Genomic DNA, 141,271 nt, shown 5'->3' with positions numbered 1-141,271 from the left:
CCACTCCAGAGTCACCCAGAAGAGAGCCAGGGCTCTAAAGACCAGCACTGCCCTGCTATGATATGCCAGCCACCTCCCAGGATTTGACCCAAGTGACCTTTGACCCTGAGTGTAGGCAGGGCTGGCTCTGGCAAGGCTGTGGGATCTAGGGGCTCTGGGCTGGGGTGCAGTCAGAGCTGGCAATCAGATGATCAGTTGGCAAGTTCTTCTTCTCCTGGCGAAGTGGTGCTCCCTGGGTCTGTAGGCAACTGTTCCACAGCTGCTCCAGCCTGATTGTGCCTGGCCTTGGTTCGTTCTTCTTATCCTGGAGCAGCTGGGGGTGTGAGTTCTCATGCAGGGCCCTGCCCTAGTCCCTCTGCTCCAGGCTCTATTTGGGGCAGAGGGAATTAGGGCTCTGGGAAGGGCGAGACTCCTGGCCTGGGAGAGACTGGGAGCTGAAGGTGAAACGCTAATGGATTCACCCGCCTCTTCCTTCTACTAGAACTCCTCCAAGTTCCCCCACACAATTAACCCTTTACTTTTGGTGATCCAGCTGCAAGCTGCTGAGACTGAAATCAAAGACTTGCAGTCAGCGTTTGAGCTGGAGAAGATTGATTATCTCACCACTGTTCGCTGAAGGCATGGGACTGCTTCCTCTTTCAGCAGCTTCTGGATCAGGTGCAGCCCCTCATGCCACGTGACAGTAACTATAGCAACCTAGACAAGATCAGACACGAGTCAGTCTGGAATGAGGACAGCGGCTGCTGAAAACTCCTGGAGCCCGTCATTCAAAAAACCAGCCCCCCTGCAGGTAAGAAACGTATCTTAATTGTACTCCCATCCACACAGCATATCCTTGGCTCACTAGCATGGCCACGTGTGTTGCATTCGGATAGTACTCACGTATAACACAGTTGTTGGTTCACGTGTACAGAATAGGCTGTAATCTTTCTGTGGGAGCCTGGATGATAATCTAGCTAAATGAGGACAAAAACATCTCTTACTGGGACTACCTGACTATTTTGAAGGGATGTCATTGATTTGAGTGATAGCAGGGAATCTTGTGCTAAACCTAACAGAATAACCAGTATGTGATTATATACCACAAGCATCTCTGGGCCAATTCTTTTCCATCAAGGACCTTGAAGCACTTTGAGATTAATGAATTAGGCTTCACAAACCCTCATCAGGTAGATATTATGAGACTGGTTATAAAAAGGGGGAAACTGAGGAACAGAAGGACATGACTTCCCAATGTGCCATAGTGAGTCTGTAGTAGAGTGGGGGCTGGAATCCAGGATCCCTGACCCCCAGTCTTGTGCTTTTTATTTCATTCCCTTCTGTGTATTAGCTGCCTTAGCCCAAGAGGTGAACCATTTTCCCTACAAGGTTGAAATATTCACTTCACAGACCTGCAGGCCCCACATGTAGTTGCATTGGCAGGTGCATAGCATGTGCCATCCACTGGATAAAAAATGTAGTGCAAGGGTCCTTCTAGGCCCCCTGTGGCTTAGTAAACAGCGATCTGGGGTCTCTGTAAGCAGCAATGGGGAACAAGGGGGAGAGTCAGGAAAATCTGAAACCGATTCAGTGCTGCTGGTCCTTTAAGTAATGCCTTTATTCTCTCATAGCAGTTCCATCACTGCCACAGACTAAGCCAGCCAGGAAGAGCTCCTCAGGCGAGAACGGAGAGCTGATGATGGTAAGCTGCACTTCTCCTCCCGGGACCCTGAGGGAGCCTTCTGAGAAGAGTCTATGTTGCTATGCAGCTGTTCCTTCTGGAGGAAATAGGCAGAGGACTGAGTGGCTCCAGAGGAACTCATACCCAGCCATCACTGGCCATTAGAATAAGACTGGCAGGGCTCAGAGGTGTGTGTAAAGCAGAGTATATAGTGAAGCAGTGAGCTGGCCTCAGAGTCCAGTGGCCAATCAGTGGAGTGTAGGACCCTGGCCAGCAGGGGCTGGGAATGCTGGGAATCCAGCCCCTAAAGAGGAGAGACAACCCAGGCCAGAATGATAGACAACACAGCCCTAGAGCAGTTCCAAGACTAGAAGGAACAGGTCTCAAGTCCTGGTTAATTGGTACCATCCTAGTTCTTTGACAACCACAGAAACACTCCTTGCTTTGCTTTGCTTGGCCTCTCTGCCCAGGACACAGTGGCCTAGGACTAGGATAGTGCAGCAACTGTGGACGGAAGCTTATTCCCAAACTTCTGTGGGGATTATTGAAACCTGCCTCATGGCTCAATTGCTGATTTCCCCCTCCCACCCATGCAAAACTTTAGTAAATGGGACCAATCCCATTGCTTCTAGTAGTTGCTGTGGTCCCTGCAGGTCCCCTTGGAAGGAGTTTTGGACAGTGGATTTGCATGGTTTGCAAACCTGCTGGCCACGTACCTATTGCAGCCTTGCAGAGGGTTGCCAGAAAGCCATGCTGTGCAGCACATAGTGTCCGCCCCCCCTTCCAGTGTAGGAGAATTGCACCTGTATCATTACACTTTGGACTTTGCTTCCAGCTATTGGAGGTGGTGGCAGGATGTAGCCCGATGCCTGTCCAGACTATGTCCAAGAACATGTGTTCTGTAGTGTTACTGTTGTTGCCCAGATTGAATCATGTGTTCAATCACTTCATATTATCTCTAAGTCTCTGGCCCTAGCTCATAGGAATGGTGCTTGGCTGCTTAAGAGCTGGAGCTGAGGGGAGTGCTGCCCACAGCTTTTTGTGATCCCAGCAGGAAGAGGACCGCTACAAACTGATGCTGAGCAGGAGTGACAGTGAGAATATTACCAGTAACTATTTCCGGTCCAAGCGAGCCAGCCCGATCCTCGGTGCTGATCCTACAGAGTCTTCATAAATATCTGACGCTCCTCCTTTCCTTTTGTCCATTTGCCTGTATCTCCTCCAGTAGGGTGCCATTCCATCTGTCAAGGTCAGCACCTCTCAGACCCACTTGAGAAGGTTGAATGATATGAAAGACACAAACAGCCGACTGATGCGCTGAAACCTGTTTCTCCAGCCCTATGCATTCCAAGTTCCGGATAGGGAAGGCAAAGCTCCCCAGAACACTGACTTTGCTCCCCCGCATTCCCTGGAGAAAATGTGATGGCCCCAGCTCTACTAGCTCCATCTTGGGGGGAGGGTGTGTGATTGCGTGCACAAACCCCACACTGAGCAACAAGGAGCTAAGGAAATACTCTGGCCTAGCCAGCCCCACCACATCCTTGGCAAATGCACCAAGTGGAGGAGGGGGTAAAAGGCAGGGGAGCAGCTCATTTTGTAGCAGACCAGGAAGGAGAGCAGACATGCTACTGGCAGCTCCAGGAGAGACGAGCTGAGAGAAGTCAGAAACTCCCCCTAAACAACTGCCAAAAGGTCCCTCCCTGAGGAAAGGGAAGGCCTGCTGCAGGGACAGCCTGAGAGAGAAGCACTCCCCTCGCCCTGTCATATGAACTCTGGACTTGATTGATCCCCTTTATTTGCTGTTTGGACTACCCCAATAGAGGAAAGTCCTTGGACTGAGCTGGCCCCAGGAGACTGGGCCATACCCCAGGAGGAGGCAGTTGCCACCCGAGAGGAAAAGAGAATGACCTCACTACATGCAGCCGCCAGACGGTGCCGTGGGGTGAACAGACAACCCTCACGCTGCTTTACCCCAGACAGTGACCTTGGGACAGTTGCAGGGAGGTGGTAGGAAGTGGCCTTAAGCATCCTGAGCTGTCAGAGTCCTGATAGCCATGGGTGCTCCGGGGCTCACGCACTCATGGATAAAAATACGGGGTGCTCAGCATGCACAGCCACACTGGTTCAGGCCTGGGCTGGCTGCCAGCAGACCGGCTAGCCGGAGGCGCTCGGGGGAGGGGTGGAGCAGGGGTAAGAAGAGGCGGAGCAAGGGCAGGGCCTTGGGTGAATGGGGCGGGGCCTAGGCGCAGAGTGGGAGTGGAGCACCCACCGGGGAAAAAAATGTCAGCACCTGTGCTGATAGCCCACAAAGAGCCATGGGTCAGAGCCCAGTGGAGTAGGAGGGCCTGGGATCCCCTCGCAACAACCCCTCTGAATGTCACAGGCCTGAGCCCTGACCAGTAGATGGCGCTCCCCTCCCAACCCGGAGCGAGGGCCGTCACGTTCTCCCAGTAGGTCACTGCCATCCCCAGCAGGTGGTGGGAAGTCAAACCTCTGTATTTGGACTGAAATCTTTAGGTGATGTGAGGAAATTCCTCAAAAAAAGTCTTAAAATCACTTTCTGTATTTCCCAATACAGGTTTCCGAGACAGCACTTACTTATTTCCTTGTGGATGTCACAGCCACAACTTGAGCTCATGTCCCATACAGACTTCTCCAGTCTTATTCCTCATTGCAATAAGACAGTGAGAAGTTCTGGCAGTATCGCTACCATATCACAGCCATTTCTGCTTTCTCTTCTCTTGAGAAAGAGTCTGAAACTGACATCATTTATGAGACACAAACTCAGTTCTCCAGGGAAATACAGTTTGCACATTTATTCCCTGACTCCTCTAGATCAGATCAGAAACTGCAGTTCAGTGAGACAGTGGAAATGATTGCTCCTGTCCTTGTGTTCAAGATGTTGGAGTTTTGTAAACTGTATGTTGACTGTTTATATTTTAGTCATTTATCTTATGTGCAGGACATCTGGTTAATGATCACAATACATTGCCTTTTAATGACAAACTCAGTCTGACTGCTGTTATATTTAGAGTTCATGTTCCTTTGCATTTTTGCCAGATGTTGCATACATTGGCCACTATCCCTCTAGCTGTAAAACACTGGGTGGGGAGTGCCTTGCCCATCAGCTTTTGCTTCATAATCAGAAAGCCAGCATATTCTGCTGTTGATCAGCAAAAGACACTGCCTACCCTAGCTCTCCTAGACCGTGAGAGGCGACCCAAATGGCAGGGCATAGCTTGGAGAAGAGGAAAGGGACACATGCTGCAGCGTGGGTACGAGCAGTGGCAGTGGGAAATAAGCCCCCTGTGGTGGGCAATAGAGCACAATTTGCAGCACTGCTCGGACAGTAACAGTGTTGCCTACTCTCATGATTTTATTGAAAATCTTGCAGTTTTTGGTGCTTTCCATTAAGCCTCAGCTCTTGGAATCATGTGATTACATGGGACTCTCAGCTTTATTTTAACAAGTAAGTTTCTAGCCCTCGCAGTGACAGTGAAAAACATGCCAATGTGATTCCCGAAGGGCACAGCTCCAGAAGACAAAGACCCCAAAGTTATTTTTGTTAAATATGACTTTTGAGCCAATGTTATGACGGGTGTGTGGCTCCTGATATGAATGCTTGGGGGTGGATACTGCAGTAAGCCTGGTGCCATCTTGCCAGGCACAGCCTCTGGGGCAGGGAGGGAGGCCTGTTCTTCAGCCCAAGTTGATGGCGGAGTTGAAGACTGCAAAGGAAATCAGGCAGTTAGTAGAGACTAAGAACCTTTTCAAGGATAAAACCTATCGCTGCGCATGAGGAAGAATTTTTCTGCAGAAAAGGACCTAGGGGTTACAGTGGACGAGAAGCTGGATATGAGTCAACAGTGTGCCCTTGTTGCCAAGAAGGCCAATGGCATTTTGGGATGTATAAGTAGGGGCATAGCCAGCAGATCGAGGGACATGATCGTTCCCCTCTATTCGACATTGGCGAGGCCTCATCTGGAGTACTGTGTCCAGTTTTGGGCCCCACACTACAAGAAGGATGTGGAAAAATTGGAAAGAGTCCAGTGGAAGGCAACAAAAATGATTAAGGGACTGGAACACGTGCGTTATGAGGAGAGGCTGAGGGAACTGGGGATGTTTAGTCTACGGAAGAGAAGAATGAGGGGGGATTTGATAGGTGCTTTCAACTACCTGAAAGGGGGTTCCAAAGGGGATGGCTCTAGACTGTTCTCAGTGGTAGCAGATGACAGAACAAGGAGTAATGGTCTCAAGTTGCAGTGGGGGAGATTTAGGTTGGATATTAGGAAAAACTTTTTCACTAGGAGGGTGGTGAAACACTGGAATGCGTTACCTAGGGAGGTGGTAGAATCTCCTTCCTTAGAAGTTTTTAAGGTCAGGCTTGACAAAGCCCTGGCTGGGATGATTTAGTTGGGGATTGGTCCTGCTTTGAGCAGGGGGTTGGACTAGATGACCTCCTGAGGTCCCTTCCAACCCTGATATTCTATGATTCTATGAGGCCTGGTTGGATCATGCTGTTCAGGTGGAACAGGAATGGGCATGCTGCAAAAGGGAAAAAAGAAAGAGACTAGTGGAAAGTCTGCAAAGACCTGCTCCTGAATCTATCAGGGTACTCAGGGCCAGTAATCCAGAGGCAACTGCTGCTGAATACCTCTCATCTTTGGAGGGCTTTGAAAGCACTGAAAATGGAGAGCATGCTATATTAAAATTCCAGACTGCCCATCAGGAACTTGGAGCGAAGCTACCTCAATATCTGGCACAGATGGAATGACTCCTGCAGAGAGCCCACTGTAAGATAGGAATCGCAGGGAGTGATTTGGATTGTCTCAGACTGGAGCAAGGGTTAACGGGTGCTACCCATACTGGATTGATGTTGTTCCCGTTGTGATTAAAGGACAGAAAGAGGAATCCCCCATCTTTTGCCACACAGATGAGAGAGATCAGGGAGTGGGAAACAGGATTGTGAAGATAACCCTTCCTGAAGGACTGAAATGAGAGTGTGTACTATGGAAGCCATTCAGTATAACTCCACTCCAGAAAGTGACCTTGTGATGAAACAGATCACTGAGTTGCAAGAGAAAGTAGCTGTCCTGACAGTGAAACAGCACTTTGTAGTGTCTCTCCAACAAATGACCAGAGGTAAAGTATCTCGACTCCCAGAGGCAAATGCAAGATGGACAGCTATACCAGAGAGGCAAGGGTCAAGAAAATGACAGGGCCTGGTGGACCGCCCACCTCTTGGAGCCCATGCGTTTCTGTTATTGGAGTGGAGAAGATGGTCATTACGTATGAGGATGTCCAAATCCTGTAAACCCTGGGAGAGCTGAAGAATGATTTAAGGCCCTCTACATCAGTAAGACAGCGAGACACTTTGGAGGGACCAGGTAAGGGAGCACCATGGGTCTGTAACCACCTTTGCTTCTCCCCAACTCAAAGACACGAAGACTGAGTCTTTGCCTCCAACTATGCCAGGCTTGCCTGTAGAACTGTGTGGACCAAAGTCTGAGGTTGGGGTTACTATTGAGGGAATAGAGTGTACAGCTGTTCTAGATAGTGGCTCTCAGGTCACTGTCATCTTCAAATCCTTTTACTGGCAACATCTGACCCATCTGCCCCTGAAACCCCTAACCAGGTTGGCTGTCTGGGGGTTAGCTGACCAGTAGCAATATCTAGGATATGTGCTAGTGAAATTAAAATTCCCAAAGGATGTGGTTGGAATTGAGAAAGAGAGAGACACTCTTGCTTTGATCTGTCCGTCCACTGGATATCCAAACCAGATGCCTTGTATAGTAGGAACACATGCAGCCATGGCTCAGCTATTCAAAGAATTTTCTGGACCTAAGTACGCGCAAAGCCTGGAGATCTATGCACTGTGTTTAGAAGCATATTAAGCTAAAGGAGGAGAGCGAGATCAGTGTAGATTTCAAGGACTGGTGGGAATGGTCAAACTAAAGATCTGGGCCTCTAGTTACTATTCCTGCTAGGACAACCCATCTAGCGGATGGAATTGCTCAAGTGGATCAGATGGACACCAATCAGTTAATCCTGAGTGAAGCTTCAGATACAGATGTGCTGCTGGGCAGATTGATGGTGAAGAGAGGCATAGCTAAAACCTCATCTTGTACAAAAGTGTCAGAAAAGCTACCAGTGGCTAACGAAACTGAGCACCCAATCACTATCCCCCGGGGAACTGCAGTAGCTCACATATACTTGGCTGCAACAGTGGCCCATGCTGCTCAAAGATTATACCCATATTTGACCCAGAGAAGTGGAACTTTGGAAACTCCCCAATTCCTCCAGCGTGGAAAGAGAGACTGAAATGGAAACTAACACAAAGGCCCCAAGTGTTCGCCGCATGTGGAATGTGGGTTGTGTCAAGGGAGTTGAACATCACATTCGGTTGAATGATGATAGGTCTTTCCCTGAACGATTGAGAACACTAGCACCTGCAGATGTGGCAGATGTTTGGAAGTCTGCAGAAATCATCAGGAACTCTAGAAGTTGTTATGCCTCCCCAATTGTTGTGGCCAGAAAAAATAATGGGGATGTACACATGTGCATAGATAATTGTACTTTGAATATCTCTAGAATCCTCAACCACCCCAAGAGTGGATGATGTCTTAGACTGCCTAACAGGAAGCTGTTGGTTTTCCATTTCGGATCTGAGAAGTGGACACTATCAGGTACCCATGGGACCAGCTAATAGGGAAAAGACAGGCATCATCTGTCCATTCAGATTCTACAAATTTCTGAGACTGCCCCAGGGAATATCTGGGGCCCTGGCCACATTCCAGAGATGAATGGAGCAGACCGACGGTGACGTGAACCTTCTGGAAGTCCTGGTATATCTGGATGACTTGATAATGTTCAATCACACTTTGGAAGAGCATGAAGAATGCTTGTTGAAAGTGCTGGACTGCCTGCAGAAACAAGGATTGAAACTATCTTTAGACAAATGCCAGTTCTGTCAGGAAAAAATAAAGTACATAGGCATATAATCTCTCGAGATCGAGCTGCTGCAGATCCAGATAAGCTGGAAGTCTTGAAGGCATGGCCAAGACCCAAAACCTTGAAAGAATTGCAGAGTTTCTTGGGATTCTGCAATTATTATAGGCAATTTGTAGAAGGAATTTCTGAACTTTGTTGACCCTTAAATGAACTCACCACTGGGGTATTCCCCCATAGGAAAAGGCCAGGCTCTACATCCGGATGCCATTACTACCAAGTCAATGAACCCTTTGGTGCCTAGTGGACTCTGAATTGTGAGAATGCTTTTCAGATGTTAATAGATACAGTAGCGTGCGTCAGTGCGTTAGTTTTGGCAATACTAAAAAAAGATATCTACTACACATTGATGCTAGTATGGAAAGACTTGGAGGAGTCCTCTACCAAGAACATCCAGATAGATGAAGACCAGTTGCCTATGCTAGTAGGAGTCTAGCATCATTGAAAGAACTAGCCAGTTCACAAACTAGAGTTCTTAGCATTAAAGTGGACTCTGACCAAGAAATCCCATGATTATCTCTATGGAGCCAAATTCACAGGCTGTACTGATAAGAAGCACCTGGCTCGGTTCCCCCTGCCTGAGGGGCACGATGGTGAACCCCCTGGCTCTGTTCCCCCTGCCTGAAAGGTGCGTGGGTGACCCCGCTGGCTCCGTTACCCTTGCCTGAGGGGCATGAGGGTGATAGCCATGCCCCTGGCTCCATTCCCCTTGCCTGAGGGATGCATGGGTGACTCCTGATGGCTCAGTTCACCTTAACTGAGGGGCACATGTGTGTCCCCGATAGATCCGTTTCCACTGCCTGAAGGGTGCGCGGGCCACCTCCCTGGCTCAGTTCCTCTGGCCTGAAGGGAGTGCTGGCGACCTCTCGGCTCAGTTGCCCCTGCCTGAGGGGAGCACAGGTGACCTCCCTGGCTCTGTTCCCCTGGCCCGAGGGGAGTGCGGGTGACCCTCTGAGTGACTTGCCAGCTCGGTTTCCCCTGCCTGAAGGGAATGTTGGCGAACCCCCTGGCTCCATTACCCCTGCCTGAGGGGTGCACGGGCAACCCTCTGGCTCAGTTGCCCCTACCTGAGGAGCAGGTGGGCAACCCCCCTGACTCAGTTCCCGAGCCTGGGGGGCACACGGGTGACCCTGATAGCTTCATTCCCACTGCCTGAGGGGCGCACGGGTGACTCCCCCCCGGCTCAGTTGCCCCTGCCTGAGGGGCGCGTGGGTGACCTCCCTGGTTTGGTTCCCCCGGCCCGAGGGGAGTGCGGGTGACCCTCTGAGTGACTCGCCAGTTCGGTTTCCCCTGCCTGAAGGGAATGTTGGCGAACCCCCTGGCTCCATTACCCCTGCCTGAGGGGTGCACGGGCAACCATCTGGCTCGGTTGCCCCTACCTGAGGAGCAGGTGGGCAACCCCCCTGACTCAGTTCCCCTGCCTGGGGGGCACATGGATGACCCTGATAGCTTCGTTCCCACTGCCTGAGGGGCGCACGGGTGACTCCCCCCCCGGCTCAGTTGCCCCTGCCTGAGGGGCGCGTGGGTGACCTCCCTGGTTTGGTTCCCCCTGCCTGAGGGGAGTGCGGGTGACCCTTTGGGTGACCTGCTGGCTCGGTTGCCCCTGCCTGAGGGGAGCACGGGCGACCCCCCCCCGGCTCGGTTGCCCCTGTCTGAGGGGAGCGCGGGCGACCCCCCCCCCGGCTCGGTTGCCCCTGTCTGAGGGGAGCGCGGGCGACCCCCCCCCGGCTCGGTTGCCCCTGTCTGAGGGGAGCGCGGGCGACCCCCCCCCGGCTCGGTTGCCCCTGTCTGAGGGGAGCGCGGGCGACCCCCCCCCGGCTCGGTTGCCCCTGTCTGAGGGGAGCGCGGGTGACCCCCCCCCGGCTTGGTTGCCCCTGTCTGAGGGGAGCACGGGCGACCCCCCCCCGGTTCAGTTGCCCCGTCTGAGGGGAGCGCGGGTGATCCCCCCCCCCGGCTTGGTTGCCCCTGTCTGAGGGGAGTGCGGGTGACCCCCCTGGGTCCGTTCCCCCTGCCTGAGGGGAGTGCGGGTGACCCCCCTGGGTCCGTTCCCCCTGCCTGAGAGGAGCGTGGGCGACCCCCCCTGGGTCCGTTCCCCCTGCCTGAGGGGAGTGCGGGTGACCCCCCTGGGTCCGTTCCCCCTGCCTGAGGGGAGCGTGGGCGACCCCCCCGGGTCCGTTCCCCCTGCCTGAGGGGAGTGCGGGTGACCCCCCTGGGTCCATTCCCCCTACCTGAGGGGAGCGTGGGCGACCCCCCCTGGGTCCGTTCCCCCTGCCTGAGGGGAGCGTGGGCGACCCCCCCATGGCTTGGTTGCCCCTGCCTGAGGGGAGTGCGGGTGACCCCCCTGGGTCCATTCCCCCTGCCTGAGGGGAGCGCAGGTGACCTCTCTGTCTCGGTTGCCCCGGCCTGAGGGGCACGCAGGCGACCCCCGTCTCGGTTTCCCCAGCGTGAGGGGAGTGCGGGTGACCCCCCTGGGTCTGTTTGCCCTGCCTGGGGGGCAGGAGGGCGACCCCCTGTCTTGGTTCCCCCAGCCTGAGGGGAGTACTGGCGATAGCCCTGCCCCCATCTTTGTTCCCCCGCCTGAGATGCAGGTGAGTGACCCTTGCCCAGTTCCCAGCTCTGTTCCCCCTGCCTGACAAGCGGCGACCCCCCTCCTGTCTCTGTTCCCCCTGCCTGAGGGGGGCGAGGGCGACCCTCTCCCCTGCTCTGGCCCTTTTCCCCCTGCCTGAGGGAGTGCAAGTGACCCCGCCCCCGGCTCTGCCCCTCCTGCCTGAGGGGAGCATGTGCCCCCCCGCCCCGAGCCCGTTCCTTGTGCCTGAGGGACATGTGGGTGACCCCCCGACCCCGGCTCTGTTCCTCCTGCCTCAGGGGCGCACAGGCGACCCATGCCCCCACTCCTGGCTCTGTTCCCCTTCCATTTGGGGTGTGTGCAGGTGAACTCCTTTGTCCCTGGCACTGTTCCTCCTGCCTGAGCGGCACACAGGTGACCCTCCCCTGCCCCCTGGCTCTGTTCCCCCTGCCTGAATTTGGGGTTTTACTTAGAATTATTTAATGGACAAGCTGCTTCTTTGTAAATCCAAAGAGGTGAGCGAGAGAGGCCCTAGAATTCTAAGCAATTTCTAAGGATTCCTGTGACAAATCCTCTCATAAGCAAGCGCTAGAGAATCGCGGGGGGCTAATTTCTCCTCTCTTTGAGCTAATCACTGAATAGGAGAGCTTTCTGAGCCATGTGCAGAATTGATTTGGGCTTCTATCTCAGCGAGTCTCCTAGCTGCACACAGCCGCATGGACGAAGCGTAGCCTTTTCTCTTTCTTTGTTGTGTTTCAGAGAACAGTGTTGCCATCCCAAACCTTCATCACTTCACATCGCCTCACCCCACCAAAATCATGAAATTAGCTTAAAAATCAGTCCAGGGCTGCATCCCAGCCCGTGGCTCTCCAGGCTTCAGCGCACATATTGCCAGACCCCAGAGAGGCCACGCCCTCATTGCTCTGAGCCCCAAGTATTCCTTGGCCCCGAGCACAGGGCTCCAGCCCTCCTGTGGGCAAGGCAGGCTGCTCCCAGCCATGCAGAGCACAAGCACAGACCCTGACTGGCCCCATGTGCTCTAGGTGCTGCTGCTCTACCCGGCTCTGGGCATGCACATAGCGCAGCCTGCAGCCGTGGCAAGGGACAATGGTTGTAGCTACAGATGCATCAAGCTAGCAGACCTCCCCCACAAGGCGCTTTCCATGCATTCATGCAGAGGCACCCGGCGCCTCTTCAGCTTTAATGTCCCAAACTGCGGCAGGTCTCTGGGGGGGGCTCTGCTGCATGGGAGAGTAGCTTGCTCCTTCCCAGGGCCAGTGGGACCCCCTTTCCCTCATCCTAGGCTCAGACAGACACCTCCTGTGCGGCACCTGGGGCGGGTGGAGTGGATCTGGGAATCAGGATGCCTGGTCTTATCAGAATACAGACCCTTTGGCCCCTACAGTCCCAAACCTTGTTCCCCCTTAAGTCACTGTAGTAGAAAGATTTCAGAGTAACAGCCGTGTTAGTCTGTATTCGCAAAAAGAAAAGGAGTACTTGTGGCACCTTAGAGACTAACCAATTTATTTGAGCATAAGCTTTCCGATGAAGTGAGCTGTAGCTCACGAAAGCTTATGCTCAAATAAATTGGTTAGTCTCTAAGGTGCCACAAGTCCTCCTTTTCTTTTTGTAGTAGAGAGAGAGCGCCTCGGGTACTGGGCCTGGTGCAAGATCTGAGGCCTGAACGAGAGGCTGTGAACCAAAGTCAGGCCCTGTATTAAAGCAGATACTCACAAGTTCACTGTCCAGTACATGAACTTGGTGACGTTGTTGCTCGTGTACTAGGCAACAGATATTTACATAAATATGTTCCAGCAAGGACAGATACATCCCAATCTAGTACAAGATAAGCTAGTTTGACAAAATAATGAATAGAGATTTTCTTCTTTCCTGGGCAAACAGATCGACTGGGCCCTCTTGTCTTCTGTTCCCCCACTGGCCAGAACCGGCTGCCTTCCACCTCACCGGGACCCTGTTTCCTCAGCCCTTTGTTCTCAAACTGGCCAAAACCAGCTGGCTTTCAAGATGGGGTAGGCCTCTGGGTCATGAGTTGCTAAGTTACACAGTGTCCAGGCCGTGGTCCATGTCCATGCAATGTCTGGTCCCCTGCAACAAAAAACACCCTCTCCCACCACCTTGTTAAACATGCAGCTCATAGGGAAACAGACACAAAGAGTATTCATACAAACCATTAAGAAAATCCCCCACTTTGTCACAGGGATGTTTTGTTCAAGATATCAGGAACAAGAGGAGGTAACAAACGGATGTCATGAAATACGCTAGGTGGTGTGTAAGTTGTGTATTCCCGTTGTTTACCTCAGCTTGTAACTGTCAGGGTACTTCGCCTTAGCCCTTTATCTAGCCGAGGGGGCTGCAGAAAGTGCTGCTGCTGACTGACCTGAGCCCATTGTAATGGGCACACGTGTTCGTGTACCTGTAACCGCAGAGCCAGGACACTAGGACCATGCTCCGTTGACACTAAACCTGGCCGAATGCCTGTGGTCTTTCTTTGAGTAACATTGAGGTCTGCTGAATGAGTGGGCTGCCTCATCTGCACCAAGGACAGAAGCACTGGGCAGCCTGAATAGCGTTAGTAAGGCAACGACATTCCAGCCTTCAGCACTTAACGCTGGGTAGTACTAGTGAGGTCTGCTAAACCAGCTATCTGTGCAGAGCTCAACAGCACACTGAAAGGACACGCACACGTGAGCCAACTGACAACAGTCATGAGTCCCACAGCCTGTGTTGGTAACTCAGGCTGGCTGCAGCCCTAGATCAGCTTCTCTGAACTGGTCCCTTTTCTATCTGTCCTTTCCCCGCCAGCAGGTCTCTCTCAGTCTCTGCTCACTCTCCTCCTCGGACTCTCTGGAGGCTTCTCTGTTATCCCTAGGCAGGTGTCTGATTAGCCACACAGCCCACCTGTTGGGTGGCCGTGAGGCCTTTCCCCACCTGGGAAGGAGAGCAGAGTGCACACAGGGCAGATTGGACCCCTGATCTCTTCAAGGGGCAAATCATCCTGTGATAGAAGGTCAACAAATGAATAAGTGTTAAGTATCAGAGGGGTAGTGTTAGTCTATATCCACAAAAACAATGAGGAGTCCGGTGGCATTTTAAAGACTAACAGATTTGGGCATAAGCTTTTGTGGGTAAAAAACCCACTTCTTCAGATGCATGGAGTGAAATTACAGATACAGGCATAAATATACTGGCACATGAAGAGAAGGGAGTTACCTTACCAGTGTTGACAAGGCCAATTTAGTCAGGGTGGATGTGGTCCACTCCTAATAATTGATGAGGAGGTGTCAATACCAAGAGAGGGAAAATTGCTTTTCTAGTGAGCCAGCCACTCCCAGTCCCTATTCAAGCCCAAATTAATGGTGTTAAGTTTGCAAATGAATTGTAGCTCTGCAGTTTCTCTTTGAAGTCTGTTTTGGAAGGTTTTTTTTTTTTTTTGAAGAATGGCTACTTTTAAATCAGTTATTGAATGTCCAGGGAGATTGAAGTGTTCTCCTACAGAGCTTTGTATGTTACCATTCCTGATGTCTGATTTGCTTCCATTTATTCTTTTGCGTAGAGACTGTCTGGTTTGGCCAATGTACATGGCAGAGGGGCATTGCTGGCACATGATGGCATATATCACATCAGTAGATGTGCGGGTGAATGAGCTCCTGATGGTGTGGCTGATGTGATTGGGTCCTCTGATGGTGTCACTGGAGTAGGGTGAAGCTCTGTTTAAATCTCTTCCAGCTTTCCATATTTCCAGAGAGTTGCAGCTCTGGTGGAGCTATCAGCTGCTCCATTTTTCCTCTGGTGAAAAAGTTTAATAAAACTTTGGGGGCCATGATACATAAATTTGTAAATAAGCATTCCAATAATTGGAACCTAATGTTGCAGCAGTTGCTCTTTGCCTACAGGGCTGTACCACATCCCAGTTTAGGGTTTTCACCATTTAAACTTGTGTATGGCCACAAGATTAAGGGGCCATTACAGTGGGTGAGGGGTTTACACCTTCTCCAGGACCTAACATTCTGGACTTTGTAAACAACTTACAAAACACCCTCCGAACCTCTTTAGCCCTTGCTAAAGAAAATCTAAAAGATGCTCAGGAAGAACAAAAGGCCTGGTATGATAAACATGCCAGAGAGCGTTCCTTCAAAGTAGGGGACCAGGTCATGGTCTTGAAGGCGCTCCAGGACCATAAAATGAAAGCGTCGTGAAAAGGGCCATTCACGGTCCAGGAGTGCCTGGAAGCTGTTAACAATCTCATAGCATCCCCCACCTCAAATCTAAAGCCTAAAGCGTACCATATTAAATCTCTAAAGGCCTTTTATTCCAAAAAATTAAAGGTTTATCAGTTTACAGCCCAGAAAGAAAATAACACTAAGTGGCCTGAAGGTGTCTACTACTACTACAAAAAAAAGTGCTGGGGGCGTGGAAGAGGTGAACCTCTCCATGCCCCTCGGACGTATGCAGCGACAGCAGATCAAGGAGCTGTGCGCTAGCTATGCGCCAACGTTCTCAGCCACCCCAGGATGGACCGAACGGGCATACCACTCCATTGACACAAGTAGTGCTCGCCCAATTAAAGCCCAACCTTACTGGGTGGCTCCTCAAGCCAAAACTGCTATAGAACGGGAGATCCAGGACATGCTACAGATGGGTGTAATGCACCCCTCTAACAGTGCATGGGCATGTCCGGTGGTTCTAGTTTCTAAACCAAATGGAAAAATATTCTTTTGCATAAACAACCTTAAGCTAAATGCTATAACTCACCCAAACAACTATCCAATGCCACGGACAAATAAGCTATTAAAAAAAAAAACTGGAAAGTGCCCAGTTCATCTCTACCTTAAACTTAACCAAGCTGTACTGGCAAGTACCGCTAAATAAATCCACCAAGAAAAGGTCAGTCTTCATCACCCACATAGGGCTGTATAAATTTAATGTGCTCCCTTTGGGGCTGCAAAATGCACCCACCACCTTCCAAAAACTTGTAAATAGTCTCCTAGCGGAATTTTAAAAAAATCGGCAGTCACCTATCTCAACAATGTGGCCATATTTTTGAATTCATGGGCAAAACACCTGAAGCATCTCTGAAAAGTCTTCAAGCGCATAAGAAAGGCAGAACTAATGTTAAGGCTAAAAAGTGTCAAATAGGCCTAAACAAACTAATTTACCTTAAACACCAGGTGGGTCAAGGAACTATCAACCCCCTACAGGCCAAACTGGATACTATCCAGAAGTGGCCTGTCCCAAAGTCAAAAAGACAGGTCCAATCCTTCTTAGGCTTTGTAAAGGTTTGGACTCACCCCTGCGACACCTCCTGCTGGTAGTTGTCAGGAATTAGCTCATCCAGCCACTGGAGCGCCCGCTGCAGGCCGGTGATCTGCCTTACTGCCGGCCCGTGTCCCTCCCAAGACCCGGTGCCCCTTTCTCTGGGGTGCTGCCTCCTGGCAGTACCCCCACATTCTCAGGTTCTGGGTCTCCCCACCCAGGGGAACCCCCACCCTCTAACCCCACCTCACCTCAGTCTGGGCTACTGCCAGTCATAGCACTTAGCCCCTTATATCGGGGGCAGACGGCAGTGTATACGCCACTCATCACTAGAAAGGGGGTTTTGGATCTGCTGCCTCCGCCTACCCATGGGCTGCCCCTCTGCAACCCTGCACCTATTTGGCCTGTAGTCAGGCCTGCAGCCTGACAATTTCCAGGCTGGAGCTCCCAGCTCCTCTAGCCCTTCCCCAGCCCTGCTCCAATCTAGGTGCCCTGCTCAGCACCTTGCAGCCAGGCCCTTCTCCCTCTGCAGGCAGAGGGAGACTGAGTGGGCTCCTGGCTCATAGCCTCTTATAGGGGCCAGCTGGGCCTGATTGAGCTGGCCACAGCTGCGGTTGCTCCCTTAATCCGGCTGGGCGTTTCTCCACAGCCCCAGCCCTCTCCCCGGGCTGGCCGCAGCCCTGTCAGGGCCGGAGCAGGTAACCACCCCGCTACAGGCTTGGCCAAATATTACAGGCAATTTGTACCGCACTACAGCCAAATTGCTGCCCCACTGGCAAACCTAACCAAAAAAAACAGCCAAATGCAGTTCAGTGAATTAAAAAGTGTCAAAAGGCCTTTAACCAGCTTAAAGCAACACTCATGTCTAACTCTGTGTTAAGGGCGCCAAACTTTGACAAACCGTTCCTAGTGACCACAGATGCGTCCAAGCGTGGTGTGGAAGCAATATTAATGCAAAAAAAGAACCAAATCAAAAATTCCATCCTGTCGTGTTTCTCAGCAAAAAACTGCCTAAAAAAAAAAAAGCCACTGGTCAATCACCAAAAAAAAAAGGTTACGCCCATACGTTTGGGGACGGCGTTTCCACCTGCAAATCGACCAGGCTGCGCTACAATGGCTTCATGCCACCAAAAAAAAATAACAAAAAACTTCTTCGGTGAAGTTTAGCTCTCCAAAATTTTAATTTTAAAATACAACACATTTCGAAAGCTTCTAACAAAGTGGCTAATGCCCTCTCCTGTAAAAGTTTCCCAAAATCAACTGGTTAAAATCGTCCTTAAAATATAAAAAATATTGTTAGTTTTTATATAATCAGTAGTATATCTAAAGGCACATGTGTCTTATTAACTCTATTTTCTCAAGCTATTTTCTAAAGCTCAAAAAAAAAAAAATCACAGCCAGTGTGGAACAGGCTGTCCAGCACCTCCTGTGATTTTGGGGGGGTGTCATAAATATAAAGGAAAGGGTAACAACCTTTATGTATGCAGTAACATCAAATCCCTCCTGGCCGAAGGTACAAAATCACTTACCTGTAAGGGGCTAATCAGTTCCATTAACCTAGTTGGCACCTAACCAAAAGAACTAATTTAAACAAAAAAACCAACTTTCAAATCTGGGGAGGGGGAAAGGTTTTGTTTGTGTTCTTTTGTTTGGTTCTCTTTTAAAACAAAAAGACAAAACAAAAAAACCAAGCAGGTAATCCAGCTCCTACTAAATAATACATCTAAAATTACAAAAATTGTAAGTAATAGCAAAAAAATGCGTTAAATTGTCTTTTGTTTTAGCTTGTAAATTTTCCCTATGCTAAAAGAAAGGTTTATTCCTGTTTTGTAACTTTAAAGTTAAACCTAAAGAAAAATCGTCTGTGTTTTAAATCTTTTTATTACCCTGTAAAATTACCTTCCATCCTAATTTTACAAGGGTGCGTCTTTTACTTTTTTCTTTATAATAAAGTTCTTCTTTTAAAAACCTAATTGGTTTTTAGTGTCCTAAGAATCCACGGGTCTGGTCTGTGCTCACGTTGTTGAGCTTTTGGTTGGTATATTATTCTCAAGCCTTCCCAGGAGAGGGGGTAAAGGAGCTTGGGGAAATATTTTTTTGGAGGGGGGGGAAATAGGGCTCCAAGTGGCCCCTCCCTGAATGTTTGTTTAAATCACTTGGTGGTGGCAGCAATACCATCCAAAAACAAAACAAAAAAATTTGGGCCTTGGGAAAGTTTTAACCTAAGCTGGTAAAATATAAGCTTAGGGCGTCTTTCGTGCGGGTCCCCACATCTGTACCCCAAAGTTCAAAGTAAAAAAAAAAAACCCTAACAGCTTCCCTTCTGATCAGGAACAGCCTCCCTGACCCGCAAACTGCAGTACTTATTTCCACACTTCCCGGCCCAATATAGCAGCTTCTTCAGCCTCCTCTCCTCTGATGGGCCACCTCCAGTGTATCTGCATTCCCTTCAACCTTCCCCTAGTGCGGACACACTCCCAGTCTAATACATGCAAAACATTCACAGAGTCCTCCCAACCTGACCAATCTGTGCATGATATGCAAATGAGGCTGAAGATGGTGATCTCATAATGCTAAACATTTTATAAATCAGTTTATATTTTAATAACATTTTTTAAAGATTAATGGACCTGTGACTGATGCAGGAGAATGGGGAGCAGCTCCCCATGGCCCTGAGTACTGCTCAAGCTGGGTATGAACTAGCATGATTCATAGATCTGTAGATTTTACAGCCAGAAGGGACTGTTAGATCATCTAGTCTGACCTCCTGTATAGTACAGGCCACAGAAGTTCACCCAGTTACCCCAGTGTTGAGCCCAACAAATTGTGCTTGAGTAAAGCATATCTTCCTACGCAGTCTGTTCCTGCCTAGGAAGATATGCTTTACTCAAGCACAAATCCCACTGTTGTCCTACTGTTTCTAATTGTAAGAACAGCAGGACAATGGAACAGATGCCTAGGGAGGTTATGGAAGCACCTTCACGGGAGGTTTTCAATAGGAGGCTGGAGAGCCACCTGCCTTGGATGTTTTAGATACAACAAAGCTTACATCTTGGCCGGGGGTTAGCCTAGATGACCCTTGCGGTCCCTTGGTTCTATGATTCTAGCCCTATGGTTCTATGGCTCTAGAAAAGATACCCAATCTTGATCTGAAGACTTCAAGAAAGGGAAAATCCAGCAGTTCCCTTGGTAGCTTGTTCCAACGTCACTGTTAGAGTTTTGTGACATGAGCATATAGTGTGGCATGGAATATGGGGAGGAGGATGGTGTACGTGGTGCAGGCACAGGTTATTGGGTTGTGTAGGATGGGCTGTCAAGAAGATAGACGAGTCAGGTAGCTGTGTCTGAAGGAAGTGGAGGGTGTTGAGTTTGTGTGATGGGGCTATTGCTCTCAGCTGCAATTTCCCCCCCAAGATGGTCCAAGTTTCAACAGGGTGATGTCATGCAGCCTTTTTGTGACCCAAAGTGGGGGACATAATAATAATTCATGCAGGAAACAAAATGCTCTGGGCTTCCTTCCCTTAACGTAAACAATTCTGTCTCTAACACTCGTCTCGCGATTCCTTCTTTCCGATGTAAAGAATTTACCACAATACAGGTGAGAGGACACAGCATTTGTGTGGAACATGGGGAACTTGCAAACTTTGTCAGTGAAATGGGTGATGTTCCTCAAAATTGTGGGCTGTTATGAGATATGAATATAGGGGGATGCAACAAATCAAATGACTCTGAAGAGGGATCTGTTTGAAGTGGAGTGGGGAAACCTGGAATCATGGTAGATACAAGCTTATTTGTTCAATGTCCTACCAGTCTCTTTCCCATGCTCATCAATGAGGGTGTTTTCTGCAGGAGTGATGTTAAAGCCACAAAACCAGGAAATTAAGGGCAGATAGTTCACAAGACTCTGGAGTGAGCACATCCCTCCATTAACATTAACAGACTCCACAGGAAACTGTATCCAACCTGTCTCAGCTAGAGTGAGGGTCCATGCAGTGCATGGGAAGGGGTAGTGACTCAGAGAATAAATATATTCATGCGGGAGAAGGAAAGGGGGCAGGATTTCTGCCACGCCCCAGGAAGTTCAGAGTCCAGCTTCTCCTCCATTCCTAACCTGCCTTTACTGAGCCCAGATACAGCCGTGATCTCTGAGTGGGGAAGGAGGGGGGTGGGCAGTTGGCCATTGCTGCTCCATAACCAACCTACAACATGTGTGGGGACCAGAAAATGGAATTTCTGCCATCCCTCTGACATGATTTTATATACCAGAGCTTTAGTATTTAGTTATGTGTGTGAGTGCACACTCTCTGTTGAGAATCTAGTTCTCTTTTCAGTCAGGGTTTCCTTCTCTACTGTATGCTTCATTCTGCCTGTCATGAGTTCCATTCGAAAAGGGGCGAAACAGGAGCTGCCAAAGCCACTGGAGCTAAGCAAAGGTAGGTTAGCAGATCCTCACGTGTATGTGTAATCTTCGGGGCCGACCTGTGGGAGCCCCCAGAGAAGGTGAATTCCTAGGGCTGTCTCTGCCATCCAGAAAATGGCGGAGATGGAAAAAACTTGGGAGTTTGTTTTATTTATATAGTTTTTGAAGCAAACTTAGTACTGGTTAAAGACGAAAGGGGAGTTAACTCTCCATTACCCTTTTGGTCCTCGCCTTCATTGCAGAGACATAAGCCACCAAACAGTCATCAGGTGATCACATCCTTTGTTCTCCTGCTGCAGCCATCCCACCATCCGTACAGATTTCCGGAGATTTTATAGATAGATAGATAGATAGATGGGGTATATGGAGATAGATAGATAGATGGATACTCTGCTTAGAATGAGCTCTCACTTCTTTCCTTCAAGAAGTTTCCTTGTGGTGTATAACGGTAGCCTTGGCATTGTCTTCTCAACTCATATAGGTCTAAAGCAGCTGTATCAGCACCAGTTGCTCTGTGATGCCATGTTAGTGTGTGAAGGAAGGAGATTCTCCTGTCACAGGTGGGTTTCTGTTTATCTATCTGCTGTCCTTGGCCTATGCTGGAGAGCAGAGCTCTGTATTCTGTGTTATCAAGGGAGCAACAAAGGCTGCTGAGATAAGGGAGGATAAAGCAAACTGACATAGGAAAATCCCTCATAGCAATGAAATACCAAATGATAATTGTATCACCTCTCCTGGCCTTAAGACCCTACACCACTTCATACATCTCTTTCAATGACTGGCTTTTCCCCCTAACAAGTAAACTTTCACCCAGTTTTACAGCCCTCTTTCCCCAAGATAAAGCAGGAGATCTGATATTGCATAATTTTGCATGGAAAATACTTTGCAAAGGAAGATTAATAATAATAAATAATAATAATAGTAATAATAGAGATGACTTTAAGAGATGGGGTTAGCATATCAGCACTGATCACAGCAATGATAAGGGAAGCCACAGGCTGTTCCAGCTTCCCCATCACAACTGCTGGGATCCTGCCATTGCCAACATGGAGATGCTTGGAGGAAGTGTGACTGGCCTCTTGTGAATGAGCCTTACTCACACCATGGTGATAGGCACCTGGACAATACCGGCAGCTTGGATAGACAGAGCTAAGGCTGCCCCTCACGGGGAGGAGGTCAGCACCCTGGGGCAGAACTTCAATAACTCCAGTGGCCTCAGCCAGGAGAATCTCCTATGCAGGATATTCCCCTTCGCTAGATACCTAGCTTTATGGCCCCTTTATGCTTCCAGAGCAGAGTAAAGGGTCATAGCACAGTAGAAAATTGGGCCCCTCATCTTCCTGCTTCTTCTGATCACTGGCCTCCACTTTCCTATTACAAGTCTTGTCACTGGTGTGAGACCCTTCTCCTCTGCAGAGCCTATCTGTCTGGAACAGCTTCCTTCTGTCTCTTTACAGAATTTAATAGGACTGTGTTAAGGAAAAGTTAGCACATGTGACTCCATTTTGGTTTGGGGCCCACCATTGTTTAAATGCCAGCACATCATACACCAGGAGGAGTAATCCTTAGATACTGAATCCCTGTGAAAATCCTCCTCCTTGTCTCCAGCCTGCCTTGATTTGCAGTATCTGGTTTTTGTCAGTCTCTAACTCCCTGTCTCTTGGCCTTGATGTGAGGCCTCCCATTCTGATAATAAAAGTTACTGATGCATGGCTTTAGGACCATGCTGTGTAATTAACATACTGGTATAGCACGAGGAATGCACCAAGCAGGGATAGGTGGTAGATAAGACAAGGGTTTGTTTATTGGCTAAGGTTTCCGATGCACGAGGGCAACATGCTTTGCTAAAAGGTATATAACCTTTGTATAATTTGCATTCAGGGTCCCCTCCTGGCTAGCAGGGGGGCACCACGCTCGAGCGTAATAAACTTAGTGTCTTTTGGGAACTCTGCAGTTGTGGACTTTATTTCTGTGCCTCAGCCTAGATTCGAACTGTGCGTGACCTATCAGGTATAATTCGCAGCATTGGTGTGCGTGTCCTATCAGGTATAATTCGCAGCACTTGTGTGCGTGTCCTATCAGGTGTAATTCGTAGCACTTGTGTGCGTGTCCTACCAGGTGTAATTCGTAGCACTTGTGTGCGTGTCCTACCAGGTATAATTCGCAGCAGTTGTGTGCGTGTCCTACAAGGTGTAATTTGTAACAACTGTAGCCAACAGGATTAAAACTATGGGGCTCATCCTAATCTGTCGTAAATTGGCACCACTGAGAGGAGGAGTTATGATCATTTATACTGACTGAGGATCTGTCATTGAATAGGATTCTATACAAATTACTCTAAAAATCGCTAGGATTTAATAGAAAATTAGGCCTTGCCTGTACATTTTTGGAGCCATCCTACACAATGTAGCAGGCATGCAAGTACCTATTAAATTCTTTAGAATAGTTCAGAACTGCTATAGGAAGCTGACCATCCTCTGTAAAATTCCACAGGAGGTGTCCATAAGAATTGCTTCATCAGCTTTCCATTCTCTTTCCAAATTCTGCTGAAAGCCTCCCTCCTCCTCCCCCCTGGTCAATTGATTTCTCTCTCTCCCTCTGTTGTTATTTCTATATCTACCCAGCTAGGGATTTAGCTGTGAAAGGCACTATGGAACTGTCAAGGTTCCTCTCCCACTCTGAACTCTAGGGAACAGATGTGGGGACCTGCATGAAAACCTCCTAAGCTTACTTTCACCAGCTTAGGTTAAAACTTCCCCAAGGTACAAATTAATTTTATCCCTTGTCCCTGGATCTCCACTGCCACCACCAAACTCTAACTGGGTTTACTGGGAAACGTAGTTTGGACACATCTTTCCCCCCAAAATCCTGCCAACCCTTGCACCCCACTTCCTGGGGAAGGTTTGGTAAAAATCCTCACCAATTTGCATAGGTGACCACAGACCCAAACCCTTGGATCTGAGAACAATGAAAAAGCATTCAGTTTTCTTACAAGAAGACTTTTAATAGAAGTAAAGAAATCCCCTCTGTAAAATCAGGATGGTAGACACCTTACAGGGTAATTAGATTCAAAACATAGAGAATCCCTCTAGGCAAAACCTTAAGTTACAAAAAAGACACACAGGCAGGAATAGTCATTCTATTCAGCACAGTTCCTTTCCCAGCCATTTAAAGAAATCATAACCTAACACATACCTAGCTAGATTACTTACTAAAAGTTTCAGAGTAACAGCCTTGTTAGTCTGTATTCGCAAAAAGAAAAGGAGTACTTGTGGCACCTTAGAGACTAACCAATTTATTTGAGCATGAGCTTTCGTGAGCTACGTGATGCATCCGATGAAGTGAGCTGTAGCTCACGAAAGCTCATGCTCAAATAAATTGGTTAGTCTCTAAGGTGCCACAAGTACTCCTTTTCTTTTTACTAAAAGTTCTAAGACTCCATTCCTGTTCTATCCCCGGCAAAAGCAGCATACAGACAGACACAGACCCTTTGTTTCTCTCCCTCCTCCCAGCTTTTGAAAGTATCTTGTCTCCTCATTGGTCATTGTGGTCAGGTGCCAGCGAGGTTACCTTTAGCTTCTTAACCCTTTACAGGTGAGAGGATTTTTCCTCTGGCCAGGAGGGATTTTAAAGGGGTTTACACTTCCCTTTATATTTATGACAGGAACATTAATGCGTATTATCAGATCCTAAGTGCCCATGTCCACATGATAAATGATATTTCCACATTTGCAGCCTGTGAAACTGAATCTGCTGTTGATTTCTGCTCTGACAAGTTGCAGTTACCTTCCAAACCCTGAGCACCAGGTTCCTGCCCCAGGCAATGTCCAGCAAGTGACATCACAACCTGATTCAGATGCATTAAAGCAAGGAGTCCGTCTATAGCAGGGGTGGCCAACCTGAGCCTGAGAAGGAGCCAGAATTTACCAATGTACATGGCCAAAGAGCCACAGTAATACGTCAGCAGCCCCACATCAGCTCCCCTACCCTGCTCCCAGTGCCTCCCACCCACCAGCAGCCCTGCCAATCCGCACCTCCCCCCCATCCCCACACCTCCCAGTCCGCTCTTCCGTGACGTGCAGGAGGCTCTGGGGGGAGGAGGGAGAAGCAAGGGCACTGCAGGCTCAGAAGAGGGGGTGGAAAGGGGTGGAGTGGGGGTAGGGCCTGTGGCAGAGCCAGGGGTTGAGCAGTGAGCACCCCCAGCACACTGGAAAGTTGGCGCCTGTAGCTCCAGCCCTGGAGTCGGTGCCTAGACAAGGAGCCACATATTGACTTCTGAAGAGCCGCATGTGGGTCTGGAGCCACAGGCTGGCCACCCCTGGTCTATAGGGCTATTGTTTCCAATGCACGGTCGTTCTTCGAAATCCTCAGCATACTGATTTCATATACAAGAGAATAGAAAATTACAATAAATACATAAATAAATAAAATAAAAAGCTATTCCCCTGATGCCCTATATTGTGCTGCAGTGATGAACGGAAGTGTGATCCCGCCCTGCAGAGAAAGAGGGCTGGAGAGTCTCTTTCTGTGCCTACTTGTCCTTAGCAGTCAAACATATGGGGTCTTTTCTTTGTGGCCTAACAGGTGTTGCTGCTCAGGGTTTAGAGAGCATGGCTCCTTTAAAACCTCGCCCTGAGGTCCTGAGAGGAAGTGCTGAGTGTTCCCCAAAGAGGAAGTGCTGGTATGTGTGTCTGTAGCTCCAGACATGAGGAGGCCCACACATAACAAAGCAGCGAGAGCTATCCGTAATCTGGGATGGACAGGGCATCCAGCCAGGGAAGTCCCAGACAGGAGCCCAGAGGAGCACCATGCCAGGAAGGAATCATCTGAGGAGGACAAACTCGGCCTGACCCAGCATCTGTTGCCCAGAGCTGTATGGGGCTGTGAATACTTGGGCGTATGACCTTGTACTGGGAATAAGGAGGGAGTAGGGAGGTTGTCACTCTCAGTGGGTTAGCAGAGAGCAGCAGAAGTTGGCATCAGAGGGTTTTGTTGGGGAAAGTTTACTGGCACTGAAGACGACCAGGAGCATCAAGATTCACTGCTGAACTGGAACTCTGGCCAGCACTCTTGAACTGTGGGTCTAGGCACAGTGCTCAGCATCCATCCTTTTATATAAATAGTGGTGTCCCCCAGGGGTCTGTTCTGGGACAAGTCCTATTCAACATACTCATAAATGATCTGGAAAAAGGGGTAAACAGTGAGGTGGCAAAATTTGCAGATGAGACAAAACTACTCAAGATAGTTAAGTCCCAGGCAGACTGCGAAGAGCTACAAAAGGATCTCACAGAACTGGGTGCCTAGGCAACAAATTGGCATATGAAAGTCAATGTTGATAAATGCAAAGTAATGCACATTGGAAAACATCATCCCAACTATACATATAAAATGAGGGGGTCTAAATTAGCTGTTACCACTCAAGAAAGAGATCTTGGAGTCATTGTGGATAGTTCTCTGAAAATATCCACTCAATGTGCAGCGGCAGTCAAAAAAGCCAACAGAATGTTGGTAATCATTAAGAATAGAGAATAGATAATAAAAGACAGAAAATATCATATTGCCTCTATATAAATCCATGGTACGTCCACATCTTGAATCCTGAGTGCAGATGTATTCGCCCTATCTCAAAAAAGATATATTGGAATTGGAAAAGGATCAGAAACGGGCAACAAAAATGATTAGGAAAAAGAAAAGGAGTACTTGTGGCACCTTTAGAGACTCACAAATTTATTTGAGCATAAGCTTTCGTGAGTTACAGCTCACTTCATCGGATGTATTCAGTGAAAAATCCAGTGGGGAGATTTATATACACAGAGAACATGAAACAATGGGTGTTACCATACACACTGTAATGAGAGTGATCAGGTAAGGTGAGCTATTACCAGCAGGAGAGCGGGGGGGCGGGGGGTGAGGAGAGGGAACCTTTTGTAGTGATAATCAAGGTGGGCCATTGCCAGCAGTTGACAAAAACGTCTGAGGAACAGTGGGGAGTGGGAGGGGGGGATAAACATGGGGAAATAGTTTTACTTTGTGTAATGACCCATCCACTCCCAGTCTCTATTCAAGCCTAAGTTAATTGTATCCAGTTTGCAAATTAATTCCAATTCAGCAGTCTCTCGTTGGAGTCTGTTTCTGAAGTTTTTTTGTTGAACTATTGCCACTTTTAGGTCTGTAATTGAGTGACCAGAGGGATTGAAGTGTTCTCCAACTGGTTTTTGAATGTTATAATTCTTGACGTCTGATTTGTGTCCATTTATTCTTTTACATAGAGACTGTCCAGTTTGACCAATGTACATGGCAGAGAGGCATTGCTGGCACACGATGGCATATATCACATTGGTAGATGTGTAGGTGAACAAGCCTCTGATATTGTGGCTGATATGAGTATTTGCTTCACTCACAAGCAACCACACACCACACAACAGAACCACTAACCCAGGAACCTATCCTTGCAACAAGGCCCGTTGCCAGCTGTGTCCACATATCTATTCAGGGGACACCATCACAGGGCCTAATCACATCAGCCACAATATCAGGGGCTTGTTCACCTGCACATCTACCAATGTCATATATGCCATCATGTGCATCAGAGTCTTAGATATATTAGATATATTAGAATTGGAAAAGACACAGAGAAGGGCAATAACAATGACCAGGGGGATGGAACAGCTTCCATAAAATGTGAGATTAAAAAGACTTGGACTGTTTAGCTTAGAAAAGAGATGACTTGGTAGAAGTCTAAAAAATCATGAATGGTGTGGAGAATGTGAAGAAGGAAGTTTTAATTATCCCTCTAAATAACACAAGAACTTGGGGTCACCAGATAAAATTAATAGCCAGCATGTTTAAGACAAACAAAAGGAAATACTTCTTCACAAAATGCACAGTCTATCAGAAACTTGTTGCCATGGGATGTTATGAAAGCCAAAAGTATAATTCAGTTCAAAATTGAATTAGTAACTTAATGAAGGATAGATTCATCAATGGACATTAGCCAAGACTGTCAGGGACACAACTCCATAGTATCATAGAATATCAGGGTTGGAAGGGACCTCAGGAGGTCACCTAGTCCAACCCCCTGCTCAAAGCAGGATCAATCCCCAACTAAATTATCCCAGCCAGGGCTTTGTCAAGCCTGACCTTAAAAACCTCCAAGGAAGGAGATTCCACCACCTCCCTAGGTAACGCATTCCAGTGCTTCACCACCCTCCTAGTGAAAACGTTTTTCCTAATATCCAACCTAAACCTCCCTCACTGCAACTTGAGACCATTACTCCTTGTTCTGTCATCTGCTACCACTGAGAACAGTCTAGAGCCATCCTCTTTGGAACCCCCTTTCAGGTAGTTGAAAGCAGCTATCAAATCCCCCCTCATTCTTCTCTTCCGCAGACTAAACAATTCCAGTTCCCTCAGCCTCTCCTCATAGCTCATGTGTTCCAGTCCCTTAATCATTTTTTTGCCCTCCGCTGGACGTTTTCCAATTTTTCCACATCTCCTTGTAGTGTGAGGCCCAAAACTGGACACAGTACTCCAGATGAGGCCTCACCAGTGTCAAATAGAGGGGAACGATCACGTCCCTCGATCTGCTGGCAATGCCCCTACTTATACATCCCAAAATGCCATTGACCTTCTTGGCAACAAGGGCACACTCTTGACTCATATCCAGCTTCTCGTCCACTGTAACCCCTAGGTCCTTTTCTGCAGAACTGCTGCCGAGCCATTCGGTCCCTAGTCTGTAGCGGTGCATGGGATTCTTCCATCCTAAGTGCAGGATTCTGCACTTGTCCTTGTTGAACCTCATCAGATTTCTTTTGGCCCAATCCTCTAATTTGTCTAGATCCCTCTGTAACCTTTCCCTATCCTCCAGCGTATCTACCTCTCCTCCCAGTTTAGTGTCATCTGCAAACTTGCTGAGGGTGCAATCCACACCATCCTCCAGATCATTTATGAAGCTATTGAACAAAACCGGCCCCAGGACTGACCCTTGGGGCACTCCACCTGATACCGGCTGCCAATGAGACATGGAGCCATTGATCACTACCCATTGAGCCCAACAATCTAGCCAGCTTTCTATCCACCTTATAGTCCATTCATCCAGCCCATACTTCTTTAACTTGCTGACAAGAATACTGTGGGAAACTGTGTTAAAAGCTTTGCTAAAGTCAAAGAACAACACGTCCACTGCTTTCCCCTCATCCACAGAGCCAGTTATCTCGTCATAGAAGGCAATTAGATTAGTCAGGCATGACCTGCCCTTGGTGAATCCATGCTGACTGTTCCTGATCACTTTCCTCTCCTCTATGTGCTTCGGAATTGATTCCTTGAGGACCTGCTCCATGATTTTTCCAGGGACTGAGGTGAGGCTGACTGGCCTGTAGTTCCCAGGATCCTCCTCCTTCCCTTTTTTAAAGATGGGCACTACATTAGCCTTTTTCCAGTTGTCCGGGACCTCCCCCGATCGCCATGAGTTTTCAAAGATAATGGCCAATGGCTCTGCAATCACATCCGCCAACTCCTTTAGCCCTCTCGGATGCAGCGCATTCGGCCCCATGGACTTGTGCTCGTCCAGCTTTTCTAAATAGTCCCGAACCACTTCTTCCTTCACAGGGGGCTGGTCACCTCCTCCCCATGCTGTGCTGCCCAGTGCAGTAGTCTGGGAGCTGACCTTGTTCGTGAAGACAGAGGCAAAAAAAAGCATTGAGTACATTAGCTTTTTCCACATCCTCTGTCACTAGGTTGCCTCCCCATTCAGTAAGGGGCCCATTCTCCAGGTGTCCCTATATCCCCAACTGCCAGAAGCATCTGGTACTGGCCACTCTCAGAGTTAGTAAACTGGGCTAAGTGAACTGTTGATCTGGCTCAGTATGGCCATTCTTATGTTCTAAAGGAAAATCAGACCCCAGAGAATCACCAACACAATTTCCTGCAACTCCTAGGTTGTTCCTTTCGGACATTGCCAGTGCACTAGATTTTGCAGGATGTTCTGCATTTCATGTGAATTGACCTCCCTTGTTGTACAGTGCTGCCAAGAAAGCTAATATTTCACAAGTAGGAAAGAGACTGACTCTTTGATGAGGGAGTGTGTATGGAATGGTGTTTTGGGCTGCAAATCATAGGTTTTAATCTTACTTTTTCCACTCACTGTTGTTTACATTTTTGTGGACTTCCTTTTGAACATGGCTTCATACCCATCACTCCTAGTAAAGAGGCAAAGTCATTCTCTCCATGGTTCTGGCAGAATTAAGAATAGATCCCAGGTCTCTACTATAACACCTGCTGACTATGAAGGTGCCAATTCTATGTACCTGTCTGTAACCACTACTTTAATCACTAGACAATACTTTCCTCCTAAAGTCAGGAAAATAATTTAGGGACTCTGATACCCAGCATTCCACTGGTGTGTAGAAAATAGTTTTGTAGTGCCTTGTCAAAGTGTATGTTCTGACCTACCTCCAGAAGCTGGTCTACATCTTAGCTAATAGTTCACATGTTAGCTCAAATGGTAAAGCTCTGTGTTTGGGATTTAAAGATCCTGGGTTCAAACCTTGCTTGTTGATGTTCCCAACTTTATGGTCACATATAATAGATGTTTTTCCAGTTTTTGTTTTAAAAAGGGGTTATTTAATGTACACAGTGAGAAACATCCGTAAACACAGGTTTTATTGTTTGGAACTATTGTTTTCTCTCTTCCTGCAGAGTATTGCTAGCAGCTGTCAGTCCTTACTTTAAGGACGTTTTCACGAGCTTCGGCAAAGAATCCCAGGGTGGAGAAGTTGTGCTGCAGGATATGGCTCCTTCCATTCTCCAAAGCATTTTACAATATATCTACACAGAAGAGCTATCACTTAGTCTGGAGACAGCCCCAGATCTGTTTGCAGCAGCCAGCAAGCTACAGATCCGCCCCCTAGTGGAGATCTGCTGCAGGTAACACGAAAGGACCTGCAGTCTTATGAGTGTGCTTTAGGATGAAATAAATGTGTGTTTTAATGGTATCTTAAGGTAAAACCAAGCATCAATACAATTAATTTAAAACTCAGCTCATCACACTCAGGGTGGTTTAGACATGATCCAAGAAACTTTCACAGAAAATGCCTGTTCAAATTCAGCCCTGGGCATTTGTGGTGAAATGTCACAGCCATGTAAATAGCTGTTCTGAGTAAAACGAGCTGTGGGTATCGGCCTGATTTTCAAGGGAAAGAGGATGAAATCACCATGATAATAATACCTTCCTCTTATATGCAGCCTTTCATCAGGAGATCTCAAAGTTATCAGTCTCAACAGAGGGATGACTTGGATTCCTATAGATCAGTTAGCCTGACTTCTATCCTGAGCAAATCAATGGAACAACTGATACAGGACTCTGTTATTTAAGAAGTAGAGGATAGCAATATAATTAATTCCAATTATTGACTGACAGAACATAGCTCTTGTCCAACAAATTTGTTCTTTTCCAAGTCTGGTTGATAAAGGTAACTGTGTTGACTGATTGATAGATTATATCTGGATTTCTGTAAAGTGTTTGACTTAGTGCCACATTCTGACTGGAAAACTAAGAAAGTTGCCTAACTGACGAATCTCAAAATGTAAATGTAATTTTGGATTCATCATGAAGTGGGGAGTGCTCCTAGTGGGGTTATCAGGGGCTGGTTCTTGGCCCCAGTTCAATATTTTTATCAATGATCTTGAAGAAAATATATAAACATTGCTGATAACATTTGCATATGACAGAGATTGGCGAAGTGGTAACTAATGATGAGGACAGGGCAGTCATACAAAGCAATCTGGGTCACTTGGTGAGCTAGGTCCATTCAAATAAAATGGGTTTAACAGGACTAAATGCAAGGGCATACATCCAGAAACAAAGAATGCAGGGCACACCTACAGGCTGGGGAACTGTATTTTGGAAAGCAGGTAATTCGGACAATTACTTAGGGGTCATTGTACATCACCAAAGGAACATGTGTTTGATGTAATGCTGTTGCTAAAAGGACTAACACAATACTTGGTTATATTAACAGGGGACTATCCAGCAACGGTAGGGATGCGGTATTCCCTCTGTATACAGCATAGATGAGACGACTCTGGAATGTTTTAAGTATTAATAATTAAAGACTGATGGGAACAGGGGCACTAGGTCTCCTCTTGGTTGCCCAAACCACCAAGCTATAGAGTCAGTCTCACTTACTGTCACTCTCTGGCCCAATTAATCTTGAATGATTTAATCCAAAGTGGAACAGCTTCAACAAAAGAGATTGAGGGCATCTCACATTAGCACTTGCCTGAGAGCTTTGGAAGACATGGTTCAAATCCTTTCTTTCCTCAGACAGAGCGGGGACTGAACCCTGGCCTGAGTGCTCTAACCACTGGGTTATAAAGTGGGCACTACCTTCTCCTCCAGCCAGATTTTGAATGGGACCCCAGTCTCTGAGCATGCCTGCCAGATCAGGCCCTGCAAGCACTACAGCTGTTTTTCTGCCTGTCAGTCCCCGGTTTGTGGATCACCCTGTGGCTTAGAAGGGAGATTGGCATCCGGACACAGAGTGAGACAGCAGTGCACATGTCTAGAGGCAGAAACATCGGTGCCATGGGAACTTTTACAGCAAAAATTTAGGGATCAAGAGAGTTTAGGCGCCTACGGGCTTAGCCAGCAGCCAAGCCAGGGTTTTGTGGAAACCAGTGGAGCCTAAAACTGGGCAAGTCTATACTAATATAGGTCTGTAGTGTGAAACAGACCTTAGGTACCTAAACCCCAGAGTACCTAAGTACCTTTGTAGATCTAGACCTCAATCTATTTAATTTATCCAAGAGCAAATTGAGAGGTGACTTGATTGCAGTCTAGAAGTACCCACACAAGAACATAGCTGATAATTGAAGGCTCTTTAATGTAGCGGATCTAGTGCCTGAAAGTTGAAGTCAGGAAAGTTGAAACAGAAAATACTATGCAAATGTTTAACGGCAAGAGTAATTAAGCACTGGCAGATTTTAGCAAGGAATTTGGTGATTTTTCCATCTCCTGGAGACTTCAGATGGAGACTGGACATCTTTCAAAAAGACCCACTCTAGCCCAACCAGCAGTTAGAGGCGTGATGCAGGAATCACTGGGTGAAATTCTGTGGCCTGTACTATGCAGGAGGTCAGACTAAACCAGAGTTTCTCAAACGGTTGGAAAGCTGAGCCCTCCCACTGCTCCCTTTAGGAAAACGAAACCACCATGCCTCCCTGCAACTCTGACCAATGGTGTTACAGGTAGGTCAACCGAATGTTAACGAAATGAAATGAAGTTGAACTTTAAAATGTCTCAAATGTTATTGCCCTGTCCCTGCTCCCTGGCCTCATGTCTGACACAACAATGAGCAGTCCCTCAGAGCAGATTGTGAAGATCTTCATAGTCTGATTCTTCTTCGCCTTTCTTAGATGCTTTGATGAGCAATGAACTAGTTAACAATGTTGACATTAACGTATCATCATTGGCACATGAATTAACTGCCAGTGAAATGGAAGTGGCCGTTCATGCCTGCAGAGGACATGGTAACTCAGGCATCAGTTACACATGCCTGGGTCATGTTTTGAAAGTTGTCTTCATAACCGTAACATTGACTTTTTAAAAAAAAAGTGAAGTTGAGACAGTGGAGAGTGAATGAGAGACTTGTCCACATCCCTAGCTAGTCCTGCAGGGGTACCCCACATTTTGGGACACACTGGAATACTTGATCACACTGGCCCTTTCTGTCTTTAAAAATCTATGCAATCTAAGTAGGCATGGGTTTAATAGGCCATGAAGACATCCCTGTCATCCCCCAAAATATGATCTAGGTGAGGCAGAGGTTGTGGTGAGAGGAGTTTGTGTGGGAGCCAGCATGGGGTCTTTGTGTACTTGTGTTTTTGAGCTGCCATTCTGGAGCCTTTTGCCTGAAATAAATTCACTAACTCACTTACAATTGAATGGCCATAAAAGCAAGGCTGCCACCCTAATGTTGGGGTGTCAAACTCAGGAGAAAGTTTTCTCATGTAGTTTGCTTGTAAATTGTGTCTTGTGGCCCCCTAACGTGGCTAGTCTACATAGAGGGTAATACCTATTACTAGTATTGTCAGCTAATATTGTCATGCTCAGGGTCTAACTGGTCACCATATTTGGGGTTGGAAAGGAATTTCCACCCAGGTCAGATTGGCAGAGACCCTGGAGGTTTTTTGCCTTCCTCTGCAGCATGGGGCACGGGTCACTTGCAGGTTTAAACTAATGTGAATGGTGAATTCTCTCTAACTTGAAGTCTTTAAACCATGATATGAGGACGTCAGCAACTCAGCCAGAGGTTAGGGGGCTATTACAGGAGTGGGTGGGCGAGGTTCTGTGGCCTGCAATGTGCAGGAGGATGACCATGATGGTCCTTCTGACCTTAAAGTCTATGAGTCTATGAGCTAATGAGGTCCTCCTCTTTAAACTCAAGTACTAGAGGTCTGTTCTTTGGTGCTGAGGTCTCTGGGTTCAAACCCTGCTGATGACCTATCCTGGGGTCATAACAATCACGGATGCATTCCCAGTGATGTTTATTTCCTTTGCTCCTCCCAGGTTCCTTCTGAAGAACATTTCCATGCAGAACTGCATTAGGCTTTACAGACTGGCTCAGGCTTACAACCACCAAGCTCTCTATTATGCTGCCATGCAGCTCATCATCCTAAACTTTGGAAGGTTCTGTGAGGATGATGACCTTTTGAGTCTGGACCTCAGTAGTTTAATCACCATCTTGTCTTCAGACAGCCTTGCAGTTGCTTCTGAGTTAGAAGTCTACCAGGCTGTGCGACGCTGGATACAGTTTCAACCCACCACAGGCCACACCCTCCTCAATGAGCTGATGAAGCATGTCCGGCTGCCCCTCCTGACAGATAGTGAGCTTGCAGAGGTGCAGCTGGATTCAGAACGGTATGGGGATGTTCAGCTTCTCTGGAAGCAGCTGGACGGTGACGAGAGGTTGCACGAGAGCGGGGGACTCAGACAAGGCATGTCTGATGAACTGATAATATGTGTAGATTCACAGATGTGGGAGGACCAAGAGTTGGAGAATGAAGATTTTCTGATGGGCTCTTATGATCCTCATGCTGAAAAGTGGGAAAAGCTCACAGGCTTGAAATCTTTGACACATCCAGCCTGTGTGGCACTTGGAGACAAGCTCTATGTATCTGGAGGCATCTGCAGGAATTCTTATTCAGATGCTTTGTATGAGTTCAACTCTTTTAATGGCCAATGGACACAGCTCCCTTCAATGTCCGTGCCCCGTGCTACACATGGATTCCTAATCTGTAACCAGAGGCTGTATGCTATGGGAGGCTGGTGTGGATTTCATGAGTTCCTCAACTCTGCAGAATGCTTTGACATAGCAGAGCAGATATGGACTCCCATCTCTAGGATGCCTTTTGTTCTGAGCCGTTCTGCCTCCACCGTGCTCAAGAAGAAACTATACTTACTAGGGGGAGCAACAGGCCTGACTGGTTATTGGCAATTCCATAGAGGGCTTCTGATCTATGAAGTTAGCTCGGACACGTGGACTCAGGTGTCTCTGGACAATGGGTTCTTTTCAGCGGGTGCTGTTGCCATGAATAATGGGATATATGTTATAGGTGGGTATGCTGAAAAGAGAGCCAGGGAGTGGGCTGAGGGGGGTCTCATACCAGAAAACCGCCACTGCACTAGAAAGTGTTTCTTTGTCTCTGATGATGGCAGCATGAATGAGGAGGTGATCGTTCCAAAACTGCCAAAGGCAATTGCTAATGCTGCAGTGGTCCATTGGGGAAAGAGGATCTACGTCTTGGGTGGGGAAAATTTAACCCAATGTTATAAAACAATTTATTATTGGGAACCTGGTGAGCCCAGGTGGAGCAAATGTCCAGAAGATATCCCTGTATTTTATAAAGGTGTCAGCGGATTTGGCTGTACAACTCTGAAGAGACCCAAAAAGGAGATCCTGTCCCTTTTTCAAAAGACATCGGTAGCCCTGATAGGTGTTGTTGGGAAATAGCTGCCTCTTAATATTTCCTTTTAGTTAGCTTTGAATAAACATAAATAATGGAGCAAGAAACAAACTGTGATTAAATCTTGAGCACAAACATAATTACACAGGGTAATGTGGACTCACAACTGACACTAGCAAAAAGCTTACGACACTGTAAAAACACAGCCTGCTCCAGAAAGGCTGTGCCACATCAGTGGGCATGATATTTCTTGCAAAAGGTTTTCTCCTGATTGAATTTGCCTGTGTTAGAGGTCAGAAAACTTCTGTATAAAGGGAGCAAATTTACAGAATGTTGAAGTATGTAAATGTGACCTGTAGTTTCTAGATGGATGGCCTTGCACTTGGTTGTAGTAAAATGCATCTTGGTCAAAAGATCTGGTTGGAATTATATCCTGGAAAGCAATGATTCTGGAAAGGACTTAGTGGTCAGGAGGATAACCAATTGAATATGAGTGCCCAGTGTGATATGGTGGCTAAGAAAGCTACTGTGATTTTTGAAAGTATAAACAGGAAAATATTGAGTAAGAGTAGCGAGGTGGTATTACTCTGTAAAAATCACAAGTGAAACAATTCCTAGAATATTGTATCTAGTCGTAGCGTTTGAATTTCAAAAAAGAAGCTGAAAAATTAGAAAGTGTTCAGAAAAGAGCTACAGGAATGATTTGAAGTCTGGAAAACCTGTCTTTACAGTGAAAGATTTAGGAAGCTCAATCTATTTAGATTATCAAAGAGAAGACTCAGAGGTGATGTGATCATGGTCTATAAGGTCTTTATGGGGAGAAGATTTCTGATAGATGAGGGCGCTCTTTAATTTAGCAGACAGAGGGATAAGAAGATCCAATAGATGGAAGCTGAAGCTAGATAACTTCAGGATAGACATAAGGCATTCTTTTAAAAAGTGAGGGTAGATAACCATTGGAACAATTTACCACAGGATGTAGTGGATTCTCCATCACTTGGAGTCTTTAAATCAAGACTGGATATTTCTTTCTGAAAGACACATTTTAGCTCAGCCAGAATTTTTAGGCTAGATGTAGGAGTAACTAGGTGAAATTCTATGGCCCATGTTAGACAGGAGGTCAGAGTAGATGATCATAATGATCCATTCTGGCACTAAGTACTATGAATGGTGACAACATCAAGAGAAACACACGTGTCACGCTCTGGAAGAATATGAAAAATCTCAAAGCCATTTTCTCTCGGAAATTCACATTTCTGAACTTTGAAACAGCTGGTGGAGGAGGATGAGGTTGTACTAAATAAAACTTCCTTTTGTGTAGATTAGGCACTAGGCTGGGAGTCAGGAGGACCAGAGTTGTATGTCCACATCTGTCCCTATCTGGTGGAACTCAAACTCAGTGATACTTATACAGAACTTTAGGAACATTGGCCCATTTTCAGATGTGCATAACTGGATGCGCATCCAGCTGTACATCTTCTCTATTGATGCCTCAGTCTGAGACAGTTCATCATATTTGTCACCTCAGGTGTGGGACTCTCCCTCATATTCTCTGCAGTGAAGACCAATGCAAGGAATTCACTTAGCGTCTCTGCAGTGGCCTTGTCTTCCTTGAGTATTCCCTTTAGCACCTCGATTGTCCAGTGGCCCCACTGATTGTTTGGCAGGCTTCCTGCTTCTGATGTACTTACAATAAATTTGCTGCTAGTTTTTGGGTTCTTAGGTAGTTTTTCTTCAAATTCTTTCTTGGCCTGCCTTCTTATACTTTTATACTCGATGTGCCAGAATTTATGCTCCTTTCAATTTTCCTCACTAGGATTTGACTTCCAATTTGTAAGAGATGCATTCTTGCCTCTAACCACTTCTTTTACTTTGGTGGTAGGCACGATGGCATTTTTTTGGTTCTCATACTGTTCTTTTTAATTTGGGGTATACATTTAATTTGAGCCTTTATTGTGGTGTTTTAAAAAAGTTTCTATCTTGCCTGCAGGCACTTTATTTTTGTGACTGTTCCTTTTAATTTTCGTTTAACTAGCTTCCTCATTTTTGTGTAGTTCCCCTTTCTGAAGTTAAATGCTACTGTGGTGGGCTTCTCTGGTATTTCCCTCCCAACCCCCACAATGATGTTAAATTTAATTATATTATGGTCACTATTACCAAGCAGTTCAGCTATATTCACCTCTTGGACCTGATCCTGTGCTCCACTTAGGACTAAATCAAGAATTGCCTCTCCCTTTGTGGGTTCCAGGACTAGCTGCTCCAAGAAGCAGTCATTAATGGTGTCTAGAAACTTTATTTTCCGAATCCCACCCTGAGGTGACATGTACCCAGTCAATATGGGAATAGTTGAAATCCCCCATTATTGTTGAGTTTTTTATTTTTATAGCTTCTCTAATCTCCCTGAGCATTTCACAATCACCATCATGCTCCTGGTCAGGGGGTCAGTAGTATACTCCTACTGCTATATTCTTATTATTCAAGCAAGGAATTTCTATCCATAGAGATTCTATGGTACTGTTTGATTCATTTAAGATTTTGACTATATTCCATTCTTTCATATATAGTGCCGCTCCCTGACCAGCGTGACCTGTTCTGTCATTTGTATATTTTGTACCCTGGTATTACAGTTTCCCATTGATTGTCATCATTCCATCAAGTTTCTGTGATGCCTATTATATCAATATCTTCATTTAATACCAGGCAGCCGAGTTTGCTCATTGTAGTATTTAGATTTCTAGTAGTTGTATACAAGCACTTATAACATTTGTCAAGTTTTAGTTGTCTGCCTTCATATGATGTAATTGAATGGGACTTTTTCATCTGATGGTTTCTCTTCAGTTCTTACCTGTACTTTATCAGCTTCTCCTGTTTACTAGGATATAGAGAATCCCCATTAATAGCTTCTCCCCTACGTGATGTCCCCTGCACACCTATCAGTTTTTCCCCAGCCCTTAGTTTAAAAACTCTTCTACAACCTTTGTAATTTTACATGCCAGCAATCTCATTCTCTTTTGGTTTAGGTGGAGCCCATCTGTCCTGTATAGGCCCTTCCTTTCTGGAAAAGTTCCCCAGTTCCTAATAAACCTAAACCCCTCCTCCCTGCACTAGTGTCTCAGCCATGCATTGAGGCCCTGTTCTAACTGGCCCTGTGCATGAAACTGGAAGCATTTCAGATAATGCTACCATGGAGGTCCTGGATTTTAATCTCTTACCCAGAAGATTAAATTTGGCCTCCAGGACCTCTCTCCTACCTTTTCCTATGTCATGTACCATGACCACCAGCTCCTCCCCAGCACCGCAGATAAGTCTATCTAGACATTTTGAGAGATCCACAACCTTTGCAGCCAGTAGGCAATTCACCATGCAGTTCTCCCGGTCATCACAACCCGAGCTATCTATATTTCTAATGATCGAATCCACCGTTACTATTACCTGTCTCTTCCTAATAACTATGATTCCCTCTCGCAGTGCGAGACGATACCATGGCATCATCTGGAAGGAGGGTCCCAACTAATGGGATTGTTTCCCTCTGCTATAACTTTATGTTCTCCTTTCCTGAGGCTTTCATTGCCCTCAACAGCACAGAAGCTGTCAGACTGGGGGTGAGATTGCTCTAGTATGTCCCCCAAAGTTTCATCTATGCACCTCTCTGTCTCTCTTAGTTGCTTCTGTTCAGCCACTCAGGTCTCAAGAGCCCATGCTCGGTCTCTGAGGGCCCATGACCTCCTTCTGCTGAATGCATACATACGCCACCTGCCCAAGGAAGATAATCATACATGCTGCATTCAATGCAATACCCCCCTCTGCTGCTGCACTTCTGCCTGCATTCTTTTTATTCCTACAGATTTTTTGTTTGTTTTTTTGCTGTTTTTTCAGAGGGGTGGGGTGTTTATTGACCTAAATTTAGAGAATATCAGGTATATCTGGCTCTCTTACTTCCTCTCTAAACTCCTGTGCAAAACTCTCCTGTTCACTAGTCCTCTGGTTGCTTAGGAGCTGGCTTTTAAAACTCCTGTGCTCCTTGAGTAGCTCGGGCCCCTGGTTAACAATTAACAGATCCTAAAGGGATTGGGGATCAAAGCCTTGTTAAGAAGCTCTCAGCCTGGACTTGCAGGCCGCTAGGCTCAGTACATGGCCCCCCCAGACAGGCCACACTATACACTGCAGTCAAGCAACAAGCACACAACAAAAACAAACTCACGATAAACTCACCCCAACGGTCATGTAGTCGCTCCTCCTTCACATGGATCATATCCCCATGATCATTTGGATCCCACCTGGGGTCTGCTCGGGGGACTTGTGCATCCAGGTAAGGGATATTAATACGATCCCGGTCGTACCATCTCTGCACCTCCTCCCTTGCCTTCGACACAACCTGTTGTCTTTCAACCTCAGACAATAGGGTTCGCAGGAGGATGTTACAATCATCCCAGTCTGGCTTGTGACTACTGAGGCACCCCTCAAAGACTGATATAAACCTGCTTGGGTTGGTGGAAAACTCTCCTGCCTGTACTTTGAAAGCAGCCAAATCCACAGGATTAAAGGGCACATGAGTATAAACCTGCATAGTCGTGGCCGGACGTCCGTCTGCCCCTGGGCAAGCAACAACAGTCTCGTTAAGCAAAGGATAGAGTCCCACCGAGGGGGCAATCTCTGTAACCCGAGGCATCCTAACCTTATAAAGTGGGGGTGTGGGGGCCGAAGGGGACACCGGCTCTGCCATTACAGTGCGGGTGTGGATCTGGGGACTAACATTAGCTACTACCGAACCAGTCGGAGTCAAATTACAACTCTGCAGAATTACAGCGCTATTCTATTTTTTTAAAGCCATAAACACTTGTGCATACAAATGTTCATTCCATTTACCCATTCACTGACAAAACAGTGGCCCTCAAGTTTGTTAAGGAGATCATTCCTCGCTTTGGACTCCCCCGTGGATGGAATCTGACAACGGGACACATTTCACGTCAAAAATCATTCCAAGCATCTCACATGCCTTACAGATCCCCTGGAAACTCCATACGCCCTGGAGACCGCAAGCCAGTGGGTAGTGGAGCGTACCAATCAGACCCTTAAACGGCATCTCTCAAAAGTGTGCCAAGAAGCCTCACTGCAATGGCCTGATGCTTTGCCCCTCATCCTACTCTGTATCCGCGTTCTCCCTGAGGGTAAATTAGGGCTTAGTCCCTTTGAAATCATGTTTGGAAGGGCATGGCCTATGAATGGCACCCCGGTTCTGTCAGGGGAATGGGAGTTGGGTAATGGTTTTTTGTCACAGTATATGTGTTCCCTGTCTGCTGTTCTCTTGTCTCTTCACAGGTATACCAAGGATTCCCAGCCTCTCCCCTTGGACTCTCCCGTCCACTCCTTACAGCCCGGTGACTCCGTGCTTGTTCGTACCTGGAAAGATGAGCCTCTCCAGGAAAAGTGGAAAGGACCCTATACCATCCTGCTGATCTCCCATACAGCGGCAAAGATCGAGGGACACAAGAACTGGATCCATCACTCTCGTCTGAAGGCAGTACCCGCCCCCTCGTCAGCAGAACAGTGGACCGTCCAACCTGCTGACTCCTCATCTAGAGACGATCTCGGGCTAAAGCTACTGTTTAAAAGACACAAATAGCGGGCACCTTAACGCTAAAATGGGCCCACCCAGGTACTGGAGACCCTGGGTTAAAAAGACTCTGGTAATAATTAATTGGGTAACATTGTTATTCTCTGTATTGGTATTTCCAAACTGTGCATATCGGGAGCATAACTCCTTTGTTTCGCTTGCGCACCATGTTGCTACTTTAACAAACCAGACTGATTGCCGGGTATGTGCTCCGACTCCACTGTCCCCCAAAACGGGAAAGCCCCTTGACATGCTGCCCTTGACCCTAGCAGAATTAGCTGCCACCAAAGAGCAGAAAAGAACGGACTCGCCGTTCTGGAATAAGACCTCTTTACAGTAAGCCACCTATCAGGACCAGGAGTATTCAGCTGCAGTACTCACTGAGGGAGTGTTGTGTTTTACCTGAAACCAATCTGATCACTATGGGTGTCCTGTGGGAAAAAGCTCCTGTGTTATTACACAGTGGGCTGATGGGTATTGGATAAAGACCAAAAGGGGAGGCCAACAGTGTGGGTGTAATGGTTCCTCCCCTTTTAGGGAAACTCTTACAAATAGTCTTACCACAAAAGAAAGGTTTGGAAATATAACTTGCCGTCCAGTTAATATCTCCAATGTAGCAAGTTCGTAGTGGTCCCTATGGCGAGTGTAATTTGAACGGCACAATTAGAAACGCCCCCCACTTGTACCCAATCAGGAGGGTGGGATGCCCCCTTAGGGGCATATGAACTGTTTGGAAAAGCAGCCTTAAATATCCCAGGAATCCCCTTAAGAAACAGTCCTTACTGGGCCCTACAGGGTCACTATTTTGTATGTGGCCGAAAGGCTTACAAGGTGCTGCCAGCCAACTGGACAGGTAGCTGTTATATAGCTCATGGAGTTCCTCATCTGTCAATAACTGCCACACTGCCCAAAGGAAAGATTAGAAATGCCCGAGACACCTCTGTTGAGTCACGAGAAAAGACACTGCGGCAGCTGACTACAGCATTGGAGGGCAATATGAAGAATTCCCTCACAACCAAGAAGCTTGTAGGGTGCTCTGTACTGGGAATAGCGCCACTGTTTACCGGGCCAGCCATGGCATGCATAGGCCGCTATACTGTAAGGCTGCAAATGGTACTTGAGAAAGTGGCCTTAGAGTTAGAGGACTCGGTTAGTTATTTAGGATCAGCAGTAAAAACATTAAATAAAGAGGTACAGCAGCTCAGGACGTTTTCCCTCCAAAACAGGCTGGCTTTGGACTATCTCTTGGCATCCCAAGGAGGGGTTTGTACCCTCGTCAGGCCCCGATGTTGTGTATATGTCAATGATAGCAGTTATGAGATCTATGAAAAGGTGGTACAGGCTGAGGCCCATGCCCGAGCCGGAGCACAGGTTGCCTATACTGCCCCAGAGAGCGATTGGTTGCAAACCTTGTTTTCAGGCTGGGGTTTGTCGTTTTGGCTTGGTGGTTTATTTAGCCTGTTATTGAAACTTCTCTTTCCTGTATTGCTTGTATTACTGGTATTATGCTGTGCAGTATCATGTGTCAGGGCCCTTTTGCAAAAGTTAATAAGTCATTCTCTTCAGGGCTATCACAAAGTGCTTATGCAAAGTCCTATTGTAAAGAAATAAGTAGCCCAAGTGAGAAAACTCAGAGCCAAGGTTGATGAGTCTTCTCAAAGGAAGGAGTTGTTAGGGACACTGGGGCATGGCCACTAGGTAACTCGAGGGGATGGAAGACCACGAGTGTCGATGAAGCCCCCTCGCACTAGGCCCAAGTGTCCTTGCCCCCCCCCCCCCGCCTGGAGGCACTTGCAGCAGTTATGCTGAGGATCTGCAACAATATGCTGCAGAGTCAGACTGCCTGAAACCAAGCGAGGCGAAACAGGGCAGATATGGAAGAACAATGCTGAATAAAGCAGCTTTATGTATGGTTTAAGAAATGATACAGCGAACAAGGGAACTAGTTGGGAATTGGATTGGCTGGCTATATGGATACTTAGGGCAGCTTGCTATTGGATAAGTATGCTGGGAAAAAGGATGTATAAAAGCCTGTGTAATTTCCTGCTCTGTGTGCAGGATTTGAGATTCTATTCTCCCTGTACCTTTTTGCAGCTGCAAATAAACTTTTCTGCTTCTCCACCCCGTTGTGATTATTGGGTGTAGCACACCGGGTAGCGAACCAACTCCAGCTGTTGTTTAGCCTCTCGGCACTGGGTGCCGGCAACAATCTCCACTGCTGAACTCGTATTTAGGGCGGACTAACAATTTTCCATCAAAACTGTTTTCTAATAGAAAATTGGATTTTTGATTAAATGCAAATTTTTGTGAAAAGTATCTGTTTTCTATGGAAAATTTAGCCTTTTCATCAAAACAAGCACACAAAACCCAAAAAGTTTGCTGAAAATGCTGAAATGCTGAAAATGCTGAAAAATTTAGTCTGAAAACTGAAAAATTTTGATTGAGAAATGTTGCCTCAGTGCCATAGTTCGGGGCCTCATGCCTTCTTTCTCCTCTGTGGCCTGCGTCTCTGATGATTCATTGCAGCAGGGGCTCCTGTGAATCACTGGGGCAGCTTAGCAAAAGGGAAGTCCATGGTGCATCATGGGAGATGTGGTCTGAACAGGTAGCCTAGCCCATAGAGAAGAATGGTGTCACAAGGCACCCAAACTACAACTGCCATGGGGCATTTTTGAACTGATATTTTCAGTTTTTGATTTTTTTTGCTGAAGTTAAAATTTTCCATGGGAAAAGATATATTCCAACCAGCTCTACTCCTGCGATGCCTGGGAGCGCAGCATGGCCCTTCTCAGGGAGCCACAGCTAGTCCAATAGGCAGAGAAGGCACAGATATGCTAGTGCTGGCTTTTCTTTTTAATGTGTGTGATCAGCGCCAATGCTGCACATGGCTGCCCATTGCCTCCCTATGCCCTCCATGTCCTCTGTTGTCTCTCAACTCCACAGCCCCTGCTACCCATGCAAACCTTATACCTTCCCTCCCAGTTCCGGGAAGTGACAGGGTCATCTCCGTGAGGATTCCCGGGGTGGAAGAACCAGAGGGCTCCAACGGGGCACTGCAATGACTTCTACACCCCCTCTCTCCCAGCCTTCAGTGCAGCAACACATCAATTGCCACCCAGGATCAGGCCAGTGCTCCATCCAATCCAGCATGTCACCACTGAAAGCAGCCAGCGCAAGATGCAAGAAACCCGCAGCAGCAATTATGGGCTAACACGCCCCAAGGAAAGGTTCTTCCTGATCCTCAATAGTTAGATGTTGGCTCATGCCCTGAAGCAGGAGGATTTATGTCCCAACTCACACTTTTCATAATTCTTTTACTATTCACTGCTATAATAACTCTGTACGTACTTATTATCCATTCAAGTGTCTAACCCTTTCGTGAACCCTGCTAATCTCTTACCGTCAATGGCAGGGGCCTAATTAGGAGAAAAGGGTTGCAGCCATGGCAGGTACCATTTCCAAAAGCTCCTACATGACATAAGTGCCTAATTCCCAGTGAAAGTCACTTGAAAATGGGACTTGGACTCCTAAGGACGCAGATGCTTTTGCAAATTGTCGCTGGTACCTAGACAGCCCTGTCCTCCCCAGAAAGGCCTTAAGTCTTTGGCAGCTGAGGCAACCTAGAACGGCCCAGAAGCTATTGGGGGCAAGTCCCAGAGTTGGGAGTGGCCTAGCAATGGGTTACTGCCATCTCCTCCCCTCTCTCCCACATGGCTGCGCTTTCTTGGCTGCTACTACGGCCTTTCTTTCCTTTGAGGAACCAAACAGATATTAAAATGATTCTATGGGAGAGCTCTGACTTGGTAGGATTTTACACCCACTTTGGACAAGTGTAAAGGACAGCCCCAACACAAGGCAGTGGTGAATTAGTCCCTCTGTACCAGACCCTTACCTTTACCAACAATCAGCTGGTTTTGTTCAATATCTTCATAAATGATTTGGAGGATGGTGTGGATTGCACCCTCAGCAAGTTTGCAGATGACACTAAACGGGGAGGAGAGGTAGATACGCTGGAGGGTAGGGATAGGATACAGAGGGACCTAGACAAATTGGAGGATTGGGCCAAAAGAAATCTGATGAGGTTCAACAAGGACAAGTGCAGAGTCCTGCACTTAGGACGGAAGAATCCAACGCACCGCTACAGACTAGGGACCGAATGGCTCGGCAGCAGTTCTGCAGAAAAGGACCTAGGGGTTACAGTGGACGAGAAGCTGGATATGAGTCAACAGTGTGCCCTTGTTGCCAAGAAGGCCAATGGCATTTTGGGGTGTATAAGTAGGGGCATTGCCAGCAGATCGAGGGACGTGATCGTTCTCCTCTAGTCGACATTGGTGAGGCCTCATCTGGAGTACTGTGTCCAGTTTTGGGCCCCACACTACAAGAAGGATGTGGAAAAATTGGAAAGAGTCCAGCGGAGGGCAACAGAAATGATTAGGGGACTGGAACACATGCATTATGAGGAGAGGCTGAGGGAACTGGAGATGTTTAGTCTGCAGAAGAGAAGAATGAGGGGGGATTTGATAGGTGCTTTCAACTACCTGAAAGGGGGTTCCAAAGAGGATGGCTCTAGACTGTTCTCAGTGGTAGCAGATGACAGAACAAGGAGTAATGGTCTCAAGTTGCAGTGGGGGAGATTTAGGTCGGATATTAGGAAAATCTTTTTCACTAGGAGGGTGGTGAAACACTGGAATGCGTTACCTAGGGAGGTGGTGGAATCTCCTTCCTTGGAGGTTTTTAAGGTCAGGCTTGACAAAGCCCTGTCTGGGATGATTTAACTGGGGATTGGTCCTGCTTTGAGCAGGGGTTTGGACTAGATGACCTCCTGAGGTCCCTTCCAACCCTGATATTCTATGATTCCAGTGTAATGCCTTGGAGTTCCATATAAACACAGGTAAACACACAGTAAAGGTACAGGCAGGTGCTCTTCACAAATGCAGCTTTAGGCACAGGGTACACTGACCATGAGGCAATCTGGCAAGTGGATAAAAAGCAGCTAACTCTCTGCTAACTCAACAGCTGTCAGGGCTACAGATGTCTTTCGAAAAAGAGACAGAATAGTTTTTTTGGGTAACTTCAGGGTTGCACACCCAAATCCGCTGATTCCCCAGTTGCTAAAAGGGAGCCTTTCTGGACACTGAGTCCATCTGTGGTCTCCAGGTTCCCAATAGTAAATTGTGTTATAATATTCCTCTTCATTTTCACCATCGTGGTTATTATATAAATAAGTATTTTCGCCACCCAGCACGTAGATCCTCCTCTTCCAGCGCACCACACCAGCACCAGCAATTTCAACTGGCAACTTTGGGATCACGACATCCTTGCTGACTTTTCCATCTTCACCCAGGAAGAAACACTTTCGAGTGCAATGCAGGTTTCCTGAATCAGGCCATCTCTCATTACGATGTCTCACTCTGCTCCTAAAATACCCACCAATAACATATATTCCGTTATTCATGGAGACAGCTCCCGACCAGTAGCACTCTGCATCCAGAAGCACCTGGGTCCACACATTGGAGCTAACTTTGTAGATCAAAACCTTCCTGGAAACATACCAAGAGCCCATTTTGTCTGTCACGCCACCTATCAGGTACAATTTATTTTTAAGCACTGTGGCGGCAAAATGGCTCAGAGTATATGGCAGCCGAGAGATGGGAGTCCAGGTCTTCTCTATCAAGTCAAAGCACTCTGCAGAATCGAGATAATCTTCATACCTGCACCAGCCCCCCACAGCATAAAGCTTCTGGTTGCAGCTTAGAAACCCATGTGAAGCACGGGGCATCGACATGGAAGGGAGCTGTGTCCACCGGCCTCTGAAAGAGCTGTACTCATGGAGAGAATCTGAATAAGAGTCATCTGTGTGCACACCTCCGGTTACATACAGCTTATCTGCCACTGCTAGGCAGCGAGCACAGTACAAGCATTTCAAAGGCGGCAGCTTTTCCCACTTTTCTGTCTGGGGGTCAAAACAGCCTACCTGAAAATCCTTCGTCTTCAGCTCTGGGCCCTCCATGTTGAACAGGTCCACGCACACAATACACTTGTTGTACATGCCCTGTCTAAGACCTCCACACTCCCGCAACCTCTCTTGCCTGTTGAGACGCTTCCATCGCAACCGAATGTCCCTGCAATGTGCCGATTCTAACTGGACCTCCCGGAGCTCTTCCTGGGTAAGGAGTGGAAGGCGGACATGCTTCATGACCTTACTCAGGAATGGACGGCGGTTGGAGATTTGAAACTTCATCCAGCGTCGCACGGCCCGGTAGACAACTATTTCAGAAGAGACAACCAGGCTGTCTGAGGAGATGATGCTAATCAGAGTGCTGGGTTTCAGATGTAGGAAGCTTTTGTCCTCCAGAGAGAGGTGCCTAAAATTCAGGTTGATCTGTCTCATGGCTACTTGGAGCAGAGCTTCTTGGCCATGGGCATAACCAAGTTCATAAAGCACAAGGCAATTCTCAAGGGAAACTTGTTCCAGAAGAAAGCTGGGAAAGTAATGGGGATAAATGTTACTGGGGATGTCACAAGTGTCAGACACTTCTCCCTTAGACATTGGGGTAATAGTAACGCTAACACTTAATACAGTCATTCTAAGGGAGGGGATCAAATTACAGGTTTAATGACGATCTGTAACCCAGTCCACAGATTCCCTGCGAAGCCTTGTTCAGGTCACTTAGCCTCTGTGCCTCAGTTTCCCATCTGTACAATGCAGAGAACAGCACTGCCCTACCTCACAGGTGTGTTGTGCAGATAAATACGTTAAAGTGAGGTGCTCAGAAACTTTGGTGATGTGGGCCATATACGTATCTAAGCTAGATACCACCTTCAATTCACACAGCTCTTCCACTGGTAACAATGTGAGGTTTGTGCAAAGCTCAGGCTTAGAATGTGGCCCTTATATAGTAACTATCTTCAAGTTAGGAAACTTACTTTTGCATTCAGCATTATTCAATGGCAAAACATGGTTCAGGGCACCATAGCTAATTTTGCCTATTAGTTTGTTTGGCCATTCGCACATCCATCCATCCATCTAATCTAATCTATCTATCCCCATACAGTCTAATCTAATCTATCTATCTATCTATCTATCGATCGATCTCCACACACCCCATCTGTCTATCTATCCCATACGATCAATTTATCTATCTAACAATCGTGTATTGTAGTATATTGAAAACGGTCAAAATTGTAGGCTGGCTCTTAAAATTTCAGGGGGATTTCCTGGTCCAGCTTGCAGGCAAGGGGGAAGCATGCAATTCGAGCATAGGAGCAGTCAGTCTGCTGACAGCCAGCCTAGATTAAAGTGGAGTGAACTGTGCCTCTCTGTTTTTGGGTGCTTGTGTGTTATCGTTCTGAATTCTAAGAAATAAAGTAGCGTTAAATAAGCAGTCATGGGATAAGAAGGAAGGTCCTCTCATGGATCAGTAATTGGTTAAAACACAGAAAGCAAAGGATGGGAATAACTGGTCAGTTTTCCAAATGGAGAGAGGTAAATAGTGGTGTCCCCCAGGGGTCTGTACTCGGCCAAGTGCTGTTCAATATATTCATAAATGATCTGGGAAAAGGGGTAAACAGTGAAGTGGCAAAATTTGCAGATGATTCATAATTACTCAAGAGAGTTAAGTCCAAAGCAGACTGTGAAGATTTACAAAGGGATCTCACAGAAATGGGTGATTGAGTGACAAAATGGCAGATGAAATTCAGTGTTGATAAATGCAAAGTAATGAAAAACATCATCCCAACTATACATATAAAATGATGGACTCTAAATTAGCTGTTACCACTCAAGAAAGAGATCTTGTGGTCACTGATGGTTAGTTCTCTGAAAATATCCGCTCAGTGTGCAGCAGCAGCCAAAAAAGCTAACAATGTTAGGAACCATTAGGAAGAGGATAGATAATAAGACAGAAAATATCATAATGCTAGTATATAAATCCATGGTACACCCATACCTTGAATACTGAGTGCAGTTCTGGTCGCCCCATCTCAAAAAAGATATTTTAGAATTGGAAAAGGTACAGAGAAGGGCAAGAAAAAGGATTAAGGCTATGGAATAGCTTCTGTGGGAGGCTTGTTGTGTTGTTCCGGCACCGGGTTTGTGTGGTTCTAAATAATGCTGAACGGCCCTTGAACCTGCTTTCAAAGCACTACAGAGATGGGGCAGATTATACAGTGTTTGTTACCTCTAAAAATATGAAATGTTTCCTGTGTGGTGACAATGACCCCCTGGTCATTGAAGGGGTCCCTGCCCGCACACTGCTGGGTCAGGGGATCCTGGTGAGAATGTGGGACCCCAGGATAGTGAGGAATAGGCTGGGACACGAAGGGACCAGCGGGACACAGAACCTGCATCTGCACTGCCTGATTCTATCTCCACACCCCGCACTACAGTGTATGTGGTCTGTCATTGTCCAGGGAGCAGCCCCCCCCACGTCCACCCCAGAGGAACCCTCTGTTGTAACCCCATCACTTGGACCTAGACAGAAGTGAGTCCTCGAGGCTGAGAGGCAGCTCCCTGCAGAGGAACTACAGTGTGCTTCTAGAGATGGGGGTGAAAAACAGCCCAGTGGGACCAGTTTATTTCTAAACAAGCTAAGACTTGGGAGGCCCCTGAGCTGCTGGCAGCTGCTGAGGATGGAGCTGTGTGCCCTGAGGAGGAGGACAGCGTTGTGATAGGTGGCGTGACAGACAAAGACATAGGTGGGCTTTTTTCGTACCATAACATTTTTAGTGTCCTGAAGATTAATAGGGGTCTTCCTGCTGCTTCCCCTTTTGCAGAGGCATGAGTCGGGGTGTCCTCTGTCTGGGCACTGTACTCCCTTAGTTTGGAGCCATTCCAGCTCCTCCTCAGAGGCCATCTGACTGGCCTGTCTGTGCCAGGGTACCATACGCCCTCCTGGTTCATCTGTCAGCCTACACTGATAATAGCTCAGTTTCTATTACATCTGACAGTGAGGTGCAGGCACTTCACACTTGTTTACAAGTGTATGAACAAGCCTCTTGTGCCTGCCTTAACTGGGTTAAGAGCGAATTCAAACGTACTGGGCTCTTTGCAGTCCCTCTGTTGCCCCAACAATTGCAGTGAGGCACCTCTGGCATTAAGGTATTGGGGGTCTTTTTTGGATCTGAACAATACGTGTTAAAGAACTGGGAGGGGGTTGAGGGGAAGGTGCAAGGCCTCTTGCAGAAATGGTGCTGGCTCCTTTTTGAACTCTCTTTTTGGGAAGGGTTTTGATTGCCAACAACTTTGTGGTCTCAATGTTGTGGCACCGGCTAGTGTGTCTGGACCCTTGCTGGGGCCTTCTGGACAGGATTCAGATGAATATTAACTTTTTTTTTTAATAGCTACCACTGGTTGCACCCTGCTTTGCTGTTCCTGCAATTAGATGCAGGGGGCCAGGAGCTCATTGATTTGGTCGGCAGCGTGGCAGCCTTTTGCCCCCAGTCTGTTCAGCAGCTGCTGTTCTCCGATTCCCAGCTGGCCTGAAGTCCCTTGTTTTCTCTCTCTTCCATCTTGCTGTGGGATGGGCTTTGACTATTTTTGTTGGTACCTGGTCGATTACAGAATCTAGATTTGCCTCCATTCTAATGGTCTTTTTAATACCTAGCGACTTCTGCAAAGTGCACCACCGGACCAGGCGTTTTCCATTTTATGGCTGTTGGGAGAGCCACTGTTTATTAACCCACTTTTTCCTGCTGAAATTCTCTCCTCCATGAGCCTGTTTTCTGCCTCTACTTAGACTGCGTTGATGAAGCTCTCACCTGATTGTTCCTTGTTGGTCAAGCCGGAAGTCTTGCTGTTCAGACCTGAATCTGGACTGTGCATTTGTTGGATAAGGTCCTCTCTGAATTCCAGGAGGTGCGCCCTCAGCTGGCTGCTCAGTATCTGCAGGAGGTTTTTGCTGGGCTTGTTCTTCTAGGAGGGAAGCCTGTGTTTGCCTCACTAGCTGTCTCTCCTTCTGTGCATGAGATCCTTGTGCAACCAAGCAGATTGTTGTCCTGGAAGAGTTTGGTGAATGTTCCTTTTGCAGCCATGACCAAGAAGCAGCTCTGTGATACTTGTGTCAAGGTGCAGCATTATGCTGCCCTTTCTAATCTCCCTGATACAGCCTGGAGGATGCCTTTGTCCCTGGGTGTGTCTATGCCCTTGGCTTGGAGGATGTTATACAAATGTCCTCTTCCTAAAGGTTCCTGCATAGCATCGTAGCAACCAATCATTTTGCATGCCATATTATCCATGAGATGTCCGTGCAATGCCCTTTTGTTTGTCTTCAGACACAGACTACTTACGTCAGGATAAGTTATGTCCCTCGGGGTGTGAATAAGCCACCCATGGGCGACATAAGTTACACCAACCAAAGCGTCGGGATGGACAGTGCTGTGTCTTCTCCCACCGACATAGCTATCGGCGCTTTCAGGGGCTGGTGTCATTAAGTCTACAGGAGAGCTCTTCCCATTGGCTTAGAGCGTCTGCACTAGGAGCGGTAGAGAGGGGCAGCTGCATCAGTGTAAGCTCTGTAGTGTAAACATAGCCACAGCTTTTCAGTTTTTCCTACATTGCCCCCATTTGATTCTATTTTTTGTTTTTTTGCAGCAGATTTTCAGCAGTTTGGGCCTGTTTCCATGCCTGAGTAAGATATCGTGCTTGCATTCTGCTGGTTTCTTGCCTGGCTAAGTTTTTGCTGGGTCAGGCAAAACCATTTTGAAATCTCTCCAGAACAGAAAGGCCAGGTTACAGCGGTGTGATGTGCTAGGGCTGGTCCGGGCACAGTTGTGCAGATTGATCACACTTTTTAGAAACTGACTTACAACCCGCATACTGTTCGGTTGACTTGTTATGTTAACTATATTTTGAGTGAACTTAGTGATGACGATACTTTAGTGATCCATGTTTAATGTTCTCTTAAGGCATGTTTTGATTGATGTCTTTTTGTGTATATATTGTAATTTTATATCATTCTTAAATACTTTTAATGTGATTTTATGTGAATAAAGGTGTTTTTCTTGTCTTCTCTCTCTCTTAACCGCCCCCTCACTCTCTCTCTCTCTCTCTCTCACACACACACACACACACACACACACACACACAGAGCTGTTTTGTGTGAACTCACCTGTGGGGCCTCTGAACATGCTGACCAGTTTGGGCCCCTTACATGACTTAGGTAGCTAAACAACTGCCTTCCCCTGGTTTGTGAATTGCTCTGGGCCTTAGGTGGGAGATGGGCCCCCAGATGCCCACAGCGAGGCAGCCTTGTGCATGTCCAGAATCAGAAACCTAGGTGCTTAGGGAACTTTTACTGGAAAAATTTGGGTGCCACATGAATTTAGGCACCTGCAGGGTTCAGTGGGAGTGGGAAGGGTTGTGCATTGCAAGTGGTACCAAAACCAGGACTTAGACTCCTTAAATAGGAACTTCTGTGCCTAATTCCTTTTGTGCATTCAGGTCTAAGTGCCTAAGGGCTTGTCTACATTTTAAACATTACAGCGGTACAGCTGCGCTGCTGTAGTGCGTCAGCATAGACACTACCTACATTGATGGGAAGAATTCTCCCATTGGCGTAGGTAACCCACCTCCCCGAGAGACGGTAACTAGGCTGATGGATGAATTCTTTCATCGACCTAGGGCTGTCTACACATGGACTTAGGCTGGCTTAACAGCGCTGCTCAGGGGTGTGGATTGTCACATTGTTGGCCAATATAGTTAAACAAACTTAATTTTCTTGTGTAGACCAGGCCTAAGTCTCTTTTGAAAATGAGACTTAGAGTCCTAACTCAGTGAGATATTTTTGAATATTTTACCCTATATCTATTTGAAGCCAGTTTTTGGTAGAACTAGTTTGTAAAGCACATTGAGGTCCTCAGATAAAAGGAGTTGTATAAATACGAAGTCAAGGGTGCCAAACACCCAGCTTATGGGTCAGACCGGGTCCCTGTGAGAGATTCAAACTCTACATAGGAGCACCATTGGCCTTACTGGAATTACACTGATTTACGCCAGCTGGGAATCTGGTTCAAGATTTTGAAATAATGTAGGTAGTGTTGTATTAATTTAGATGGAAAGGTAAAGTAGTAAGTCATGCTTTCATTGTAACAACAGCCCTTGTTCCCTTTCCCTTTATCTGGAGAAGGTTTTTAGAAGGAAACCCCCCCTTGTTTGACAGTCTCTTAGATGGTCTCAAAGACGGGGATAACTGTCCTTGGGGAGAAGAGAAGAAGTTAGTTGAGATGAGCTGGGGCAAGTCCGATCCTGTTTCATCCCAGGTGGTAGCTGGATTCAGCTCGAGCCAGTAGAGGTGCTGATGTCATGTGGGTCACTTTCTCTGGCCCAGTCCAGTCAGGACATCTCTCAGGAGTAGGATGATGAATGCCTGGAGTCCCAGAGGACAGTGGGGGTGGCAGCCAGGCTGGTGAAGCTTGCTCTAGTAGTTGCCATCTGTTTTTCTCATTTTCCCCCCAAAGTATCTTTCTTTAAAGACCCAAAAAGGAAGTGGGTGGATGGAATAGCCCAAATTACAAAGGCACGTAGGGACAAAATTAGAAAGGCCAAGGCACAGAATGAGATTAAATTAGCTAGAGACATAAAGGGCAACAAGAAAACATTCTACAAATACATTAAAAGCAAGAGGAAGACTAGGTCAGAGTAGGTCCATTACTCAATGAGGGTGGAAAAACAATAACAGAAAACGTGGAAATGGCCATTGTGCTAAATGACTTTTTTGTTTCAGTTTTCACCAAAAAGTTTAGTAGCGATTGGACGTCTAACATAGTGAATGCCAGTGAAAACAAGGTAGGATCAGAGGCTAAAATAGGGAAAGAACAAGTTAAAAATTACTTAGACTAGTTAGATGTCTTCAAGTCACCAGGGCCTGATGAAATACATCCTAGAATACTGAAGGAGCCAACTGAGGAGATATCTGAGCCATTAGCGATTATTTTCAAAAAGTCATGGAAGATGGGAGAGATTCCAGAAGACTGGAAAAGGGCAAACACAGTGCCAATCTATAAAAAGGGAAATAAGGACAACCCAAGGAATTACAGACCAGTCACCTTAACTTCAGTACCCGGAAAGATAATGGAGCAAATAATTAAGTAAACAACTTGCAAACACCTAGAAGATAATAAGGCGATAAGTAACAGTCAGCATGGATTTGTCAAGAACAAATAGTGTCAACCCAACCTAATAGCTTTCTTTGACAGGGTAACAAGCCTTGTGGATGGGGGGAAGTGGTAGATGTGGTACATCTTTCGATGCTGTCCCACATTACCATCTCATAAACAAACTGGGGAAATATAACCTAGGTGGAATTACTATAAGGTGGGTGCATAACTGCTTGGAAAACCTTTCCCAGACAGGAGTTATTAGTGGTTCACAGTCAAGCTGGAAGGGCATATTGAATGGGGTCCTGCAGGGATCAGTTCTGGGTCAGGTTCTGTTCAATATCTTCATCAATGATTTAAATAATGGCATAGAGAGTACACTTATAAAGTTTGTGGACAATACCAAGCTGGGAGGGGTTGCAAGTCCTTTGGAGGATAGGATTAAAATTCAAAATGATCTGGACAATCTGGAGAAATGGTTTGAAGTAAATAGGATGAAATTCAATAAGGACAAATGCAAAGTACTCCACTTCGGACAGAACAATCAATTGCACACATACGAAATGGGAAATGACTGCATAGGAAGCAGTACTGCGGAAAGGGATCTGGGGATCATACTGGATCACAAGCTAAATATGAGCCAACAGTGTAACACTATTGCAAAAAAAAAAAAGCCCACATCATTCTGGGATATATTAGCAGGAGTACTCTAAGCAAGACACAAGAAGTAGTCCTTCCGCTTTACTCCGCGCTGATTAGGACTCAACTAATCATTAACTAATGGAGTATTGGTCCAGATCTGGGTGCCACATTTCAGGAAAGATGTGGACAAATTGGAGAAAGTCCAGAGAGGAGCAAAGAAGATGATTAAAGGTCTAGAAAACATGACCTCTGAGGGAAGATTGAAAAAACTGGGTTTATTTAGTCTGGAGAAGACAAGATGGAGAGGGGACATGATAACAGTTTTCAAGCACATAAAAGGTTGTTACAAGGAGGAGGGAGAAAAATTGTTCTCATTAACCTCTGAGGCTAGGACAAGAAGCAATGGGCTTAAAGTGCAACAAGGATGATTTAGGTTGGACGTTAGGAAAAACTTCCTAATTGTCAGGGTGGTTAAGCACTGGAATAAATTGTCCAGGGAGGTTGTGGAAACTCCGTCATTGGAGATTTTAAAGAGTAGGTTGGACAGACGCCTCTCAGGGATGGTCTAGATAATGCTTTGTCCTGCCTTGAGTGCAGGGGACGGGACTAGAAGACCTCTCAAGGTCCCTTCTAGTCCTACGATTCTATGATTGGCTAGCTGAGACAGCTACATGCCTAGCATGCTAGCTTTGTGAATCGCAGTCTAAGGCACCTATCTCTGCCCATTTATTGTAGAGGACCTCTCTAAGGCTTTGTGTAGCACAGTGATTTTTCCAGATGCCTAACTCCTTAAGTGCATCCCGGCTGTAGGAGCCAAAATCTCACTGAAAGTCAATGGGACTTAGGCTCCTAAGGCACTTATGTGCTTTTGAAAATTTTACCCATATAGACAAATTCCAGGCAAAATTCTGCTGTTCACATAAGGACATGTGATTTCCCTGTACAACCATAAAAATCCAGATAGCTGTGAATGGTGGCTGTTTCCTGTCCAGGGTTTCCTGGGTTTGCTCTGTTTCCTGTCAGTCCTGCTTTCATCTTTGCCAAAGGCCTTTATTTCTCCTTCATCACAGATTCCCAGGCATACAAACCTCACTGTCCTTTCTAAACCTTTGACTCCCTCCTGAAGTCTCCATTCCACCTCCTCTCAATATATAACTGGCTTCTGCTAAGGAAACATTGGCACCATCCATCAAAAACTCTCCTCCTCCTGTTCTTTATCCCCTTCCCAGAACCATCCCTTCTCAGACTTCTTCCCCTCTTTGGATCAGAAATGTATAGCCTTTTGCCTTCCTCCAATCCCACAATTTGTGCCAGGCCCTCTCAGCTCTTCATCTCCCTTGCACCCTCTCCTACTCCCTCTCTGGCCCTTAACTTTAACCATCCTCTCACAGAGCTGGGAGGGAAACAGTTTGCCTGTCCTGCAACTATTTTTGAGTTTGGGGATTCTTTTTTTCCTTTCGCGTTGGGTCAAATCTGAGAGCTTCCAAAGTTTGTCAGTGGAAAAACCAGAGAAAAAGAAATGCTGACTCTGTAGTCCAGTGGTCAGGATGCTCAGCTGGGACGTAGGAGTGTCACATTCAAGTTCCTGGTCCAATTAATATTTATTTAGACAAAGTAGAACAGCTCCAATAGGAGAGACCGGAAGCAGACTACCCTGGAAGAGTTGCCTTAGGTTAGGGTGCTCCCTGAGTGATTGGAGGCAAGGGTTCAAATTCCTGCTCCAAAGCAGGCATGGAGCCCAGGTCCCTCGCATCTCAGGTGAGTGCTCTAACCACTGGGCTATTCTGAGGTGTTGGTGGGTCTCCCTGTGGCTTTGACCAGAAATTCCACTATGGACTCAAGTAATCCTTCCCAAGGAAACTTTCATCAAACCTGCCATGGTCCTGCAAAAAGTTGCAGTGTCAACAAATTGCCGTTCGCCAAAAAAAAAAAGAACCCGTTTCACTGAAAAATTCCTGACCAGCTCTGATCTCTAACTCTGGCTTCTCCCGCTCTCTCTTTCAAACACCCCTTTGTGCACTCCTAAGCATCCCCCCTCTCTATTCCATTGTTCTCGCTAGTCCATTTCTGTCCACCCCTTGGCCTCAAAAACAACGTGAGCAATGGTTTATTCCAGCACCTTCAAATTCCTGTCTCCCAGTTTCACACCGCCAGAATCATTCTCACAGTCAGTCTCCTGCTAGCTGAGACTAATGGCCTCTTCACTTCACTCACCCTCCCCATGTGCTTTGCACAGACACATTTCACTTGGAGCTCCCATAGCTCATTGCTCTCCCAGTTCTGCACTCACTTGACTGCTCTTTCAACCTTTCTCTCAGAGACTCCAGTTGTTCCTCTTTCCCGCCCCGTGAACCCCTGAACACTCACTCTAGGTCCCCACTGCTTCTCATTCTCCCCTCCCTATGACTGATCTCATTCATTTCTATGGATTCACCTCTGAGTTCTGCACTGACGACTCTCAAACCTACCTCTCTAACCCAGGTGCTCACATCTGTCAATCATATTCTCTGCCTGGCTTGGCTACCTTTCCTTCTGGAAGTGGTGCCACTAATTCAAATTGGACCTGTCCAGAGGAGAGCCTTTTATCTTTCCTCTCCTCTGCCCCCTTTCTCTGCTTTCTTTAGAAATACCACAAGCTTTCTTTGCCATTGGGCTTCTAACTGTACAGCCATCTTCAGTCCTTCTCTTTCCTTCTCTACTCCCATCCAGACTCCCAGTGAATCCTCTGTTTCTTCCTCCACAGTCTCTGTAAGGTTCATCCCAAACTTTAGCTCATTCCCTCATTATCGCCTGCTGTGACCAATGCTGCTCCTTGCTCTGCAGCTTACCACCCTCCCATCAATCCCCACTCAAATCTGCCCAAAGCAATGCAGCCAAAATAATTCTTATCTCCCCACTTTTTGAATCTGCTTCAACCTGGTCTTCTCTGTTTTGCATCCAATGCTGGACTGTATCCCCACCTCCATTTTGTTCTATGGGTTCCTATAATAAGCACCTCCCACTTCCGTACTCATCTGGGGCTTTTATCCCTGCTATTCCCTTTGTTTCTGCCTGCTCCCAACTTCCTCTCTACATCCATAATCACCGTCACACCTGGAAGACCTTCCCAGCCAGCACACACAAAGCTTTCTCCTTAGAAAGAGCCCTTAGACCCCAGTTATCCAAGGTTCATGTGAGTTTTAATGAAAATACTTGGCAGTTTTTGTCCTTCATGCTCTTCTACTACACCAGCCTGTACAGAACAGAATGATCCACAGAACACAAGCCCCTGTGGGTAGGGAACATGTGACCTGTTTGGCAGGATTCTTCAAACAGCCAGCACTGTGCACATTTACAGCGTAATCACAGTTGTTTCCATGTCAGCCTTACCTGGAGCAGATCTCCAGCAGAGGGAGGATCTGAAGCCTGCTGGCTGCTATGAACACAGCCTGGGCTGTTTCTGAGGTAACCGATATCTTCTCCGTGTACAGATACTGTAGGATGGTTTGCACAGTGGAGGGGGCCATGTCCTGCAACAGAACTTCTCCATCCTGGGATTCTTTGAAGGAGCTGACAAACATGGCTCGAAAGTAGGGATTGACTGCAGCCAGCAGCATCCTGTGCAGAGAGAGAGGAAACATGGCCCATGGAGCATACTCACGGCTCTGGAAAAGGAGCTCTGTTGCTTCCGCACTGATCCAGCTGGCCAGCGAGGACTTGTTCCATACCTGCCCCTTTGCTTTCTGATAAACCTTCCAACTAGAGGCCAGTCATAACCAGTATTCCCAACGTGGTTTTGTGCCCTTGTTTGACTATTTTCTTCCTTCTGGGATTCTCTGAGGCTGGACAGAGACCAGGGATGGGCGTGCAGGGCGTCCTTGCTCCTCAGTAAATCCCTGGTTCCCGCCTCTGGCCTTGAGACCTTCTGTCCAACAACAACCCTTTTGGCTGATGAAGAGGCAACTGTTATGAGGGCTACTCAATGTAGCTCCTCCTCCAATGGCAGAAGGAGTTATGGCTCCCCCTTCTCCAGGAGTGGAGATTGGCCAGATCGCCCTCCCCTACCACTACCCCTGGGATGGATGAGTCCCCCCACTCTGAATAGAGATGGGGAGGAATGGATCAGAGGGACTGATGAAATGTGTCTCTTGGAAATGGGAGAGCAAAGGCCCTGCCTTCGGGAAAGGGGAGTATCAGAACACAAGTGATATTAGCCATCCCTCCACCCCTTCCTTGTTCTCTCCTGGAGGGCTGGGACCTCAGATACACAGGTCAAAATCCTGACCCTACTGAAGTCAATGGCCACTGGCTTCAGTGAGGTCAGGATTTCACCCCTAGATCTGAAGGAGGGAAGGGATCACTTTGGCTATCTAGTCTGACTTCCTGCTTCATAAAGGACAGAGAATTTCACTGCAGCCAGATCCCCGTCACCTTCTGTAATGTCCTACGTATTGGATAGTCCTGCCCCTCCATTCCACAAATTACTGTTGGTCTTTGTTATTTTGCGGTGCTAGATGCTGCCCTCTCCAGTCTCCAGGCTTGCTGAAGAGGACCCGTTCTACTACTCCATGCCCCTGGCTGTTCAGCAATCTGTCTCCTCTGGCTGGCAAGAAGAAAAACTAGTCTTTCTCTCTGAGAGCCTCACCTGGGTTCAAGGATTACTCAGTTAGGAGGAGCAGGGCTAAATAGGGCCCTAAATGCCATTCCCAATTTAAAAATATATATGGCTATCTATGGCCCTTGCTTTTCTGAAAAGTTATGGTCAGGGGAAGTGAGGCAAACCCTTGTTAACAGATCACTGAGAATACTCCTACCAGAAATCATCTAAGCATCACTGACTGAGTCAGAAAAAGAGATCAAGAAATGAAATAATTCTAACTAGATTTCGACTGCAATTCACCTGCACCCCCTGCCATCCTGGGTCTTGGGTCCTTTTCTCACACCAGCTTTACTCTGGTATAGCTCCAATGACCTCATTGGAGTTACTCCTGACTTGCACCGGTGTGAGTGAGAGTAGACTCAGATAGGTGCATGGTATGGGTGAAACAGTCTGTTCAGAATAAGGAAATTACTATATTTAAACTGGTACCAGGACAGGTAACACAAAGGGAAGGGTGGGTGGGGACTGCAGAAGAAGTGTGGAGAAGAGTAACTAGAACATTTATTTGATTTCAAGAGGCTGCCTAATTTTGAAACCAACTAGAAGTAAAACAGAAATGTCTAGATGCTGAATGGCTGCAGCATGTATAGTCAGAGATTCCTCTTTGCTCAGAGGCACATAAAAGACACTTTTACAAGGAAATCTCCAAGGAAGTCAGAGACAAATAAAGCCACCCAGAAGGTTGACTGGAGATAAATGAGATTTTTAAATTATGTGATTAAGAAAAATCAGTTTATCGTGTTATGTTTATGTGATGATCTTCCATTTAAACAAAACCAGAAATTAAGATGTGCATAAGTAGAAACGTTCTAACCTGTGACATGGGAACCTCTTTCCTTCAGCCACTATGGTGGCATCACACAGTTGGTGGTCCTGGTACAGCTGCTTCAAACCTGCAGGAAGGGGAAGACAAAGCCAAGGCTGCGTCAGAACAGACACTGCAACAGAAACATCAGCGGACAAGAGAAGAAATAACTTGGTCTAAAGAACTTTTTAAATGGCATCATATCTCAGGTCAGTTGTACTGAGGATGGAGTGACTGTCCCAGGCAAGCAAAAGGTGTTCCCATCTGATGGCTCTTTGGTGGCCTATGTGAAATGAGCAGGGGAGGGGTGTGTGTGTGTCTCAGACTAGCACCTATTTCATATCATGAGAGGGATCCACTTTCACAGCTGGCCCCGCTTGTTGGTAGTCTCAGCCAAGAGGCTAAGGACTGAACATGCCATGTGGACTGTTGTTCCTTGACTTTAGCAAAGCTTTTAACACAGTTTCCCACAGTATTCTTGTCAGCAAGTTAAAGAAGTATGGGCTGGATGAATGGACTATAAGGTGGAAAGAAAGTTGGCTAGATTGTCGGGCTCAACAGGTAGTGATCAATGGCTCTATGTCTAGTTGGCAGCTGGTATCAAGTGGAGTGCCCCAAGGGTCGGTCCTGGGGCTGGTTTTGTTCAATATCTTCATAAATGATCTGGAGGATGGTGTGGATTGCACCCTCAGCAAGTTTGCAGATGACACTAAACTGGGAGGAGAGGTAGATACGCTGGAGGGTAGGGATAGGATACAGAGAGCCCTAGACAAATTGGAGGATTGGGCCAAAAGAAATCTGATGAGGTTCAACAAGGACAAGTGCAGAATCCTGCACTTAGGACGGAAGAATCCCATGCACTGCTACAGACTAGGGACCGAATGGCTCGGCAGCAGTTCTGCAGAAAAGGACCTAGAAGCTGGATATGAGTCAGCAGTGTGCCCTTGTTGCCAAGAAGGCCAATGGCATTTTGGGATGTATACATAGGGGTATTGCCAGCGATCGAGGGACGTGATCGTTCCCCTCTATTCGACATTGGTGAGGCCTCATCTGGAGTATTGTGTCCAGTTTTGGGCCCCACACTACAAGAAGGATGTGGAAAAATTGGAAAACGTCCAGCGGAGGGCAACAAAAATGATTTGGGGACTGGAACACATGAGTTATGAGGAGAGGCTGAGGGAACTGGGATTGTTTAGTCTGCGGAAGAGAAGAATGAGGGGGGACTTGATAGGTGCTTTCAACTACCTGAAAGGGGGTTCCAAAGAGGATGGATCTAGACTGTTCTCAGTGGTAGCTGATGACAGAACAAGGAGTAATGGTCTCAAGTTGCAGTGGGGGAGGTTTAGGTTGGATATTAGGAAAAACTTTTTCACTAGGAGGGTGGTGAAACACTGGAATGTGTTACCTAGGGAGATGGTGGAATCTCCTTCCTTAGATATTTTTAAGGTCAGGCTTGACAAAGCCCTGGCTGGGATGATTTAGATGGGGATTGGTCCTGCTTTGAGCAGGGGGTTGGACTAGATGACCTCCTGAGGTCCCTTCCAACCCTGATATTCTATGATTCTATGACTGAACGGGAGTCCTATACTCCTATTCCAAATCTGGACTGGGGCAACACAGATCAGGCAGCGGGAGGGAACTTTTCACTGCCTCCTGAAGCTGTGTCATTCTGAGGATCAATAGCAAACTTCAATTTCCAGGGCTGCCACATCAGCATCTCTCACCTGCACCAAATTTACTTAGAAAAGATAAAAGGAATGAATAACACTTGCAAGTAGTTTGCAGCTCAGCATTGTTCTTTGGCGATGGCTGTGCACAAGACCATTCATCTTCCATGATAGATCCCATGCAACATCACCAGAACGTTAGACAGAAGGGAGCCATTCTGTGGGATGTGACCCAAATGTGAAGAGCATCACACCTACCCTCTCGAATATAGTGTCCCAGTGGTTTAGGTGCCTCTTCTGTGTCATCCTCCTCCATAACCATTTGGGAATTTATCAGCTCGGTTCTGAGATGTGTCTGGAATCTCTGATAAGTGCGGCTGGACCTCAGGGTCTATCAGAGGCGGGCCCAACTAGAGGAACATGAAATGAAGCTGGTCACACTGATCGTCATCAAAGAGATGCAGCTCCTTTAACGTCCTTTCTCTGCAGTCCTATCTCAGCAGAGATATCTCATGACAACCCCCAATATCTCCCAGTCAATCAAGAGCATCCTTTAGATCACTATTTTCCAGCCACCTGTCTGAGGTAGCTGAGTGGGAAACATACCCTTAAGTCCTGAGGTAGTGACCACCTCATTGTCCTCTGTCATTGTCCCCCACACTGATCAGACATCTCTGCCATACTCAGCTAGACTTAGCAGAGAAGTTCAGAAATGGAGTGAGAACTGGGACTCTGAATTTCTTGGGGGGGAAGAGGGAAAGAACTCGTGAATTCCTGAGATTTCCCCATTTTCATCCCTTATTACTGCTGCCCGCAAAACTCTCCTAGACCCTTCCCTCTTGGTGAGTAGAGAGGATGCGGCGCCTAGGGATGGTTACAGTTAACGACCCCTGGATCTGTAGCCTAGTTTATCAAGAGCCTGTCCTCTATGTCACAAGTATTCTCGGGGGATGTGAGTTTGTGCTGCACTTGTGAGTAAATTTATTTTAACAACTAAACATTTTGTACTCGCATGACTATTCACTACTGAGAGTGAGTCAAATCTCCTCCATTTACAATTGCTCTGAAAGGATTGCTCAAAAGCTTGCTGTCGAAAGGTCCTTCTCAAAGAGATCGATGGACAGTCATTCATGGAGAAATGAGGATCTAAGGGACAGGTTTTCAGAAGTGCTGAACATCCACAACAGGGATCAGATTGCTAGAAGATCGTATCTCCCATTTAGGCACCCAAGCGAAGTAGCAAGATTTTCAGAAGTGCTCAATTCCCAGCAGATTCCATTGTTCTCAATGGGAACTGCTGTCTGCTCACTCTTGAAAATGTGGTCCTAAAGGAAGAATAGGTTGTGCAGGTGACCATGTGAACAGGAATCTGTTTTCCCCATTCTGGTCCGGTTTTGGAAGGTGGGTGGGCTGGTATCTCAGTTACAAAACACTAGACTTTGGGGAGTCTAAGTTCCCCTTTAAGGGAAGAAATAGCTCTTGTTACACACTGACCTGGGATCTTGAGTGCCACCAAAGATTCTTCGTTGCAAAGTGGACTCATCAGTCCAGATCATCCTGGGAAACACTTTCCCCCCATTCCTAACCCAGTCCCTTATGTACAATCAAACCTCGTTCTCTCACCCACATTCTGTGTGGTCTCACCTACCTGCTCCTCCTGCTGCTATTGCCTGTGTGGTTTTGCAGCCTTTACAATCTGCAACAATGGGGACACCCCGGCTACAACAGCCAAGGGGTGACGGTGTTGCTATTTCCACTGGATCTGCATTCTGTTTCCCAATTGGTCAGACTGGGAGATGAGTCACAGTCTATTTTGCATACCGTGTTGTGATACTGCCTAGTATCTGCAGGCAGGTGAGAGGGATGCGAAGGAGCTTTATGACTGGGAAGAGAGGGCAGCTGAAAAGAGAACTCCACCTGTGAAAGGTTTGGTTTCTTTCTCCTCCATACTGAGGAAGTGCAAGGGCTGCCCGTCCATTTCGACTTTCCTGGAGGTCCTTGAAAATCAGTCCTGGCTGGGATTCAGGCTTGCAGTGTCCTGCCTAAATCTCTTCAATCCAGTTCAGTACCCAGTTAGATGGCCCTGCTTGCTGAAAACGGTCTGAATCCTCCCATCTTGCTTCAGAGACGTGTACTGAAGACTTCTCCTGAGAGGTTGAAACCTTTTTTGCAACTCACCCAGGTGTTTAGCTCAGACACTAAGCACAAGAGAGTCCTCAGGAGTGAGCTGTGCACTGGAACAGATGTCCAGGCACCAGCTGGTGCAAAATGTCAGCCTGAGTGTGGTGAACCTTAATGCGTTACAAATCTGTAGCAAAACCCCAAACCATCAACTTTACAACATGTTCCAGTTCTGAGCCCTGTCAATGAAACATTGCAAACCCCCCTCTTATAATCTCCGGTGGCAGAGCAGGGCCTTTTGCGGCGGCTATAACATCCACTGGCATAAGCAGCGGAAAGATAATCATAGAATATGAGGGTTGGAAGGGACCTCAAGGTCATCTAGTCCAACCCCCTGCTCAAAGCAGGACCAATCCCCAATGTCTGTGCTCCAGCACTGGAAAGAAGCCAGTGTCACCAATACAGGCAAAAAGCATTTGACTTGCAAAAGGCCTGTATAAGGAAACTAAGGGCTTTTTTACACAGCATGTTAATGCACCGCATGCCAGGGTGTCAAAACATTTAGGGTATGTCTACACTCCAGCTGAGACTGACCCTCCTAGTCCGGGTAGACAGACTTGCTGGGCTGGAGCTAGCGAGCTAAAAATAGCATTGTGAAAGCTGCGGCTTAAGTGGCATCTCAGGCTCTCAAGCCCACCTGGGTCTGAGCTCGGGTGGCTAGCCCGAGCCTCCGCCAGAGCTGCAACGTCCACACTGCTATTTCTAGTCAGGCTCCCTCTCAGCTGCAGTGTGTACAGTGTGTACACTCGGTGCACTGGCCACCTGGGATGTTACTGCACGTTAAGCCAGTGCACTGTAGATTCACACCCGAGCTTGCTGTACAGTAACATACCGTGTAGACAAGCCACAAGAAAATTCTTTAAGACAGCAAAGATTAGACACAAATAGTCATGACTTCAAAGTATTAGTGGAGCACTGAGCTATAAAAATAACATTTGAAAGTGAAGAACTTCGTAGTTTAAGGTGCTAAAAATCTCCTTAACTCTGTCCCTTCAGCATTATCCATCCAAAGGACATGTTATAGGTACAGTTTTTGAATACACTTGTGAATTCACCGACTTCCAATGAAAATATCACACACTACAGAGAGGTTCTGTGTTAAACTATAGTGTCCCTAACCCTGAGGAGTGAGCTCGGCTTCTATGGTGCTATAATTTCCAGATCAGTAGGGTGAAAGTTACCCTTTATGATTCTCTTAGATTGGGAGCTCCTTAGGAGCACATGAAGAATGAATACAGTGACCACAAACACAGTTACAAATAAAAATATTGGTTGTTTTGTCATAAGTAAAGGGTACGATTCCATCATGGAGGTCACGGATTCCATGAATTTAAGAGACCTCCATCCTTCTTTGGCTTCAGCTTCACCAGGTGCCCTGGGGCTGTCAGCCCCCCAACCTCACCAACAGTGGGGCTTGGGCTGTCATCCACCCCAGACCTGGTGGTGGGGCTCGGGCTTCTGTGAATTAGTGTTTATTGCCCACAACCTGTCCATGACTATTACTAAAAATAACTGTGACAAAATCTTGACCTTAGTCATAAGTTACACTCCCATTCCCATCTACGGAACCTGAGAGAGCCCAAGCAACAACCAGCTCCATATTCATATTCACATACCCAAAGACATTGTAGCATCTGGGGATCTCTCAACAGGTGGTCATTGACAGAGGGATGGTTCCTGCTGGGGTCTTCCCAGTGAGGTTTTCCTACTGTTGCCCAATCAGGGAACCTCTTTTATCTCATTGTTCTGACCACACGTAACACTTTATGGATATGCATGAGGGTTCCAACCCTCCTTTTCCTTATCTGTGCTTCCACACCCCATCAATGTCGAGGTGCTAAAGGAGCACTCAAGGATGATAAGGCCATTGCGGAGAAACTAAATTAATTCTTTGCATTGGTCTTCACGACTGAGAATGTGAGGGAGATTCCCAAACCTGAGCCATTCTTTTTAGGTGACAGATCTGAGGAACTGTCCCAGATTGAGGTGTCATTAGAGGAGGTTTGGGAACAAATTGATAAATTGAACAGCAATAAGTCACCAGGACCAGATAGTATTCACCCAAGAGTTCTGAAGGAACTCAAATGTGAAGTTGCAGAACTACTAACTGTAGTCTGTAAGCTATCATTTAAATCAGCTTCTGTACCAGATGACTGGAGGATAGCTAATATGATGCCAACTTTTAAAAAGGGCTCCAGAGGTGATCCCGGCAATTACAGGCCTGTAAGCCTGACTTCAGTACAGGGCAAACTGGTTGAAACTATAATACAGAAGAATATTGTCAGACATATAGAACACAATTTGTTGAGGAAGAGTCAACATGGTTTTAGTAAACGGAAATCATGCCTCACCAATCTACTAGAATTCTTTGAGGGGGTCAACAAGCATGTGGACCAAGGGGATCCAGTGGCTATAGCATACTTAGATTTTCAGAAAGCCTTTGACAAGGTCCCTCACCAAAGGCTCTTACAGGATAAGAGGGAAGGTGCTTTCATGCATTGATAACTGGTTAAAAGATAGGAAACAAAGGGTCAATTTTCAGAGTGGAGAGGTAAATAGTGGTGTTCCCAAGGGGTCTGTTCTGGGACAAGTCCTGTTCAACATATTCATAAATGATCTGGAAAAAGGGGTAAACAGTGAGGTGGCAAAATTTGCAGATGATACAAAATTACTAAAGATAGTTAAGACCCAGGCAGACTGCAAAGAGCTACAAAAGGATCTCTCAAAACTGGGTGACTGGGCAACAAAATGGCAGATGAAATTTAATGTTGATAAATGCAAAGTAATGCACACTGGAAAGCATAATCCCAACTATACATACAAAATGATGGGGTCTAAATTAGCTGTTACCACTCAAGAAAGAGATCTTGGCGTCATTGTGGATAGTTCTCTGAAAACATCCGCTCAATGTGCAGCGGCAGTCAAAAAAGCTAACAGAATGTTGGGGATCATTAAGAAAGGGATAGATAATAGGACAGAAAATATCATGTTGCCTCTATATAAATCCATGGTACACCCACATCTTGAATACTGTGTGCAGATGGTCACCCCATCTGAAAAAAGATATATTGGAATTGGAAAAGGTTCAGAAAAGGGCAACAAAAATGATTAGCGGTATGGAACGGCTTCCTTATGAGGAGAGATTAATAAAACTGGGACTTTTCAGCTTGGAAAAGAGACGGCTAAGGTTGAGATACGATTGAGGTCTATAAAATCATGACTGGTATAGACAAAGTAGATAAGGAAGTGTTGTTTACTACTTCTCATAACACAAGAACTAGGGGTCACCAAATGAAATTAAGAGGCAGCAGGTTTAAAACAAATAAAAGGAAGTATTGTTTCACACAACGCACAGTCAACCTGTGGAACTCCTTGCTAGAGGATGTTGTGAAGGCGAAGACCATAACAGGCTTAAAAAAAGAACTAGATAAATTCATGGAGGATAGGTCCATCAATGGCTATTAGCCAGGATGGGCAGGAATGGCGTTCCTAGCCTCTGTTTGCCAGAAGCTGGGAATGAGTAACAGGGGACAGATCACTTGACGATTACCTGTTCTGTTCATTCCCTCTGGGGCACCTGGCACTGGCCACTGTTGGCAGACAGGATACTGGGCTAGATGGACCTTTGGTCTGACCCAGTAGGGCCATTCTTATGTTCTTAATTTTGGGGTGCCCCATTTTTCATAGGTTTTTCTGTTAGCTCCCCTTATTCTCGCTTGCATTTCGTTGCATCCGACGAAGTGGGTCTTCACCCACTAAAACTCCTGCTCCAATACGTCTGTTAGTCTATAAGGTGCCACAAGACTTTTTGCTGCTTTTACAGATCCAGACGAACACGGCTACCCCTCTGATACTTAGCATTTTATTAACATTTACATCCATCTGTTCCCAGGGTAATCTGTGGGGAAAGCAGAATTTATGATGTTCCAATCAGGTGTCTTGCAGTCTAGAACAGTACATTGTGGTCTATTTTCCAGAACATCACTTATTGGCACATTCTTTCCAGTACCTTTGTAACTTTACTGGCCTCGGGTTATTCTTAGCTCACCCCCTTACGTCAACGGTCCTTCTTCCTGAGGGCTAGAGTGGCTACGGTGAAATCTTACAGGCCTCAGCCTGTAGGCCTTGCATTACAGCCACACTTTACTTATATACCTATGCACACTAAATACTCGTCAATCTTATACTTCTATACTCCTATTTTACTTCTACCCATCTTACGTCTATTTAGCACCCACTGATTACAGATGACCATAGCAACAGATGACACAATGATAAAATGAACCAATTGGCTAGAATAGACGTGAAAAATCCACTCACTTACATGCATTTTGTGAGTGAAAACTCAAGGATGGTTTACATTCTGGAGGAGTTTTTCAGGCACTGTAGGTACACAGACTCTCTCGGCAAGAAGAGTACATGGGTTATGAGCAGTACTCCTGGGAACCTCATGAAAAACATTATTGGGAAGAAAATCAAATATAAAAGTGATAAAAAAATTACAAAGGGACATATTTAACTGAGTGTCAGAGACTGGGACATTGGCAATCATGCCTAGTGGTTGGTGCTGGAGTCAGTCCCAGTGGTTAAAGCCAGGAATCAGAGCTGAGGCTCTCAACTGCAGTCAGAGGCCAGATACCAGAACTGAAGGTCAGAGCCAGAGTCAGGAATCGGAGTCAAGGGTCAGCCTCAGGTTACCTGGAGGGAGGTGAGGCAAGGCAGAGGCAAGGCAGGAGCAGGGCTGGAACAAGGAGGTGCAGGAGCTATTGCTGCGATGGACATTTGAGCAGCCACCTAACTGTTACTGCTGCTGGGCTTAAGAACTGGTCTGCTGACTCTTCTCACCAATCAGGTGACGTCCATCAGGCCAGCTGCACTTGTTAGGTTGCCTGGGGACTGGCTCTTCTGCAGACCCTGATTCCTGACAGAATCCCCCCACCATTGAGGGTGCCTCCTAAGAGTTTTGGGGCCTGGTTTCTTGGGGTACTTCTGATGGAACTCTCGCAATGGGTCTAGAGCATGGATGTTCTCTACCAGGTCCGAAGACTGCTAGTCTGGCCCATAGCCTTCCCAGTCCACTAGGTGCTGGAGCCTTCGCCTAACTCCCTGAGAGTTGAGGATTTGGTAGACCAAATGCTCGTCCTGTCTACGGACTGTTATGGGTGGCAGTGGCAGATGGGAGAAGTTTGGGTTTGGGTTCTTGGTGTATGGCTTTAAAAGCAAGATGTGAAAGACGGGAGGGATCTTTCACCTCAAGGCCACTGGGTTCACCCATTCTATAATCTTGAAGGGCCCAGGTATGGGTAGTTTAGTGTGGCAGATGGGTGGCTAAATTTAAGGTTCTGGGCTAAGAGCTGTGCTTTTCCCCCTAGGGTCAGATTTGGGGCCGGTCTTGGTCTGCTCGGTGTTTATAGGCTTGTTTGGTGGACTGCAAATGTTCCTGGCCCTCCTGGTGCACCTGGTGTAGGTGGGAGGCTAAATCTGTGGTGGCCAGTACTAGGGAACTTATGGGTAAGTCTGGGTGGAAGCAGTGATGAAAGCCAGAGTTTTCAAAGAACAGGTATGTGGGATTGGAATTATTAATAATATTTGAAATTATTAATATGAATCTGGGAAATCACTAAACACTAATTGAACCATAAATTCCTTTATTAAATCCAAAGGCCAAATGATACTTATACAATTGCTCTAAACATGCCTAAAAGCCTAATTAATAAGCAATTTACTACATCCAAACAGTAATAAAACATTTATAATCATTTGATCAAGATACTTACAAGCGGGCCAAACCCAGGGATGCTTAGAGCCTGTTGTTAGGATGCTGGCTCCAGTATGGTCAGGCAGGATTAGCAATGAACCCTGTAAGAGTTCACTTTTTATACCCTTTAACAAACAAGTGATGTCATTGTCAACTACTGGCTTCAGCTAAAAGCCAATTTGAGACAGTCCACCCTTATTTCTAGTCTTAATCCAGATAAGATTTACAACCTTCTTTGTCCCCAAGGCCTTTCCTCCTTATCTCTTCCACTCCTTCCTGTTGACCAACCGTGTTTTAGTTGCACCTGGCTTCACATGGGAGATAACACTGGTATGTGCGGTGGGAAGGTCCATGTTGACCCTTTTCAGAGAGATTCTTTAGTCTTATTGAAAACTATATGCAGGTCACACCTATTGGCCAGAGGCCTTCTTTTTAGAAATTTTCCCTAATTTCATTGGTTATTCTTTGAACCAGACATCCTCCCCACTTCATTTCTTTAGGCCTTACAACTCATTATTTTCAAGGCCTTCCTTCTATTTGCTAGTCAGGGCCTTTCTTTACTGCAGATCTGTATTTTCTTAACCAAACTTAAGCTAACTTTAATTCTTAAATGTTATACTTATCCTACACTTGGATCACATTGGTATATGTGACTTCAATGTGAAACATCGGGGGAAAGGGGGAACCAGTCATCCTGGTGGCAACACAGGAATCAGTGAAAATACTGCTCCAAGATTTGATTGCCTCTCTCTGTTCACTCATTAGTTTGCAGGTGATAGACAGATGAGGGGAGGGACTCGATGCCAAGAAGGTGTCTGAGAAATTCCCATCAGAATCAGGAGATGAACTGTGGTCTCCAGTCCAATGCAATGCCTGCCAGTAACCTGGGGTAATGGAAGACATTTTGCAGGAAGAGTCGAGCCATCTCCCACGCAGTAGGAACAGTACAGTACAGGAACAGTAGGATGTGTGCCATCTTTGGTAGGAGGTTGACTACAACCAGGATTACTGATTGTTCTGGGAACATGGCAGTTCTACACTGAAGTCCACTGATATAGTAGACCAAGTGTAACACGCTCCTGGGATGCCTAGAACTGGGAGCCACTGTGTTACCTCTTCCTAAGCAAGACTGAGCATGAGCTTCCTGCCACACCAGCCTGTCCTCCTCACCAACAAACTCCTCAAGGCTCTCCCAGGCCAGACCTTGCCTAGCAGGTAACAATCAGTGAACTCCAGCCTCCAAGCACCTCTGAGATGTTTCTTTGCAATGCACAGCACCTACCACTGTACATTCACAGAAAATATTAAATCTACTGTTCAGAACCTTACAGCTTATTAATTTACTGGGGTAAACACATTCTTCCCTTCAAAGACAGCACTGGGCTGGTTTATAGTAAAAATAAAACAAGTTTATTAAAAAAAAAATAAGTTAAGTCATGGTTCTCAACCTTTCCAGACTACTGTACCCCTTTCCGAAGTCCAGATCAGACACAAAATGTCTCAGCACACTACTACTAAAAATTGCTTCCTTTCTCATTTTTACCATATAATTATAAAATAAATCGATTGGAAAATAAATATTGTACTTACATTTCAGTGTGATACTTGAGCCTGTTTTTCACTTGTGAGCCTTGTCTGAAGCCGGAGCCCTGGGTGGCAGGGCTGAAACCCAAGCCCCGCCATCCAGTGCTGAAGCATGTAACTTAGCTTCATGGGGCCCTGCTTGCCACCCCCGAACACTGGCCCTGCACTTGCAACTCACCTAAACCTGTTCTGTGACCCCCCTGGGGGGTCACAACTCACCGGTTGAAAAACACTGATCTAGAAGGGTTGAGTGTTCCCTGGAAGACCTCTGCATACACAGGTTGAGAACCACTGGGTTAAGTGACACCAAGTAAAAGGAATAAAGGTAGAAAGGGTTGCATACAAAGTAAAAATACTCTTTCTAAGGCTAAGACCTAACTTAACAAGCTACAGTCTTTGTTAAAGGCAGTTTCCACTCCTCTAACACTCCCTTGATGGTGTTTTTTTCCGCCAGGGTTAGCTTCCAAGAACAAAAAGGAGAGAAGGTGGGTGCGGTAATGTCTTTTATTGGACCAGCTTCTGATGTTGAGAGAGACAAGCTGTTGAGCCACACAGATCTCTTCTTCAGGCCTGGGAAAGGTACTCCAAATGTCACAGCAAAATGCAAAGTGTAACAGATTATTTAGCATAAATAGTTGGCACCCATTCTAAGGGACCACTCAAGGTAGGGTGTCCCGTTAACACCTCTGCAATCAGAGGACAAAAAAGGGGGGGGATTAGAGGGGTAAGGATTGTGGTAATAAGCCATAAATAGTGCTTCTGTTCAGACCGTGATGATTCCTCTCTAGCAGAGTTATGATTTTAAGCTCTCAGGCTCGTCTTTTAAAAGGTCTCCTTTGAGGATGAGGACTGATAGGCTCAAAAGCTTGTCTTTCTCACCAACAGACATTGGTCCAATAAAAGATATCACCTCATCCAGCTGCTTCGTAGCAAAGAAGTTAGAAGTCCCAGCGGATCATTCAGAGGGGTCAGTTCCTGGATATTATTCACTGAAAAAAAGTTAGGAGTTACTGCTGACCTTTCAGGGCTGGTCAGCTCATGCAAATACCTCATTGCAAACAAGTTAGGAATGACCTTTGCCCATTCAGGGCTAATTGGTTTGCAGAAATTGTTCATGGCAAACAACATAGGAGTCCCTGCTGATCATTCAGGGTTGATCAGTTTGCGCAAATTCATCATTGCAATAATTTATTGCTTCATTGCTTTTCAGTGAGGGCTTAACATGCTTGCAGGTTGCTGATGTCAAGTGTATCAGGTGTGACTGCTGACCAGCAGGGGTGATCAGTTTGCAGAGATTCTTCATGACAAACAAGTGAGGAGTCACTTCTGACCATTCTTGGCTTCTCAGTTAGCAGAGATTCATCATTGCGAGCTAGTTAGGAGTTACTGCTGATCATTCAGGATTTACAGATCCCAGAGATTGCTCCTGTCCCACGAGATAGGAGTGACTGTTGACCATTTTTCCACTGAATGCATCCGATGAAGTGAGTTGTAGCTCACGAAAGCTTATGCTCAAATAAATGGGTTAGTCTCTAAGGTGCCACTAGTACTCCTTTTCTTTTTGTTGACCATTTGGGGCTTATTGGTTCCCACGATTGTTCATTGCCAATAAGTTAGGAATCACTGCTGATCGTTACGGGTTTACCAGTTCCATGAGTTTGTTCATGGTAAACAAGATAGGAGTCACTGCTAATCTTTCAGGGCTGATCAATTTGTGCAGATTCTTCTTCCCAAACAAGTTGGGAATACCTGCATTTCATTCAGGGCTTACAGTTCCTGGAGACTGCCAGTATCTGGGAAATCTGGAGTGACTGATGACCTTTCAGGGCTGATCAGTTTGCAGAGATTGTGGGTTACAAACCCATGAAGAATGACTGTTGTGCACTCAGGGCTGATTAATTCATGGAGATTCTTCGTTGCAAATAAATTAGGATTGCCTATTTGGTCCCCATGAACCTGAAGAATCCCTATGGAGATCCATCTAGCATACTAAAGGGCCTGTCTGTCTTTAGAAGGGGCGCAACAGTGAAAACACAGGGATCAGCTGATTCCAGGGCCAACAAATGAAAAAAAAGGAGTGGGATTGAAAGCCATAGGTTTAGAATCAGGCTTCCCAAAGGGGATACCAAGCAGAGAACCCCGGACGGCGCCCACTGCTCCTCAAAAAGAGTGCTAGGAGCTAGTGGATGCTGACCAGAGGAACTCTGCCTGGAGACTTGAAGAGGCAAGTGCACAAAATTCAGCCCCACAGCCTTGGTTGCTGGGAATCCTCCTGTCCAATCCCCTCCTTCTTGATTTATAGATGGCCAACTTGGCCAGTGCCAGGAGGTGGTTGACAAGGAGGTCCCATGACTTTGTGGGTGGGGCTTAAAACAAAATACTCTGTGGATTTTGTAGTTAGCAAATATTCAAACCTGTGCAGGCAGATGCCAAGGGATTCCAAAGCCCTCAGTTTAACCACTCCACCAGGACAAGCTCATGTGTGTCTCTAACCTATGGTTGTATTCTCCGTGGAAAGGTGTTTCAAGGAATTATTTCCACCTGTATGTTTGGACCAGCTTCCCCCAGCACACTCATTATTGCCCAATATTTAACCTGCATTCATGGCTGAAGAGCATGCAGGGCAATTGCCCTTCTCTTCAGAGCACGATTAGCATGTGCTTGCAGTTAACGCCATTACTGTAGATTGTTGTTCATGCCCCGCCTAGTCAGACAATCCCTTTGCCACTCAAATCTCCTGCACATCAGTGATTCCAGTAGCAGGGCCAGGTTTTCCCTGGGCACTGGGATTTTCAGGAGGATGGTGGCTCTTTTCTTTCCTCAGCCTGGACTTAACTCAGCCATTTATTCCCTCCCAGACCTTCCATGAAGTAACAACAATAAGACAAAGGAAGAGGGGCGTGACTATCCCACTGACAGAGTGGCAGGTAGGCACATCCCCTCTTTTTGTCTATTATTTCCATTGAAAGAGAGAAAGTTTCAATGGCGTTTAATGCCCCAGCTTGGACAAGAGACAAACGTTACAGTTCGTGGATCTGTGCAAAGGAAATTGTGTTTCTGTGTAAACTCCATGAGGGAAATGAAACGGCCACTGGGGGGCACGATAATCTAAGGAATGAGAGTGAAGACCAAGCCCTGCACTCAGGCTGAGAACTGATTGAACTCCACTCAGTTGGGATTAAGGAGATATTTGTTTCTTCCAAGGAGACACTGTGAAACCATGACATTAACTCAGACTTGCTGGGTTCCAGCTTCTTCAACTCTCTGTAAAGATGTGACCTTAATTCCCAGGCAGGGAGAGAGGAAAAGCCTGGAGGTGCCTTTAGGCCAGACTGGGGTCTCCTGGGCAGTGGGACATGTACCTTGTTTGCTGCTGCCAAAGGGAGCACAGGGCTAAGAGGTAGGCGGAGACGTCCCGGGCTGGGACATAAGGGGGATGTTGGATGGAATTTATCACACATGCCTGCCCTGCTCCCCAGAGCCCCATGGGGAGACTCGAGATACACATTGGCCTTTAGGTTCATATTTGTCCTGGGGGTCTCAGCCCAGGGCTCATTTTGCCCTCTTTGCTAATGGTTATTTGGGGGAGGCCGAGAAATCCCCTAAAATCCTATTGGTCAGTTAGAAGTGGCCAGGCCCTGGAGCATCCCTTTTTGCTGCCAAGAAAAGCCTTAAAAGGGAAGAGATGGTGTTGCCCTCACTGACGCACCAACTCAGGTCCTTCTGCTTCAGAGACTAATACACCACCCTGTGTGCCAAGGTTTACCCGGGAGCGCACGCTGCATTGTGAACCTGCTGCTCGTACTTCAGCCCGGAGAACCAGTTTCGATTTGAGTTCCTTTTATACAGCCCATTTTAAAGAAAAAAGAGCCAGGTCTTCCCTTTCCAAAAATCACTGATGATTCTTGCACAGGTGATGAAGGAGCAGTGATGGCACCAGTATTAAGGCTGAGCAGAGATTTCTATTTAACACATAAATTTTCAAACTGCTCTAAAAAGTCCACCTTTGCACTTAGATTGGCTTGTGAATTGCTTTGCCTGTTTGGGGACTGGGGCAGAATTAATGGGCAAATAATTTGTTTCGAGGAGCTTCTGTGTGCGCAAGAGGGAAGTTCAGTCTGCTAGAGCAGGGGTTCTCAAACTTCATTGCACCATGACCCCCTTCTGACAACAAAAATTACTACACAACACCAGGAGGGTGGACTGAAGCCTGAGCCTGCCCAAGCACCGCCACTCCAGGTAGAGGAGCCTAAGGGTTTCAGCCCCCAGCAGGGGGCCTGTAACGTGAGGCCCCTGCCCAGGGCTGAATTCTTCAGGCTTTAGCTTCCACCCCAGGCGGTGGGGCTCAGGCTTTGGCCCTGGGTGGTGGGGCTTGGGGAAGTCTAAGCCAGCCTTGGCAACCCCATTAAAATGGGGTCATGACCCACGGTTTGAGAACTGCTGTATTAGACCCATCACACATGCACAAAAGTCCTGGTAGCAATCCTTCCACAGAGCCCAGTGTGCAAGGAGTCTTTGCGATGGCCACTGTGACGTGCACCAGCCTCACTTACCTTGACTTATGAGGAGAGGCTGAGAGAACTGGGATTGCTGAGTCTGCGGAAGAGAAAAATGAGGGGGGATTTGATAGGTGCTTTCAACTACCTGAAAGGGGGTTCCAAAGAGGATGGATCTAGACTGTTCTCAGTGGTAGCTGATGACAGAACGAGGAGTAATGGTCTCAAGTTGCAGTGGGGGAGGTTTAGGTTGGATGTTAGGAACAACTTTTTCACTAGGAGGGTGGTGAAGCACTGGAGTGGGTTGCCTAGGGAGGTGGTGGAATCTCCTTCCTTAGAAGTTTTTAAGGTCAGGCTTGACAAAGCCCTGGCTGGGATGATTTAATTGGGGATTGGTCCTGCTTTGAGCAGGGGGTTGGACTAGATGACCTCCTGAGGTCCCTTCCAACCCTGATATTCTATGAACCACTGAAGATAGTCTGGGGATGTCAACTTTGCACTCGGGTTGGGTTTTAGCTGCTAAGCTAGAACTGAAAAGTCTGTGCTCCATTCCCAATGCCCTGAGACTGGTAGTTATGTTGTGTCATCTTTATCCTCCTTCTTCCTGACACAGGCCCAGCAGTAGATATGAACAGCACATTTAACTTACGGACCAAAACCATTAGAATTTTTTTTTTTTAGCGTGCAAGTCCCAGCCCTGGAAAGGTGCCATAGGGAATGTGTGCATGCATTCTGACAGCATTTAATTTAGATGATCATAAGCTATTTTTTCCATAGACCCTCAGCCAGTTCAGGCCCAAGGTTAAAAAAACTTTAAAATTTGAGTGAGTTGATCAAGGTGAGTTCTATGCAGAGAGCTTTGTAGTGGTTTGGCCTTGCTGTCCTACCAACCTCCCCACCCCTTTCTTTGTTTATACTAAAGATATGTCCTGCATCAGGAGTGCTATATTATGTGGGCCAGGGGATACACAACCTCTCTTTCCATATCACTGCATTTGTGGAAAGTAACCCCATCAAATGTCTACGGAAGCTACTGCATGCATGATTCCACGTACGCAGGACTGTTTTCCAGGGAGAAGGCTGAAGTGATGTCAAGCAGTCAGATCCTCCTCTTCCCCCTTATGACTCCGAGCTGACAGCTGGCCAGGAACTAGACTCTGCTTTCCTTTCCTCAGCCTCCAAAGGCTGCAGGCAGGGGGAGGATTGAGCTCTGCAGAGATCCTAGGAGAGATGGAGAATTGCTAGTTTTATGCATGAGGTGGGCATTCTGCTTCCCCCCTCCTGCCATCCCACAGTTTGCTAGTAAGACAAGGGACACGGAGGGCCTTGCTTTCCTCCCTTTATTATCTGGAGTGGGATTTCTCATTTGCCAGATAGAGGCAGCTCCCAAACCTGGCAGCTGGGAGGAGATCTGAATTTAGCCTTAGAGGGGGAGGGCCAGGGGTCAAGAAGATAGCAGGGTGGGTCTGACCTTCATCCTTCTGGAACATTAATGTGACCTTTCTACTCATGCAGTTCTGACTTGTCACGGAGTGTGGGGGAGGAGGCCATGCACCCCTCTTCCTGGGATTCACTGAGACTCTCAGCCAGCCAGTAAAACAGAAGGTTTATTGGACAACAGGAACACAGTCCAAAACAGAGCTTGTGGGTACAACCAAGACCCCTCAGTCAAGTCCTTCTGGGGGAGCTTAGACCCCAGCCCTGGAGTTCCCTGCGTTCCTCCACCCAGCCCCAAACTGAAAACTAACCCCCCCCCCAGCAGACTCTCTCCTGCTGCTTCTGTTCACATTCCTGGGCAGAGGTGTTACCTCCCCCTCCTGGCTCAGGTTACGGGCTCTCAGGTCTCCCATCCCCAGGGCACATTCCCAGGTCAACACTCCCCTCTCCCTGCTGCCTCACATCGTCACAGACTGAGGCCCAGTCTTCATTTAGGCAGACTCGGCGGCTCCATTTAGCACAGGCAAGGACCTTATAGCAATGAATACACATGCACATGCCCCTCCTGAAATAGGAGGCTTTTTCTGGGGATGGGAGGGGGAGGGGAGGGAAAGAGGGCTGCTTCTTCCCTTATCCTCCTGCTCCCACCCTTAGAATTGTGAATACAAATGGGCCATAACTGACTTCTTGTTCATGGGTCCCTTCTTATAGAGAGGGGAATCAAGAAGAACTTCAATGCCTCTAGCATAATGTATTATACTTTATTCAAGCAGTCCAATAATGTTACAAGACACTTCCATTGTTGTCTAACATACAGAACTAACATGTCAGACTCATACACTTTAGGGGGGGGGAAATAATCAGATACTCATTAATCTAGAGCAGCCAGAGCCAGAACTCAACATTCCTGCTCACCAGGGCTGCAACAGAATTACAGAAGTATTTGTTGAGGTGGGGGACAAAACATCCTTTGAGATCACACCTGCTAGTCAGGCATTGCATCTTTAGTGTTGACTCCTTGAAATGGAAGAGGAATTTCAATAGTTTCTTGCTAGAGCTGTTCTGGTGACAGTTTAGAGCTTCGGTGAGCTCAGTTTGCCTATGGAACAGGTACAGCCCAGGTAGCGGCAGGGGAGTGTCCCTTTAACACCTGACACCAGATAAATGACATCTGGTCCCCAGTTTTAGGAGTGAGAAGCACATCTGCCAGGTGACTACATACCCAAATTCAGAAACAAAAACAAAAAACCAACCAGTGTTTGGAGAGACTTTCAGGGATTAAAGAGTTAATTGACAGCTCTAAAGACGTCTGAACATTTCTGTGCATTTACTTGTATTTTAAGTCAGTGTGGACAGTAAACAAGTACCAAAAGCAAAGATGGTTAAGTTACCATCACATCTAAGGAGAAGGCTATTGACTGACTATGCCCCACATCTGTACCACAAGACCCTGTGGTAAATGAATGAAATGAAAAAATGAACTGAAAATTTTAGCATCACCTTGAGTGTCAAAGAACCTCAGAGCATCAAAGATAAACAAAACAAAAAACCCCACTTACCCAGACATCAATAAATAGGCAATTAAAAACATATTTAAGTAGTAAGTGTGGAAGGAAGGGAATCTTCCTTCACACAATACTTAAAATATTAGCTCCATGTAGTTGGAGTCATCATCATATACTCCAGCAGCGACCATCCCCAGCTACCAAGACTCCACAGCAGAGAAAAGGGAGGATGGTCAACTTTTGGGACTTAAAATAGGTAAGCATGTAGTTATTGGGTTTCAATCTCACATACTATTGGATGAATCAAGTGTCTTCATTTCAAATGCTGTCCCTTGGATTTCAGTTAAAAAAATCTATGGTTAGGCTAAGACAAGGCATCTGGGGGCAGATATTCTTGTGACTTTTCCCCTGCAGACAACCCTGAGAGGTATAGGCTTTAGAAAACATTAACAGCAGCTATACATGTAACTGCTGAATAGCCACACTCCTACTGTCCCCTTTAGGACAAGAGGGAGAGAATGTGTTTTTTTGGTATCTTCATTGTCACACACCCAAACCCACTTACCCCGTCATCAACAATAGGGAGGTTTTCTGGGCATTCAGTCCAGGTGAGGTCACTGGGTTCCCAAAAGTAAATGGTGTCATAATATGTGTCTGGACTTTCATTAAGTACATTGGGGTTAGTATATACCCAGCAGTTCTCCCCTCCCAACACATAGATTCTCCTCTCCCACTGCACCACACCAGCACCAGCAATTCCTCTTGGCATCTGTGGAACAAAAACATCCTCGTCCATTCTGTCGTCCTCGCTGATGAAGAAACACAGAGCAGAGCCACAAATAATTCCTGGAGAAGGGGACCTAACAGGAAGGTGTCTCATTCTTTCCTTGGAATAGTCACCAATGACATAGATCCCATTATTCATGGGGACTGCATCTGCAAAGCAGCACTCCACCGTCAGAGGAACCTGTGTCCATGTGCCAGAGTTAACGTCATAAATCAGAACTCCCTTATACATCTCTGTGAACAAGTTGTTTTTTCCTCTCTCCACCTATTAAGTAAAGTTTGTCCTTGAGCACAGCAGAGGCAGAACAGCTCAGAGCAAATGGCAGCCGAGAGATGGGAGTCCAGGTCTTCTCCATCAAGTCAAAGCACTCTGCAGAATCAAGGTAATTTTCAAACCTGCAACAGCCTCCCAAAGCATAAAGCTTCTGGTTACAAGCTAAAAACCCATGTGAAGTACAAGCTACCGACATGAGAGGCAGATGTATCCACTGGCCTTTAAGGAAGTCATATTCGTGAAGGGCATCTGAGTGAGATTTGTCCCTAAGGGTGCCTCCGGATACATACAGCTTGTCACCCACTGCCACGCAGGCTGGAGAGTACAGGGAATTCAAAGCTGGCAGCTTTTCCCAGTTCTCTTTTCGAGGGTCAAAATAGCACACATGAAACTCCTCATTTTCCATCCATTTGCTTACCCACCTGGACAGACCCACACACACACACAATACACTCATTATACATTCCCTGCCTGAGTGCCCTAGAATCAAATGGTCCATCTTTACTGTCCAGCTTCTTCTGCCACATCTGAACATCCAGACAGTGCTCCCAGTCTGACTGGACCTCCCGGACCTCATTCTGGCTAAGGAGCAGGACGCGGATGTGCTTCATCAGCTCACCAATGAGAAGGCTACACTCAGTTGTTTGAAACCTCATCCAGCGTTTACAGCCTGGTAGATAACCAGCTCAGAGGCGACCATGAGGCCATCCAGAGAGATTATGCTGACCAGAGTGCTAAGGTCCAGATGTAAGAAGTCATCCTCCTCTTTGGAGAAGTGCCCAAAGTTTGTGGTAATGAGGTTCATGGCGACACCAAGCAGAGCTTCATTGTTGTGTGCATAAGCCAGCGCATAATATACAAGGCAGTTCTCAATGGAGACATTCTCCATAAGGAACCTGATTGGAATAACCAGAGATTGTAATGTTACTGGGTAGATTGTAAGAGAGAGAGACATTTTTACACATGCATTAGCCTCCCTCTGCCCCCAAGAGCAGAACCAGCTAGCCTCAGGTTTATTGTATTACCTGTTGTATTCTGTTGTGCAGATCTCCAGCAGGGGGAGAACCTGAAGCCTGCTGGCTGCTACAAAAAGCCCCTGGGCAGACTCTTTAGTAAGAGAGATCTCTCCCATGTACAAGTAGTTCAGTATGGTTTGCACAATGGAAGAGGCCATGTCCTGAAGCACAACTTCTCCATCCTGGGGTTCCTTGAAGGAGCTGGTAAAGATGCCCTTGAAGTAAGGGCTGATAGCTGCCACCAGCAACCTATGGGGATAGGGGAATAGGATTAATGGAGCACACACCAGCTACAGTTCTGCCTCCCTCAGGGGGCTCTGATCTCCTTAGCTCTCTGGCAGAGCAGAACAAGACCTGATGAGATTTTGGAAAGGAGACATCCAAGGAAAGGCCAGCAGGCTGCAGGAAGTGGTATTATTGGCTCGATAAGAGGCACCCTCTCCTTCGAGCTAGTATTGCAACATGGTGTTAAAGGGTACTTTTAACTGCTGCTGAAGGTGGAGACAAACATTGAGATAATGATAACACTTTGATTACCTAATAGAGTCCCTCACATGAGGCGAGAGCAAGTAACATAGATCAAACATTTTCACATTGGGTTCCCAAAATAAACTAAGATACCAGGACTGGGTTGTTTAATGTATTAGCAATCTAGAAGAAATGATGAACAGCAAAGGTAACAATTTACATTAGTCAAAGCTGAAGATGAATGAGGAACTTTAGAGGGACCTAACAAAACTACATGAATGGGCAACACAATAGCAGATTCTTCAGTGTTGATAAATGCAAGGTAATACCCATTGGAAAGTATATAAAGGCTGCCGGGTCAGATGCCAACCTCGGAGGGAAAAAGTTACCCCATCAATAGATTATTCCAAGACAAAAACAAAGCAAAACCACATATATATTTTCCTCTGAAGTATCCACTGTTGGCAACTGCAAGAACAGGGGACTGGACTACTACACTGACCACTGGTCTGATCCAGCCTGACAATTCCTACGTTAACCCAGCTGCACTGGCAAAGTTTAAAGTTCTGCTGTTATATGCTGCCCTCATAATTCTGTTACAGCAGGTTGTCCTCCTCTGCCTGTGCTAAGAATGGGCACAGTGTTCTGCATCAGAGTCTGCATTGCATTGGTGGGCAATGTAATTCCTGTATTCCACGACTGTCTAGAAGTACGCCTCGGTGAGAGTTGTATGCAGTGTTGTTGTAGCTATGTCAATGGAGAGGGTTGGTAAATTGAACTCAGCTCAGAAAATGTAGAATTAAGGTCTTTGCTGACCAAGGACAGCCAACTGTGAGTGGGATGCAGTGGAGGGAGATTCAGAGTAACAGCCGTGTTAGTCTGTATTTGCAAAAAGAACAGGAGTACTTGTGGCACCTTAGAGACTAACCAATTTATTTGAGCATGAGCTTTCGTGAGCTACAGCTCACTTCATCGGATGCATACTGTGGAAAGTACAGAAGACGTTTTTATACACACAAACCATGAAAAAATGGGTGATTATCACTACAAAAGGTTTTCTCCCCCCCCACCCCACTCTCCTGTTGGTAATAGCTTATCTAAAGTGATCATTCTCCTTACAATGTGTATGATAATCAAGGTGGGCCATTTCCAGCACAAATCCAGGGTTTAACAAGAACGTCGGGGGGGCGGGGTTAGGAAAAAACAAGGGGAAATAGGTTACCTTGCATAATGACGTAGCCACTCCCAGACTCTATTCAAGCCTAAGTTAACTGTATCCAATTTGCAAATGAATTCCAATTCAGCAGTCTCTCGCTGGAGTCTGGATTTGAAGTTTTTCTGTTGTAATATCACAACTTTCATGTCTGTAATCGCGTGACCAGAGAGATTGAAGTGTTCTCCGACTGGTTTATGAATATTATAATTCTTGACATCTGATTTGTGTCCATTTATTCTTTTACGTAGAGACTGTCCAGTTTGACCAATGTACATGGCAGAGGGGCATTGCTGGCACATGATGGCATATATCACATTGGTAGATGTGCAGGTGAACGAGCCCCTGATAGTGTGGCTGATGTTATTAGGCCCTGTGATGGTGTGGAGGGAGGGAGAATGATGTGTTAATGCTTGAGTCCCTTTTGATAAAAGTTCTTTTGTTACACACAGACTCAGTGCTTGCCAGTGGAGAAATACTGCCTCGTAGTGGGGCCCTCTTTTCCCAGATTACTGGGTGGGGAGCTCAAGCCATTTCCATGTTGTAATGTAAGAGGAATCCCTAGATATTGAACCTGGCCCTCATTGCTGCAGACTTCACCTGGCAGAAGAGTTACAAGTGTTAGGTAGCATAGGGCCAAGAACCAATCTGTGCAGGACCCCACCAGAAATACACCTAAGTGAGGATTCCCCATTTACAGTTAGACCTGATCATTTGCCATTTTTAATCCATTTAATGTGCGCAGTGTTAAATTTTATATTTTAAAAAAAGAGACATCATGCAATACCGAGTCAAATGACCTACAGAATATAAGTATATTACCTTTATCAACCAAACTTTTAATTTCATAAAAAAAAATATTGAAATCTTTACCTGTGACATGGGAACCTCTTTCCTTCTGCTACTATGGTGGCATCACAGAGCAGCTGATCCTGGTATAGCTGCTTTAAGCCTGTAGGAATGGGGGAGCCAAGACAAGGCTGCTGTTAGACACTGCACTGAACCATCCAGGAGAGAGAGTTCTGTCTGAAGGGCCTGAACACCTGCTGTAACACCTTGTGGTAGCTACACAGATGGGTGGAAAGAGCCTGCTTCATGGCTGCCCCTCTCAGCTGGTTAGTGGATTTTGCGAAGTAGTTCAGATGACTAAAGACAGAACCTACCGGCCTGGGGTCCACCACAACCAACCCACCATGACTGGCATCAACTCTCTCCCTTGTTGTCCGACTCAGAGTGACAGTGGCTGACTGGGCAATGGAGAGTGGGCTGCTGGTGCACTAGGTCATGAAGCACTGGGGTGTAGGGACCTTGCCTAGCTGTCACCTCTGCTGTTCCTGCTCTAGATGGGCACAGAGGCCTTTGGTCTCCAGGGCTCTCAAGTTATCATCTTTTGCCAGCACTTAAAGAGGTATTTGCCTTCACGGCAGTTGATGGGGGATGTTTAGAGGCCTGACGGTTCATCTTTCATGGAGCATCCCACAGAACGTTGCCCAAATGTCAGCTAGGACCTGTTCTACATTGGGTCAGATTGGAAAGCCATAAACTTACCCTCTCTCATGAAGTATTCCAGTAGTTTAGGTGCATTTACCATGTTTTCCTCCCCGCCTTCCCATGCTGGTGCACAATCCATGTTCCAAGCCACTAAAAACCAGATTCAGTAATCAGGGTGGCTTTCAGGATCCTTGGTGTCACTAGCCAGTCTTGCCATTTAAGAAAGGATAAGATGTTGGTAACTAATTGCCAGAGAAAAATTGATTTCATAGCCTTTTCCGGGTCTCCCTTGGAAGCGAAATTTTCCACACTGAGGAGCTGACCTCAGCCAACATTCTCAGTAGGACCCCCTGCTTTTGTCCAATCTTGGATTCAGAGATTCCAAGGCCAAAAGGGACATCTCCAGAAGTGCAGAGTTCCCCCAGCACCAAGTGCAGTCAATGGAAACTCCAGGGCATAGCAGTTCTGGAAGTCAAGCCTAAGCTGGTTCAGCACTGGCACGCCAAAAATATACACGAGTCAAGGCAGTCAAGACCAGTGGTTGTTTTGGCCTTGGTTTCTACACCAATTACAATGCTAGGACAGTAACAAAAACCCAGAGCAAGCTTCCCTGCTAAAACCAACATGTCAGAGCCCAACACACTGCTACAGAGGCTTGTCTGTAACTGGATCAGTAACAGATAATAACTGCAGCCTTGCATACAACCACAAATACCAGCAACACCAGAAGGGTTCGTGCCACTGCACACAGAGGTATTTTCTGTAACTGGGACAAGGAATTTCCTGGTTGGCTGGGGATGAAGTGTGCTCATCCAGCAGCAGCATGGTTTGCTCAGCTCTATCTAATTAGCTCCTTACTGCACTGTATGAGCACTTCAATCCTTAATGGTTTTTATTCTCACAGCAACTGTCGGGGGCATTATCCCCATCCTACAGAAGGGGAAAGGAGACACTGATAATGGAAGTGATTTGCCTAATACCACACAGGACATATGTGGCAGAGGCAAGAATCAAACCCATATTTTGGAAGACCCAGGCTAACACCCTCCCCACTATACCATCCTGCAGTGAGAGGAGAGAAGGTTTTTAGTCTCAGGGTATTACAGAGAGCAGCTATTTTTCTCCCAATACCCCAAAGCAGCGGACTGGCTCACTTCCTAAAGCTGTGGCTCTACCTGAAGCCACCCATCCTTCCTCACCATTCAAGATAGCATGGCCCCTTCAAGCAAGGAAAAGGGGCATACTCTTCTATAGTATCAGCACCTTGACAGGAGGGAAGGTAAAGTAGAGGCCCCAGCACAACCCCCTTTGCGAGCGGGGCTCAAGCAGATCCTAACCCTTTCTTTCAGGGGCCAGCAAGAGCTATGGCTCCTGCACAGTCTCTATCTCCTTACAGCTCAGTGAGTTGTGTAAAGCATGGAGCGAGGACCCAGGTCTCCTCCCATAGGAAAGCCAGCTAGAGTTTGCTGCCTCCTTTTAAAATTCCTTCTCCCTAACAAGCCCCAGCTGGCAGGTCCTCCCTCCAGGATTAGCAGCACTGGTATTTTCAATCAGCAAAAAGCCTCTTTCTTTTCTCAGACTTTCGCCCTTCCTTGGCCAGCTGGGTGTGGAGTTGGCACCCCCCCATCCCAGGAGACTCAGGGGAGCTCCCTAGCACCCAGTCTCTCTCTTTAGAGACACCCTCTGTTAACACACCATACTGACCTGCTCTCTAGCCACATGGACAGGAGTCAGAGGACAGCTAGGCAGGGAAATAAAGCTACTACTGCACTGAGGACACACTTCTCCAGACTTGTGTGCATGCAAGATAGAGGCCAAGGAAGAACTTCCCCCTGCCCTGCCCTGCCCTGCCCTGCCCTGCCCTGCCCTGCCCTGCCCTGCCCTGCCCTGCCCTGCCCTGCCCTGCCCTGCCCTGCCCTGCCCTGCCCACAGGTCTAACTTTCCCCATGCTGTAGATTCAAGCATGTGGTTATTATATACACACGCACCCTCCAGGCCTCATCACCAATCGCCTACCTGGGCCACCAGCAGCCACTAATCATCACAGCTTCTCAGGAGCCATGCAGGTGTAGCCCATGTTCTGTACATATAAGGCTAGTCCCTGCCCCTCCCTCTGCAGAAACCAGTCAGAATCGTGGCTGTGCTGACAGCTCCACCGCTGCAGCAGCCCTCTCAAGGGCTGCACTAGCTGCGCTCACAATGCTTTGCCTTCCGAGTTCTGACTGGCCAGGAAGAGGCATCTCGGTTGGAAGCAGGGAATGCTGCTGCCTGGAACTGCAGCCCCAGAGTTTGCAGGTCTCAGCCTAGGTCCATCTCTAGGCAGCAGGCGTGTCAGCCCTCAGAGAGATGGGAGCAGGGTCCTGAGTGGATGGGGAGGGCAGTGGCAAAAGCCGCCGGGAAAAAAAGGAGTCACCGGGCAAATGAAAAGTAGTCAGCTATTGAGGGGAGATTCCAGGAGGGGATGGGAGGTCCCTGAGTTGAGAAAGAGGGAACAGGGAGGAGGGAGCCATGAGCCTTTCTGTACCCCAACGGAGCTGAGTAAAACCCCCATCCACCCTGTGTGTTTAGGCCCTTGCCTGACTGCAGAGAACCCCCTTAAATAAGGCGGGTGTACACCAAGGAGGGAGAAGCTAAAGGACAATGTCAGCATGTGAGGAAATGGGGATAAACTGGCCCTGGATACATTTATTCTGGGAACTAGAAGAATTAGAGGAGGGAAGTTCTGGAACAGCTTCACAATAGGAACAGTGGGGACGAAACCCACTAGTTTAAAGGTGGCTCTTGATGAGTAGCTCTGGGCAGATCATGGATTTTGCTGAACAAAACATTTCATTCAATCCGAAACAAAACTTGTGTTTCTATTTTGGGCATTTTAACACAAGCAAAGGAGACCTAGATTCACCAGACAGTCAGGGGTGGGGAAGATGGTGCCCTCCTTGTAACTTTTATGCTAATGGTTGGAGCACTTCCTCAGGATGCAGGAGACCTGGGTTCAAATCCTGCCTCTGTCTGATGTGGTGCATGTACTTAAACACATATTTCTTACGTTAGCCAGGAAGCACTCTAATCACTGGGTTATGGATACTCTGGACAGGGTTTTCTCTGTCTCTCCTATTGAAATGGATCCGCTGTACACATAAATAAATATTCAGTGGGCCACTAGTAGAGACTTACGCTGTAGTCTAGTGGTTATGATACTTCCTGGGGAAATAGGACACCCAGGTTCTGTTCCAGCTTATATTTAATTATTTATGCAAAGTTAAACCACATCAACAAGAGAGACTGAGAGAGACTTGCTATAGAATATCTTTGTATCCCCTCCAAACTTTTCATATTTTCTTAATTTCCATCACTGTAACTGGATGTTCTTCTATGCATCCAATCCTTTTCTGAATCCATCATACACTTGTCCTCATATCTTGTGGCAATGAGTTCCACAGGCTAACTGCATTGTGTTAAAATGTAACCCAGGTCTCTGGTGCTAGTTCAGTTACCTGAAGACAGATATAGCACCTAGCATTGCTTTTAGTTGGGCACTCTGGTCACAGCAAAGTGTTGGCTAGCTTAGTCAGGGCACACAGGTGGGTGGTGAGAGAACGAACTTCATGTCTATGCCACAGCAGGGGGAGGAGGAATTTAAAGCTGGGTCTATTTCATTGTTCATTGTGCTACCCTGTGGGAATGACAGGTGATGAGTTAATCAATATTCACCCAGACCGAGTCCTGGGGGAAACTGCAAGTTCTGAATAGGTAATTGATTGAATTGTCCTGCTGCTCTATTCTCATTACAGTCCTGGGTAATCTGTTTCTTTACACTATGATTCATTCCCACCAAGGACTTCAAATTTTTAGACATGACTCCTTTTTCCCGCACAGAGGATCCTAAACCTGCAGTAAATCCATCCCACAAATATGCCCCATCTACTTTGTTAAAGTAAGCCAAAGAAGCACCCTTAATACCTCCATCTTAACTGGGGATGGTGCCCTGATCCAGCCCTTTGCATTCAGCTCGCTTCCCACCCCTCCTGTGTTTTGTCCCCCATGCCCTGCTCCTGCCCCCATGGGCGGCACCTGACCTATCCCCATCCTGTTCTCCTACTGCAACCTTCCCCTACTGTGCTTGCAAGAATGGGCTGTATGGGCCCCAAGGCACATTTTGCGAGCATACCTGAATTTGCAGATGCTATGAAAACAGCCACGTTCATTGAATCCCCAGCAAACGGCGTTACGCACCTCAGACCTCTGCTGGGCTTGCAGCAGAATTAACCGGCCAACGTCTCTGTGTACTCCGGGTCCCCGTGATGTCATCCAATCCAACCACAGTGTATGATGTGGTATCTCCCACCGGATCCCAGTTTGTGTTGCTGCCCTCGATCTAAACTGTTCATCACAAATAAACAAAGCAAGCCTCCAAATGTATTCTCTGCCCACCCTGTTATACCCTGATTATTACTGTGTCTGGGTAAGGCTCGGCAATAACGCCCGCCTGGATCAGGAAACAGCCTCCAAATTTCCCCATGCTCTAGCTACCCTGGGCCAGTTGGGCATGTCATTGCCTTGCTTGCTCGGACTTGGCTCACTGTCTGTCAGCATCTCCCTGTGCAGCAGTGATAATACGTCTACGTATTCACCTTCCAAGACTTTATCCCGAGTACTACTGAGGTGAACTTCCATTGGTTTGTCTACCCCAGCATAATGATACTCCAGACTGACTGGTGGGGCACCATCAGTGCCTGGGTGCCCAGCAGCTACTCCTGGGCAGCAATTCGGTCCTGTGAATTTATGGTCCCTGTCAGTGGATGACTTGAAAGGTGCTCAGAAATCCCCCCTCACCTCTGATTAAGGATTCCCATTCCCTGGCAAGAGGTCTCCACACCTGACTATCTTCCACACTCGGGCCCATGCCTGGGCTTCTATTACTACCCTTCTGGACCCCGCACCCAGGGGTGCTCCCAGTTGCTACAGTAACTGCAGGTGAGCTTAGCTCAGGAGGTGTTGGAACAACCTGATCAAATGAGAGCCAGAACCAAGGTGCAATGCTCCACACAGGGTGGGAATCACTTACCTCGATTGGCACATATACATCCCACCAGGGTGCCCCCAGCTAGAAGTGCTTCACCTCTGCCATGACACTCTGTTGGTGGGCCATTCTGGCCACCTGAAGATTTTCTGCCTGGCTTCCTGGTGCGTCTGGTGGCCTGTACATGAGCCAAAGTCCAGGACTACATTAAAGCTTGTGACCTACTATGTTCACACACCAAAATGTCCTGTGCTAAGCCCCTTGGCACTCTAGTACTCCTGGAGACCCCACCTAGACCCTGGGCCTCAATCACCAGGGATATCTTCAGCCCTCTGACTCTGAAGACCACACTGTGGTCTTGACAGTTGTGTGCTGGGGGTGGGGGGGCTAGCACCTCCCTATCCTTCCTCTGGGTGGTGGTATTACACTCAGGTTCTGCTTGCTACCCACCTGGTCCGTCCAGGTACTGACTACCTGGAACTCAAGTAAGTATTTAACACATTCTTTATTAAAGATGTGAGGCAACAGACACTGGAGCTCGGCTGACCAGGCAGAGTCATGGTTGGGGAACCTGGCCCGCAGATAGTGCCAAAGAACTGGTCATAACATACAGGATATATATTAACAAACCAACCAATCAATGCAAAGTCACACCTTGTTAGGTAAACACAGAGCCTGAGCTGTTGTTGGGTAAACAGGTGCCTTTCACATGAAGCATCAGCATAAGCAAGATTCTGAGGCCTGCGGGCCTCTGGCCAGGAATCCCCTTCTGTGCATGTGCATACCTACAAAGGTCACACAACAGACACCTTGATTGACAGCCCTAGGCTCCACTTACTCTGCTGGGCATAGCCTGATAGCACAGCCCACCCTGTAGACCAACAACTAATATAGTGCACTTCAGCCCCCGTGACCATCTGCCCTCTGTTGAAACAATGGCTCAGCTCCTGCTGGTGCATGTTATCTATCTTCATGGGCTTCCAGACCGTATCACCCAAGCCCACTGCAGCTCCACACCAGGCATCCAGATGCCTAAGCCCCAGAGCGATGCATGAACTGGGGGAACTTAGGCATTTGTTGGCTTAACTTGCCTGCAGGTCCTCATCCAGTCAGCGTGGTCAGAGCTTGCCTATCGGATGGGGCCCCTATAGACGAGCTTACACAAAATGACGAGGGAGGCAAGAATGACAACTTCCTTCCTAATTTAAAAAAGTCATTGGAGTGGGGGGATTGGAGCCTAGATCTCACCTCCCAGGCTGGTGTGCTCCCTACCAAGCTACAAAGTCATTCTCCTGCTCCCATACTTGCGCACTCTCTTGCTGTCCATCAAGTCTTTCCTTATTTAGCAACAGGGGCACAGCTTCAACAGGAGTAACCGAGAAACGCCCACCCTAGAATATCCCAGAGTGCACTGGTTAGAGAACTCGCCCACTGGTTAGAGAATCTTGTCCACTTTTGCACATAGGTATTACAAGTGGATTGCTTCCTACTATGTTACAGCACTCTCTTTACGTCCTCAGAACAGGTTGTTTCTAACCCTGTGAACCATCTATCAGCCGCGCCGTGAGTTGAAGAGCCTCAAGGATGGGATGGAGGATTCGACCAGCATCCTGAGAGAGAAGATGGGGATGGTCTGGAGGGTGATTGGTTGACAAACAGTGAGCTGGGTGAGGTAAGGGAACCATGTTTTTCTTGGCTATGTCAGAACTACTAGAATAACCCTGGCCTTGTCTTTCCTTATCTCAACCAGCACCTTGCAGTTGAGGGAAATGCCTGAACCCCAGCAAAGGTGAAAGGCACCCCCAGGGAGTGGTGACCTAGCCCACCTCCGGGGCAGAACTGAGAGCGCTTCTTGTTCTTGGCTGGGGTGAGCAGGGCTATAAGCAGGACTCCCCAATGTTGAAATGTGCGGTGGAGTGTAATGGAATCTGTCTCCCTTAAATAATCAGTATAAATAATCAATATGAGTAAATCCCCAGAATCACCAGCTAGTGCTGCAGATTATGGGAAGGTGGGGGCTTCAGTGGACATCATGACATGCATGGATCCTTCTCACTCTATCTCTAGGGCGAGGTGATCAGTGAGCATTGCAATACGATAGTCTCTTGTGCAGACCTGTATTGTGTGTTGGAGAACACAGGGTGGCTCTAAAGAGCTTCTCCACCCCTCACTCAGTAAAAGAAAGGGAATTCAGTTTGAAGGTCTGTGCTGAAGACAGCTGCTTCACAGCGAGTCACGTCGGACGGAGTCCACGTTGTATAGATTCTCCCTTTACAGAACCTGCTCATGAGTTAGGCATTTCTTTACACTCACCATCATGAGTCAGTCAGGACTAACTGGGGCTCTGGTACCTTGCAGGACTTTCCTCTGTCCAGCAGGGAGCAGCCTTGCAGCTTTGAAAAAACTTGAGCCAGTCTTACCCATCCTGCTTTAAAAAGCACAAGGTGGGTGAGATAGTCTCTTTTATTAGACTAACTTCTGCTGGTGAGAGAGACAAACTTTCCAGCTGCACAGAGCTCTTCTTCAGGTCTTCAGCTCTGTGGAAGCTCGAAAGCTCTCCTCAGTGGACCTCAGTGTCATTCTCAGTGCACGTTACTCTGCCTTCACCTTCCGCGGGAAGTGCCAGAATTAACCCTTCGCTTCTCCTCCCAAAATCATGCTGTATGCTGTGGCAGTGCTTTGTTCGACAGTGCTCCACCCCAGAGATGGCAGGAGTGGGTGATGTGGCTCCAAATGATGTCAGAAGTGGTTGCTGGTGTGTAAGTGAGAGCAGCGTTCAGCCCAATGACTGGGCAGCACTTGAGGATTCCCCTTTAACCATTATTAGTGATGGGCCAAAGTGGTGAAGTCTGGATCCAGATATAGCCGTGGTAGGCAAAGCAGGGTCTAGTTCAGACCAATATAGTCTGAGCAAACTGGCTCCGTCTTGCACAGAATACTGGGTCCAAAACTAAGCCACAGTCAGTTTGATGGGATGTTTCAGAGCAATTAAATCTGCAGGGCGTGCGCTGGTGCAGCAAACCATTGCATGGTCAATTCAATGCAGACAGCCCATCTGACTCACCATCTCCTAGAGCAGCTCTGAATTGGGCTCTAGGGCACACAGCCATCCCAGGTTTCTCAACAGAAAGCTGCAAGGAGAATCCAGATTCCCAGCCCCACCTGCTGTTTCTGGGACCTGCGAGCATCTCTCTCCCAGCTCCATACAAAGGGAAGTTGGGACAAGAGGCCTGAAAAGTGCCTGATATTCCTTCTCACATCACAGGCAGCTGCATGTGCACTAGAGAAGTACTAAGCGTTAATTACCATTGGTGTTGTTACTGTCTGTCGTTGTTGGTCAGAGCTTGTGACTCTCATGAAGCCCCTGAAGGGAAGGCCTCAAGAAAATGCTCCATTTCTTGCTATATCTCCATGTCATGTAACGCTGACGTCTTGATCTGAGCTTTGGAGATGCGCGTGAGAGGGACAAGGAGGGGAAAGATGGGTGCGGCCTGTAAGTCTGGGTCTTAGCTGCAGAGCAACGTGCAGGGGGAGAGGAGCAAGCGTGGGAACTTCTCCAATGTGGCAGTCGGGGGGTCAGCTGGAGAACAGACGTATGCCTTGAGCAAATTCGGCGCTGATGTGGGATAGGAAGCAGAGAAGGGGGGCTGGAAAGCGGAGGTGGTTCTCTAGTGCTGCAGTGCAGCTGATCTAGGGGACACAGCACAAGGGGGAGATGAGATCCAGGACACACTGGGAATGACTTGAGTCAGTCAGTTGACCCAGCCTCTGAGACGATTACCCTTTGTTTCATTTTTGGTCAAGCGGTTGTGTGAATCTTGAGCTGCAATGTCAGATTCCTTCTGAATTGAAATGAATGGGGGTGAGGGAAAAGGTTCCCCTTGTTTGCTCAGCTCGCATTTTGGATCCACACTTCATGTGTCTTCTGCATCTTTAGGCACCTAAATACGTTTGAAACTCTGCCTCCTGAAGTGCCTAAGTCACTTCTGAAAACGAAGCATGCTCCTAAATCACTTGGGCACCACTGCAGTGTTACACTGGGTATTTGTGGGCTACCTGGATACAGACTGGCCCTTTCCAAGCAATCCTCCCCTTTCCCTTGTGTCTGTGCCCCCCCTCGCTCCTCACTTCCCATGGCAGCCTTGTAAAAACCAGCAGCAAAGGGCAGCTGTCACGGTCTGTTCATGGGGCAAGGTGATAGCATTAGCATCCCTTCCTCCTTTTGTAACCCTTCTGCCTGTCCGAGTTGGCAGCAACAAGGGCTGGGTTCAGTATCTAGGGGTTCCATTCCAATAACACAATGCAAAATCGGCTCAAGCCCCCACCCAGTGACCTGGGACAAATATATACCACCCCCGCTGGGCGCCTCCAAGAGGCAATACTTCCCCTCTCGCAAGCACAGAGTCTGAGTGGAACAAAAAGCCTTTTAATAACAGAGAGAAACAGTGTGGCATTATGTTGGGGAAACACCACGAACAGGATTCATAACACAACCCATGAGCAAAAAACCCACCCCAAGCAAATTGGGCCATGTCCTTTCCCTTTGGTTCTTGAGTCCAGCAACCCAAAATCACCCAAAGTCCCAAAAGTCCGACGACCCAAAAGTCTCTGTCCCTGGTAAGGGCAGCCCCAGAGTCCAAAAGTTTATCTGCAGAGTTTTACTCCCCAGTCTGGGTAAAAATGTGCCTGAGGCAGGGGGGGAAGAGGTAAGGGGCACCTTACATGACCTGAAGCTGACTACCCCACAGGGCTCCGCTCTGCTGTCTCACGAACGGCTCCACTCCACACCAGTTGCCGTCCCGCAAACTGCTCCACCATATATTTTCAGGCTCCCCCACTACTTAACACAACACTCAGTGATTTCAGCTCTTAGTAAGTTTAGGTCTTTTGCGATTTCAGCGTGTAGTAGGGGAGCCTAAGTGCTAGTACACCATTAGCCCAAAGTGAATTCAGCTCAGCAGCCTGTAACTAGACTCCTAATGGAATCAAAATTAGCTCTGATATTCCACAGTGGAGAGAGGAAGAAGTGCAATTAGCATGTAAGGCCATCACCAGGGGGCCCATGCTACCAAGTATTAATACCTGTTCCCAACCTCTCTCAATTCACAGAGTTTTGGAACCCATGTCCCTTGCCTAGCGAGTGCTATTTAGTTGATGGCGAGTCCCTCCATCATAACAAAAGGCCAAGTGCAGTTCCACTGTCCTTGATTCCCATAATCAGGGTAATAACAATTTATTCTTCCTGCCCCAATAACAGAGACACTGGGGATCCCACAGCAGCCAAAGTGACCATTTGGGCAGCTATAGCCTCGTTCTAGGCGGGGTGGGTGTGCCTATGCAAATGAGATCAGCCCCTGAAGTTCTTTTCCACAACTTGCCACACCTCACCACCAGATGTCAGGGTGGAGCTCATCCTGACTCTGCTTACACTTGCAGCTGGCTAAGGAGAAGGACAGACAGAAAGAAACACCCGTCTCTGTTCTTTGCCAAGCCCTGCGGCACCTTGCAGAGATGCTGGTGATTCCCAAAGGCAGGTGAGACTGGACTGTGGGTGTATTCAGCTGCACCCTGAAGTTCAGGGGAGACCTGAGAATGGGGGCCTGTGGGGCGTCCAGGAGTCAGTCCAGGGGCTCAGCACATACCCCGACAACTTGTTGGACCCCTTCAGAATATTCCAAAGCAGGGACTGCTGGGGGCAGAGTAGGGGGTCGGGGGGAGTGGGACAGGTAGCCCTGGGAAGGGGAAAGAGGGTCTGGGGGAGTGGGGCAGGGAGTACTGAGGGAAGGTTGCTGGTAGGAGAGGACAAAGGGGTTATTTTACGGTAAGGGAGTTAGTTTCAGGAGCTCAGAGAAGGAAAGAGGCCCCTTGCCCACACTTTATGGACGTAGGCAGTGGTGTGGTGTGGGTTGGGGCTGAGGTGGGGGGTTGATTAGATTTGAGAAGGGCTGAGGCTTGGGGGGTGGGGAATAAGACCTAATTCTGAGCCAGCTCCCCTGCCAAGTCCCGCCCTACTTGTCGTCTCTCTTTCAGTGTCACAAGGCCACCTCCTGCTTATGACTGGCCCATGATACCAGCCTGCATCGCCCATTTGTTACATCTTCAAACAAACTTCTTTGTGCCTTCTCCCAGGCTGCCCCTCATGTGTGGTGGTTGCTCCCCACGAGTACCCGCCAAATGAGCTCATTAGCTTCCTTCAGAGCCCTCCACAAAATGCTCCTGTTCCCTGAAGCCTACACAAAAGCTCAGCAGTGGCTAGGCTGCTAATGTGCTGGGACCCCTGGCCACCATGCCGACCAGCACTGTCTCCTTGTCCTTCCCCCATCAATCTGGCTGTGTCCACCTGTTGTCTCTTGTCTTATACTCAGATGGTGGGCTGGCCATCTCGATGTAGCCATTCAGGGGACTTTACCTTTCATTTCAGGAACGGCCCATGGTGATTTCACTCCCAACAGGAACCGGGTGCAGGTCCCTGATGGGGATGCTCACTTTGTGGGGATTGTGTGGTTTGTCGGTCTGCAGCTGGAGAGCCTGCTGGCTGGCTACAGGGTGGAAAGAGTCTTGCCAGGATTGTGTCATTGTTAAGGACCATGAGAAATTCTTGCACAATCCCTTTGCATTCCTTGCATACTGTTTCTTTTGCACTGGCTGGGAGCTGCTCTGGGGCTAGGCTGTACCATGCATATGGGAGCACCCTATTAAGGTGCTTCAAAGAGCAGCAGGGAGAGAAACTCACTGATCCACCCACTGCAGGTACCTCGGGTCCTGAGCACATTCAAATCCCCCAGATCCCTCACTGCATTCCTTACTCATTGGAGTTCCAGGAGCGAGCCAAGTGACCAGCAGTTGCTTCAAGTGGCCAAATGCCTCTTATCTCTTTTCAATCCTCTTTCGTTCTCAGAACGCTGGGGACACATGAGCTGGCCGGGAAATTAAGGACACACCACATGGGGGGACGTGGTTCAGACAGTACGTTGGGATTAGGCATGTAAGAGCTGGAATTTTGTGGTTCCTTGTGCTATAGCCACTTTCCCAGGCCTGAAGAGACTCATAAACATTGGGACCTGTATGGGTGGGGCTGGCCTGCTCTGTTGATAAGTAGTTAACCATTAGTCTTTTCAGTGTTAATTACCCGGCAATAAATTTGCTCAATCAGTGGTTGGATTAATGAATGACCAAGTCTATGGTGTGTGAAGGCCTTATAAAGCTTCCCTTCCATTTGGGAAGAAACAGGCCTGCCTGCTAGAGGAACTGAGTATTCAGAATCTAAAGGAGGAGAGAGAAAAGAGCCAGAGAGACACTGGAAAAGGAGAACGAAGCACTCAAATCAAGACAAAAGTCGTAGCCTGAGAAGAAAAGGGAGTAGAACCTGCAGGTGCCATGAAAGGCGTCGTTTTCCCAGTAACTGTTATGCTTCTGATACTGGTGCCCAGCTCCCAGCCTGTCTATGTCCAGGTGAGATCATGGGCTCTCAGACCTCTGTTCTTTAATTATTACAGATTCATCAACTGTGATGCAAGGGAGCATGGTTAGAAGAGGAGATTATAAAGTAGACTCATGGGTTCTAATCCTCACCATGCCACAGCTTCAGCAGGATGCACATACTTCATTTCTCCATGCCTCCATTTATCTGTATAATGGGGTTTGTATTTATTTAGGTTTGTGAGACTTGATCGTTTGCACAAATGCTTTGGACTCCTCCAATGAGAGATGTTCTGGACTATAAGTGCCAAGTGTATGCCCAATGGTGGCCTGGCATGTGCCTGCTGCCAGGCACCTCCAGACATAGTGATTAGGGACATCTCCTATTTCACAGAAGGGGCTAAGTTATTTCTGGCCCACCTGGCTAATCTGCTTCTGGGCAGAAGTTCCTCCTGCAAATAATCAGCTAACTTATGTGACAGAGCCTGCACAAATGTCACATAGGGAATAAAAAATGGACCTAAAGGCTATTAAATCAAAAGGGGTGTGGTAAATAAGGCCAGATTATCAAAAGTGCTCAGCACGCACTCTTGGGGCCTTTGGGAACAACGGGAAGCTGTTGGATGCTGTGTTATTTTGCAAATGTGACCCAAAGGGGGCGGGTGTGTGTGTGCGAGAGAGACAGAGAACAAGAGAGAGAGAATTCTGTCTGTGCTCAGACCCCAGCAGGAACCCATGATCACTGAATTCCATTGCCATTTCACTAACTTCATTGGAATGCCAAGGTGTATAGTATCATCAGCTCTTCATCAAGTCTCTGCGTGTAGGGCAGGTCTGCCAGGAACTGTTATACAGTAGCTCCGCTTTGCTTTACTCTTCTTTTCCCCTTCTGAGGCAGGGTGCTGCTGATTGTGAGGTCACCTCTTCCTTTTCTCCCAAGCTGATCCTGAGCTCAAGGACTGTGGGTGGGAACAGATGGTTTTCTGTGAAAGGAAAAAAATCTCCAACTTCCTGTCTGCCTTGTGGCTGTAGCAATGGCTATTTTTATACACCATGAAGCCACGTTTAATTGAAAACCTGTTTTTGCCTTTTCTTGTATCTTTAATGTGCTGTTTGCCCCAGTTCTCTTTCCTTATTCTACTGCCAGTAACAAACCAAATGTCTTTCCAAGAGCGTCCACGTGCACACACTCACGCAGGGGTGTAAGAAGCTCAGCTCTAAGCATCCAGCTCCTTGCACTTTGAGCCCAGCTCCGTGGGCAGGGCTATTACCTGTGACTGTACAGAATGTTAAGTTCATTTGTATTTTTTAAACCCTGTGTTGATATTCACTGATCTTGGCTTCACCCTGCCATTCATGAGACCTGAATGCTTGTGCAATTCACTTGTGAACAGGATTCTAGCCCTTTCACTTGGGCCAGATCAGCTTCCCCAGGTTCAAACTGATTTCTCAAGACAAAAACCCCACTGAACTGTTGGTTTGTGAAATCCCTCTGCCTGCTTTCATTCCATATGTCCTTGAAGCCACATGACCAACAAAGCATCTTCGGCAAGATGGTGACTGACATCCATGTGACTTTGCAATGTGCTTTCAAGGGCTGTGTAGGGTAAACAAAGTACCTGCCATATGGCACAGATCTTGATGGCACATTGCAGAGATGCATAAAAGATGCTTTGTGAGGCGTGTGGCGTCTGTGGAGTGTAAACAGAAATCATTTTCAAATAAATGTTTCAACTTCCATTCTAAAATCTGGCAGCTCTGCAGCCCAGGAACAGACATTCTGTCTGGTGGGAAAGGAAGGGGGCGATGAGTCAAGCTCTGCTCCTCCAAGCCCTGCTACTCCACCTAGTCTATTCCCTCCTACCTACCCATCCCTCTACCACTGGACTGCAAATGCGTAGTGTTGCCTATCTGTTAAGCATCGTCTGATGCTGGTACCAAGCCGAGTAGAAACAGTAGTCACGACCACAGGGCTGGGCCAGGTTTTACATAAAAATATAGGACTCTTTTTGGACCACAGCAAAGGACAGGGTTCCTCCTCATGGAGTGGGTACATTCTTCATTCTCTATCCACACTCCAGAGCAGATGAGACTTTTAGCTGAAGGGTCTGGCAGGGATAAGTGCAATATTGCATGCAGCAGCTGCTGTTCAGTACGATGGGTAGAAAGCCTCTGGCTAGCTGATTGGCCAGCTTGGTCACATGGTGAGGTGATCTCAAAGGTCTCTGTACTGAAGAACTGCCAATTGGGCCACAGTGAGTGCTAATCTAACAGGCCCCCTCCTGCGGTTCCAAAATAACTCAACAGTGAGCACCATCCTTCCCCACTGGAATGTAACGTTGTGCACGTGTTTGGCATCACTGGCTTCTGGTGACGCGAGAGGGATCTGTGTAATGACTCCTTGCTTGACATATTGCTTTGGCTCTCTCTAAACAGGAGGGGGAATTCTCGTTCCCGCTAGAGGCTGTGAAGAAGCTGAAGGAACTCTTGGCTGTGAACACCACAGCCAGTCCCCGTATGATGGCTAGGACAAATTTCATTTCTGTGTGTGCAAACCCGGAGCTGCCCGAAGAATTTCAGCCCGTATGTCAAAGGGAAGATGCACCCGCCATTTTTAACAGGCTGAGTACGTAATGCCTACTCTCAAGCTTCCCGTGTTGCCCCCCATAGCTCAATTGCAAACGTTCGAGAGCGGCAGGCAGAAGAAACGGAAGCGCACTGTTCCCCCTAGGCTCTCGGCCTGCTGATAATAGTGTACCCATGAGCTTTCTGCAGCAGGCAGTCCCTGTAGAGACAGCAGTAGTGTTGAGGTCGACACTAGCTAGCACAGAGATTTCTGTAGTGACTCCTGCTGATGCAGGAGTTACCTGGGTCAAGCTGAAGCGACCAGGGGATAGCTCCCCCAGGGGAATTGTTCTCGCTACAACTTAGCTGAGTTTAAAGCCAGAAGGGACCATAGTGATGATTTAGTCCAGTGGTGCTGAACCTTATTACACGGGAGGGCCACGTAACCCTAAGCACACCCTTGTGTGGGCCATGCAGATTCTATAGATTTTTAATAAGCTTTACAGTCACCTGTGCTGATTTCTATTTTATGTTCATCTTGTTGTGTATGTATTTAGATACAATACTGTACAATTAGAACCAACCTGTTTACGCATTTGTGTAAACTAAAATGTTGTAAACATGACGACAAAACGCCAATGAATCGGCCGTTAGTGTATTGTGTTGATACAGACTGCAGGCCTTATGAAATCCTCTGGTGGGCCGTATACAGGCTGTAGGTTGGGCACCCCTGATCTAGTCGGACGTCCTGCATAGCCCAGGCCAGAAAATTCTCCCAGTGATTCCTGCATGAAACCCTATAATGTTTGTCATTGAATTTTATTTGCTCTCTGAGCACTGCAGAAAAAAAATTCTAACACTACAACTCACTAGATCAAGACTGCTGTAAGTGGCCCTTCCCAGATAAGCACCATCCGGACTAGACTCCCTCAGTCCAAAGGAAAGATGTGTACCCTGAATGTCACCAAATCCAGACTCCAACATGTGAGAACAATCTAGCTGTTAGCTCAAGCGCCAGGTACTAAAGGGCTCTTTCATCTAGCAGAGAAAGAACGAGAACTGAGGGCTGGAAGCTAAAATCAGACATGTTCAAATCAGAAATAAGGCAAAATGTTTAACAGCAGGGGTGATTAACCGCGGGAACTATGTACCAAGGGAGGTGATCGATTCTCCATCTCTTGATGGCTTCAAGTTGAGTCTGGATGTTTTTCTGGAGATGCTTTAGCGAAACACAAATTAATCGGCTCAATACAGGGATAACTGGGTGAAATTCAACGGCCTGGGATATCCAGGAGGTCAGGCTACCTGATCTAATAGTCCCTTCTGGCTTTAAACTTGATGAATTGATGAATCTCGGTTCTGTACAGCACAGGTTTGGGCTACCGAGTGTTCCTGGTTCAGTCCCTGAATAACTATTTCCCCAGTGTATTGGTAAAAGATGTCGCTCTTCAACTCAGACTTTACAAGGTGCAGTTTCCCTTGTTATTTCGTTTGGGTGACTATTAAAGCTCCCAAAGCACAGTGAGAAGGAGTCTCTATGTCCCCTGATGTGCTTGCTCAATTCCCCTCCAGAAATGCCCTGACAGTATCACTGAAATATTCTCTTTTCTTTTTGAACAGACATGGCTGTCCAAGACATGGATATATGCGAAATCTGCGCCAATGCAGCCTGCGCTGGTTGTCGCTGAGGAAGGATGAAACCACATATAGGGGGCCAGCCAAGCCCTGCAATCTCTGCATTTATCCTGCAGCATCATTTGCACTGGCAAAGCTATTCTCTTTTAGGCCAGGTCTCCACTACCACCCACTTTGGTATGACTTATGTGGCTCTGGGGTGTGAATAAGCCACCCCCTGAGCAACGTGAGTTACACTGACCTAAGCGGTGGGAGAGCTTCTCCCGCCGACACAGCGACTGCCTCTTGCAGAGGTGGATTTATTATGCCGATGGGAGAGCTGTTCACCAGATGTGGTGCAGCTGTGCCAATGTAGTGCGTCTAGCGTAGATTAGCCCTGAGAAACACAAACAAGATCCCCTCCCAACACCCACGCCAGGGTCACGGCTTCACTTTCCTCAAAGCTTTGTTAGGATGGGTGGGAGGCTTGGGGAATCATATCATCTCCTGTAAAAACCTTGTGAGGTCTAACTCCGCGTGTGATTGTCTTCACCTGCACTCGTGGGGTTAAAGACAGGATTGGTTCAGTGTCCATTTAGTTGTCTTAATGTTGCTGATCAGCCTGAACCAACCACCTGCCCTGCCGCCCTCTACAACCCTCCCCCAATATTTTCCCCCGCCCCCCAAGAATTTTTCCCAGGAGGACCCTGTGACCTGACCCCAGCAATGATAAATTCCTTAGCATAGGTGCTGAGCTGCAGAACACTGATGATCTACCACCGGCAAGGGGGCTTTCCCCTCCTGCCCAGGGCAGCATCAGCAATTTCTTTCTCTGCTTGGCAATGCTTGGCCCCCGAGCTTAGAAGCAAGCCACTCTCATTGTTCCTGGATTTGGGCTATGGGAATCCAGGGTTCCAGGACATTTCCCTTTCTTTGTGGTATCTGTTTTTCTATTGATGCAAGAGGCTACTCAAGGGAGACCTTTCTATAGCCTGGTGGGGTTCTGGCAAGTTGATGGTTAGTTGCTAGGCTCCTCACACCGCTCCTATCTTTTCTTTACTGCTTAAGTTATGTACGTGTAGTAAAGGATTTCTGCATGAGATTGTGCTGGCTGTGTGCACATGTCTTCCTGGGTGTTACATGTATGTGCACCCCTATGATGTGGATGTGTTTATAATAAAGCTATATAATTTCATCTAGGGATAGATTTTCTGCCATTTGAGATCTGTGAGCCTTAGACTGCTTTTTTTTCGTTTGAGTTTGCTGCTCGTCTGCTGCACCTTCACTGACTTCTTAGTAACAACACTGTAGTGATAACTTGTGCATTTACCTCTCAATACTGCAACAAGCAGGTACACTTTAATATTTCACACAATCCGGGTCTTGTGGTGTAATTGCAGTTGAAATATACATGAGGAAAACGCAATTTTTCTACATTTACAGAGTACAATACACATCCTTGTCAGTTGTCACCCGGTTTGGTTTTTATCACCGTAATTTTTAATCTCAATAGTTTTGAGATAAGCAGCTCCCGTGCATTGTTATGCTGTTCTTCTGCATATATTAATAGGTGCATTTTTTAATTGTAAAACAAATCACTGTATTTTGTTCAGGTTTGCGTGGCTAAAAATAAAGTCTTGTTCACTTACCATATTCTGTATATCAGCAAGTTATTTCCCACTTACAGAAAAAGATGTAAAGAAACATTATAGTTAAAAATAAGTAAATAAATAAACAATAGTCAGGACATTCTTACTTGTCAGTGGATATTCTTTCTGGTTAAGTGGTACTTTGGTCACAAATTCATACTAGAAAATTAACACTCATTCATGCACACAATAACTAATGTTTCTTTTGTAATTAACATTATCGTTAACAGCTGGCATTTTGTGGCAGGTCTAAGTATCAAAGTCTGGGTATAGTGTACCCACCCTGCAAAGCACAGATACTCTAGTTTAGTGTCTATCTCACTATGTTTGGAATTAGGCAAATCAAGGTATCCTCATTTGTTTGCATGGAAAATAAAACCCAACTTTCCTTTGATATTTATGTCTTGCTGACTTGCACACATTATTATTTGCTGAGTCTCAGTTGAAGATCCAAGCACTTCCTGTATTCACAGGTATCCACATTAGGTTTCAGTTTCCTCCTTTACTAAATCTTTCATGACTCTGGCTTTGCCTCCAGATGTGTGCATCCAAATATGAATTTCTTTCTGTGACATCTCTATGCTACTGGTCATTCACACCTATCCTGGTTAGCAATGGGTAACATGTGGGTGGTCTGGAACCATGCGTAGTTGTAATTTGGATAAATAGGAAATTTAGAAGCTTATTTTGGTCTGGAATTTAGAAGGGAAATCTGTCAAATCTTTGCTTTCCTATCAGATTTCCAATACTTGCTGGCTTTGGTCAGGTTAGAATAACACAAGGTCAGCCTGAAACAAGGGTATGTTCAGGTTCTGGAGGAGAAAAAGTAACTAAGCTTTAGGTTTGAGAAGGTTTGCAGCTGAATGAATTCAAGATGATTGCTTGAAATGTTGTAAATAATGATGTAAACGGTAGTAAGCCCTTGTTCCTCAAGACTGGCTGGGAGCCTCAAAGGCTCCCCTGCTTTTTTTAGGGGGGAGGGATAGCTCAGTAGTTTGAGCATTGGTCTGCTAAACCCAGGGTTGTGAGTTCAATCCTTGAGGGGGCCATTTAGGGATCTGGGGCCAAAAAAAAAGTGGGGATTGGTCCTGCTTTGAGCAGGGGGTTGGACTAGACGACCTCCTGAGGTCCCTTCCAACCCTGATATTCTATGAATGCATGTGGAAAAGACATCTCTGGTTTCCTGAATAAACACAAAATGATATTTTTTGTCATTCCTATCTGAGTCAGGGGTTGAACCTTGGTTTGGAGAGAGGTCCAAGACAGAGATGTAAAATAGAATTTAGGTCTCTGCACAAAAATAGAATTTAGGCCACAGGTTGGATTGTTTTGTTGGAAGACAAAAAAGCCTGTGGATGACTGGAGGCCAGAAGGGCAGACTGCAGTGTTACAATAGTTTTAAAGGGAGAGGACGTGGTGTTGTTTATTTGTGGAAAGTGTGTGTGGGAAGGCTTCTGACTATGTTTATAAGCTGCTGCGCATGAAATTCAAGTTTGCATGAGCGTGCTTCACACAATCATTTATTGCTCTGTCTGCTCCATGTTCTCAAATTCTGAGAGTAAATAGTGAGGGTGAATCTTCACTAGAAAGAAAGGTGAAAGAACTCCCCTTGGGGACCACTCAGAGGGGAGGGTGGAACCTGCCAGTCAGCTGAAGAAAGACAACTCACATTATTGGCATAGTTCCCATACAATGCAAAGAGGCAGAGAAAAGAAATACAGCATGTTACTTATGCTGGCCATAGGCCATGTTTCTCCACAAGTGGACAGTCCTGACCCTCAGCCCCTTGTCAATTCATTTAATTGTATTTTTTTGGTGCTGGTGAAGTTGCTGGACAAAGAGACCTAGATAGGAGGCTGAAATCATCTCTCCACGAGACATGCCTAGCCTGGGCAGTGTCAGTCGACACTTGCCCCACACACTGCTCTGCTAATCTTCCACAAAGCCTGAGCTGGGGGGACCACTTCTGCAGGGAGAGAGCCATTCCCTCTCCAGGCTTCAACAGTCTTCATGCTCTCTACTGACGCAGCCTGCAAGGGGGCTAGAGATGATGTAGGCACCTGCCCATTGGGGTAGTTAATTGAAAAATGTGTAATGCTTTTCCTATTCATTCTGCCTAACTCCTGACGTGTGGGTCTGTCTGCAGCATGGAGGAGCAGTTGATGCCATGGTGCTGTTCTATTTTGTTCTGACTGGCTGGTCCTGATGCAGGAGTTGAGCTGGCTTGAAATTTTTCAGATGAATATTTTATTCACCGAAAAATGCAGTTTTGGGTCCACCAAACCTATTTGTGAATTTGGGTCAAATTCAGGCAACAGTTTCAGCTGGGGGTGGGGGGTGGAATTCCCCAAAGTCAAAATGTTTCATCTCAACAGGTTTTAAAGGAAACATTCTTTTTATTCTGAAACAATGTTTTATTTCCAAGTGGAGTTAGATTTGTGTTTAAAAAGGAAAGGTAAAAATCACTTGCAAACTAAATGAAAACATAGAAAAAAATAGTTTTGGGTTGAACAGAATATTTAGTTTGATGGGCAACAACATTTTCTTTTTTGGTTTTTTCCTTTCAGTGAGAAAAAACAAAACAAACAGGAAAAATCTGTTTCAGGTCAACCCCTACCAGATTGTTTGGTTCAGCCACTAAACCAAAACCTCAGTTATTTGCTCACCTGTGCTCCGAAGGAAACATTGACATGGGAAATTATTTGTGATCAAGTATGGGGAGCAAGCCTGCAGGATCAGGCCCTGACCCTGAGAATCTTGCAGAATCAGGTTCTAATGAGATTTCTGGACTGGGGCGTTCGTGAGGACAGCTTTTATTGCGACGCTTAATTTTGGCCCTTATGGTTCTATTCCCGGTCTTGGCCTAAAATTGGAATTAAAAAATCGTCATCCAAAGATTTTTCAGTGCTCGATGAAGGTTTAATTTCTAGCTAAAATCTCAAAATAGATGAAGGTTTGAAGTGTATGTTTGAAGAAAATTAGTGCTTTACCTGTTCCCTACTAAATAAATGATGGGTTTATGGAGTGGGGAGCAGGCCTGGTGGACAGATAAGAATGAACACCATGTTGCTGGCTCTTGTGGGGTTTAGCAGTGTTGCCAACTCTTGTGAATTTATTGTGCATTTTGTGATATTTGGTGTATTTTAAAGCACCAGCTCCTGGAGTCAAGTGATTATGTGAGAGTCTATCATTTAAAACACAAACTTAAGTTTCCGTCCCTCATAGTAGAGGAGAAAATGTCTAAAACATGGCTGGAGTGTTCCCGATAGGCTCAGAAACTAGAAGACAAATAAAAAACCCCTCCAGATTTATCATTTTTTATTTGTGAGGTGGGGTCTGGCTGATGATTTTCAATGTTCAGTGATAGCAATACTGAAGCTGCCATGAGGGAGAGGTGTTAAGAAGATGGAGGGAGTCATAGTGTCACTGTCTTGTCTTCTCGGGTCAGCAGAAAGCAGAGGTTGAAGGGCAATGGAGGGCGCTGGAGCAGTGCTGCTGTAATACCTCCCAGGGCTGGAGGCTGAGGAAGACTCTCTTCAACAGCCGGCACATGCAGCAAAAGCACAAATCTCACAAAGCTCGGGGGAACTTGCAATGGGTTCTAAAATCAAAGACAACAGATAAGGTTAGGGCTGGCTTCTCTCTTTCCTCTAATGCCAGGGGCACTCCAACTGCTGACAATGCCACAGACCCTTCCAAGCCATGGTGCCTGGTCAGTACATATCTGTCACACTTCACAGCCAAACGGAGAGCCCCTTTGCTCTGAGGGGTGGGACACAGGCCTCCTAGAGGGTGACAGAGTCTCTGAGGGAATGTACATGAACCACAAGGGGAAGGAAGTGAAAGAACTGCACGCAGCTGATCAACACTGAATTTCTCCTGGGAGAAAATCCTCCCCAGGACAGAGAGAGAAATGGGAAATCAAACCCCACAGTGTAGTGGGAATCCGATGGCCTCACAATGTTCAGCCTGGAGACTCACAGGGTACTAGAGTGTTGGGGCGTGTGGGGAGTAGAGTGTGCTGAGAGTGGAAAGGCAAAGCAGCATTGTGGGATGCTTAGGGCAGGATTTTTCCCTACTGAACATGGCTGGCTTCTAGGGTACCAACAGTAAACACCTACGTAAATCCTGAAATATCTGGTCCGCGTCTGGTGTGTCACAGAGACTCAGGAACTCCTTGGGAAGGTCAGGGCTGGCACACAGAGGGGCGGATCTGGCACTAAGCAGCTGAGGATTCCTGGTCACAGAACTGTCCATGAGGTCTTTCAGCTTCTTCACAGACTCCAGGGAGAATGAGAACTTTCCCACCTGCCAAAGAGAGACACACATTGAAACTCACTCTGTCCCTCTTCAGTCTACAGCAGTTTGAGAGTCCTAGAGCCTTATATATGGATTAATTTCAGAGTAACAGCCGTGTTAGTCTGTATTCGCAAAAAGAAAAGGAGGACTTGTGGCACCTTAGAGACTAACCAATTTATTTGAGCATGAGCTTTCGTGAGCTACAGCTCACTTCATCGGATGCATACTGTGGAAATTGCAGAAGACATTATATACACAGACACCATGAAACAATACCTCCTCCCACCCCACTCTCCTGCTGGTAATAGCTTATCTAAAGTGATCATCAAGTTGGGCCATTTCCAGCTTGATGATCACTTTAGATAAGCTATTACCAGCAGGAGAGTGGGGTGGGAGGAGGTATTGTTTCATGGTGTCTGTGTATATAATGTCTTCTGCAATTTCCACAGTATGCATCCGATGAAGTGAGCTGTAGCTCACGAAAGCTCATGCTCAAATAAATTGGTTAGTCTCTAAGGTGCCACAAGTCCTCCTTTTCTTTATATGGATTAAGTCTTTCTTCTAAGAAGGCTACCTTAGTAGAAGCCCACACATTAGCGAGACATCCCAGCATAAGTCTCCATACAGCCATCTTTACCCCCTTTGAGCAGAACCTTAATACACAAATAGACCCTTTATTTTCAGTGGGATACTCATGAAGTGTGACATTACTCAGCAGGAGCAATGGTGGCAGAATCTAGTCCCTGATGGGGCCAAATTACTCTTTGTTACACTGGTGTAAATCAAAAGTAACTCCACAATTTGGTCTATTCCCTGGATTTTATACCCCAAGCTATAGAAATCCTTGACTGTTCAAGGGCAGTTGGATAAAGACTGGTGCATGCAGGAGAACTCAACTTTATACCTGTCTTTGAACCATCTGGCACTGGACACTGCTAAATTCAGGCTACTAGATTAGATGGAGCCTTGCGTTGTTCTGTTATGGAAATTCCTTTGTGCACAGAAGGAGGAGGCATCCATGACAACACGGGGTATTTGCTCAGATGATGTGGGACAGAAAACATGGTGATATTCTCCCACCGAATGCATTAGTCAACTTCCCAAAGTTCCTCCACAGTCGCACACACCTTTCCAGCCTTCTCCTCCACTTGCCTTGGCCACTGTCCCAGGATCCCCCCCGTCTCACCCACATCCCCAGCACTTTCAGCTTCCAGAGGAGCTCGGGCTCTTCACTCGGCTATCTCAGCTTGGCTGAATGAAGCACAAGGGAGATCCAGTGATTGCAGAGTGAGTCAGCAAAGCAGCTGGCATTATCATCTCCTGGCCTTCAGACTCCTTTTTCTAATGAACTGACCTATGTTCTCCCCTGATGTAGCATGGCAGTCTGACCTTTACAGGTTATAACCGTTGTGTTAGGAGAAGCCAGGTTCAGGATTGCCACCTGCTGCCATTTATTTACAATAGTTTCCCTTCACTTCCTGGCTGCTGTTTGCAAAGCATTAAAAACGGTGCAGAGTTATGTCAACTTATTACTGATACTGCTCTACTCTTATTGTGGAGCTCTATAAAAGGGCTGTTGATACACTGGAGAGGGTTCAGAGAAGGGCCATGAGAATGATTAAAGGGTTGGAAAACCTGCCTTTTGTAATAGACTCAAGGGGCTCAATTTATCTAGTTTTAACATAGAGAAGGTTAAGGGGCAACTTGATCCTAGTTTGTCCATATCTATATGGGGAACAAATATTTAAGAATGGGCTCTTCAATCTGTCCGAGAAAGGTCTGACACAATCCAATGGCTGGAAGTTGAAGCTAGACAAATTCAGACTGGAAATATGACATACCTTTTTAACAGTGAGGGTAATTAGCCATTGGAACAATTTACCAAGGGTCGTTGTGGATTCTCCATCACTGACCATTTTAATGTCGAGATTGGATGTTTTTTTTAAAGATCTGCTCTACTTCGGACAGGAATTATTTCAGGGCAGTTCTGTGTTCTGTGTTCTACAGGAGATCAGACTAGATGATCACAATAGTCCCTTCTGGTCCTGAAATCGTGGCATGCTTTAATTCAACCCTAGAGATGGTTGCATTTCAGTGTAAAGTGAGGTGATGCCGATGTCTCTGTGGTGACATTTCTCCTGACCAGAGGGAAAGCAAGCTTTCAAACTAAGGGATGACAGTGGTGCATAGGGCATATGCTGCCCTGTGCAGATGGCTGAATGTCACCCATAGTGTTTGTGTGGCTTTGTGATCATTTGGACAGAAAGGTGCGATATACCAGTGTAAGATTAGTTATACTCGGGACAGTAAACATTTATATAACCCCGCCTCTAGAAGGTGCCCGAGGAGATAAGGGAGAGGAGAGTCCTATGGAGTATCCCTCATGGGACCTGCTTCTCTTTGCCGAACAGCCCCCAGCAGGAAGGAGTAGGATCAGGGAGGCAGATGAGAGCCACCCTCTGCACTTCTACTGTCCATCTGAGGAGGGTGAGATAGGGTGCTGACAGGTATCTGAGCAGAGGAGTCACACCATGGCCACACAAGCCTGAGCAGGCCTTACAGATCACTTGTGTGAGCAAGTGCTGACATACCCTGATGTAACCAGGCCTACCGAACCATGGCGGTTCCACGATGCACCACAATGTGCCACAGGAAGACATCATGATGCATCAAGGGAAATGTAGTCTATCCATGGCCTATAGGGTAGAATAGGAGCATGAGGCACCCAAACGACAACTCCCATGAGGCACTGCGGCAGCTCAGGAGGACACATACATTAATATTGACCTGAAATAAAACACTTGTTTAGATTTTCCTAATGGAAAATTCAGCCAAAATCCCTCTTTTCCTGAAGGAAAGTGTTGATTTTGAGGAAACCTTATGCTTTATTAGATATTTTTGACTAGGCTTTGTGATACTGGTCATTAAATTAGTGTGTTGTATATGGGTTTTTTTTCTAATCCCAAATTCTTTATCCTTCCCACCTCTTTCCTAAATAGATTTGCCCCTTGTCTGACACATAGGCTGCCTGCTGAGTTTTATCTCACTGCACCTTTTTACGTTCTCAGTTATTTCCGAAAAAATTCAGGCACTAGTTTAAAATCAAACCCAGGGACCTGTTAAACCCAAATTTATATACTGAAATACCTGCGGCATCATGGTCACTGCGGTTATAGGGGACAGAGGGGGACAAGCCAATAGCCACCTGCCTAGCAGAGGAAGAAACTGATTATGATCATGGTTATAAGTGTTATTTGTATTATTGATTGCAGCACCAAGGGGGTCCATCAAGATCAAAGCTCCATTTTGCTGAACAAACAGAGTAAGAGAAAGACCCTGCCTCAAAGACCTTACAACCTAAATGCAAAGGACAGGCGCAGAATGTGGAGAAGGGCTTTAACACATGAGCAGGGTGACAGGGAGTGGGGAAGGGATATAAACACAGGCAAAGCGAACGAGGTGGTGGCTTGCCAATGTCACGTTAGTTCTATGGTGTCTTTTGTTTGTTTGTTTTTTGGTTTGTTGATTTGGGTTTTTTAAAATAAACGTTGGGCGGGGTTTTGTTCCTGAATTGGCCCGCGCTACACAACTGGGCCCGCTAACATTGGAATTTATTCCTTACACAATCTGGTCAAAGTTAGCGCATCAGTAGCAACCTCCTGCATGACCAGCCATATTGCACGCTCATCGCTTCCTGCCCTTTTGGGGTATTATTAAAGATTAAACTAACGATAGACTGTCAGAAGCGCGGGTATTTTCCAGTTTGCTGCCACAGGCTAATCCTGCTTCGCTACATGTGATGCACCTGGGGCTGCAGGAGGAATTAAAAAACTCTTACCTGGACTGTGACACAGTCAGAGAAAGCTGCCAGGGTGCACAGACACAGAACTGCAGTTAGGAGAGCATTCATGGTGACCAGAAGTCTCGGGAAGTGCCTCTGAGCTCTCACCTTGCCTAGAAGTTCTTTGGACCTGGTTTCCTTTAACCTGAAGACAACAAGGTGTGATTTTTAAAGGGTTCCCCTGCGGTTACTGTGTAACTAAGACACCACTGTCACTGGCTAGGGTCAATTATAATCTCCTTGGCAAAGAGCCAGCTGAAGTGCCTGCATGGAAACGAGGCCAAATAAAAGATAACAATAAGCCGCGATCAACCTGTTTGAAGTTTTATGTCTGTTGCTTGGTGTTTATGTTTGAATTCATCACTGACAGCCTCTGTAGCCCAGCTGTGATGGAGATCAAAGGCAATCAATGGCCCAATATTGCGAGCTGCTCAGTGCCTCCTAGGAGGTGCAGAACACTGTCAGCTACTAGTGCCTTCACTGGACTCAGTACATGGAATACCCTGGTCCCAGATGTGCTGAGGATGCACTTCACCCCCATGCAAAGGGCCAACACAGGACCGAGACATCTCTGAAGTCCCACTTAGTCCTTCACAATAGGGTCTAGATGGCACTTCAGCGATGCCTAGGCCTTGCGCGGGCTCTACATACTGCGTGACTGTCACCCGGAGCGTGAAACCACTTGCAGTTCCCATAAGGGACAATGCGCAGTGACCAGGGTCACTCAGCTGCTGAGGAAGATGAGTGGGATGATTGGAAGGGGAAAGTCTGTGTTAGGGAAATGCAGATTCCAGGGCCAGCCCGGCAGGGTGCTGAAAGCACTGGGAAAGGCAAGTGTTCAGGGCGCCTCTAAAATTCAGGCTGTCTGAATATGGATTTAGGTGCCTACATTAAGGCACCAGCACTCCCATTTGAAAATTTGGCAGCCCAATTTTAAATTCAAACAAGAAAAGTTGTTTGTTTGCTTGTTTTGAATGCAGGACATTAGATTCTGCCTTGAATAGTCCCAAACTAGTTCTGCCACTTAACCAAACGGTGATGAGAAGACACTGAGATGCTTATAGTTAATGCCACGTGTTCATACACAGAAGCTGGTAATTAGTGTACCACTTAAACAGATGCTGGATTTCAATGTTTTATTGCTGTCTATTGTTTTCCTGCCTAATTGGAGCCACCCCTAATTGCTTGTACCACTAAACTCATGCTCCAGTATAGCAAAGCATTTCAGCACACCCTTAACTTTACATACCTGAGCCCTCCCATCCCTATTCGATTCGATTCCATGCTAGGGGTTTAATTTCAGAAACACTGGGGAGGGGCTAAGTTGTGTCAGTATATAGAACAATTATTTGTGATTATATTATATCCTGTGAACTCAGGGGCAGCCGGGGGGTGGGGGTGCACAAAAAGTGGAAGACATAATGGAGTATATAGACCTCTGAGAAGTCAGGGAAACAAAAGTCTGGGGAGGGAACAAAAGTCTTGCTCCATAGCCAATGATGCCTCTATTCTATTCTATTCTATTCTATTCTATTCTATTCTATTCAGGTTCTTAAGCTAACCACCCTCCCCTCCCGCCTTCGATCACCGCTTGCAGAGGCAACAAAGTCATTGTTGCTTCAAATTCATGCATTCTTTATTAATTCATCACACAAATAGGGGGATAACTGCCAAGGTAGGCCAGGAGGGGTCGGGGAGGAGGGAAGGACAAAGCCACACTGCACTTTAAAACTTACGGAATGCCAGCCTTCTGTTATTTGGGCAGTCCTCTGGAGTGGTTGGGTGCCCGGAGGCCCCCCACCACGTTCTTGGGCGTCTGGGTGAGGAGGCTATGGAACTTGAGGATGGTTGGTTACACAGGGGCTGTAGCGGGGGTCTGTGCTCATGCTGCCTTTCCTGCACCTCAAATATATCCCGGATCATATCAGTTTGATCCTCCAGCAGCCTCAGCATTGACTCCTGCCTTCTGTCAGCAAGCTGACGCCACCTATCATCCAGGGCCGGCTCCAGGCACCAGCTTTCCAAGCAGGTGCTTGGGGCGGCATTCAGAATGGGGCAGCAGTCCTTGTCCCGTGGTGGCTTTTAGGCGGCAGCTCCTCTACTCTTCCAGGCATGGCGGCAATTCGGCAGCAGCTCTGCCGCTGGTGGGGCGGTGGCAATTTGGCAGTTACTGCTTGGGGCAGCAAAATTGGTAGAGCCGCCCCTACTATCATCTTCAACCCGCCACTTATTATCTTCAGCCCGCCACCTGTCCTCACGTTCATATTGTGGTTTCCTGGACTCTGACATTGTCTGCCTCCACGCTTTCTGCTGGGCTCTTTCAGTGCGGGAGGACTGCATGAGCTCAGAGAACATTTCATTGCGAGTGCGTTTTTTTCACCTTCCAATCTTCGCTAGCCTCGGGAACGGAGATGACAGTGAGAGACATTTGCAGCTGTGGGAGGAAAAAAAAGGGAGAGTAGTAGTTAAAAAGACACATTTTAGAGAACAATGGGTTGACTCTTCAAGGGTGAACCTTGCTGTTAACATTACATAGCACCTGTGCATTCGGGACAAGGTCGCATTTTGCCTCTTCTATTGAGGGTCTGCCAGTACGGTGTGAGAGATCGCACACGCAGGGCCGGCAGGCAACAGAATTTGGCTTGCATGCAGCCATGGTAAGCCATAGTCGTTTGGCTTCTTTAACCTTCATAACATGTGGAAAAGGTTTCAAACAGCAGCGCCCTCCTTTCCCATACCAAGCAGCCATTGGGTTGGCCATTTAAAAGGAGGGGCTGCGGTTTTCAGGTTAACGTGCAGCACAAACCCAACTAACCCCCCCACACACCCAATTCTCTGGGATGATCGCTTCACCCCTCCCACTACCGCGTGGGTAACAGTGGGGAAGATTTCTGTGCAGCCACAGGCACACAGCCCAGCAGGAACGGCCACCTCTGAATGTCCCCTTCATAAAATTCCCCTATTTCAACCAGGTGACCATGAATGACATCACTCTCCTGAGGATAACAATAAAGAACGGATGTTGCTTGAATGCCAGCAAACACCGGGACCATACACTGCCATGCTTTGTTATGCAATGACTCCAGACTATGTGCTACAGGCCTGGCATGGTAAAGTGTCCTACCATGGAGGGCAGAATAAGGCTGCCCTCCCGAGAAACCTTTTGCAAAGGCTTTGGGAGTACATCCAGGAGAGCTTTATGGAGATGTCACTGGAGGATTTCCACTCTATCCCCAGACACGTTAACAGACTTTTCCAGTAGCTGTACTGGCCGCGAATGCCAGGGCAAATTAATCATTAAACACGCTTGCTTTTAAACCATGTATTATATTTACAAAGGAACACTCACTAGAGGTCCCTTCTCCACCTGGCAGGTCCGGGAGCCCTCCTTGGGTGGGTTTGGGGGGTACTGGCTCCAGGTCCAGGGTGAGAAACAGTTCCTGGCTCTTGGGGAAAACGGTTTCTCAGCTTGCTTGCTGTGTGCTATCTTCAACCTCCTCCTCGTCTGCCTCGTTCCCAAAATGCGCATCCCTGTTGCGTGATAAGTCATTGATGGAGTCAAAGCACAGGGGGTGGGGTAGTGGTGGCTGCACCCCCTAGAATGGCATGCAGCTCATCATAGAAGCGGCATGTCTGGGGCTCTGACCTTGAGCGGCCATTTGCCTCTCTGGTTTTTTGGTATGCTTGCCTGAGCTCCTTACGTTTCACGCGGCACTGTTATAGCCTCTGTCCTTCATGCCCTTGGAGATTTTTTTCAAATGTTTGGGCATTTCATCTTTTGGAGCAGAATTCTGATAGCATGGATTCGTCTCCCCATACAGTGATCAGATCTCATACCTCCCGTTCAGTCCATGCTGGAGCTCTTTTGCGATTCTGGGTCTCCATCATGGTCACCTCTGCTGAAGAGATCAGCACTCACCTGCAGCTTGCCACGCTGGCCAACCAGGAAATGAGGTTCAAAAGTTCGTGGGCCTTTTCCTGTCTACCTGGCCAGTGCATCTGAGTTGAGAGCGCCGTCCAGAGTGGTCACAATGGAGCACTCTGGGATAGCTCCCGGAGGCCAAAACCGTTGAATTGCAACCACACTACCCCAAATTCGACCCGGCAAGGTCGATTTCAGCGCTAATCCCCTAGTCAGGGGAGGAGTACAGAAATCGATTTTAAGACCCCTTTAAGTCGAAGTAAATGGCCTCGTCGTGTGGACGGGTGCAGGGTTAAACTGATCTAACACTGCTAAATTCGACCTAAACTTGTAGTGTAGACCAGGGCTTTGTTAGAGAAGGCAAGACCAACGAAACCTGCCTTTCCCTAGAAGCAGAAGGTGGAGAGGTTTGGGATGATCCTTGGTTCTTGGGGAGCTCATTGCACAGTCTTGGACTGGCTCCTGAGAAAGTATTGCATCCTGCACAGATGAGCTTTACACTTATTGTAGAGTCCCATGGGGCCAGAGGAGTGGAGGGCTTGTTGGCCATGGTTTCCATCTGGAGCTTAGCTGGTCTGTCATAATTATAAAGGGAAGGATAAATACCTTTAAAATCCCTCCTGGCCAGAGGAAAAAACCCTTTCATCCGTAAAGGGTTAAGAAGCTAGGATAACCTTGCTGGCACCTGACCAAAATGACCAACGAGGAGACAAGATACTTTCAAAAGCTGGGGGGAAGGAAAAACAAAGCCTCTCTCTCTGTCTGTGTGATGCTTTTGCCGGGGACAAAACAGGAATGGAGTCTTAGAACTTAGTAAGTAATCTAGCTAGATATGCGTTAGATTCTGATTTCTTTAAATGGCTGGTAAAATAAACTGTGCTGAATGGAATGGATATTCCTGTTTTTGTATCTTTTTGTAACTTAAGGTTTTGCCTAGAGGGGTTCTCTATGTTTTGAATCTAATTACCCTGTAAGGTATTTACCATCCTGATTTTACAGAGGTGATTCTTTTACTTTTTCTTCTATTAAAATTCTTCTTTTAAGAAACTGATTGCTTTTTCCATGTTCTTGAGATCCAAGGGTTTGGGTCTGTGTTCACCTATGCAAATTGGTGAGGATTTTTATCAAACCATCCCCAGGAAAGGGGGTGTAAGACTTGGGAGGGTTTTGGGGGGGAAAGACTTTTCCAAACGGACTCGTTCCCAGTAACCGGTGTTAGATGTTTGGTGGTGGCAGAGAAAGTCCAAGGACAAAAGGTAAAATAGTTTGTACCTTGGGGAAGTTTTAACCTAAGCTGGTAAGAATAAGCTTAGGAGGTTTTCATGCAGGTCCCCACATCTGTACCCTAGAGTTCAGAGTGGGGAAGGAACCTTGACATGGTCTTATCGACAATGTCTACACTATGAGCTAGAGGCACGATCCCCAGCTCATGTAGACGTATTTGGACTAGCTTGATGAAAGCTAGCCTGAGTATAAATAGTAGTGTAGCAGCTGATAGCTGTCATGTCGAGTATGTACCCACAGGTTTCAGGTGCATTTGTACCACTGCCTGTGTGACCAGCAGCTACACTGTCGTTATACACCCGCTAGCTTGATGAGAGTGGCTACCTCGGGGACCCGTTAGGCTGGCCACTCATGCATTCTTGGAATAATGGACATTCTGGTACTTCCAGGAACAGCGTGGGCCTCCTCTTGCCGTCTGACCTTGCCCCCACCAGCGTGACCTTGGACGAATGGTTCATTCTACGTCATGATGCATTTGGGAGATGCCATTTTTAAAAGCAGGCAGCTTGCGTGTGAGGTCGCAGTGGCAGCAATGGAGTGGCATGGTCCTCAAAATGGTGTCCCCCTTCTGATACCAGACATCTGGTTTTATCTGAATACTGGATGGGGGACAAAAGCAGGACTGTCCAGTTTAATACCGGATGAGCTGCTTGCCTGCTGAGGATGTTCCAATTGGAATCAGATATTTGATGGAGTCTGGTATTTTCTTTGATGCAAGCTTGTTTATTTACAAAGAGTGTACAAAGTCCTGACCACAGAAGAAATCAAGAACAAAGGAGCAATTTCCTGGATTACAGTCCCAGGCCTCTTTATCCAACACCAGACTCAAAATCTCTCTCTCTAGCTTTTCCAGGGTCCACAGTGTGCACAGGCTACTGCTTGGCTTTCTTGCTTTTTGCCTCAACCCCCTCCCTCTGTTTTGTCTGTTCTCAATTTCTGTGTGTCCTGCCTTAGCCCCCACCACACTACTCAGCAAAGGCCTCTGCCCACTCAGTCCACACTTGTAGCTGGGCTCAAGCCCTCCTTTTGTCTTAGGTGGGGGTTTCTGATGAACTCATCCTGAGAGTTATGGGAACTGAAGGGTACATTCACACCACTCTCCATGAGGTTTGTGATTCAAGCAGTCACCAGTACCTCTCGGCATAACACTATGGTTTCTGTGATGTCCTGGCCCTTTCGATGTTCCAGAGGCTCTATATTCCCCCCGTCCATCTGTGATGTTATTGACTTGAATTGGGACCATATAGATCATTGTTGCAACAAGATCCTGTAGTGGCACCAAATTGTGTATAAAGGGGGTCAAATAAGGTGTCTAAGATGAGGTTATGGTTTGCTGGTTAGGATTATGCTATCTGTTTGCATGTATCGTTTTTGTATTTAAAGATATAGGTATTGGCTCTATACTGTTTGTATTTCAAACTTATGCTGTGCTTCTGGGTGACACCCCAGACAAGTTGGTGCCAGCTCTGCCTAGCCTGCTTGATGGCCCATTAAGGACCATCAGCTATACAAGTGACCCATTGAGAGACGGCAGACATGCCTTGGGACTCAGCCAGGTAGGCAGGGACCTGCCTATGGACAGAACTCTGAGGGGTTTCCAGGCCATGGGATGGGCAGCTTGTCCTTGGAACAAAGAAAGCAGAGACCACATGGCAAGAGACTATAGAAAGCTGCTGCAGCTCCTCCATCTTGTCTTCAGTCCTGCTTCCTACCTCTGGAGGGACTTTGCTACACTGAAGCTTTGAACCAAGGACTGAAAGACCCATCCCAGCTGTGGGTGTTCTCCAGAGACTGGATTTGAACCTGCAGTTTATTCTATCACTGCTGCAAGCCTGAACCAAGAACTTTGCCATTGCTGTATGTCATTGATTCCATTTAACCAGTTCTAACTCTCATCTTTATTTCTTTCCTTTTATGAATAAACCTTTAGATTTTCGATTCTAAAGGATTGGCAACAGCGTGATTTGTGGGTAAGATCTGATTTGTATATTGACCTGGGTCTGGGGCTTGGTCCTTTGGGATCGAGAGAACCTTTTTTCTTTCACTGGGGTATCGGTTTTCATAACCTTTTGTCCCAGTGACGAGGGGCACTAGTGGGGATACTGGGAAACTGGAGTGTCTGAGGGAATTGCTTGTGTGACTTGTGGTTAGCCAGTGGGGTAAAACCAAAGTCTTCTCTGTTTGGCTGGTTTGGTTTGCTTTGGTGTGCATAGAAACCCCAGCCTTGGGCTGTAACTGCCCTGCTTGAAGCAATTTGTCCTGAATTGGCACTCTTGGTTGGGTCCTACCAGAACCAGCCTCGTTACACCATCTCCAGTGCAAAGCCTCGCCTTCATGTTAGTTTCAGTTTTGCAGCCAGAACAATAAAGCCACCACAGCATCATCTCCCTCTGTGTCTGTCTGTCTCCTACTCTGCAGGCCCTAGAAATACATTTGGCATCGAGGCTTTTATATCCCTCCAGTATTCAGTGCTCCCATTGCCTGCCCAAGATGAAGGAAAAGTAATCAAATAATACTATTGAAAAAAGAGGTTAAGTTCCCCCAGAGGTACATGGTGACAGGCAGCTCTTTGCTCCTGGGACAGTGTGAACCAGTCAGCTAGAGAGAGGGAAGGAGGCAAATGGAAGCAGAATAAAGGAATAGGCCGCTGCCCAGAGCTTGTGCAAACAAAGAAGCCATGAGTACAGGCATGCAGCCATATTGACTGGCCATGGGTTAGCAGACAAGCAGGCAGGTAAGCAGCTTAGGTTGCACTGAGGGTCTATAGCTAGCAGAGGGAGCCGAAGAGCATCCAAAGGTGCATATAAGCACACAGCCAGGAGAGGGTGATGAGTCTGTAACGAGATGAATCAATTAAGGTGGGCTATTATCAGCAGGAGAAAAAAAACTTTTGTAGTGATAATCAGGATGGCCCATTTCAAACAGCTGACAAGAAGGTGTGAGTAACAGTAGGGGAAAAAATTATCATGGGGAAATAGTTTTTACCACCTTAACTGATTGGTCTCGTTACAGTCTGTATGGCAACACCCATTGTTTCATGTTCTCTGTGTATATATATCTTCCTACTGTATTTTCCACTGCATGCATCTGATGAAGTGGGTTTTAGCCTACGAAAGCTTATGCCCAAATAAATTTGTTAGTCTCTAAGGTGCCACAAGGACTCCTTGCTTTTTTTGCTGATAAAGACTAACATGGCTACCCCTCTGAAATCATGGGGGGCAGTCAGGGGTGGGGGTTCTGGGGGCGGTCAGGGGACAGGGAGGGCTGGATGGGGCAGGGGTCCCAGAGGGGCCGTCAGGGGACAGGGAATGGGGGTGGGCAGGGGACCCGGGGGAGGGGCAGTCGGGAATGAGAGGAGGGGTTGGATGGGGCGGCAGGGGCAGTCGGGGGCAGGAGTCCGGGGGCAGTCAGGGGACAGGGAGCGGGGTGTGTGTGGATGGGGCAGAGGTCCCGGGGGGTAGGGGGGAGTCAGGGGACAGGGAATGGAGGGGTTGGATGGGACAGGAGTCTTGGGGAGGCCGTCAGGGGGTGAGAAGCAGGGGGGGTCGGATAGAGGGTGGGGGCCAGGCCACGCCTGGCTGTTTGGGGAGGCACAGCCTTCCCTAATTGGCCCTCCATACAATTCTGGAAACCTGATGTGGCCCTCAGGCCAAAAAGTTTGCCCACCCTGACCGAGATGTTCCCCTGCTGCATCGGTGAGATGGGAGACCATGGGAAAGTAAGGAATTTCCATGTGGCCATTGTGCTCAAACTAAGCACACTGAGGGTTGCTGGGTACATCAGGTTATTTTCAGAAAATGCCAGAAGAAAGGACACATTGCCATGCCCTGGCAATACTTTAAACATAGTTTAACGACCAGCTATGCAGAGTAACTGTACATCCAAGAAGATATCGATGAACTCTGAACCTAAGAAAGGATGGAAGTCAGGAATACATGATGTGGAAAAAGATAAAAGCTCTAGTGACACTGACCAAGACCTAGTACCACATGTATTATCAGAAGCTGGAGTCAAAGATCACATCTGGGTTACAACCTTGATTGAAAGAGTTCCTACAAGAATGGAGCTTGGATACTGGAGCTGCTGTTTCACTGATTTCTGCATCTACGTATCACCAGACTTTGACATGAGTTCCCTGGAAGAAAGCTCCAGCTTTGAATATTTATACTAGAAAAAAGTTAGTCCAAAAAGGTGAAAGTTCAGCTAGATGGACAATTTACCACTGTATGTGATTGAAGGAAAGTATCCACAATGATTTGGCATAGCTTGGCGTGAGAAGCTGAGGGTGAATTGGACTGAAATCAAGGCAATGATGAAAATACCTCGACATCTTCAAGAGATATTGGACAGATCCGCCAAAGTTTTTGAAAAAGAACAATGAGCAATGTGTCAGTGAAGCTCAGAGTTAACTCTGACAGCCAGATGAAATATTGCAAGCCCAAATTTCTGCCTTATGTTCTGAAGCCTCTGGTGGAAGCTGATTTGGACCGTCTAGTGAACATTGGAGTCTGGTCACCAGTTTCGCACAGGGAGTGGGCTACACGCATCAAGCCACTGATCAAGAAGGATGTCTCTGTCTGAATGTGTGGAGCTTTCAACATGACATTGAAACCAGTTTTATCTGCAGACCAGTATTCACTACCTCATATTGAAAAATTGTTTGCTACTCTTAGCGATGGACAATGTTTCAGGAAATTAGATTTGTTTAGTGCATACCTACAAATGGAGATTGAGCCAGTATCTAACACATATCTCCCAATCAACACACATGAAGTCTTGTTTTGTTACTACAGGTTGCCTCTTGGCATCATAGTACAGGTTGCCTCTTGGTTCAGTGCTATTTTGATGACATCCTTGTTACAGGAAAGGATCAAGAGGATCATCTTCGAAATTTGGATGCTGTCTTGAGGTGTTTAGAAGACTGTGGACTGAGAATACAGCAAGACAAATCCGAGTTTTTCAAACCTTTAATTGAATACCTTGGGCATGTAATTGATGCCACATGCTTAAGGAAATTGCCAGAGAAAGAGAAGGTGGTTCTTCAAGCCAGAGAATGTGTCACAGTTACATTCATTCTTAGGAATGCTTAACTACTATGGAAAATGTCTGCCTAACCTGGAGACAGTATTGGCTCCTTTACTTGGACTGTTACAGGCGAATCAGAAATGGAAATGGACTGGCGAGTGTGGGTGCATGCATTTAAGGAAACAGAAAAACTGTTAAAAAGAAAAGGAGGACTTGTGGCACCTTAGAGACTAACAAATTTATTTGAGCATAAGCTTTCGTGAGCTACAGCTCACTTCATAGGATGCATTCAGTGCTGTAGCTCAAGAAAGCTTATGCTCAAATAAATTGGTTAGTCTCTAAGGTGCCATAAGTCCTCCTGTTCTTTTTGCGGATACAGACTAACACGGCTGCTACTCTGAAACCTGCCATTATGCAAGAAGAACTATTGACATCAGCCTAAGTTCTTATACATTTCAATGCTTCGCTATCATTGCAATTGGCTTGTGATGCTTCACCACATGGAGTAGGTGCAGTTCCCTCCCAGGTATTTCCTAATGGCCTGGAGAAACCAACTGCTTTTGCATCCTGAACACTCACTACTCCTGAGAAGAACTATGCACAGATAGAGAGAGAAGCTCTCAGCATTGTCTTCAGAATTGGAAAGTTCCATACTTACCTGCCTGGTAGACATGTTTACCGTGCTGATGGGTCATCACATGTTACTTTCAATTTTGGGACCGAAACTATTTGCTGCTGCTTGTATGCAACTATGGGCATTGCTACTTTCAGCTCATTCCTATACTATTCAGTTCCATTAACGGGCTCAGCATGGCAATGCAGATGGGCTGTTGCGGCTGCCATGCCTAAGTTTTCATCAACCCAAAGAAACTTCAGGCAAAGTTTTCTATCTCAATGGGATGGATAGTTTAACCAGCACTAGTTCAGACATCAACAAAGAAACCACGAAAGATGACGTGCTCCTCTTGTGAAAGGGATGGTACTACTGGGTACAGTGCTGGAGCAAAAGAATCCCCAGTTTACACAACTCATGTCACATCAGTGTGAATCGTCTGTGAATGATGGTTGCGTCTTATGGGGAATGCAAGTGATCATTCCTAAATCACTTCAATCTCAGATTTTGGAAGCTTTTCACAACACAATGCCCTTCTGCCATGTACATTGTCCAAACCGGACAGCCGCTATGTAAAAGAATAAATGGACACAAATTAGACATCAGGAATAGTAACATACCAAAGCCAGTAGGAGAACAATTCAATCTCCCTGGACATTCAATAACTGATTTAAAAGTAGCCATCCTTCAACAAAAAACTTCAAAAACAGACTTCAAAGAGAAACTGCAGAGCTACAATTCATTTGCAAATGTAACACCATTAATTTGGGCTTGAATAGGGACTGGGAGTGGCTGGCTCACTACAAAAGCAATTTTCCCTCTCTTGGTCTTGACACCTCCTCATCAGTTATTGGGAATGGACCACATCCACCCTGGCTGAATTGGTCTTGTCAACCCTGGTTGTCCACTTGTAAGGTAACATACCACACAACAGAACCACTAACCCAGGAACCTATCCTTGCAACAAAGCCCGTTGCCAACTGTGCCCACATATCTATTCAGGGGACACCATCACAGGGCCTAATAACATCAGCCACACTATCAGAGGCTCGTTCACCTACACATCCACCAATGTGATATATGCCATCATGTGCCAGCAATGTCCCTCTGCCATGTACATTGGTCAAACTGGACAGTCTCTACGTAAAAGAATAAATGGACACAAATCAGATGTCAAGAATTATAACATTCATAAACCAGTCGGAGAACACTTCAATCTCTCGGGTCACGCGATTACAGACATGAAAGTTGCAATTCTTCAACAAAAAAACTTCAAATCCAGACTCCAGCGAGAAACTGTTGAATTGGAATTCATTTGCAAATTGGATACAATTAACTTAGGCTTGAATAGAGACTGGGAGTGGCTAAGTCATTATGCAAGGTAACCTATTTCCCCTTGTTTTTTCCTAACCCCGCCCCCCCCCCCCCCAGACGTTCTTGTTAAACCCTGGATTTGTGCTGGAAATGGCCCACCTTGATTATCATACACATTGTAAGGAGAGTGGTCACTTTAGATAAGCTATTATCAGCAGGAGAGTGGGTTTGGGGGGGGGGGGGGGTGTGTGTGTGTGAGAAAACCTGGATTTGTGCTGGAAATGGCCCAACTTGATTATCATACACATTGTAAGGAGAGTGATCACTTTAGATAAGCTATTGCCAGCAGGAGAGTGGGGTGGGGGGAGGTATTTTTTCATGCTTTGTGTGTATAAAAGATCTTCTACACTTTCCACAGTATGCATCCGATGAAGTGAGCTGTAGCTCACGAAAGCTTATGCTCAAATAAATTGGTTAGTCTCTAAGGTGCCACAAGTACTCCTTCCCTTCTCTTCATGTGCCAGTATATTTATGCCTGCATCTGTAATTTTCACTCCATGCATCTGAAGAAGTGGGTTTTTTACCCACGAAAGCTTATGCCCAAATAAATCTGTTAGTTTTTAATGTGCCACCGGACTCCTCGTTGTTTTTGTGGGTACAGACTAACACAGCTACGCCTCTGATAATTGATAATTTGTTATTAGAGATGTGTTATTGGATACTAGGTCACACGGTGTTGGTTCTGTTCCCCAACTGGATGCCATCACCACTGCACACTTCTCCCAAATGAGTTCTGTTTCATTTCAATAAATCTCAGCTACACCCCAGCACGCACTCTCTCAGAGCGTAATTCTTCTTGCAAAAGAGCTTTCAGAAAGTAATCTGAAGGGCTGAAAATATGGTTAAAACCAAATTCTGTTTAAGAGTATTCCAAAATGCTTGCTGACGGTGCTCTGGAAAGGTTGCTGTTCACACAACAGCAGTGGTGCTCACAACTCCAGTTCTCTTGCAATCATAGGGTGACCAGATGTCCTGATTTTATAGGGACAGTCCTGATATTTGGGGCTTTTTCTTATCTAGGTGTCTATTACCCCCTACCCCCCGTCCTGATTTTTCACACTTGCTTTCTGGTCACCCTATGCAATCAAGATTTTTGTTGCTAGGAAGAGGTGTATCAGGCTGGAGCAGAGACGGATGCGTGTGGTGGGTGGGGGGGGGGAGGTCACATGCTCTGTTCCCACAGAGTTGCTGCTTGGCTTGTACTGAGCGTGCTCAGTAACATCTGCTGAAGCTGCTGCCCTCCCTCTGACCCCCCACTATCCAAAGGTACTGGCCTCCTCTCTGGGCTGGAGGTTGGGGAGAGGGCAGCAGATGTAAATCTGCTTATCTTGGGTGACTCCATGTAAGGAATGTAAGGAATATCAATTCCTAATGCAAACAGATTAATGGCTTTTAAGACCAGACGGGACCATTGTGGTTATCTGCTCTGCTTTCCTGGGTAACACAGGCCAGAGAATACAGGTCCCTTTTGATTTGTTCCAAAAGGGAACCAATTTAGGATAGCGAGTCATGGATCCTTCTCATTCCACTCTGCCTCCAGCACTTATCTGAACCCTCTGCTGACCCAGAGCTACGCCGTTCAGTTCAATACAGCTCAATGAGACTTGGTGGGCATGACAAGCTGAGCCAGGGCAGCCAGACCCTTCAGTCTCTGCTAGAGGAGGGTGCGACACACCCAGGAGGGGGTCAGACACAGTGTCTGGACACACTGCGCCTCATTTACCTTTACTGTCTGTTCCTGACCAGGTGACCCCATAGCATGATGTTGTCTCTATTGCCAGGGTCAGGCCTGAGTTTTCCTCTTCACTTTTGGATTTAGATAGAATGAGGAAATCTCTCTCTCTGACTCCTTCCTATTTGGAACACTGGACAGAAGGGTCTCGCTGACAGTCTAAATAACAGCCTGAGGACTGAAGGGTGAGGAGGACTATAATAGGGGTGGACACAATAGACTGACAGACGGGTGAGTATGGTGAGAGAGAGAGAGAGACAGAGAGAGCCAACACAAGGCCTTTATACCACTTAAGCTCAATGGACCTGGGCCATGTGCTGTCTTTCTGCACAGTGGGGAAATACCACCCCCTTGTAAGAACCACCATGGAGCAAGCAGGTGACCACAGCCTTTCCTCAACTGAAATCTCTGCAGGCTCTCCAAGGGCATGACTTTATGACATTTGATCGCAGACTGTCCAGCCAATGCATTATCTGAGAATGTCAGCAGCTTTCTTCCAATCATGTAGTCTATGATCGAGTGAGTGACAGTCAATCTAATGTATTGCTGGGCAAATACTAGTTCAGTGAATTATTCAGTAAATAGGGGGGATAGTCACTGGATAATTTTATTTGGCAAGTCCTGGTATTCAACTGACTCTAGTCTTCATGTTGCTGGCATCCTCCCTCTTTCCCAGGAAGACACGAGGATAATGGCCGAGCTGCTGTTAAGTGCAGAGACGATTCCCACACAGAGTAATCAAATGGCTGTAAAAAGACTTCATACCGAATGAGCTCAGAAAAGAGCAGAACACAAAATCTATGGGGAAGATATCGCTGCATGCATGGGCCGCCCGTGGGTTTGACAGCTACTTATCACCCCATGTTTATGTGCAGGGTAAATGACAACGGTGTTTGCATGGCGTTGGAATTATTGCACACTGGCACACACAGTTATATTCACCCTTGTGACTGGCACAAAAGTAGCCGGATGCCCCACTATAGAACACTGCCCACTGCCGCAGGTATTGGGAGGGCAGAACTGAGTTTCTGTTGCAAGTCTTCTCATGTCTTGCGTTTCACTGTCTTCTCCCAGTCCTGTGGACAGAATTGCTCCTGGAAGGGAAGTGTCTGCTGGTTAATGATTGTGGGATTACGATTGGTTCTAATCTAGGGAATCAGTGAGCCAGTGGGAGTAAACAAAGGGGTTTAGCTTCAAGGTCAAACTCTTTGGCCATCGACTCTGCCTAACCAGAGGCCTCTTGCTCACTTGCCAGGAACACATAAGGGCCACAGCCAGAGGCGGCAGGGAGGGAGAAAAGGGTCTTTTGTAAAATCTTCTTAAGCCAGATGTAACAATATATTACATAGGGAAATCAAATAATAGTATAATATATATTAGCTTCTCCACTACCCTGGCAAAAGAGAAGCAGGGTTACACATTGCCCGGAGAGTTAAACAGGGGAGGTTTGGGAATGGATTCCAAAGAATAGGATTGACCATGCCATACAGGAACAACGAGGAGTCCGGTGGCACCTTAAAGACTAACAGATTTATTTGGGCATAAACTTTCGTGGGTAAAAAAACCACTTCTTCAGATGCTTATGCCCAAATAAATCTGTTAGTCTTTAAGGTGCCACCGGACTCCTTGTTGTTTTTGTGGATACAGACTAATATGCCCCCCCCTCCCCGATACTTGATGCCACACAGGGCTATTGGCTGGTCCAGGCTGGTATCCTACCTCCAGCGGTGATGATAATACTTTATGGATCCATAGCACTGCCCACTCAGGGATCTCAAAGCAGTTTACACACATGGCTGCTTCCTACAGCCCTGACTTCCAACAGTCGCTTACACCAGCCCCAGATCTGGCACAGAGCAAGCGCTGGCGATGCTGATGGACATCATTCTCCCTGCCAATGTAGTGCACAGTGCTGGGGTACAACTGACCTGACCTAGCCTCTCAAGGTTCAGATAGCAGCAATGGCTAGAACCACTTTCTTTCATCTTGAATATTAACATTACAGTATCTCCCAGGGGCCCAATGCAAAACTTGGGCCCCATAGCACTAGACATGCATGTATAAAAACTCTGGCCCTACCTCAAAGCGCTTAGTACATATTCTCCAATCACAGAATAGCTTGGATAAACCATTTTCACCTTCGGTTTGTTCATACACTGTTTGCTTTGATTTGCTGGGCATGGTGGGTAAATGTTACATTGGCCCTCTGCACAGAGTGAATCTCATCCGCGCTGTGTGGTTGATCATAGAGTCAGACTGCATTTTTTCTCTGTGATTGTATTGTTTCTGTACTGTTGTATTGCTTACTCAGACTTTAAGGCCAGAAGGGACCATCATGATCATCTAGTCTGACCTCCTGCATATCGCAGGTCACAGGACCTCACCCACCCACTTCTGTAATAGATCCCTAGCCCCTGGTTGAGTTACTGAAGCCCTCAAATCACGATTTAAAGACTCCAAGTTACAGCGAATCCACCATTTACTCCAGTTTAAACCTGCAGGTGACCCGTGCACCATGCTGCAGAGGAAAGTGAAACCCCCGCACAATCTCTGCCAATCTGACCTGGAAGAAAATTCCTTCCTGACCCCAAATAGGGGACCAGTTAGACCTTGAGTATGTGGGCAAGACCCAACAGCCAGATACCTGGGAAAGAATTCTCTTTAGTAACTCAGAGCCCTCCCCATCTAGTGTCCAATCACCGGCCATTGGAGATATTTGCTACCAGCTGTTGCAGATTGGCTACATGCCATTGTAGGCAGTCTGATTATACCATCCCCTCCATAAAATTATCAAGCTCAGTCTTGAAGCCAGTTAGGTTTTTGTGACCCCACTGCTCCCCTTGAAAGGCTGTTCCAGAACTTCACTCCTCTGATGGTTAGAAACCTTCATCTAATTTCAAGCCTAAACTTGTTCATGGCCAGTTTAAATCCATTTCTTCTTGTGTCAGCATTGGCGCTTAACTTAAATAACTCCTCTCACTCCCTGGTATTTATTTCTCTGATGTATTTATAGAGAGCAATCATTTCTCCCCATAGCCTTCGTTTGGTTAGGCTAAACAAGCCAAGCTCTTTGAATCTCCTCTTATTAGGTAGGTTTCAGAGTAACAGCCGTGTTAGTCTGTATTCGCAAAAAGAAAAGGAGTAGGTAGGTTTCTCCATTCCTCAGGTCATCCTAGGAGCCCTTCTCTGCACCTGTTCCGGTTTGAATTCATCTTTCTTAAACACAGAAGACCAGAACTGCACACAGCATTCCAGATGAGGTCTCACTGGCGCTAACACTTCCCGGCCTCTACTAGAAATACCTCGCCTGATGCTTCCTAGGACTGCATTAGCCTTTCTCACAGCTGCATCACATTGGCAGCTCATAGTCATCCTTTGATCAACCAATACGCTCAGGTCTTTCTCCTCCTCTGTCACTTCCAACTGATAAATCACCATCTTATAGCACAATTCTTGTTGTTAGTCCCTAAGTGCATGACCTTGCACTGTTACATTACATTTCTTTGTGACTGTGTTGTTTCCGTCCCATTGCATTGTTTCTGCTGCATGACTACAGGACGGACACATTTTAAACAGGAGGGCAAAGCATAGGAATGATGAATAATGCACTCTTCGTTGTGAATTTTTGGAGAAATAATCGTTAGTGGAAAAACTGGTGAGTGTTCAGGATTCAGGGATGTTTTCAGTAATACCCAGTAGTTGTCTGAGTGTTCATGAATAACAAAAAATATGTCCCCACAAATTGGAGAGACCCCATGTAAGTACTTTCATGCACAAAACTACTTGCTAATCCTTTTGTTAGGATTTTTTACTTCTTGCTCAGCTCTGGGTTTTTTTTTGCTGGAAAACTGAGGTAGTGTCTAGCGTGGCATTTTGGGGACGTCAGCCTTCAAGATAATTATTTTTGAATATTTGTTGTTTGGTCTCATGGTTACTTTTTGAAACTGATTTATGTTTATAATGTTTGTGTAAACCAGGGGCAGAGTGACGCAGTATGTCAAATTTGTCAGTGTGAAAGAGGAACTATCTGTTCCCCTCCTCCTAGTTATTGAAGGAAATCAGGCTCTGTTCTTGCTGGTTTATAGGGATAAATGTCACCGGTTCCCTGTCATCTGCAAACAAAGGTAACAAACAAGAACTTTGATCTGGTCATTTTATCTGTGACACTCTTTGGGAGCTGCTTCTTCTCAGTGGTGCCAACAAGAGATGGACCAAAGCTCACGTGTAATTGGCTTTGACTTTTCTGACATGGGCAATATCATTTCCCTTGGCTGGGTTTTCTATCAATCCACCTATCTATCTCAGGGACTCAGATGGCCCCACTATGGTAGTATTTCAGTACCTTCCAACACCTCAGGGTGAGGCAGGGAGGTTACACATGGCAACTGACGCACAGAGATAGAAAATGAGTTGACCACAGTCACACAGAGGCAGGAACTGAACCCAGGTTGCTCGGTTGGAAGCTAACAGCCTATCCACTGGGTCTCTCTTCTCCTCCATTCCATTTTTTGGATGGCATGAGCACCAGGCCACAGCCAACTTCACAACAAAGGGTCTTCCATGTCTCACGGTTATTCTATAAAGCACAGAACAGATCAGCAACATCCCGTAATGTACTGCTAATCTGCATCAGATACCTGAATCTCATTTAGAGACGCTCAGTGCCCTGTAGAAACCATACTGGTGGACCCGAGAGTGCTCTTAGACTCATGCAGTGTCCTTGTTTGAGTGTATAAGCAGCTTCCATCACCCATGATGAACCAGACTCAGGGTACATCTACACTGGATCTGGGAGTGTAATTCCTAGCTCAAGCAGACATATGCATGCTAATTTTTATCAAGCTAGCACACCAAAAATACATTGCATGGATGGTGGGATGGGTTGGCCATCCAAAGTACAACCCCGTTGTCATCAGTGCAGTCGACTTTATTGTGGCCTGCTGTGTTCTACACAATGTCTGAGAAGAAAAGGGGGCTTTTTGGCCATGAGTAGACTCAAGACACTGCTGGATTCCTCATTAGTTTCTGCCACTTTTACCAGGACATATAATAAAACTTGCTATTGTATCCCTGTATGCAAATTCAAACACTTTATTTTATCCAGTTATTTACATACCAGTAGATGAAGCAGAAAGGTAGACTGGCTGTCATCAAAATGTACAGCACAATAAACACACTAAGTGCAAAAACAGTGAAAAGGGCTTGTTTCCAAATGTCACGTCCAGCTATTCCTGGATGTGCCCTGTCCCTTGGTTATCCTTGGCCATTCTGGTGCATTTTCATGCCTGATCAATCTAATTGCCTTCTATGACGAGATAACTGGCTCTGTGGATGAGGGGACAGCAGTGGACATGTTGTTCCTTGACTTTAGCAAAGCTTTTGACACGGTCTCCCACAGTATTCTTGCCAGCTAGTTAAAGAAGTATGGGCTGGATGAATGGACTATAAGGTGGATAGAAAGCTGGCTAGATTGTCGGGCTCAACGGGTAGTGATCAATGGCTCCATGTCTAGTTGGCAGCCGATATCAAGTGGAGTGCCCCAAGGGTCGGTCCTGGAGCCGGTTTTGTTCAATATCTTCATTAATGATCTGGAGGATGGTGTGGATTGCACCCTCAGCAAGTTTGCAGATGACACTAAACTGGGAGGAGAGGTAGATACACTAGAGGGTAGGGATAGGATACAGAGGCACCTAGATAAATGAGGATTGGGCCAAAAGACATCGGATGAGGTTCAACAAGGACAAGCGCAGAGTCCTGCACTTAGGACGGAAGAATCCCATGCGCCGCTACAGACTAGGGACCGAATGGCTAGGCAGCAGTTCTGCAGAAAAGGACCTAGGGGTTACAGTGGACGAGAAGCTGGATATGAGTCAACAGTGTGCCCTTGTTGCCGAGAAGGCCAATGGCATTTTGGGATATATACGTAGGGGCATTGCCAGCAGATCAAGGGATGTGATCGTTCCCCTCTATTCAACATTGGTGAGGCCTCATCTGGAGTACTGTGTCCAGTTTTGGGCCCCACACTACAAGAAGGATGTGGAAAAATTGGAAAACGTCCAGCGGAGGGCAACAAAAATGATTAGGGGACTGGAACACATGACTTATGAGGAGAGGCTGAGGGAACTGGGATTGTTTAGTCTGTGGAAGAGAAGAATGAGGGGGGATTTGATAGGTGCTTTCAACTACCTGAAAGGGGGTTCCAAAGAGGATGGCTCTAGACTGTTCTCAGTGGTAGCAGATGACAGAACGAGGACTAATGGTCTCAAGTTGCAGTGGGGGAGGTTTAGGTTGGATGTTAGGAAAAACTTTTTCACTAGGAGGGTGGTGAAACACTGGAATGCGTTACCCAGGGAGGTGGTAGAATCTCCTTCCTTAGAAGTTTTTAAGGTCAGGCTTGACAAAGCCCTGGCTGGGATGATTTGGTTGGGGATTGGTCCTGCTTTGAGCAGGGGGTTGGACTAGATGACCTCCTGAGGTCCCTTCCAACCCTGATATTCTATGATTCTATGATTTTGAACCCACAAAATTCCGGACTGGAATGGCTGAATGCACAGGGTACATTTGTCCAGTCTGTGTGCTACCATTGCTGGTCTATGACATGATCCAGCCATCCCCTGAATGGTCCAAAGACTGCACAGTCTTCTGGACATAAAAGCATGGAGGGTACTCAGGGCATGGGGCTGGAGCAGGAGCTGAAGACAGCAATGGAGCCTGCAGTCTGGTAGCCATGAGCACAAGTTGTCACTCATACAGATCCTTCTCTTGCTCTCCGGCGTCCTCCCTCAACCTGCAGGCCTGCGCCATGGATCTGTCCACCACTGTCTCTTCGTGCTGTGCAGCCTTTGTGTCTCTTTCCATCCTTCGTACATCTTTAGCCTTTTGATACCCCATTTGGCCTTTTTGGAACTCTCTCTGTTGATTCATTTTATCTAGAGTCGCTCCCTCAGCTCATCTCTGACTATTTCTTCTTGCCCGCAGTAGGTAGTGCCGCTCCCCCAAGCTCCTGGGGCTGCATGTTTGCCCTATGGAGGTGGAAGGGCTTGGAAAGTTAAAAAGGAAGAGTACATTGTTGTCTGATCACAATAAAAAAAATACATTTTCCACTGTCAAAAGGGCTGCTGTAATTCAAGGTCAAAAGATGATGCTTTTTATCAATGGACATTATTTTATTCACATCAAAAAAACACCGGTTACTTCTGATATCCTTTGGAGCAGTCCTGAAAGCCATCCCACATCATGGTGTGATACACATATAAAATGCAACTGAAATGATTTCCGGATCCCCTTCATTTTCTCCAGGAGGGTGGGGATGATGAGTGGTCTCGTTATCAGCTATGTTTTTTCAGTCACGTCAGGCAGGCAAGGAGGTCCCCAAGTGTAAGTGTTAACTTTTTTTCCAGGCCAATGGAGGACAGCCATCCATCTGTGCTAAGGAGATATTTTGGGATCCAGTGGCCAACCAGCATATCAGGGAATGCAGGGGCCCCTGAATTACAGAGTCGACCGTAATAAGTGTGGCCTCCCCAGGGATGTCACCAGCCATCTGGAGTTCCTCCTTCATGATATGTTTGCTTTCATCACCTGTCAGCAACGGATGAAAATTTATGGCAAAAAATCAACAAGATGTTGATTTAGCCTAGAGCCACATGCAACCTCCTTACAAAGCACCCTGTGTCCATGCACGGACCTGCCTGACTGCCAGCCATGGGAACGCCAAACACAGACAGACTGACACCCTTCACTGTAATCGGGACTCAGTTAAGCTAGCTGTGGACCACTTACAGACTCCGGTGTTGATTGGACTCATTGTAGCCAGGTTTTTGGGGGACTCAGTTTGCAGGTGGGCTGGGCGAGTCTAGGCGTGGCTGATTAATAAGGTGGGCTGTATTAGACAGGGATGGCACATGACACTATCAGTTGTGGCACCCCAGCCCATTCCTATAGCAAGCAATGAGATACTAGTAAAAATGTCATGATCACTGCTAGTTTAACTTTCTTCCTCTGTTTGGGGAGCAGGGGGCCGGGGGGAGAGTGTCCATTTTGAATCCCACATGGTGTCGGGGGACGGGGTGGCACTAGCGGGATGGCATGTGTTCTGCTGCGAAGGGAAGCACACCAAAACCAGGGCTTGTATTAATAACTTAGAGCCATACGCCAGAAATCCCTCCCATCCCTATATTAAATAAAAACCATCACAGTGGCAGAAACTGAGCAGTCTCTGGGTCCTCGGCTTGCTCTGATGTTGGTTCTGCAGCCAGCTGCTCCCCAGGGCCACCCTCAAACAGCTCCTCTGAGTATGGAGCCAGGATGTGCGGTAGCTGCTCCAGAGACATAGCCCCTTCGGTTACCAGCTTCAGCTCCAGGGTCACTTCTTGCCCTTCATCCAACATCTGGCTCTCCTCTGGTGGTGCCCATGACTGGGTGGTTATAAGGGTGCTATCACCACTCAGCAGATTGTCATGTACCACTGTGGGCTCAGTGCTGGCTACAGTACACAGAACCCTAGAAAATTCCTTGTAAAAGAGGAAGGAAAAGGTTCCTAGAGATGCCATTAGCATCCTTGACTTGTGGTAGTGTGTCTTCACCTGCTTGATTTGCTCCCTCCATTGTGTTGCTGTATGGTCAATCCCCAGCGAGGCCAGTCTCTTGGATAGAGCTTTGCAGACATGACCATTTCTTCCTCGCCTCGCAGCAGAGGTTAACCAGAATCCAGCTGTGTTCCTCTGGCCAGTCATCAGTGCACTTGCTGCAGGACTTCTTATTGCCATCCATAGCTCATACATGTGACAGCTGAGTGTTTTCAGTAGAGCATTTGGCATGGACATGAAGGGTTAAACGCTAAGCAGCTGCATTTGACCCAGGAGATTTCATCTGGTTCCTGGGAAGCAAATGGGAAGGTTGGAAATGGAAGGGTTGGGAAGCAAAGCCCCAAGGGATTGTGGGATAGTGTTGGTGAACCCTATAGACCTGAGTCTGGTGACCCGGACTTGAGCTGTGTCCACACTGCAAAATGTCTGGGCTTTTGACCCACATCACCGTGGGACCAAAGCTTTGACCCACCCCCCCTCAGGGTGTGAAGGCCCAAGCCCAGAGGGGTTTTTGGCCTGAGCCAGACTGACTTCTGTGTGGATGGAAAGAGGTCTCGAGCTTAAGCCACAGTCACACCTCTTGTTAGAATGTTAGCTCAAGCAGAGCCAGTGAGTCTGTCCACCCATGCGAGGAAGCGCCCGCCCAGTGGATGAGTAGATAAACCCCTGGTCTGAGTGTTTTCAGAGCGAGGTTATTCATGCCCATAAGCCCTATCAGAGCAGGTGGTGACAGTGATGACACACCTATTCAAATAGCACAGCTACCTGAGCTGGTGAAAAGCAAAACCTAGAGCAGGGGTGGCCATCCTGAGCCTGAGAAGGAGCCGGTATTTACCAATGTACATTGCCAAAGAGCCACAGTAATACGTCAGCAGCCCCCCATCAGTTCCCGCCCCCTGCTCTGGCTCCCAGTGCCTCCCGCCCATCGGCAGCCCCACTGAGCAGCGCTTCCCCTCCCTCCCTGCACCTCCTGATCAGCTGTTTTATGGGGTGCAGGAGGCTTGGGAGGGGAGGCGGGAGGAGCGAGAGTATGGCAGGCTCAAGGGTGGAGTCGGGTGGAGTCAGGGCAGGGCTTGTGGCAGAGCCAGGGGTTGAGCAGTGAGGACCCCCCGGCACATTTGAAAGTTGGTGCCTGTAGCTCCAGCCCCAGAGTCGGTGCCTAGACAAGGAGTTGCATATTAACTTCTGAGGAGTCGCAGGCAGCTCCGAAGACCCAGGTTGGCCACCTCTGACCTAGAGCAACTTGAGAAACCTGAAAAACCTGAAACTAGCTTAGAAACTATAAATAGATACAGGAGTGTTAAAAGTCATTATCATAAGACCTCTGAGGCCAGGAGAGAGAACTCCAAGGCTAAGAGGGACAAATTTCAGCCTACACGCACAAGGTATGGAAAAAGTTATATCCCAAGAGATGATATATGTTCAACCAGAGGCTCATGGTGTAATAACTGCACCAAATAAGGATATGGGCAGCTGTTTGCCAAACCAAAGCAGTCAGGGACTTGACTCATATTATGGTCAAGAGCCATTGTTCCTGGGTTCTATCACTTGTGATGACATGGAGCCTGCCTGGAGAGTGAAACTGAATATAACTATTGATTTTAAAATTGACTCAGGAACGGCTGTCAAGGTTATCTCAGAAGGGTCTTGCAATCACCTTCAACCCCTCTTTGCCTGATGCAGTTCTGACTTGCCTTGGAGGGATTCTGGACTGCATGGGCCAGTTCACCACAGAAACAACTTAAGAGGAGAAAAGCTGTGCATTCAAGAGCATGTGATCAAAGGCTCAAAGACCAACAGCCTTCTCAGTCATAGTGTGGCAGCTGTGATGAGTCTAGTGAAAAAGATGGAAAAACTTAATGGAGGAGTTGATGATACTGGACTTTTGAAAGGAGATCCAGTACAAATCAACTTAAGATTCAATGCTGAATCATACACCATACAAAACACCCCTGTCAGAGAGACCTTGGAAGAAACTAGTGGCGGATTTATGCAAATTCAGAGGACATCATTGCCTTACCATAGTGGACTATTTTTCCAGTTATACAGAAATAATGTACTTGAAAGACAAAAGCATGTTGCAGTGTTATCAAGAAACTTGAGTGCACTTTTGCTCACATCAGTATTCCAGAACAACTACTGATGGACAACTGACCACAATTCACTGCAGCAGAATTTAAGTCATTTTGAATTAAATACAATTTTGATCATATTACTAGCAGCCCACATCACCCACAAGCAAATGGAGAGGCTAAGAAATCTGTACGGATAGCCAAGAAAATCCTGCAGCAGGAAGATCCATTTCTTGCTCTTCTGAGTTACAGATCAACACCAATAGCACATCTTCTGATGGGATGTCAGCCCAGAACTACTGTTCCAACTTTGGAAAATAACCTGTTTCCAAAGTGGCCAGATATGAAGATAGTAGCTAAATCAGATAAACGGGCTAAAAGAGCTTATGAACACTTTTACAAGAGATGTCACTCAAAGAACTGCCAGGTCTAGAACCTGGTGACTGTGTTCTTGTCAAACTGGATGGAGAAAATGGATGGAACTCCAGCTCTTTGTGAAGAAAAAGAATGCGTTGCCCAGCTCATACGTAATCGAGACCAACAGTGGAGAGTTCAACAGAAATCGTCGACATCTACAGCTTGTTCCCCAGAAAGAACAATCAACAGAGCAAATTCTACAGACAACAGATGCAGAACAAGAAGAACACTCAAGGATTCCAAACCATCCACAGCCAGTCATTGCAACTAATGGAGAGCCAGAGGACCAAGCTGTTACACATTCGAGTCTTGCAATTAGAAAACCAGCATAATTCAGAGACACTTAACAGACTGATCCATACTGAACCTCAAGGATAGTGTAAATATTGTAAATGGTAGGAATGTTGAACTTACCAGGTGCAATGAAATGCTAAACAGTATTATGTAAAATACCTTATTTAAACGAACCTCAGCCATACCTGGCAGAGCATTAAAGGATTGTAGGATGAACACAGCTGGTGTGTATAAGCACGCTCTGTAACCAATCCATATCTGGTACAGGAGCTTGACATCCTCCAACCTGTCCCCCCCACTCCCACTCTTCCCCCTCTACTCCCAGCCCAAGTGTCCCCACTCCACCTGCAGCTACTCATCCGATCTTTCTGTCTCCCTTCTCCTGGATGCCCATTGCTTGCCCCTGGCTGCTCCTTGTCTCCACTGGCTCCCATTCCATGTCTCCCGCCCTGAGTTCATTGTGCAAACTCCACCCCTCATCCCTCTGGATCTTTGTCCCAGTCTTTTTGCCTACCCAGGCCCAGTTCTCCCCTGAATCCTGGCTCCTTGTCAGATCTGTTTCCCCTCCCCCTACCTCCTTACCCCCACTCCATGTCTCAGTCTCCTTGCCCAGCTAGTCCCAGCTTTCCCCCTGCCTACTCATCCAATGTTAGTCTCTCCCTGACTCACTGGGTTCTACTTCCCCCCAATCCTGTTTCTGTCTCAGCATCCAGTCCCAGGCTCCTCTGAGGTTAGACTTTTAAGGCCCTTCTGGCCTTAAAATTATGAATCCTCTCCCCACACTCCTACCACGTGGCCCTGCACACAGCCCTATTCTTCATCCTGGACTCATAGCCCCGGTCCACTTGCTAAGGCTCTCTCAGTCTCTCTGCCCCATAGAATCATAGAATATCAGGGTTGGAAGGGACCTCAGGAGGTCATCTAGTCCAACCCCCTGCTCAAAGCAGGATCAATCCCCAACTAAATCATCCCAGCCAGGGCTTTGTCAAGCCTGACCTTAAAAACTTCCAAGGAAGGAGATTTCACCACCTCCCTAGGTAACGCTTCATCCAGTGCTTCATCACCCTCCTAGTGAAAAAGTTTTTCCTAATATCCAACCTAAACCTCCCCCACTGCAACTTGAGACCATTACTCCTCGTTCTGTCATCTGCTACCACTGAGAACAGTCTAGATCCATCCTCTTTGGAACCCCCTTTCAGGTAGTTGAAAGCACCTATCAAATCCCCCCTCATTCTTCTCTTCCACAGACTAAACAATACCAGTTCCCTCAGCCTCTCCTCATAAGTCATGTGTTCTAGTCCCCTAATCATTTTTGTTGCCCTCTGCTGGATGCTTTCCAATTTTTCCACATCCTTCTTGTAGTGTGGGGCCCAAAACTGGACACAGGACTCCAGATGAGGCCTCACCAATGTCGAATAGAGGGGAATGATCATATCCCTCGATCTGCCGGCAATGCCCCTACGTATACATCCTAAAATGCCATTGGCCTTCTTGGCAACAAGGGCACACTGTTGACTCATATCCAGCTTCTCGTCCACTGTAACCCCTAGGTTCTTTTCTGCAGAACTGCTGCCTAGCCATTCGGTCCCTAGTCTGTAGCAGTGCATTGGATTCTTCCGTCCTAAGTGCAGGACTCTGCACTTGTCCTTGTTGAACCTCATCCGATGTCTTTTGGCCCAATCCTCCAATTTGTCTACGCCCCTCTGTATCCTATCCCTACCCTCCAGCGTATCTACCTCTCCTCCCAGTTTAGTGTCATCTGCAAACTTGCTGAGGGTGCAATCCACGCCATCCTCCAGATGAAGATATTGAACAAAACCGGCCCCAGGACTGACCCTTGGGGCACTCCGCTTGATACCGGCTGCCAACTAGACATGGAGCCATTGATCACTACCCGTTGAGCCCAACAATCTAGCCAGCTTTCTATCCACCTTATAGTCCATTCATCCAGCCCATACTTCTTTAACTTGCTGGCAAGAATACTGTGGGAGACAGTGTCAAAAGCTTTGCTAAAGTCAAGGAACAACATGTCCACTGCTGAATCCATGCTGACTGCTCCTGATCACTTTCCTCTCCTCTAAGTGCTTCAGAATGGATTCTTTGAGGACCTGCTCCATGATTTTTCCAGGGACTGAGGTGAGGCTGACTGGCCTCCCCGGATCCTCCTTCTTCCCTTTTTTAAAGATGGGCACTACATTAGCCTTTTTCCAGTTGTCTGGGACCTCCCCCGATCGCCATGAGTTTTCAAAGATCATGGCCAATGGCTCTGCAATCACATCCGCTAACTCCTTTAGCACTCTTGGATGCAGTGCATCCGGCCCTTGGACTTGTGCTTGTCCAGCTTTTCCAAATAGTCCTGAACCACTTCCTTCTCCACAGAGGGCTGGTCACGTCCTCCCCATGCTGTGCTGCCCAGTGCAGTAGTCTGGGAGCTGACCTTGTTCGTGAAGACAGAGGCAAAAAAAGCATGGAGTACATTAGCTTTTTCTACATCCTCTGTCACTAGGTTGCCTCCCTCATTCAGTGAGGGGCCCACACTTTCCTTGACTTTCTTCTTGTTGCTAACATACCTGAAGAAACCCTTCTTGTTACTCTTAACATCTCTTGCTAGCTGCAACTCCAGGTGTGATTTGGCCTTCCTGATTTCACTCCTGCATGCCGGAGCAATATTTTTGTACTCCTCCCTGGTCATTTGTCCAATCTTCCACTTCTTGTAAGCTTCTTTTTCGTGTTTAAGATCAGCAAGGATTTCACTGTTAAGCCAAGCTGGTCACCTGCTATATTTGCCCTGCGCAGGGTCGATACTTGTTTCTCCAGACCTTGAACCTTCTTTTCTAACATGGAGACCAGCTTGCACTTTGTACAGACAAAGTCACTTCTGTCCTGTGGAAGAAAGACAAACATGGCACATCCTGTGCTGGTCACAACAGCTGAATGCTCACCATCCATATTACCTTCCTTCTATGAACTTCTTCAGGAGTTGTAGTAACTACTCAGAGAAGCCTGCAAGATGTAAGCCTCAGTGGGCTCTCCCCAGGCGAACTCCCAGGCAAACTCCCTCTGTTAGCCTCTCCGCCTGGCTCACACATCCCAGTCTCTTTGCATAGACAGGCCTAGTCCCTGCCCCAGGCCCAAATCCCAGTCCCGTTTTCCCTCCCCCCCATCCTGGTCATGTATTCCTTCCTCCCTGCCTGTTTTCTTGTTGTTCCAACCTACCTCGCCTCCCCGCATTCCAGCTCTTTCCCCCTCTGCATTTGAATCAAGCAGCTTCCTCCTCCACATTGCCTGAGTTGGGGGGCGGGGGGCATTGACAGCACTGGAGAGATGGTCTCCCTGCTTTCAGTTCTGGTGCCTGAACCCAGCACTGCCTGCAGAAGCCTAGTCCTGCTCAGCCCTGGGCTGGAGCATGCTCAGTGCAGACAGAATGTTCAGAAATTTTAGCTGTGAAGCTCAACCAAGTCTCTACTGAGCATGTGCACACCATCATTTTTAAAGACTTGGGAAGATTTTTCATGGTAATGGGATAAGGCACCTCCCTGACACAAAAGCCAAATTTCGAGGTCCTGCTCCAACACACAGGGGGCACTAGCACTTCTCTAAAATAGTTCCCAAGAATTTTTTTTTAACATAAGCAAAGCAGCATATTTTCCATTAGCCTTGGTCTCCGAACTGGCTGAATTTTAATTTCATTGAAATTAAAAAAAAAAAAAAAAAAAACCAGCCTGAAGCAGTCGCCCAGCATGTAAAATTTCCGCCCAAACAGTTAAAAGTTTCACAAGGTGAAAAGCAACTAAAATCAGGGTCTTACAGTGGGGAGTGCTGGGCATCCTTAACAATAGGTGGTGCCGCCAACCCTGCTGATAATAAAGCTGAATGGTCCTATGATGAATGATAGCAAGATAAACACTGAACATACAAAGGCGTAACTGCCATTAGAGTAACATTTTAACTCAAGCAAAGGGCAACGAAAGCAGCAAAAAAGGTGGGTTTGATTTATAAGCAATAAAGAACTCATAAAAACTATGAGATTGGGAAAGAAAAATTGCATTAAGTATTTAGTACCAGCCACTGTTGTCTCTGAAAGCAAAAAGAAGTACAGAGGACAGCAACAGTAGCTGACACTGAGCTAAAGGTATGTTCTTCCTGTGGCCACGAAACTGAGACGTTTTCACCACCAGAGAACAGAGTCATACATGAGCCTTTTGATTGCTGCTTTCCCCGTCTGGTCATGTTTCAGTCATGAACAGAGCTCTCCAGCAATTGCTGGGGTTCAGGCGAAGCCAGCACTCTCTGTAGTTCCTCACTCATTTCTGGGGTGATACGTCAATTGCTGACGTTTGCTCTCAGCTGAAACAGGGTTTGTGAGGTCTCAGCCTATGGCAAACTTTTATTTTTATTAATGTTTGTTTCATATCCATTGGAATCCTTTTGTCAGGGAATGAAGGGAAGCGAATTGTTCATAAGTTTTTCAAACGTTTGTAAAGTGAAGTTAGTGCAGATGAGGAATTTGGGATGGGCATCCCTGGAGAGTGAAGTTATATTTTCCTTAAATCAGTTATGGATAAGATCTGCACCTCAAATCTTGTTGGCAGAACACCCTTTTGGAGTAAGTAGATAGTTTACCCTTCATCATCCATGCATTCCTCAGACCTTCTACTAAGATTGCTAAAAAGAAGGGTAATTATCATCACCTGGTCTGGTGGACCCTGCTCACTACCCACCTAGACCCAAACCGGTCCGGTGAAATGCTCCATCTCCATTTAGTGATTGCCCAAACCATTCAGTCTCCATTTGTCTGTCTTTAAAGAAGAGTGGTCTGTAACTAAAATAAATACTTATGCATGAAGGTTGGTATGATTAAAAAACATTGCAGCATTAACATAACTTAGTACATGCTTTCTCCATGGACATGTCATAGCTGGGTATCCCAAATGGCCTGGGCACTACTTTTATACTTTTATACACTGTAATGAGAGTGAT

At 46.9% G+C, this 141,271-nt stretch overlaps 4 protein-coding genes, 1 long non-coding RNA gene and 1 pseudogene across 5 annotated transcripts in view; 3 read left to right on the top strand and 3 right to left on the bottom strand.

Annotated features, from left to right (window-relative positions):
* The window catches only part of LOC122463262, a 5,259-nt gene extending 1,387 nt beyond the window's left edge, over positions 1-3,872 (top strand). The window contains exons 2-4 of the long non-coding RNA XR_006286447.1: positions 1-790; positions 1,611-1,681; positions 2,712-3,872. The exon at positions 1-790 is cut by the window's left edge and continues 815 nt beyond it. This is a non-coding gene — a long non-coding RNA (uncharacterized LOC122463262). The remainder of the gene's footprint in view (positions 791-1,610; positions 1,682-2,711) is intronic.
* A 17,008-nt stretch (positions 3,873-20,880) lies between these two features.
* LOC102940053 (kelch-like protein 12) lies at positions 20,881-35,939 on the top strand. The gene is made up of 4 exons (XM_043531941.1): positions 20,881-20,941; positions 21,410-21,488; positions 30,625-30,852; positions 34,496-35,939. Exons 1-4 carry the CDS (start codon positions 20,881-20,883, stop codon positions 35,937-35,939), a joined length of 1,812 nt encoding a protein of 603 aa, XP_043387876.1.
* A 10,560-nt stretch (positions 35,940-46,499) lies between these two features.
* LOC119563967 (kelch-like protein 24) lies at positions 46,500-62,676 on the bottom strand. The gene is made up of 4 exons (XM_037881495.2): positions 62,613-62,676; positions 60,697-60,775; positions 58,613-58,840; positions 46,500-47,988 (listed from the first exon to the last, which is right to left on the bottom strand). The coding sequence occupies exons 1-4, from the start codon at positions 62,674-62,676 to the stop codon at positions 46,500-46,502; spliced, it is 1,860 nt and encodes a 619-aa protein (XP_037737423.2).
* Positions 62,677-78,552: 15,876 nt separating this feature from the next.
* LOC122463282 lies at positions 78,553-85,997 on the bottom strand (annotated as a pseudogene).
* Positions 85,998-96,749: 10,752 nt separating this feature from the next.
* On the top strand, positions 96,750-102,832 carry LOC102940275 (guanylin-like). Its single transcript, XM_007053145.3, has 3 exons — positions 96,750-97,035; positions 99,439-99,628; positions 101,188-102,832. Exons 1-3 carry the CDS (start codon positions 96,961-96,963, stop codon positions 101,253-101,255), a joined length of 333 nt encoding a protein of 110 aa, XP_007053207.2. The 5' UTR covers positions 96,750-96,960; the 3' UTR covers positions 101,256-102,832.
* Positions 102,833-106,146: 3,314 nt separating this feature from the next.
* On the bottom strand, positions 106,147-111,077 carry LOC122463236 (guanylin-like). The gene is made up of 3 exons (XM_043531539.1): positions 110,968-111,077; positions 106,952-107,138; positions 106,147-106,431 (listed from the first exon to the last, which is right to left on the bottom strand). Exons 1-3 carry the CDS (start codon positions 111,037-111,039, stop codon positions 106,367-106,369), a joined length of 324 nt encoding a protein of 107 aa, XP_043387474.1. The 5' UTR covers positions 111,040-111,077; the 3' UTR covers positions 106,147-106,366.
* Between the last annotated feature and the right edge of the window lie 30,194 nt (positions 111,078-141,271).

The sequence above is a fragment of the Chelonia mydas genome, chromosome 18 (genome assembly GCF_015237465.2).
Source record: "Chelonia mydas isolate rCheMyd1 chromosome 18, rCheMyd1.pri.v2, whole genome shotgun sequence".
Classification (NCBI taxonomy): domain Eukaryota; kingdom Metazoa; phylum Chordata; order Testudines; family Cheloniidae; genus Chelonia; species Chelonia mydas.
Note: the sequence above shows the minus strand (reverse complement) of the source record. Positions and strands in the feature narration are given on the sequence as shown.

What these genes read in the sequence shown, in the direction of transcription:
- LOC102940053 (XM_043531941.1), top strand. Translation starts at nt 20,881, where the DNA reads ATGAGTTCCATTCGAAAAGGGGCGAAACAGGAGCTGCCAAAGCCACTG. An exon ending in GCCACTGGAGCTAAGCAAAG is followed by an intron (nt 20,942 to 21,409) that starts GTAGGTTAGCAG and finishes CAACTCATATAG; the next exon opens with GTCTAAAGCAGCTGTATCAG. An exon ending in CTAGTGGAGATCTGCTGCAG is followed by an intron (nt 30,853 to 34,495) that starts GTAACACGAAAG and finishes TGCTCCTCCCAG; the next exon opens with GTTCCTTCTGAAGAACATTT.
- LOC102940275 (XM_007053145.3), top strand. Translation starts at nt 96,961, where the DNA reads ATGAAAGGCGTCGTTTTCCCAGTAACTGTTATGCTTCTGATACTGGTG. An exon ending in CCCAGCCTGTCTATGTCCAG is followed by an intron (nt 97,036 to 99,438) that starts GTGAGATCATGG and finishes CTCTCTAAACAG; the next exon opens with GAGGGGGAATTCTCGTTCCC. An exon ending in CGCCATTTTTAACAGGCTGA is followed by an intron (nt 99,629 to 101,187) that starts GTACGTAATGCC and finishes CTTTTTGAACAG; the next exon opens with ACATGGCTGTCCAAGACATG.
- LOC119563967 (XM_037881495.2), bottom strand. Translation starts at nt 62,676, where the DNA reads ATGGTTATGGAGGAGGATGACACAGAAGAGGCACCTAAACCACTGGGA. An exon ending in GGGACACTATATTCGAGAGG is followed by an intron (nt 60,776 to 62,612) that starts GTAGGTGTGATG and finishes CCCTTCCTGCAG; the next exon opens with GTTTGAAGCAGCTGTACCAG. An exon ending in AAGAGGTTCCCATGTCACAG is followed by an intron (nt 58,841 to 60,696) that starts GTTAGAACGTTT and finishes CTCTCTGCACAG; the next exon opens with GATGCTGCTGGCTGCAGTCA.
- LOC122463236 (XM_043531539.1), bottom strand. Translation starts at nt 111,039, where the DNA reads ATGAATGCTCTCCTAACTGCAGTTCTGTGTCTGTGCACCCTGGCAGCT. An exon ending in CTGACTGTGTCACAGTCCAG is followed by an intron (nt 107,139 to 110,967) that starts GTAAGAGTTTTT and finishes TCTCTTTGGCAG; the next exon opens with GTGGGAAAGTTCTCATTCTC. An exon ending in CCAGATATTTCAGGATTTAC is followed by an intron (nt 106,432 to 106,951) that starts GTAGGTGTTTAC and finishes CTTTGATTTTAG; the next exon opens with AACCCATTGCAAGTTCCCCC.